This window comes from Hemitrygon akajei, chromosome 17 (assembly GCF_048418815.1).
Source record: "Hemitrygon akajei chromosome 17, sHemAka1.3, whole genome shotgun sequence".
Taxonomy (NCBI): domain Eukaryota; kingdom Metazoa; phylum Chordata; class Chondrichthyes; order Myliobatiformes; family Dasyatidae; genus Hemitrygon; species Hemitrygon akajei.
Genome location: NC_133140.1, coordinates 85,370,543 through 85,485,563, shown reverse-complemented (window position 1 = coordinate 85,485,563; position 115,021 = coordinate 85,370,543). Strand labels below are relative to the sequence as shown.

General features: G+C 45.2%; 1 protein-coding gene across 6 annotated transcripts; it reads left to right on the top strand.

Moving 5' to 3' along the window:
* The first annotated feature begins 9,064 nt into the window (after positions 1-9,064).
* LOC140740868 (fatty acyl-CoA hydrolase precursor, medium chain-like) lies at positions 9,065-101,212 on the top strand. Of its 6 annotated transcripts, XM_073070445.1 has the most exons (16): positions 9,065-9,146; positions 18,679-18,804; positions 33,532-33,613; positions 36,112-36,316; positions 46,237-46,378; positions 54,118-54,251; positions 56,173-56,326; positions 58,566-58,670; positions 60,642-60,746; positions 67,208-67,342; positions 69,971-70,045; positions 79,762-79,906; positions 90,640-90,789; positions 94,095-94,167; positions 98,355-98,563; positions 100,960-101,212. In XM_073070445.1, the coding sequence occupies exons 2-16, from the start codon at positions 18,739-18,741 to the stop codon at positions 100,965-100,967; spliced, it is 1,788 nt and encodes a 595-aa protein (XP_072926546.1). In that variant the 5' UTR covers positions 9,065-9,146; positions 18,679-18,738; the 3' UTR covers positions 100,968-101,212. The 6 variants fall into 6 exon arrangements, with proteins under 6 accessions (XP_072926546.1, XP_072926551.1, XP_072926550.1 ...); XM_073070450.1 differs by lacking the exons at positions 9,065-9,146; positions 33,532-33,613 and having other exon boundaries at positions 18,688-18,804; XM_073070449.1 differs by lacking the exons at positions 9,065-9,146; positions 18,679-18,804; positions 33,532-33,613 and adding an exon at positions 30,188-30,253.
* Positions 101,213-115,021: the final 13,809 nt, after the last annotated feature.

Genomic DNA, 115,021 nt, shown 5'->3' with positions numbered 1-115,021 from the left:
GAACGCCGAGCATTAGAGCACGGTACAGGCCCCTCGGCCCAGGAATAATCCTCGTTAGAACGCCGAGCATTAGAGCACGGTACAGGCCCCTCGGCCCAGGAATAATCCTCGTTAGAACGCCGAGCATTAGAGCACGGTACAGGCCCCTCGGCCCAGGAATAATCCTCGTTAGAACGCCGAGCATTAGAGCACGGTACAGGCCCCTCGGCCCAGGAATAATCCTCGTTAGAACACCGAGCATTAGAGCACAGTACAGGCCCCTTGGCCCAGCATGTTGTTCTGATCTTTTAACCATCACTAAGATCAATCTAACCTCTCCCTCCCACAAAACCCTCCATTTTTCTGTCATCCATGTGCCTTTCTAAGAGTTATTTAAATGCCCCTAATGTATTTGGCTCTATCACCACCCCAATATGGCATTCCACACACCCACCACTCTCTGTGTAAAAATAACAACTACGTCTAACATCTCCCATAATCTTTCGTCCAATCACCTTAAATAATTGCCCCTTGCATTACCCATTTCCTCCCTGGGGAAAAGTCTCTGGCTGTCCACTCAATCTATGCCTCTTATCATCTTGTACACCTCTGTCAGGTCATTTCTCATCCCCCTTTGCTCCTGAGGAAAGCCCTGACTCTCATAATCTATCCTCATGACATGCTCTCCAATCCAGGCAGCATCCTTGTAAATGTCCTCCACACCCTCTAGATCTCCCAGATTCTTCCACCAATGAGGCAACCAGAAGTAACACAATACTCCCAAGTGTAGTCAACTAGGCTTTTATAAAGCTGCAACATTACCTCACAACTCTTCAACTCAATCTCAATCACCCGACTGATAAAGGCCAACATTCTATACACCTTCTTAACTACCCTAACAAGTTGCATAGCAACTTGACCCAAAGATCCTTCCTTTCCTCCAGAGGTCCCTTGGCGTCTCCAACGTCCCTCTGTGTTTCCAGAGATCCCTCTGTTCCTTCAAAGTTTTTATTGAAAACTTTTATGTGGCAAAAGTTTTCAAGGGGGAGATGGAATGTCCCCTCAATCCTGCCGGCCTATCAATAAGAGCACAGCTTGATTTTGCTGCACTCACTCCTTATCTCTGAATTTCTCTAACAAAGTCTTGCAAAATATATTATAAATGGTGTATAGCGAGAGGACAGGAGGATGAATAGAGGGCCCTGGTGGAGGACTTTGTCAAATGGTGCAAGCTGAATCATCTCCAGCTCAACATCAGCAAGACAAAGGAGATGTTGATGGACTTCGGGGAGACAAGGCCTGCACAGCTCCCTGTTACTATTGATTGTGAGGACGTGGATGTGGTGAGGACCAACAAGTACCTGGGGGTGCACCTGGATGACAGACTTGAGTACAGCACCAACACAGAGGCAGTGTAGAAGAAAGGGCCAGAGTCACCTCTACTTCCTGAGGAGACTGAGGGTCCTTTGGAGTATGTAGGACTCTCCTTCACAAGTTCAATCAGTCTGTTGTTGCCACTACAATCTTCTATGCGGTGGTGTACTGGGGTAATGGCATCAAGACGAGTGATGCCAACAAGCTCAATAAACTGATTAAAAATGCTGGCTCTATTATTAGAGTCAAACTGGATACACTGGAGGCTGTGGTAGAATAAAGGACCCAACAGAAAATCTTGGCAATTCTGGACAATGTTTCTCACCCTCTACACGCCACCTTGGCTGAACAGAGGAACACTTTTAGTAATAGACTAAGACAACCGCACTGCTCCAAAGAGCGCTATATGAGGTCATTCTTACCCTTGGCCATTAGGCTCTATAATGAGTCAACCTATAGCCAGGGAAGTGATCATCCCCTTCTATTAGGCAGTTTGGGTCACTTATTTTTTATTCTTTTTTACTTCATTTCTAATATTTATATCTGTGCACTTGTAATGCTACTGTGACACTGTAAACTCCTTTGAGATCAATAAGGTATCGATCTATTTATTATACTTCTAGTAGCAAACTTCTTGCGTTTCTTTTACCTGAGAAGGCAGGATTTCACCCAGATTTTGTCTCCATGCTTCCCTCCGTTTATACCGCCTGACTGGTTTGTTTCATCGCTCTAGAGCTCTTCCCCATGGGAGTCTACTCTGGTTCCATTCCACAGTAAGTAGCTTGTCGAACATCTCTCCCTGTGTTTTGCCCATGAGCGGATTGTCTCAGATTCCTGTTGATCGTCCCTGTCATCACTTCATACTCCTCTGAAATCGAGAATCTCCACGAGGTCTTTTACATCCCTTCCAGTGGAGCATTACACTGCACCTGAGAACATTAGAAAGTCATAAACACAAGAGATTCTACAGATGCTGGAAAAACAGAGGAACTTTCGCAAAATGCTGGAGGAACTCAGCAGGTCAGGCAGCATCTATGGAGGGAATAAACAGTCAATGTTTCAGAACAAAACCCTTCATCAGGATTAAAAGGAGGGGGGTGAAGCTAGAATAAGAAGGTTGGGGGTGGAGGAGTGCAAGATGGCAGGTGATAGGTGAGACCAGGTGGGGGTAAAGGGCTAAAGAAGAAGGAATCTAAGAGGAGAGGACAGTGGACCATGGAGGAAAGGAAATGAGGAAGGGAACCAGAGAGAATGATGGGCAAGTAAGGAGAAGGGTACCAGAATGGGGAATGGAGAAAGAGATGGCCAGGGGAAGTGATATCCAGAAGTTAGATAAATCAATACTTGTCCCATCAGGTAGGACGCTAGTCTGGGTAGACTCCAACCTGATGGCATGAACATCAATTTACATTAGAAAGTCAAACCAGTGTAGGACTAGTGATATTAATAGATGTGTACTAAAGAGTGTCATGGAATAGAGATAGCTCAGAGTCCAGGTGCATCGTTCATTGAAAGCAGTGTTACATGTAGACAGGGTGGTAAAAAATGCTTACGTGGAGTTGGCATTAGAGTTGAACATGGGAGTTGAGACATTATGTTGAAGTTAAGTTATTGGCAAACAGTTTTTGTCACCTTGTTATAGGAAAAACATGGTAAAACTAGAAAGATTGCAGAAAAAATGTACAAGGATGTTCAAGCAACACATAAAATGCTGGTGGAATGCAGCAGGCCAGGTAGCATCTATAGGGAGAAGTACAGTTGACGTTTCAGGTCAAGACCCTTTGTCAGAACTAACGGAAAAAAGAGATAGTAAGAGATTTGAAAGTGGGAGGGGGAGGGGGAGACCCAAGATGACAGGAGGGGAAGGGATGAAGCTAAGATCTGGGAAGTTGATTGGCAACAGGGATACAAAGCTAGAAAAGGGGGAGCTTCATAGGACGGAAGGCCATGGAAGAAAGAAGAGGGGAGGGGAGCACCAGAGGAAGATGGAGAACAGGCAAGGAATTATTGTGAGAGGGAAAAAGAGAAAGGAAAAAATATATATAAAAAATAAAAATAAATAAATAGGGATGCAGTAAGAAGGGGAGGAGAGGCATTAACGGAAGTTAGAGAAATCAATGTTCATGCCATTAGTTTGGAGGCTACCCAGACAGAATATAAGGTATTCCTCCAACCTGAGTGTGGCTTCATCTTGACAGTAGAGGAGGCCATGGATTGACATATCGGAATGGGAATGGGACGTGGAATTAAAATGTGTGGCCACTGGGAGATCCACTATCCCTCTCATCTCCCACTCAGACCTCAATTTGATCATCTGCCTCCAAACATGGATCTCGCATCTTCATTCATGGCTCTAATGGCCCTGGATGCTTCCAGACGAGTGTCATAAATGTCGCCAATCTCTGTTCCAATGACTGCGATGTCCATAAGACCATAAGATATAGGAGCAGAAGTAGGCCAATCGGCCCATTGAGTCTGCTCTGCCATTCAATCATGGGCTGATCCAATTCTTCCAGTCATCCCAACTCTCCTGCTCTCACTCCATTCCCTTTGATGCCCTGGCTAATCCTATCTACCTCTGCCTTTAATACAGCCAATGATCTGGCCTCCACAGCCACTTGTGGCAACAAATTCCGCATCTCTGTTCTAAAACAACATCCTTCAATCCTGAAGTCATGCCCTTTTGTCTTAGAATCCCTTACCATGAGAAATAACTTAGCCATATCTTACCTGTTCAGGCCTTTTAACATTTGGAATGTTTCTATGAGATCCCCCCTCATTCTCCTGAACTTCAGGGAATACAGCCCAAGAGCTGCCAGACATTCCTCATACGGTAAACCCTTTCATTCCTGGAATCATTCTCGTGCATCTTCTCTGAACCCTGTCCAGTGTCAGTATATCCTTTCTAAAATAAGGAGCCCAAAATTGCACACAATACTCCAAGTGTGGTCTCGCAAGTGCCTTATGAAGCCTCAATATCACATCCCTGCTCTTATATTCTGTACCTCTAGAAATGAATGCCAACATTGCATTTGCCTTCTTCACCACTGACTCAACCTGGAGTTTAACCTTCAGGGTATCTTGCACAAGGACTCCCAATTCCCTTTGCATCTCTGCATTTTGAATTCTCTCCCCATCTAAATAATAGTTCACCCGTTTATTTCTTCCACCAAAGTGCATGACCATACACTTTCCAACATTGTATTTCATTTGCCACTTCTTTGCCCATTCCCCTAAACTATCTTAGTCTGTCTGTATCTGCCATTTGTTTCCTCAACACTACCCGCTCCTCCACCTTTCTTTGTATCATCGGCAGATTTAGTCAGAAATCCATTAATCCTATAGTCCAAATCATTGACATACATCGTAAAAAGCTGCGGTCCCAACACCTGTGGAACTCCACTGGTAACCGGCAGCCAGCCAAAATCGGATCCCTTTATTCCCACTCTCTGTTTTCTGCCAACCAGCCAATGCTCCACCCACGCGGTAATTCCATGGGCTCTTACATTGCTAAGCAGCCTCATGTGTAGCACCTTGTCACAGGCCTTCTGAAAATCCAAGTACACCACGTCTATTGCATCTCCTTTGTCTACCCTGCTTGTAATTTTCTCAAAGAATTGCAGTAGGTTAGTCAGGCAGGACTTTCCTTTCAGGAAACCATGTTGGCTTTGGCCTATCTTGTCATGTGCCTCCGGGTATTCCGTAATCTCATCCCTAACAATCAATTCCAACAACTTCCCAGCCACTGATGTCAGGCTAACAGGTCTCTCATTTCCTTTCTGCTGCTTCCCACCCTTCTTAAATAGCGGAGTAACATTTCCGATTTTCCAGTGGTGTGAGTGTGGAATGAGCTGCCACTGGCTGTTGCGGATGCGGGTTCATTTGTAACATTGTGAGAGAAAATTGGGTAGATAGATGGATAAATGAGGTATGGAGGGCCGTGGTCCGGGTGCACGTCAATGGGTCTTGGTAGAAGGTCAGATCTGCATGGGCTAGATGGGCCGAAGGGCCTGTTTCTGTGCTGAAGTATCCTACAAACACCAGTGAAACCTGTGACATTGCACATTTTAAACCAAGTTCTTTTCTGTGCACTTTGAACATAACACGCTGGGTAAAGGTTGATCTTGGGAGGCGTGGAGTTGCAACCAAAAAGACCTGATCTCGCTGAATAACCCGAACTCTCACCGTTCATTCACCCACCCGTCCTGTTTGCTGATCTGTACTGGCACATTCTTATCTTGTTGTTCAAATTCTTTCACAGACCTCCCTCCCAGTGTTACAACTGTCAAGTATACAGTACATATGTTTAGTTTGAATGTGCCGTGTATGTTTTGCACCTTGGCCCCAGAGGAACGCTATTTCATTCAGCAGTATTTAGCTATGGTTAATCGTTAATTAAACTTGACTTTGATTTTATTTGAAATACACTTGTTGGACCATATTGGATGAATATTCTGGGGGAGTTGCAGCTTAAAAATAGAACATAGAACATTACAGTACAGTACAGGCCCTTGGGCCCACAATTTTGTGCCGACCTTTAAACTTACTCTAAGATCAATCTAACCCTTCCCTCCCACATAACTCTCCATTTCTCTATCATCCATTTACCTATGCAAGAGTCCTTTAAATGTCTGCAATGTATCTGCCACTACCACCTCCCCCAACCCTACCCCCAGCTCCAGCAGTGCATTCCACACACCCACCACTCTCTGTGAAAAAACAGCTACCTCTACCATCGCCCCTGTGCTCTCATCCAATCACCTGATATTAGCATTTCAGCCCTAGCTGTCCATTCTACCTATTCCTTGTATCTTGAACACCTCCATCAATCACCTCTCATCCTCCTTCGCTACAAAGAGAAAAACCCTGACACGCTCAACCTTTACTCATAAAACATGCTCTCCAATCCCCACACAGCATCCTGGAAAATTCCTTTCACACCCTCTCTAAAGTTTCCACATCCTTCCTGTAATGAGATGACCAGAACTGAACACTATATTCCATCTGTGGTCCAACCAGGGTTTGCCCCACTTCATCAGACACAACTTTCTCATCCAACCAGCACATCTCTACATTCCTGCTCTCCTCTTGCCTTTAAGGTTAAGAGAAGTTTCTATTACATGGTGCAAGGGTTACAAATCCCAGAGAAGGTACTGAATCTGGCACTTTGAATGTTAGATTTAATCAGAGTAAGCTTTATTATCATTGACCAATCATGAAATTTGTTGCTATGTGGCCACAATACAGCGCATGACATTGCTGGCCAGAAAGAACTACAGTCTGCAAATAAGTGAATTCAAATGAATCAAGAACAGTTGAAGCAGATGACCAATTGCCTTTGTTCTTGCCATGAGGGAGGAGATGGAGGCTGCCATTTTATGAAGAAGACTGGGTTCTCCATTTTGTAAGTCAGTCTCTTGACTTGATCAATGTCTTAAAGGAGACATGATGCCTCAGGTAATCTGCTGAACTGGGGATCATTTCCAAATAAGAAGTTATTTGTGAGGTGTTCTTCGGTTGGATATAACATTGTCAATGTTGGTCCGCAAGTTTCAAGTTGGTGGCTGATTGAGAACAAAGAACCATAAATGACCAATTCTCACTTGCTGGGAAGGGGGCAATAAATGGATGTTGGCCTGCAATGTAAAGGTGTTAAAGGTCAGACACATGACCTACATACAGCCAATGATACTGGATTGCAATATTTGATCTGGTAAGAAATGAATATAAAAGCAGATGCTTCAAATGTGCTGGTGGTGATAACTGGGAGAACAACCGTTGCAGATGAGAAGGATCCCACGGACACGTGGAGATTAAAAATGGGACTACAAGGAATATGTGGCCAGCAGCAGATGCTCCTATTTAACTGGTATTATATTTTCTGTTCTTTGACTGGTCACAGAAAGTCAGGAAAAATTAGTTGGCGTGTGCACAGGTATTGGTTATGCAAGTTCACGTGTTCTTCCATTGAGACAATAAAGGTACTTGTCGGTACTTCTCTGTGTCTCTCTGATCAGTATTACAAAGGATGATTCTTGTTACAACATAAAATTTGAAATTAATACACAAGGAGGAATAATAAGACATAAGATAGAGAAGCAGAATCAAGTCATTCAGCCCACCAAGTCTGCTCCACCATTCCATCATGGCTGATTCATTAACCCTCTCAACCCCATTCTCCTGTCGTCTCCCTGTCACTTTTAACACCCTGACTAACCATGAACCTATTAACTTCCATTCTAAATACACCCATTGACTTGGTCTCCACAGCCATCTGTGGCAATGAATTCCACAGTTTCACCACCCTCTGGCTGAAGAAATTGAGGAAATTCCTCCTCAGCTCTGTTCTATAGGGACGCCTCCTATTGTGAAGCTGTGCCCTCTGGACCTAGACTTTCTCCACTTTCAGAAGCATCCTCCATGCCCTCTCTGTCTCAGCTTTTCAATATTCGTATGTTTCAGTGAGATTTCCCCTCATTCTTCTCAATTCCAGGAACAGAGATCCAGAGCTATCAACTGAGGTTGGATTCATGACTGTCCAGAAATCTGACAGTGGAGGGAATGAAGCTCTTTCTCAAATGAAGAATGTTAGTCTTCAGGCCCCTGTACCATGTCCCTGATGACAAAAGGGCATAAGGCCATAGATGTAGGAGCAGAATTTTTGGAAAGAAGTCTTTAAAACTTTATCAAAAGTCTTGCATTTGGATCTACAACCGAATTTACTTTTTGGGATCATTCCATCGGAAACAGGATATATTCCTGTTTCCCCTCAACGGATGATAGCTTTTACAACTTTATTGGCTAGGAGAGCCACTTTGCTTAAATGGAAGGATTCTAATCCACCTACTTACTTCCATTATGCCCTGTTTAAGTTTAGAGAAAATAAGAAGTTGGACATTTGATACGTCCTTTAAACTTGAGGAAACTTGGCCACCTTTTATTCAATATTTTCATATGCTTTGATTTATGGCTCTTCCAGTTACCTTCTCGAAACGTTGGATTTGATCAGAAAGTTTTTCTTTTTTCTTGCCTCCACTCTCAGTTTGAGCTGCCCAGTTCTCTTTTTTCATTAGTTTTTTTTGTTTAAAGGGTTTTTTAAAGTTTACTAAAATTAAAAAAGTTTCTTGGGACTTCCGGTAAGATGGCCATCGCTTAGCTGCTCCGAACTTTTGTTCCGTTACTGTCGCTACCTTTGCACTAAATGTCTCCATTTTATAAAGCTTAGTTAGGAACTATTTTGGTATCTCTTACTTGCCTGTGAATATATCTAACCTACAATGTCTAGCAAGAGTCCTAAATCCGGGAGAAAAGAAACTACGACCTCGTCGGATGTGACGATGGAGGCGTTTGAAAATCTCTGAGACGAAATCTTAAAGCAAATTAAAACCGCTTTCAAACAGTTAGAAGAGAAACTGGATCGGATCAACGATAAAGTGGACAAACATGCTGAACACTTATCTCGCATCGATTCGACTTCTGAAGCTTTAGAAAGTCGGGTTCGATACTTGGAGACTCTCTGTTCCAGCTTAGAGGAAAAATCTAATAAACTTCTTTCCAAAATGGTGGATCTCGAAAATCGTAGCAGACGCTGCAACATCAGAATTCTGGGATTACCAGAGGCGACTGAAAAGGGACCAACCGTGAAGTTTTTCGCCGAGTTTCTCTGTGAGATATTCGGGAAGGATCTGCTTTCAAACCCGCCCGAGCTGGAACGGGCACACAGAGTCCATGTCTCTCCCGGAATTCTGGGCTCCCGTCCGCGACCAGTAGTCTTGTGTTTCCATCAATACCAGGTAAAACACAGTCTGATTGTGGAGGCACGTCGCAGAGGCTCTTTTTCTTTCCAGGATACAACCATTCGCTTTGTGGAAGATTTTGCACCCCAGACCTTAAAGATGCGCGCTGAGTATAAAGGCGTAATGAAAGTGCTTTTTGATCATGGTTTCAAACCTTCCTTTCGTAATCTTGCTGACCTAAGAATCAAGTTTAATACCGGGGAATTCAAGTGGTTCAAATCAGCGAGGGAAGCTGAAGCATTTGTGGCAAGTCTCCCGGATATCCAGTCATCTTCGGAATCTGATCGGACCTCCTAAAATGGTGGATAAGTACTCCTCGTAGTAAAATTACTTTCTCTGGACTCAGAATTCACTTGAATCACTCAGACATTATTCACTGAAACTCTAAAGGCTGTTGACAATCTCTCCCGGGATTTGGTGTGTGTGTAATCTATTTTTACCTCTGTATAACTTTATCTACAGAGTTCTACAACTAAATCTAACCTGTTTTGGAGGTTTGAAGTCTTTAGTGAAGGCCTCCCTGTTTGTCGGTTCACAGTTCAACTGCTGATTTATTTTTCCTCTGTTTTAAATACTTATTTATTTTATCTTTTTCTTTTCTTCATCCCCTTTTTTTTCCATTCTCTGAATGTTTTTTTCTCCCTTCTCGGTAAACGGTTGATAAATACTCGTCTTGAATTTACAATTTTCCCCTTCCTCTTTTTTTTCTTCTTCCTTCTTACCTTTTTTTTCCCTTTCTCTTACTTTATTCTTCTATAATATCTCGCGGGTAGATTAGTTTTGGTTTTCTTCCGATTCGCTCTGTATTAAGTTGTATATCTCGGCAGAAGGTGTTCTAATCTGTAGTTATGTTTTCTAGTGCATAAATTAGTTACTGTTTGTTATAGCATTTATACGGAACTGCTGTCAATGACATAGATCTGGAAGTTGTATTTGGGTTAATTTTTCTGGTAGAGCTAGCTACTTGTTTTGGTAGCCGTCTAGTTTTGGGTTGTGTGGGTGGGGTGGATTTTCCAGTTCCAACATTTCTTTATTGTTTAGGACATGTTTATATTTTGACCTTACGAATCTATGTTTACATCTCTGCTCCCAGACTGCTATTGTACCGCTTGATTTTTTATATGCCTGCTGCCTTTTATGCATTAGTAATTGATAATGGCTAGTGCACTTAAATTCGTGAGCTGAAATGTAAAGGGACTGAACCACCCTGTTAAAAGGAGGAAGGTATTCGCACATATTAAACAACTCAAAGCTGACATTGCTTTCCTCCAAGAAACTCATATTCGTTGTTTCGATAACTCCCGGCTTCTGTCCAAGTGGGCGGGTCAGCATTTTCACTCATCCTTTGCCGCTAAAGCTAGGGGAGTCTCCATTCTTAGTAACTCAAATATTCCTTTTGAACTCCATAATAAAATATCGGACACAAATGGCCGTTTTATTATTGTTTCTGGTAAACTATATAACACTAAAGTTGCACTAGCAAACCTGTATGCCCCCAACTTTGATGATGTTAACTTTTTTGAACAGTTTTTTTCCTCACTACCAGACTTAAACTCATACTCTCTTATATTGGGTGGTGACTTTAACTGTTGGTTGGATCCTAAACTGGACCGATCGTCCTCTGTTACCAGGTCACCTACCAAATCTGCCTTAGCTATTCAGTCGTTTCTCTCTAATTTTGGTATCTCTGATATATGGCGTTTCCTCCATCCTACGGAGAGAGATTATTCCTTTTTCTCACATGTTCACCATACCTTCACTAGAATTGACTATTTCCTACTCGATAACCAACTTATCCCATTTGCCCACACCTGTGACTATCAGAGTATACTGATTTCTGACCATGCCCCAATTACCCTCTCTCTGAACTTTCCCAGTCTCCCTCAGAGGAACAAACACTGGCGGTTCGATTCAACTTTATTATCGGATGATGATTTCGTAAAATTTATTAAAGACCAGATAACCTTCTATTTTAACACTAATACATCACCTGAAGTGCCATCCCAGATTGTCTGGGATGCCATGAAAGCATATTTGAGGGGTCAAATAATCTCTTACACAGCAAATCTCAATAGAAGATCCCGTGCAGATCGAGCAGACCTCATTAACCAGATTAAAGATGTGGATCAATTATATGCCCAAACTAAGAACCCTGAATCATACAAGATGCGCGTTGAACTCCAAACTAAATTTAACCTTCTGTCCACTCAACCTGTCGAACGCCAACTTCTCGAAAGCAAGAGCCGCTTTTACATTCATGGGGATAAGTCTGGTAAATTCCTAGCCAATCAGCTGAGGCGTTCTAAAGCCAAACAACATATTACAAAGATCCGGAAGGAGAACGGAGACTTTACATCAGATCATTTAGAAATTAATGACGCATTTAAAAATTTTTATTCTCGGCTTTATTCCTCTGAATCCCTGAATGACAATATCTCTGTGGATCAATTTTTACAGAATCTGAATATCCCCTCACTTTCATCTGATTTCAAAGCCAAACTTAATGCGCCTATATCACTAGAAGAAATATCTTCTGCAATTTCTGCACTGTCCTCAGGGAAATCTCCTGGACCTGATGGGTTCCCTGTAGAATTTTATAAATCATTCTCCTCACTTCTTTCTCCTCAGTTACTTTCAGTATTATCTGATTCGTTTAACTACGGCAAATTGCCACCCACTTTCAATGAGGCATCTATTATTCTTCTTTTAAAAAAAGGCAAAGACCCAACAGAGTGTTCCTCGTACAGGCCGATCTCTCTGCTCAATGTTGATGTAAAGATCTTAGCTAAAGTGTTGGCTCATAGATTAGAAACCGTTATTCCCTCCATTATCTCTGATGACCAAACAGGCTTTATTAAAAACCGTCTCCCTTTTTTTAACATTCGGCGTCTATTTAATATTTTATACTCAGTTCCAACTGGGACTCCAGAATGTGTTATCTCCCTTGATGGGGAGAAAGCATTTGATTGTATAGAGTGGAACTACCTTTTTGCAGTCTTAGAAAAATTTGACCTCGGCCAAAGTTTCATCTCTTGGATCCAATTGCTGTACCTGTGTCCTACTGCTTCTGTTTTAACTAACTTTCAGAAATCCCAAGTATTCAATCTCAAACGTGGCACCCGTCCCTTTCTCTTTGATTTGGCTATAGAACCTCTGGCGATAGCATTTCGAAAATGTCCTGAACTGACCGGGATTTGGAGAGGGGGTGTTGAACATAAAGTCTCTCTCTATGCTGATGACTTACTACTCTTTCTCTCATATCCATCTACATCCTTACCTCTAATGTTTTCACTTCTTGACCAGTTTAGCCAGATCCCTGGCTATAAACTCAACTTACATAAGAGTGAACTTTTCCCAATTAATAAAGAAGCACAAGAACTAACATTTCGAGATCTCCCTTTTAAAGTAGTCCATAATCAATTTACTTATCTTGGAATTACAGTCACAAGGAAGTTTAAAGATCTCTTTCGTGAAAACTTTGTCAACCTTTCATATGCTACAAAACAGAGTCTGGTACAATGGTCACCTCTATCTATGTCCTTGGTAGATCGTATCAATGTCGTCAAAATGTATGTTCTCCCCAAATTTGTATACTTATTTCAATCTATCCCAATTTTTATTCCTAAATCTTTTTTTGATTCCTTAGACTCTATTACTTTGTCATATCTGTGGCAGAATAAGCGCTCTAGAATTAATAAAATCCACCTCCAAAAATCTAAAAAAGAGGGTGGCATGGCTTTACCTAACTTTTGCTTATATTACTGGGCAGCTAATATACGTTGTGCTGCCTTCTGGTCTTTCTTCCACGGTCAACCCGAGTGCCCTAACTGGGTGGCAATGGAGTTGAGCTCCACTAAAGAATTATCTATATCTGCACTTCTTGGCTCTGCACTCCCTAGCAGTCTGCCCAGATCAATAGCTAATCCTCTGGTTAGACACACTTTGCGTATATGGGCTCAGTTCAGGAAATGCTATGGTTTCCAGGGGTTTTCCGTTTCTAGCCCTGTCGCACATAATCACCTTTTTTTACCTACTATGTACGATTCAGCATTCCATGTTTGGTACAGGAAGGGCAGTAGACATTTTGAAGATCTCTTCATTGATAATCGCTTCGCTTCTTTTCAGCAGCTCTCCGTTAAGTTCAACCTGCCTAACGCTCACTTTTTCAGATATCTCCAAATCCGACACTTTACTGCTCCTTTAATTCCTAACTTTCCTGAAATGCCTGCGAAAAATGCTATGGACCTATTTCTTTCCATTAATCCACTAGGTAAAGGTTTAATTTCAATTATCCGAGATAAACTAGCAGCCTTACGACGGGCCCCTGTGGATAAAATTAAAACGGCCTGGGAGCAGGATTTAAATATCTCCTTACCCGAGGAGAGCTGGGACTCAGTTCTCAAATCGGTTAACTCAACCTCCCTTTGTGCTCGCCATTGCCTCTTACAGTTTAAGATTGTTCATAGAGCCCATATGTCTAAATCTAAACTATCTCGATTCTACCCTGGCATTAGTCCGCTCTGTGATAAATGCAAGAGGGGCGTGGCCTCTCTCATCCACATGTACTGGTTCTGTCCTAGCTTGGAGAAATTCTGGAAAGATGTCTTCACTACATTATCGGGTATTCTGAATCAGCACCTAGAACCTAACCCCTTAATTGCTCTGTTCGGTTTTTGGGGCGAGACAGATTTATGTCTGGGTCCGACCAAATGCCGAATACTATCCTTTGCCTCTCTCCTGGCGAGACGCTTGATCCTCCTTAGATGGAGAGATGTTGCCCCGCCCACTCATGCGCAATGGCTTAACGACATTATGGCCTGCTTGGACCTCGAAAAAATTCATTATTCAGTTCTCAATTCGGATTTAAAGTTCCATAAGATCTGGGGGCCTTTTATCGAGTACTTTCATAACCTTCCTCTTGACTAGGGTTTTTTTTTCTTTTCAGTCCCTTGCTTTCAGCTCCCTTTTTTTTTCTGGTAGTAGGCATTATTATCCTCTGTTGCTAAGTGTATTTACAGTCTGGGAGTTTGACTGTCTGGAATTATACTCTCTATACTGTGTGGTGGTTGGTCTGGAATTGTTTTTTTTTTCTTGTGTTGTGGGGTTTGGGGAGGACACTAAGCTCACTTGTCTTTAATTTAGGTGCTTTTTTGTTAAATTCTCTTCCTGTGTAGCATATTGTTATTGTATGCTTAACCTTGCTCTGTATTAATGCTCCTCGTTGGGATTTGGGGTTTTTAATTTTGTAAAATGTTTTGAAAAACTAATTAAAAAATTTAAAAAAAAGTTTCTTTATCTTTTTTCTTCTTTTCATGGAATGATAAGAGGAGAATCGATTATCTTATTATTACATACTATTAGATTAATACTATGTATGATCTTGATAATGTTTATTTTACCTTTTATATGAATTGTTATTGATATAGATATTTGAGATCATTCTCCTCTTGTTTATATATATATATATGTACTTTTATTAATTAATAAAAAGATTGATAAAGAAAGAACAATGACAAAAGGGCATAAGACCATAGATCTAGGAGCAGAATTAGGCTATTTGGCCCATCGAATCTGCTCCACTATTTCATCATGGCTGACCCAAATTTCTCTCTCAGCTCCAATCTCCTGCCTTCTCCCCATATTAGGTATATTTCAAGCAGAGGTTGATAAGTTCTTGATTCGTGTCAAAAGTTATGGGCAGACAGAAGAATGGGATTGACAGAGATGATAAATCAGCCATGGATGGGCTGAATGATCTAATTCTACTCCTGTGTCTTATGCCTTAGGTCCCAGGAGTGAGGGTATCGTTGATTAGTTCTACCCCAGAGCAGGCATGAATAGTTGCCACCTATTCTGAATTAGTTCATATGTAAGCACAAGAGATTCTGCAGATGCTGGGAATCAAGAGCATCACACACAAAATGCTGGAGGAGCTCAGGTGAGTGGGTAGCAACTATGGAGGGGAGTAAACAGCCAACGTTTTGGGCCAAGACCCTTCATCATGACTGGAAGAAAAGCGAGAAGTGGCCAGAATTTTTAGTACTGAATGAACTTAATATATTTTAGGAACCACTGGTATTAAAGGACCCAGATCAGGGATGAACTTGTAGGACTTGGCAGTGGAGTAATGGCTTTCTCTTCGCATGGTTCCTTGAAAACCTCAAAAGAATTTCTATGGCACTGAATCTACCAGCAATTGGGGTTCAGTTCCAGCTGCTGTCAGTGAGGAATTTGTATGTTCTTTCTCTGATCAGGTTTGCTTTCTCCAGGGGCTCCAGTTTCCTCCCACATTCCAAAGACATGCTGCTTCGGATTAGTAAACTGTGGACATGCTATGTTGGCACTGGAAGCCTGGAGAGACTTGGCAGCTGCCCCAGCACAGCCTCAGGCTGTGTTGGTTGTTGATGAAAACGATGCATCTCACTGTGTGTTTCAGTGTGCATGTGACAAATAAAACTAATCTTCATATAGCTATAAAACTGATCTGTATTGTCACACGTACCAAAGGACAGTAAAACAAAACTTTCCATTTCTTTCCACTGTGAGAAGCATTCCCGATGATACTTGGCATTTTCATGAACACTAATCCTTTCAGGTGCTTTCCACTGGTTGAATCCACTTTCCTGCTCCAATGAGGATTGATGGTCTGACCGGGAATAGAGAAGACAACAGATACAAAATGCAGACTTTTTAGAAGGGGAATAGACCAGCCATGAGGGAGTCACTTCCTCACCACGACCATTTCCCAATTTCCTCTTGAACCAAGTTTTGTTCATTGAGTGGTTATTTGTTGATCGGAAAGGCCCCTCAATGTCTGGAAATACTTTGAACCCAGCTTTATTATTTCTGTTCTCAACGCGTCACGCAGAATTGCTTTTCCAATATCCTTATCGAACCTCAGAAGTCCGATGTCATGCTGTTCAATCACTTCTGGTATGACAGTTCGAGGATCAGTGTCGTCAGGTTCAATCTCGTCAGGTAAAATCTCGACAATAAACTCAACATCACCACCACCATCATCTTCCCCTCCTGTCATGTCCACATTCTCTGTGGCAGCCTCACTTTTAATCTCATCATACTCAGATTTATCTGACTTGACTTTCTCCTTGGCTTGTGACACATTTGTACTTGATCCACCTTCAGATTGTAACAAACTTGTAGCAGGTGCGGGCGACTCCATGGAATGTGTCGAACTTGCTGTTCCAGCTTTTCAAAGAAGGGAATGAAGAACTTGCTCGACTTCTTGGCTTCCTCTGCCTCCAACTTTCGTCTCTTCCGTCCTTCAACTCCATTTTCCTTCTTCTTCGTGAAATAACATTCCATGGTCTTCTTACACAATGCTCTGAAATAAGGCCATCCTAGTGCTTCTCGCCCATGATAATCAAAGACAGATCATACATCTGAAGAAAATTCTTTTTTCACTATCTGAGGATGGCTTGTCTGACTTTAATAGAAACTGCTCAGTGGCACCCCCCCCCCCCTTTTTCAAGTGGCACCCAGGGCACGTGCCATTCCTGCCATACCTTAGATACGCCACTGCTGTCAGAGGTTACAGCGGGACATTGATAGGATGCAAAACAGGGCTGAGAAATGACAGATGGAGTTCAACCCAGATAAGTGTGAGGTGGTTCATTTTGGAGGTCAAATATGATGGCAGAATATAGTATTAATGGTAAGACTTTTGGCAGTGTGGAGGATCAGAGGGAACTTGGGGTCCGAGTCCTTAGGACGCTCAAAGCAGCTGCGCAGGTTGACTCTGTGGTTAAGAAGGCGTATGGTGTATTGGCCTTCATCAATTGTGGAATAGAATTTGGGAACCGAGAGGTAATGTAGCTATATAGGACCCTGGTCAGACCCCACTTGGAGTACTGTGCTCAATTCTAGTCGCCTCAGTACAGGAAGGATGTGGAAACCATAGAAAAGGTGCAGAGGAGATTTACAAGGATGTTGCCTGGATTGGGGAGCATGCATAATGAAAACAGGTTGAGTGAGGCCTTTTCTCCTTGGAGCGATGGAGGATGAGAGGTGACCTGATAGAGGTGTATAAGATGATGAGAGGCATTGATTGTGTGGATAGTCAGAGGCTTTTTCCCAGGGCTGAAATGGCTGCCACAAGAGGACACAGGTTTAAGTTGCTGGGGAGTAGGTACAGAGGAGATGTCAGGGGTAAGTTTTTTACGCAGAGAGTGGTGAGTGCGTGGAATGGGCTGCCAGCAACAGTGGTGTAGGTGGATACAATAGGGTATTTTAAGAAACTTTTAGATAGGTACATGGAGCTTAGAAAAATAGACGGCTATGGGTAACCCTAGTAATTTTAAGGTAGGGACATGTTCAGCACAAATTTGTGGGTCGAAGGACCTGTATTGTGCTGTACCTTTTCTATGTTTCTACGTAGGCTGTGTGGTCAAGAGTCTGTCTTATTGTACAAGAGGTCCTTTCAAGAGTTTAACAATGAAACTGCCCTTGAATGTAGCAGTATGTTTTCAGATTCTTCTATCTTTTGCCCAGTGGGAAAGAGGAAAAAAGAGAATGGACTGTCCCGGGTGCTGGGGTCTTTGACTTTCTGGCGAGGAGTCCATGGAGGACAGGTTGGTTTCCATCATGGAGTGGGCTGTATCAACAACTCTCTGCATTTTCAACATTCAAAGTCAATGAATTATCAAAATACATTTATTTTATCATATACAACCCTGAGGTTCATTTTATTGTGGGCATTCATAGTAAATACTAAGAAACAAAAAACATAATCAATATTGAGAACATGCAATGAAGTGTCCCTGAAAGTGAGTCCATAGGTTGTGGGGACAGTTCAGTGTCAAGGTTGAATGAAGTTATCCCTCTGGTTCAAAAGCCTAATGAGTAAGGGGTAATATCTGTTCCTGAACCTGGTGGTGTGGATTCTGAGGCTCCTGTGCTTCCTTCCTGATGGCAGCAGTGAGTAGAGTAGAGAACATGAATGAGATGGTGGAGGTCCTTGATGGATGCTGCTTTCCTGTGACAGCGCTCCATGTAGGTGTGCTCAGTACCTTTACCCATGATGGTCTGGGTCAGATATCCTCTAATTTTTTGTACGCTTTTCCATTCAAGTGCCTGGGTGTTTCTATACCAGACCATGATGCAGCCAGTCACTCTGCTCCCCACTGCACATCTATGGAAATTTGTCAAAGTTTTAGATGATATGCTGAATCTTTGCAAACTTCTGAGGAAGTAGATGCTGAGGGTTTTGGGCAGAGCAGTTGCCATACCTAGTTATGGTGCATTGAGATGGGATGCTTCTATGTACAAATTGGTGGGTGTCAGTGGGGGCTTGCTAAAACTCCTCAACCTTCCATGTTCACAGGTTACTCAGAAAGCAGTGGATACGAACAAACACTTTGATTCTAATTTTCACACTGCTGGTGTCACAGGTTGCCTTGATCCTAGAATCTGAACCTTCCAGCTTTGCCCCTCAGGCAGGTTTGCCTGTGAGACAGACTAACAAGGAGTTTCTGCACATTGTACTGACCCTGCTTTGCCTGTCCTTGTCCAGGTGGTCGATCAAGAGAACAGTGTGTCAGTCGCCTTCACGCCAACAATCCCTCACTGCAGTATGGCCACACTGATTGGCTTATCCATCAAAGTCAAGCTGCTGCGATCTCTACCTGCCCGCTTCAAGGTAAGAGCTGCATAACAACGTGGTTGCACACCAGCTACTGTAGAGCGACAGTGGGTGTGTGTGTATGTACGAGAGTGCATGTGAAGGAGAGGCCTGCATACTCCAAAGGACCTCAGTCCCCTCAGGAAGTAGAGGCAAATCTGACCCTTCTTGTCCACAGCCTCTATGTTGGTGCTCCACTCAAATCTGTCATCCAGGTGTACCCCCAGGTACATGTAGGTCCTTACCATTTCCACATCCTCACCATCACTAGTAGCAGGGAGCAAAGCAGGCTTAGTATTCCTAAAGTCCATCACCATCTCCTTGGCCTTACTGATGTTGAGCTGCCGATGATTCAGCTTGCACCATTTAACAAAGCCCTCCACCAGATCCCTGTATTCAGCCTCCCAACCTCCCTTTATACACCCAACTATTGCTGAGTCCTCAGAGAATTTCTGCAGATGACATAACTCAGTGTTGTATCAAAAGTCCCTGGTATAAGGGTAAACGGGAAGGGAGTCAATACAGTCCCCTGTGGGCCTCCAGTGCTGCTTATAGCCATGTCTGACACGCAGCTCTGAAAACACACAAACTGTGGTCTGCCAGTCAGGTAATCCATTGTCCAGGATACAATGGAAGTGCCAAGCTGCATTGAACAGAGCTTTTCCCCCAGCTATGAGGGCTGTATGGTATTGAATACACTTGAGAAATTTTATCCAAATGTGTGTAGGCTCTATTCATCAGGTAGATGACAGCATTGTCGAATCCGATGTGCTGTTGGTAGGCAAACTGCCGGGGATCGAGAGCTGTTCTGACCAGGGGTCAGAGGTGAGCCAGGATCAGCCTCTCTAGGCTCTTCATGATGTGTGAGGTCAGGGCCACTGGACAGTAATCATTCAAGGCTTTCAGTTGGCCCTTCTTGGGTACTAGAACCAAATATGATGTTCTCCATACAGCCGGGACCCTTTCCAGGCTGAGACTCAGATTGAAAATGCGCTGGAGAACTCCACACAGCTGCTCAGCACACTCCTTCAGGACCTTGTGGTTCACACCATCCGGTCCCAATGCTTTGCCGTGTCTGTGTTTCCCCAGAGCCCTTCCCACCTGCTCAGTAGTGAAGGTGAGTCCATGATGACTGAGGAGCTGGTGGAAGGTGGGAGGTGAAGATCAGTTTGATAGCAGTTGGTATGTGGAGGTGTGGATGGTAGGTGCAGGGCAAGGAGGGGATGTAGACAGTGGTAGCCTGTGTTGTTCATCCACATGTTGAATAGCAGGTGGGAGGAGGGAAGAGTGGAGGCACTGGTGCTGAGAGACCATTAGGAGCCTCGGCCCCTGGACTGGTGTGCTGAGGGATGTGTGAACAGGAGGGCAATTGTCAAACCTACTGAAGAATTGGTTTATATTGGTTATATTGGTTTATTCGTCATAGCCGGATTACAAAGCCAGCACCCGAGTGCCCTCATTACCATCTCGGGTGACTTCAACCACGTTACCATGGCTAGAACACTGCCCAACTTCACGCAGTATGTGAGCTGTACAACCAGAGGGGAGAGGACCCTGGACTTGATGTATGCTAACGTTCAGGATGCATACAGCTCCCCTCCCCTCCCCCCACTGGGAAGGTCAGATCACAACCTGGTGCATCTCAAACCCTGCTATGTGCCTCTGGTGAAGAGTAAACCTGCAACCTCGAGGACAGTGAGGAAATGGTCGGGGGAGGCTTATGAGGCATTCCAGGATTGTTTTGAGGCGACAGACTGGCAGGCCCTCTGTGAGCCACATGGAGAGGACATTGATGGGCTCACAGAGTGCATCACTGGTTACATCAACTTCTGTGTGAACTGCAATGTTCCGGCAAGAACTGTCCTTTGTTATTCAAATAAGAAGCTATGGGTAACAAAGGACATTAAGGACATCCTGGACGCTAAAAAGAGGGCGTTTAGAGATGGAAATAGGGAGGAGCTGAGGACAATACAGAGGGACCTGAAGGCCAAGATCAGGGAAGCTAAAGACAGGTATAGGACGAAGCTTGAGTGGAAACTCCAGCAGAACAACATGAGAGAGGTCTGGAGTGGGATGAGGACCACCACTGGGTTCCGGCAAACTAGCAACAGAGGAGCTGAAGGCGGTGTGGACAGGGCCAACGAACTTAACCTGTTCTTCAACTGATTTGACACTGTGGCCCCTGCCCATCCCCCACATGATTCCTCTATTGTCGGCCCCCAACCAACACATACTCCACTCTCCCCTCCCACCCCTCCTCTCATGACTACACCCCTCCCTCACCTGAAACCACCACGGTGGGCTTCACAGCTGAACAGGTGAGAAGACAGCTGAAACGTCTCCATCCAAGCAAGGCTGCAGGCCTGGATGGTGTCAGCCCCAGGGTGCTCAAAGCCTGTGCCCCCCAGCTATGTGGAGTTCTTCACCATGTCTTCAACCTGAGCCTGAGTCTCCAGAGGGTTCCTGTGCTGTGGAAGACATCCTGCCTCGTTCCTGTACCGAAGACGCCGCGCCCCAGTGGCTCCAATGGCTACCGACTGGTGGCATTGACCTCCCACATCATGAAGACCCTGGAGAGACTTGTTCGAGAGCAGCTCCGGCCTATGGTTAGGCCACACTTAGACTCACTCCAGTACGCCTATCAGCCCCAACTAGGAGTTGAGGATGCCATCGTCTACCTGCTGAACTGTGTCTACGCCCACCTGGACAAGCCTGCAAGCACTGTGAGGGTCATGTTTTTTGACTTCTCCAGTGCGTTCAACACCATCCACCCTGCTCTGCTGGGTGAGAAGCTGACAGTGCTGCAGGTGGATGCTTCCCTGGTGTCCTGGATTATTGATTACCTGACTGGCAGACCACAGTACGTGCGCTTGCAACACTGTGTGTCAGACAGAGTGGTCAGCAGCACTGGGGCTCCACAGGGGACTGTCCTGTCTCCCTTTCTCTTCACCATCTACACCTCGGACTTCAACTACTGCACAGAGTCTTGCCATCTTCAGAAGTTTCCTGATAACTCTGCCATAGTTGGATGCATCAGCAAGGGAGATGAGGCTGAGTACAGGGCTACGGTGGAAAACTTTGTCACGTGGTGGGAACAGAATCATCTGCAGCTTAATGTGAAAAAGACTAAGGAGCTGGTGGTGGACCTGAGGAGGGCTAAGGCACCGGTGACCCCCGTTTCCATCCAAGGGGTCAGTGTGGACATGGTGGAGGATTACAAATACCTGGGGATATGAATGGACAATAAACTGGACTGGTCAAAGAACACTGAGGCTGTCTACAAGAAGGGTCAGAGCCGTCTCTATTTCCTGAAGAGACTGAGGTCCTTTAACATCTGCCGGACGGTGCTGAGGATGTTCTACAAGGCTGTGGTGGCCAGTGCTATCATGTTTGTTGTTGTGTTCTGGGGCAACAGGCTGAGGGTAGCAGACACCAACAGAATCAACAAACTCATTCGTAAGGCCAGTGATGTTGTGGGGGTGGAATTGGACTCTCTGACGGTGGTGTCTGAAAAGAGGATGCTGTCCAAGTTGCATGCCATCTTGGACAATGACTCCCATCCACTCCATAATGTACTGGTTAGGCACAGGAGTACATTCAGCCAGAGACTCATTCCACCGAGATGTAACACTGAGCGTCATAGGAAGTCATTCCTACCTGTGGCCATCAAACTTTACAACTCCTCCCTCAGAGTGTCAAACACCCTGAGCCAATAGGCTGGTCCTGGACTTTATTTCTACTTGGCAAGATTAACTTATTATTATTTAATTATTTGTGGTTTTATATTGCTATATTTCTTCACTATTCTTGGTTGGTGCGGCTGTAACGAAACCCAATTTCCCTCGGGATCAATAAAGTATGTCTGTCTGTCTGTCTGTTTAACTCATTAGCCCATTCGTGGCTGCATTCCAAGGCTCTACAGCTAGGCTGATTGAAGCCAGTGATGTTCTTCATGCTTCCCCACACCTCCCGTGTGCTACTCTGCCCAAGCTTGTTCTCCAGCTCTCTCCTGTATTCCTCTTTAGCCACCTTGATCTTCTCCTTTAGCTCCCTCTGCACATGTTTCTATTCCTCACTGCCTCCTGATCTGAAGGCTCTCTTTTTGTGGTTGAGAAGTGCCTTTAGTTCACTGGTGACCCATGGTTTGTTGTTGGGGAAGCAGTGAACAGCCTTCATGGTCTAAGTGTCCACACAGAGGTTGATGTAGCCAGTGATGCAATCAGTAAGTCCATTGATGTCCTCCCCACGTGGTTCACAAAGCACGTTCCAGTCAGTAACCTCAAAGCAGCCCTTCAGGTGTCAATGGGCTCTGGAAGCCATTTCTTACTATCTTGGTGGTAGCTAGCTATTGTTGTACTTTGGGCTTGTACAGGGGCATGAGGTGAACCAGGTTGTGATCTGATCTTCCAAGTGGTGGGGGGAGGGGGGAGCTGTGTGAGTGTTTAACATTTGCAAACAAGATCCAGTGTTTTATTTTCTCTTCATCTATTACTCCTGAGTGAGTTTTGTTGATGAGCTCCTCTCTCTTAAATATTAAAAACTTCCATGTTTTTGCAGTTGGTAGAGGTGGTGGGTTTGGAAGGTGACGTCTCAGGCGGCACGTACGGATTCAATCAAAACCTGTTGAATACTGAGAAGTCTAGATAGAGTAGATGTGATGATGTTTCCTATTGTGGGGAATCTAGGATCAGAAGGCAGAGCCTCAGAATAAAAGGACATTCTTTTAGACCAGAGAAGGGGAGAAAGGAAGTGGTGAAACTGTGGAATTCATTGCCACAGACAGCTGTGCAGACCAAATCATTGAGTATATTTTAAGCAAAGGTTGATAGGTTCCTGATTGGTCAGGGCATCAAAGGTTACAGAGAGAAGCCAGGAGAATGTGTTTGAGAGGGATAATAAATCTTCCATGATGGAATGGTAGAGCAGACATGATGGGCCAAATGGCCTAATTTGAGCCTATGTCTTATGATCTCACATCTGCTCTTGTTACCAACTCGCCAAGCTGTGCCAATTATTTTCTCACTTTACCACCTGAGAAAAATAATCATTTGAAGCAGCTATCAGATTTCCTAGTCCAGTGTAAAGAGCTCCAGTTCTTTTATTGTTGTCCGGGTCAGTTACATTCTAAAAGGATCAAGTGTACTCACCATGTACGTTTACCCTTGTGTAAGGGTGGCCTTACTGAAGTACCTCTGTGGTCACTGAGTCATTGTACAGAGATGATCCACCCACAAACAATCTAAACCTTTCAGACTCCCTCACTCCCTGACTACCACCTTGACTGTACACCCTGAAATGCTTTTTCTTCACAACCATCAACGAAAACAGAGTGCCCCAAAGAATGAATGACAGTTAAAGGTTAGAACCCCAAAGCCCCCCCCCCAGCTCCCCCCTCCTGCGCGTAAGCGGCAGTGAACAACCATCCCCCTCCCCCCAGCAGCAAAAGAAAAGTGCCCCTGCTACCAGCACTCAAGCGTGAGCAAAGCGATAGCAAGGACACAGACTTGCAGTTACCCCAAAGACTACATTGTTCACCCGATAATTCGACATGCTGCAAGAAGGTGGGGGAGTGGTCGGAGAGGAAGAGGAAGAAGTACTAGGTGGTAGGTGATAGGGGAAACTAGGGGGGAGGGTGAAGTGAACAGCTAGGAAGTCAATTGCTGAACGAGATGAAGGGCAGAAGATATGAAAGCATGGAAATACATACCACCAGGCTCAAGAATAGCTTCTATCCTGTGGAAATGGAATTTAAATTGGTTCATTATTGTCACATATACAAGTACAGTGAAAATAACACACACAAAATGCTGAGGAAATCAACAGGTCAGGCAGCATCTATGGAGGGAAATGAACCGTCGATATTTCAGGCCAACACCCTTCATCAGGACAGGTTTCGGCCCGAAACATCAACTGTTTATTCCTGTCTATAGATGTTGTCTTACCTGCTGAGTTCCTCCAGCATCTGTGTGTGTTTCTCTGGATTTCCAGCATCTGCAGAATCTCTTGTGTTTATGTGCAGTGAAAAGTTTGTCTTTCATACAGATCAGTGCAAGGTAAAATAATAAGTTTGCAGAAGAAAGTGTAAGTGCAATTTAGATGACCGATAAAGTGCAAGATCATAATGAGGTAGACGGTGAGGTTCAGAGTCCATTTTGCCATACCAGGGAAGATTATTAAATGGCTCCCTGGTACAATAAGATGTACTCTTGACCTCACAACCTGCCTCGCTGTGATTTTGCACTTTTTGGTACCTGCACAGCACTTTCTCTGTTACACTCTGTCTTACTTTGATGGACTGTTGTAATGAAATGATCAGCTTTTTGCTGTACCTCGGTCGGTACATGTGACAATTGTAAACTAATTTACTAATTCACCCCTCAGCCTCCTGCACTCCAGTGAGAACAGCCCCAGTCTCTCCAGAACCTGGTCGTGACTCAAGTCCTCCTGTACCCACAGCCTCTCACTCTTATCACACCCCCTTAACTCATTTTCCAAAAGATGTTACACAGAACAGTTAAGAATTTCACGATGAATCCAGTAATCACTCATCCAGTTGGGAAATACAGAGGAGGCTTGGCCCAGAGGCAGAGCAGAGGAGATGATTTAATGGTTAGTGATGACTTTATTAATTGACAGCAAAATAACAAGCCATGAGGGGGCACAAAACAGGAGGGACAGATACTAAACATAACCGGCAACAAGGTAACTGAAGCCGAGGAGCAACTGGTTAAGGCCAGCTGGTTCAATGAATAACAAAGTCTGGGGTTAAATAGGCTGCAGGTGATGAGTCTGGAATGAACGGCATGTGAAACTTTTCAGCTGGGCAGAGACTGTAAAAACCTGAGGTGCCGACATGTAAACTTTTCAGCTGGGCAGAGACTGTAAAAACATGAGGTGCCGACATGTAAAAACCTGACAAAAGGATATTAAAGAATGAATTGCCCTCACAGCTTATCACTGGAAGCAAATCCTGACGTCATGTAAATGGTGAAGATGGCAATGAGCTGTAATGTCCATCAATGTTTTGGCTGGAACTTGGTTACGTTTTAGGTTCGTAGGGATGGTTTTGAGGGAAGTGTGAGGAGTTCTATTCAAGATTATTTATCTCATGTACGTCAAAACATACAGTGAAATATGTTGTTTGCATTAACAACAAACACACCTGAAGGTGTACTGGGGGCAGCCTGCAAGTGTCGCCACTCATTCTGGCACCAACACAGCATTCCCACAATGCACGACAAAACAACAAACAACACAACAAGCATCAGAACAACACAGAAAACAACAAACATCAAAACAACAACAGTAAAAGAAGCCCCGTTCCTCCCACCCACACACACCGTCCTCCAGACCCAGGACAGTCCATATTCTTCAGCCTCCAGTAGACTCAGATTCACACTCACACTCGGGGTAGGTTAGCATTTAGGGACAGAGGCCAAGGGGAGTTAGAGGTCAGGGGCACAATATATCGACAACCCTAGCACCAGGGAGGCAACAGAACATCTGGGATTCTCGATCTCACCCACAGAACCTCTTATCTGTCCCCCTAACTACCAAATGCCCTATCACTACTGCTCTCCTCTTTTCCCTCCTTCCCTTCTGAGCTGAGAGTCCAGTCTCGGTGCCAGAGATGCAACCACTGCAACTTGTCCCTGGTAGGTCGTCCCCACCAACAGTATCCAAAACAGTATACATATTGTTGATGGGAATGGCCACAGGGGAGCTCTGCTCTTCCTGTCTATTCCCTTTCCCATTCCTGACAATCACCCAGCTTACCTGTCTCCTGACTTTTAGGGGTGACTATCTCCCTGAAACTCCTGTCTATTTCTGCCTCTACCTCACGAATGATCCGAAGTTCATCCAGCTCCAGTTCCCTAACTTGGTTTGTCAGGAGCTGCAGCTGGATGCACCTTTTACGAGTGTAGTCATCAGGGACAATTGTGTTCGCCCTGACTTCCCACATCCTGCAATTGGAGCACTCAACTGCCCCAGCTGCCTCCATTACCTACTTCTAAGTTAATTAGAATAATTAAATGTCATGGTCCGGTCCATGAAGTCTGCATTCCGATTCACGGTCTGGTTGGTAGACTCCGGACTCCAGGTCTTCCAGCTGTCCCTTGTTTCAGTTGGGCTTAATCATAGGCACCTGATGTTCATCTTGGGGCTGGGAATATAAGTGGCCCTGGGTTCGAGTGTAGGTGCTGGTTTTTCTCGTCAATATCCCATCCTCGCTTCGGTGGGGTAAGTCAGGCTGTCTTTGCTGTTACCCTGTGGTTGGATCTGTCCCTTCCTGTCCTAGCCTTCATTGGGTAAGCCAGGCTGTCTTTGCCATTACCCTGAGGCTGGACTGTTCCCTTCCCTTCCCCTTTTTTCTGTAGCCCTTGGCTGGAGCCTTGCCTGCTACCTTTTGCCTGAAGCCTTGCCTGCGTCCTCACCTATTCTCGCTGTCAAGTTCTACCGCTGGAGCAAAACCGGAGCCTTGTTGTGTTCAGATAAGGAACCACCTGCATTGTTTGGAACTGTCTCTTTGTGGCCTCACCTTCGCTAGGTAGGTCCGGCCGTTTGCCGCTACCTTGTGTTGGGAACAGTCTTGTCGTGTTCAGCTTTCTGTGTATGAGTCCTGGCCCTACGTTCTGTTCCCAAGGAGGGGTCCTGGCTCTGTGTCCCACGTTCCCATCTCCCCAAGACCAAGGCTCCTTGTCCCGCGATCCCGTCTCCCCAAGACCAAGGCTCCGTGTCCCGCGATCCCGTCTCCCCAAGACCAAGGCTCCGTGTCCCGCGATCCCGTCTCCCCAAGACCAAGGCTCCGTGTCCCGCGATCCCGTCTCCCCAAGACCAAGGCTCCGTGTCCCGCGATCCCGTCTCCCCAAGACCAAGGCTCCGTGTCCCGCGATCCCGTCTCCCCAAGACCAAGGCTCCGTGTCCCGCGATCCCGTCTCCCCAAGACCAAGGCTCCGTGTCCCGCGATCCCGTCTCCCCAAGACCAAGGCTCCGTGTCCCGCGTTCCCGTCTCCCCAAGACCAAGGCTCCTTGTCCCGCGTTCCCGTCTCCCCAAGACCAAGGCTCCTTGTCCCGCGATCCCGTCTCCCCAAGACCAAGGCTCCGTGTCCCGCGTTCCCGTCTCCCCAAGACCAAGGCTCCTTGTCCCGCGTTCCCGTCTCCCCAAGACCAAGGCTCCTTGTCCCGCGATCCCGTCTCCCCAAGACCAAGGCTCCGTGTCCCGCGTTCCCATCTCCCCAAGACCAAGGCTCCGTGTCCCGTGTTCCCGTCTCCCCAAGACCAAGGCTCCTTGTCCCGCGATCCCGTCTCCCCAAGACCAAGGCTCCGTGTCCCGCGTTCCCGTCTCCCCAAGACCAAGGCTCCGTGTCTCGCGATCCCGTCTCCCCAAGACCAAGGCTCCGTGTCCCGCGTTCCCGTCTCCCCAAGACCAAGGCTCCGTGTCCCGCGATCCCGTCTCCCCAAGACCAAGGCTCCGTGTCCCGCGATCCCGTCTCCCCAAGACCAAGGCTCCGTGTCCCGCGTTCCCGTCTCCCCAAGACCAAGGCTCCGTGTCCCGCGATCCCGTCTCCCCAAGACCAAGGCTCCGTGTCCCGCGATCCCGTCTCCCCAAGACCAAGGCTCCGTGTCCCGCGTTCCCGTCTCCCCAAGACCAAGGCTCCGTGTCCCGCGTTCCCGTCTCCCCAAGGCTCCGTGTCCCGCGATCCCGTCTCCCCAAGACCAAGGCTCCGTGTCCCGCGTTCCCGTCTCCCCAAGACCACGTCTGAGCTTCATGTCCTCATCCAGCCCAGGAATCCCGCGTCCTGACCCCACGTCCAGTCCTGTTGCCTTGCCACGTCTTATCCTTGCCTAGATCTGGAGTCCGAGCCTGAGTCAAGACCCAGGTTCCGGGTTCCTGGCCAGTCTCTGGCTCGGAGTCCTTGTCCAGGTTCCAGGTCCCTATTTCCAAGTTCCTAGTTCCTCGTCGGGGTCCCATTTTCCCAGTCTAGTCCTAGCCCAGGCCCTGTATCCTAGTCTCGACCAGGGCCTGTGTCTTGTCCAGTGTCGTTTCTTCCCCATTTCCCTTGCTTTCTTGCCACACCTAGTCCTGTCCCTAGTACTTCAGCGTCTGTGTCTTGCATCTGGGTCCGTTCTCAATGCCCACCTTATGACATTAAAGGAGCTTAGTGCCTCACTGAGTGCAAGCCCATCCTCAGCCTCTGCTCACTGAAGCCTCTCAAGCCAAAGCCTTCCTACTCTGCCTCCCACTACTCCATCACCCGCTCCGTTAATCTGCTCGCTTTTTAAACTCTCCCGCTGTTCTTACAGGCTGACCTTCACGCGCTTTCTGTTTTGTTCTTGTTCTGTTCTGTTGAACATTGTGGCCATGCTATATTGGCACCAGAACCTGTGTTGACACTTGCAAGCTGCCCCAAACACACCCTTGGGTGTGTTGGTTGTTAAAGCAATCAACACATTTCCCAGAAGACATAGTCCATTCAGCCCATCAAGTCTGCTCCACCATTCCATCATGGCCGATTTATTATCCCTCTCAACCCCATTCTTCAGCCTTCTTTGGTGTCCTAATGGATCAAGAACCTATCAAACTCTGTATTAAATATACCCAATGACTTGGCCTCCACTGCCGTCCATGGTAATAAATTCCACAGACTTCACTGAATGTCTGAATGTACATGTGGCAAACCTGAATTTGGTTAAGATCTGTGGTGGCAAAGTCCATGAATGTATGATAATTAATGTTTGTCCCACTCCCATCGGGGAGGAGGCTGCGTAGCATCCACGCCTGGACCACCAGACTCGAACAGTAACCAGTACCATCAGGAAGAATCCCAGCCACCCTGCTCATGGACTGTTTGTCCCTCTCCCATCAGGGAGGAGGCTACGTAGTGTCCACTCCAGGATGGCCAGACTCAAAAACAGTTACTTTCCTCAAGCAAGGTTGATCAACACCTCCGCCCACTAACCCACCCCTCCACACTCCAGATACCACCACTTTATCACTTCCTGCAGGTCACCTTATGTACAGACACTCCTGTGCCGAGCGTCACTTTATGGACATACAATCAGACTGTGTATTTAAGCTAATTGATGTATTTACATTGGCTGTGTATTATTATTATTATTATTATTATTATTATTATTATTATTATTATTATTATTATTATTATTATTATTATTATTATGTATATAATAATATACATTATTATCTTTATCTTTTTGTGTTTCTTGTGCATGGACTATTCCGGAGTAACAATTATTTCGTTTTCCTTTACTTTTGTGTACTGGAAATGGCTGTAGACAATCTTGAAGCCTGAATTTTTTATGTGTATAAAACGATTAAAGGTTATTTTCGAAATAAAAATGAATTGCTTTGCAAAGTCCATTCCCCTTTCACAATCGTTGGTTTCGGACTTTGCCAGGGTCCAGCCTTGGGGACTGTCTCTAACTGTGCAGCGTTTAAGGCTCCAAGGTGAGCGCACGCACGCGTTTTTCGCCCGTCGGGCAGGACAACATTATCACCACGCTCCCCCCCGAGCCGGTATCTATCAGCGGCCGCCGGAGCCCGTCACCTTTAGCAAGCGCGATGCCGTCGGGCTGGTTTGTGCTGTTGCTGCTCGGCGTCCTGGTGGTGGCTTCGGCCGCAGGTGAGGGGCTGACCCTCGCGGGAACGTGCGCACCCTCACCCCTTTGCTCCTCTGGAGAGAGGACGGTCCCGAGCAGGTCTACAGGCAGTCGTCCTGCTGTACCGAGGCGGCTACGGTACAGCGGTGTGAGGGGGTTAGTGTTGAGCTGACGGGCCCAGTTTACTCTGGAGAGGTTTCAAGTTCATTGCCAAAGTCGGCTGCGGAGGTTAAAACAGAGTTTGATGGGTATTAGTCAGGGCATCAAAGGTCGCGGGGAGAAGACCAGACCATGGCGTTGAGAGTGCAAATGAATCAGCCACGATGGAATATGGGCCAAATAACCTAATTCTGTTCTTGTCTCTTATGGTGGTCTGGGAACAAGCGATAGTAAAGTCGGAAACAAAGTGAGCGGAAGTTTGGATTTCAGAACCAAAACTCAATCTTAGACAATGAGATCAGACCACAGAGAGTCTTAGGGTGTGTCAGGGTCACTGCAGGACGATGGTGAAGGGTCGGGTCTTGTCCCGAGGTTCAGTTCCTTGCAGTTCCGGTTTCCCATTGCAGGAAAGACGTGGAGAGGGCGCAGGAGGGGCTTATCAGTATTGGAGGACATCATTGGCGGGGTGGCGACACGTCTCTACCAAAGGAAGTGTGAGGCACTCCCCCCTCCGCAAGCATGTAGGTCTCTCTTGGACAAGGTGTAGCACCTGCTTGGCCCCTACCCCGCACCCCCACCCAGATCAGGGTCACCTGAAGCCATGGTGACAGGTGGTGGATGGTCGTATGAGCAGTTGGTGCACATCACAAGTCCTGGTTATGTGACCACTGACACCAGGCAGACAATTTCTGGAGAGTATTAATAATGGCTGGGGTCACCCGTCTTGTAAAGACACTGCCCAGAAGAAGGCAATGGCAAACCCCTTCTGTAGAAACTTTTGCCAAGAATAATCATGGTCATGGAAAGACCACGATTGGTCACGGCATACGACACGGCACATAGTAATAATGATGCTTTAACTTTGTATTTTTTTCTCTTGCGCTGTACTGTCACACAAACAAACCTAGCAGCGACAGTAAACCTAATTCTGAATTTCCTTTCACTTTCAACTTCAAGCATGATTGTAGATTAGAAAGCTGATGGAATCCCAGATTCCTTTATAACATAGAAAATCTACAGCCCTTCGGCCTACAATGTTGTGCTGACCATTAACTACTTTAGAGGCTGCCTGGATTTTCCCTACCGCATAGCCCTTTATTTTTCTAAGCTCTCTGTACCTATCTAAGAGTCTCTTAAAAGACCCTATTGTGTAAGCCTCTACCACCTTCGCTGGCAGTGCATTCCACGCACCCACCACTCTGTGGGGGGGGGGGGGGAGACTTGCCTCTGACATACCCCTTGTACCTACTTCCAAGCACCTTTTCAAAGAAAAAAATAAACTAACCCGTCGCCGCACACCTCCCTTAAACATTCCGAATTTGCCCTTTCAACCCAGGGAAAATACTATCTGCCTACTATGCCTCTCATAAGCTTATAAACCTCTGTCTGATCTCATCTCAGCCTCTGCCCCTCCAGAGAAGTCACCCCAAGTTTGTCCAATCTCTCCTCGGAGCTCGGAGGTGTTGATCAGCCTCGGTGCCTGGGGAAAGTAGCTGTTTTTGTGTCTGGTGGCCCTGACGTGGACGCTATGTAGCCTCCTCCCTGATGGGAGTCATCAGGTGGGACTTATCAACCTCCCCACAGGTTAACGTGATTGAGCTCTCCCGCAATTATGAAGACACCATCTGGGTGTTTGCTTTCGTGGAGAGCTGTCGAAACTGTAAAGTTCTCCCCGTGTGTCCTTGGCGTTTGCGTTCGGGGGATAGGATGTAGGTGGTGGTGATGAACACAGCAGAAAGCTCCCCGAGGAGGCATCTCTCCGAGCAAAGAGGCAGGTTCCCTGTTACTTGCTCGGGTGAAGAGTTTTATTTCCGAATGCACAAGACCGCAAAATCGATGCAGGAGGGGGTGACACCGCGCTCGGCTGCTCCGCGTCTTCTCTCATTTCACACGGATTTATTGTTGTTCTTGGCAAGCGTTCAGCATGCGTTTGTATTGCGACGGAGTTCCTCGCAACGCATAACAATGAAAAGCTTTTAATTACAATAATACATATAATTAAATAAAGTGAGTAGTGTAAAAGGAGAATAAAACAAGTAAAAGTAGTGAGGGAGAGTTCATGGGTTCATTTTTCATTCAGAACCTGATGGCGGAGGGGAAGAATTTGTTGCTGAAGTATTGAGTGTTTCTTTGAGCTCCTGATGGTGCAGGAGAAGAAGACGTGTCTTCAAAAGCCTCCTGTGAATGAAGTGTGGAATTGTGGCCTTTCCGTCTCGCGTTTCCAGACTTCTGTTACCGAAAGTTTGTGAAATCACTTCTTGAAAACTTAACAGACGTAGCAGGATGCACTCATCATCGCGGGAGAGCAGATTGCTATGTTAGATTTTTAGGAAGTTCCTCAATAGTTACAGGAGGAATCAAGGATTGGTTTCAATCTGTTTCGGGAAACCAGCGACTATTTCAGAGTCCCAGGAGTTTGCTATACAATTGTCCAAAAGTCATCCCATTCTTTTCCTTCTTTGTAAAGGTGAATTTCCTGCTGTGAGAACAAACTCTCACCTCAACTCCGAACTTTCAACAACTCGTGTTCTCTGTCTGTGTCTATCTATCTTTCTATATGCATTTTGTCTTTTGTTCATTGGTTGTTTGTCCGTCTTTGTGTGTCATTTGTCATTAATTTTATTGTGTTTCTCTGTTGTAATGTGAATGCCTCTAAGTGTAGAATATGATGGCTTTGATAATAAATTTACTTTGAACTATGAAATTAACTTTGTAGATGAAAACACTGATTCAAAAAATTGGAAACTGGCTTCTGTAGCGTCCGGCTGAGCTAAACTAACCCGTTCCCCAGGCCCATGGGACACCGTTGTCGTTCTCGTCCCGCCGATACGTGACAGACACGTTTCACTGCGGAAGTTCAGAAGCATGTTGACGGGAATGCTGGAAGAATGAGGTCAGATTTGACGGTATTTGCCTTCTGTCCGGGACGGAGGCCGAATGGCTCTGATTCTATTCTTTGTATTTCAGATTCAAGTTATCGTCAGCAAACTCGATGGGCTGAATGGCCTAATTTTGCTCCTAATTCTTATGGTCCGATGGGATAAATGCCGTAAAAATTTGATTTCTCCCAGCAGTAGTACAGTGCATCACAAATATGACACTTATAAATGACATCAACTGAACGTAAGTTACGCATACACAACATAATATACAAAAATATAGGTTACGGGGACATTCCTATGAGGAGAGGTTACGTGAGCTGAGCCTTTTCTCTTTGGAATGAAGGAGGATGAAAGGTGACGTGATGGAGGTGTGCAAGATGATATTGGGCGTAGAGTAGACAACCAGAGACTTTTTCACATTGTGGAAATAGCAAATACAAGGGGGGCATAATTTTAAGCTGATTGGAGGAAAGTTTAGCTGAGATGTCAGAGGTAAAACTTTTTTTTACACACAGAGTCTTGGGTGCATAGAACACCCTGCCAGGGGTGGTGGTAGAGACAGATACTGAAACTCTTACATAGGCACATGGATCAAGGAAAATGGAGGGTTCTGTGGGAGGGAAGGGTTAGATGGATCTTGGAATATGTTGTGGGCCGAAGGGCCTGTACTGTGCTGTAACATTCTATGCTCCAACGAGAAGTTCAGGGAAATTTGGTCCAAGGGCGAATTTGTGTTTTAGGGTCAGTTTAAGAACCTGTTGGCAGTGTCTTAGAAGCTGTTATTGAACATTGGTATCTATGTGTTGGAACAGGACAGACTTGTAATGTTCACTCTTAGGAACTTTTTTTAAAAAAAAATTTAATTAGTTTTTTCTATACATTTTACAAATTAAAAAACCCCAACTTACAATAAGGAACATTGATACAGTGCAAAATTAAGCATACAATGACAATATGCTACAAAGGAAGAGAATTTAACAAAAAAGCACCTAAATTAAAGACAAGTAAACTTAGTATCCTCCCCAAGCCCCACAACACAAAAAAAACTCCAGACCAACCACAACACAATATAGAGAATATAAATCAGGACAATCAAACTCCCAGACTGTGAATACACTTAGCAACAGAGGATAATAATGCCTACTACCAGAAAAAAAAGGGAGCTGAAAGCAAGGGACCGAAAAGAAAAAAAACCCTAGTCAAGAGGAAGGTTATGAAAGTACTCGATAAAAGGTCCCCAGACCTTATGGAACTTTAGATCCGAATTAAGAACTGAGTAATGAATTTTTTCGAGGTCCAAGCAGGCCATAATGTCGTTAAGCCATTGCGCATGAGTGGGCGGGGCAACATCGCTCCATCTAAGGAGGATCAAGCGTCTCGCCAGGAGAGAGGCAAAGGATAATATTCGGCATTTGGTCGGACTCACTCTTAGGAACTTGACGCTCTCAATCCTGTTGACCTCAGTATCATTGTTGTAGACAGGAACATGAGCATTTCTTCCCCCTTCCTGAATTTAATGAGTTGAGCTGATTCTGAGGCAGCCAGGCATTCGTGGGCTCTACCCGAGCTGACGACCTATCCCTCCTCCAGGATTACGTCCTTACCAGGGTGAACGGAGACAAGGTAAACACAGTCTCTGTGGGAATTATGGGGATTTCTGAAATCAGCAAGGCCTGGAACCTACGAGGTCCAAGCCTAGAGATGAGGTGCAAGCCCATGATTGACTCCACTTCTCGCTGATTGAAATATCGAGGAAGACTGAGACACCGAGGTGAATGTGAACAGCGAGCGAGTATTCAGCACCACTGACCAGCGGCTTGCCCGCTGCTGCCGGGGAAGGGTGTCGGTGTGTGACAGTCTCGCCCCTCCCGAGGGACTGCCCTGGTGTCCAGGTGATCTCTCTCTCCCGCAATGCTGCCGGAGAAGGGTGTCTGTGTATGACAGTCTCGCCGCTCCCGAGGGACTGCCCTGGTGTCCAGGTGATCTCTCTCTCCCGCAATGCTGCCGGGGAAGGGTGTCTGTGTGTGACAGTCTCGCCGCTCCCGAGGGACTGCCCTGGTATCCAGGTGATCTCTCTCTCCCGCAATGCTGTCGGAGGATGATACCGAAGTTCTGGATTTGACTGCAGCTCCGTTGGACTCTTTCCGTTTCTGTGGTTCCGCCCATTCTTTCTTTTTGCAGTTTGTGCGATTTGGTTTTTTTTTTGGCGAGTTGGGAGTGGAGATTGATTATCCTGATGCTGCTTGGGCGATTTCTTTGTTTTTTGCAAGGGGGGGGGGTTGATGTTTTTCTTTGAATGGCTACCATGGTTTTGTTTCGTGGCTGTCTGTTGAAGGTGAATCCCAGAGTTGTATACTGCATACATACTTTGATAATAAATGAACCTTGAACACTGGGTATATTTAAAACGGAGGTTGACAGATCCTTGATTAGTCAAGGTGTCAAATGTTATGGGGAGAAGACAGGAGAATGGGGTTGAGAGGGATAATAAATCAGCCATGATGGAATATAGAGCATACTCAATGGGCCAAATGATCTAATTCTGCTCCGATGTCTTTTGGCCCTGTTATTATATAGAGTTCTTTTGGTGAATTTTTTTTTAAAAAGGAGTGGGTGATGGGTCAGAGTGAAAGTGTCCGTCTCTAACCCTGTCCTGGTCTCTCAGATGTAGATGATGGACCTCCGATTGTCGTCACCAAGTACGGAGCCCTGGAGGGGAAGCAGGTGTCGGTGAAGGGAATGGCCAAGCCCGTCTATAACTACCTCGGTATCCCTTTTGCGAAGCCGCCAGTTGGTCCCTTGAGGTTCTCCGTCCCGCAGACTCCAGAGACGTGGACTGGAACACGAAAGGCGACGACCTTCGCTCCAGGGTAAAGATTACAGATCAGTTTTATTTGTCAGATGTACATCAAAACATACAGTGAAATGTGTTGTTCACAGTGAATTAAATCAGCGAGGATTGTGCTTGGGGTATCCCACAAGTATCGCCATGCTACGGCAAAATAACGGGTTCACAACTTACTAACCCTAACCAGAATGTGGGAGGAAACTGGGGCGCCCAGAGGAAACCCACACAGTCACAAGGAGAACGTACAAACTCCCTACAGTGGCACGAATTGAACCCCGGTCTTACAGCTGGCATTGTAAAGTGTTGTAGTAACCACCTTGCTACCCTGCTGACAGGGTTGGCAGCAGTGGGAATGGCCCGTCATTGCCAGCTCTTGCCATGAAATCTCACCAACACCTCTACTTCCTCCGGGAGCTGAAGGAATTAGGCAAGTCAGTGTCGACCCCACCAATTTTTTATTGGTGCACCATAGAGAGCATTTGATCTGGATGTATCACAGCTTGGTGTGACAACTGATGTGCCTGTAACTGCAAGAAACTGCAGAGTTGCGGACACCGAGCAGGAATCAGATGATAAGGTGGGATCTTGGCCTCTCAATCTACCTCATTATGACCTTCCACCTTATCGTCTGCCTGCACTGCTCTTCCTCTGTAACTGTAACTCTTCATTCTGCATTGTTATTGTTTTCCCTCACTCTACCCAATGCGCTGTGCAATGATAAGCTTTTTCCCAGGGCCCAAGTGGCTAATACAAGGGGCATAATTTTAATGTGATTGGAGGAAAGTGTCGGGGGACGTCAGAGGTAGGTTTCTTACATGGTACATTCTGCCAAGGGTGCTGGTGAAGACATTTAAGAATCTCCGAAATAGGCGCATAAATAAAAGAAAACTCGTGGGCATGTGGTGGGGTGGGGGTTAGTGTTTGATTGATCTTGGAATAGGTTAAAAGATCAGCACACTATCATGGGCTGAAGGGCCTGTGCTGTGTTGTACTGTTCTAACAGTGCGCACAAAAAGACCACAGGAGGAGGGTTTGGCCAGTCGGTCTATTGTGCCTGGTCTGCCATTCCATCATGACAGATTTATTATCCCTCTCAACCATGTTTTCCTGCCTTCTCCCCGTAACCTTCCATGCCCTAACGTATCGATCTACACTATAAATGTACTCAATGACATGGCCCCCAGACCCGTATGGCAATTAATTAATTGAGAAAGTGTCTGTGATTCCCATTGTCTATTTGGGACACTGTGCACTTAATTGGGACAGGGGATTGTTGCCGACAGTTTCTAACTAGCATCAGTTGTGTCCACTTGTGTGACTATTTGACACTACGCTGTGCTTAGAGAGAACTATTTTCAAATAGTGTCTGTTGTGTGTGCTTGTGTTGTGTTATCCATTTGGGCTGATGGATGCTGATTCAAAAAGCAGCGATTTTAATTTTTTTTTGTTATTTGACTTTATTCAGAAAGGCGATGAAGGCCGTCCATATCTGTACGAGGTATTTGTGCTGATTTTGTTCACTTACTGTCAATCAAAAGAACACGGCAGAGTACTCTGGATGAATTCCTCCGTGGATAACTATTAGGAACTAATACACAGGTTTATAGTACTGTAGTAGTATAGGTAGTATTCTGATTTGTCACTTGTTACTCAGTTAAATGAGAGTTTGTCTTTGTGTTTTAACTGTTTTAATGCAATTTTGGCTAATTGGGTCAGCCGCTTAGTTGGGTCAGAATGTCCTGGTGTGTCCCAATTAACTGGAATCCACTGTATTTATTAAGAAAATAAAGACAAACAATAAAACACAACACGAGTGAATCTGCAGATGCTGGAAATAAATAAAAAACACAAAATGCTGGCAGAACTCAGCAGGCCAGACAGCATCTATGGGAGGAGGTAATAACGACTTAATTTCCTCCTCATGGACTCCCCCGCCCAGGACTTCTACCCGCCCTGGATCTGTTCATCTCTAATTTCTGTCAGGACATTAACCGTCTCGACTTCACCACCCCTTGCTCCAATTCCAACCTCACCCCCTCTGAACGCTCTGCTCTCCATTCCCTCCACAACAATCCCAACCTTACCATCAAACCCGCTGATAAGGGGGGGTGCTGTTGTCGTCTGGCGCACCGACCTGTACATAGCGGAGGCACGACGACAACTCACTGACACCTCCTCTTATCTACCCCTGGACCATGACCCCACTAGGGAGCACCAGTCCATTGTCTCCCAAACCATTTCCGAGTTGATCAGCTCAGGAGATCTCCCATCCGCGGCCACCAAACTTATAGTTCCCACACCCCGCACTTCCCGTTTCTACCTCCTACCTAAGAGTCACAAACCTGCCTGTCCAGGCAGACCCAATGTCTCTGCTTGCTCCTGCCCCACTGAACTCATTTCTGTCTATCTCGACTCTGTTTTATCTCCCCTTGTTCAATCCCTTCCCACCTATGTCCGTGATACTTCCCATGCTTTACATCTCTTCAAAGATTTCACGTTCCCTGGCCCCCACCACCTCATTTTCACCATGGACGTCCAGTCCCTATATACCTCTATCCTCCACCAGGAAGGTCTCCAAGCTCTTCATTTCTTCCTGGATTCCAGACCCAGCCAGTCACCCTCTACCACCACTCCTCTCCGCCTCGCGGAATTAGTCCTCACCCTTAACAATTTCTCCTTTGGCTCCTCCCACTTCCTCCAAACTAACGGTGTAGCCATGGGCACCCGCATGGGTCCTAGCTATGCCTGCCTTTCTGTCGGCCATGTGGAGCAATCTATGTGCCAAGCCTACACTGGTATCTGTCCTCCTCTTTTCTTACGTTATATCGACGACTGCATTGGCGCTGCTTCCTGCACACATGCTGAGCTCATCGACTTCATTAACTTCGCCTCCAACTTTTACCCCACCCTCAAATTCACCTGGTCTATTTCCGACACCTCCCTCCCCTTTCTAGATCTTTCTATTTCTATCTCTGGAGACAGCCTATCCACCGACTTCTACTACAAACCTACTAACTCCCACAGCTACCTGGACTATTCCTCCTCCCACCCTGTCTCCTGCAAAAATGCTATCCCTTTCTCTCAATTCCTCTGCCTCTGCTGCATCTGCTCTCAGGATGAGGCCTTTCATTCTAGGACAAAGGAGATGTCTTCCTTTTTTAAAGAAAGGGGCTTCCCTTCATCCACTATCAACTCTGCCCTCCATCGTGTCTCCCGTATTTCACGCACCTCTGCCCTCACCCCATCCCCCCGCCAGCCCACCAGGGATACAGTCCCCCTGGTCTTCACCTATCACCCTACCAGCCTACAGATCCAACGTATAATCCTCCGTAACTTCCGCCACCTCCTACGGGATCCCACCACCAGACACATCTTCCCCTCACCCCCCCCCCCACTCTCGGCTTTCCGCAGGGATCGCTCCCTACGCGACTCCCTTGTCCATTCATTCCCCCCATCCCTCCCCACGGACCTCCCTCTGGACACTCATCCCTGCAAATGGAAGAAGTGCTACATCTGCCCCCACGCTTCTTCCCTCACCACCATCCTAGGCCCCAGACAGTCCTTTCAGGTGAGGCACCACTTCACCTGCGAGTCAACTGGGGTGATATACTGTATCCGGTGCTCCCGATGTGGCCATTTATACATTGGGGAGACCTGCTGCAGACTGGGAGACCGTTTCGCCGAACACCGGCGCTCAGTCCTCCAGCAGTGGCGGGATCTCCCTGTGGCCACACACTTCAATTCCACAGACCACTCCCACTCCGACATGTCTGTCCATGGCTTCCTCTACCATCAAGATGAGGCCACACACAGGTCGATGGAGCAATACCTTATCTCCCGCCTAGGTAGCCTCCTACCTGCCGGCATGAACATCCAACTCACAGACCTCCATTGATACCCCTGCCCCCCCTTACCCCATCCCTATCCATTATTTTAGTCTGGTTCTCTTTCTCTCTCTTTTTCCCCCCTCACTATAATCTCTCCCCCCAGCCCTACCTTTCTTTCTCTTTTATTTCCCATAATTCTCCACCTTCCCCCAGCCCATTTCCCTCCAGCCTATCACTTCCCAGCTCTCTACTTTATCCCTCCCCCCACTTCTTATCCCCTCTCGACCATCCCATGTTACTTCACTCCTGATGAAGGGTTTCGGCCAGAAACTTCGTTATTACCTCCTCCCATAGATGCTGTCTGGCCTGCTGAGTTCTGCCAGCATTTTGTGTTTTTTACAAACAATAAAAGATTCACTGAAAATTAAGTTACATAGATGCTTATCTAAGTGTGCACATGGGCCCTTTCTCTGCAGCACATTTCTGATCTTTCCGTGTCACTGGTCGCAACCCCAGTCCATGGTGAGCCCCGAAACAAGAGCGAGTGCTCTCATGTGCTGTATTTATACTATAGCGGTACTTGGACACAGGAAGCGGTGCCAGAAGTGTTCTTTAAACAGGCCACTCAAGAACTAACATGGCGGCAGTGGCTTTGGACCGGCAGCTGGTGTTAAACCTTCCCACTAAAACAAGGTAGATTGGAGATCAAGTTCATTTTCACAGCAGGATAGAAGCTGTCCTTGAGCCTGGTGGTACGTGCTTACGGACTTTTGTATCTTCTGCCTGATGGGAGAGGAGAGAATGTCCAGGGAGGGAGGGGTCGTTAATTATTTTGGCTTCTTTACCAAGGCAGTGGGAAGTGTAGACAGTGTCCATGGAGGGCAGGCCGGTTCCTGTGAGGTGCACAGCTGGGTCCACAACTCTCTGCCATTACCATGTGAAGCTGAGACGCGTCTGGATAGGATGTTTCAATAAATATTGGTGAGGGTCACAGGGGTCATGCAAAGGATGTGAAGAGGGGTAGCGACACACCTACTGAGATTCCAGAATATGGGAATCAACGGGGAACAAGCTGGGGGTACCCAGTGCCAATTTGTGCACAGCAAGCTCCAGCAAAGTTGAGAGTAAATTTATTATCAACGTACATCTATGTCACCATATAGAACCCTGAGATTCACTCTCTTGTGGGCATCCACAGTAGAAAATAGAAATAGAAACAAATCAGTGGAAATCTACAAAAACTGACAAACAACTGATATTCAAAGGAAGGTGAACTGTGCAATCAAGATTTTTAATAGCTCAGACTCAGCAGAAAGCAGCTGATTGAGTAATCGAGGTCAGGTGACCAAGCAGTTTGATTGGGCAATCGAAAATTGAAAAGCTCAAACAAATAAAAAGAGGGGTAGCTAAAGCAGAGCGGCCAGGTAATTGGGTGACTGTCAGGAGAGGGAATGAATATAGACACAAAGGGCAGAGCACCCCTGTGGCTGTTCCCATCAACAATAAGTATACTGTTTTGGATATTGTTGGTGGGGACAAAATGCTCTTTGGTTGGCCTGAAACTTGATTGTCTACCAGCACACGGAGATGTCCGTGGGGGAATGCTGCCAACTGGCACATTCTCGGCTGCAGGAGTACGTGCTGAGGGACGCACTCAAACTTGGTGCAGCCGCCACAAGGGCCCGGTGGGGAAGGACCACAGTCTAGGGCTCTTCTCCCGCGGGAGTTGAGGGGTGGGGTGTATACCCCTCAACAAGGGTAGGTAAATGTGGAATAACAGAGTGCCATGTGGCTGGCAAACGGTGTGGAAATGTAAAGACCGTAATGGAAACATTTGTAAAGGACTGAAAGTTATTGAATGGTTTGTTGTACATAATTTTATTTTTGAATAAAATATATTTTGTTTAATAATAAGAAAAATAAGTATAGTGTTTTGGATACTGTTGGTGGGGATGACCTACCAGGAACAGGTCGCGTCTCTGGCAGCGAGACTGGACCCTCACTCAGCTCAGAAGGGATGGAGGGAAAAGAGGAGAGCAGTAGTGATACGGGATTTGATAGTTAGAGGGACAGATAAGAGGTTTTGTGGGAGAGATTGAGAATCCTGGATGGTCTGTTGCCTCCCTGGTGCAAGGGTCCACGATATCTTGGATCGAGTTCTTGGTATTCTCAGGAGAGAGGGTGAGCAGCCAGATGTCGTGGTCCACGTGGGGACCAATGACATAGATAGGAGTAGGGATGAGGTCCTGAAGAAGTAATATAGGGAGTTAGGAAAGAAGTTAAAAAGCAGGACCTCAAGGGTGGTTATCTTGGGATTACTGCCTGTGCCACGAAACAGAGAGCGTAGGAACAGCAAGTTACGGCAGATGAATGCGTTGCTGAAGAGTTGGTGCAGGGGGCAGGGATTCAGATTTCTGGATCATTGGGATCTTTTCTGGGGAAGGTCTGACCTTACAAAAAGGATGGGCTGCACCTGAATTGAAAAGGGACCAATATCCTGGCGGGCAGGTTTGCTAGAGCTGTTGGGGAGGGTTTAAACTAGTTTGCCAGAGGGGTGGGAATCAGAATGTGAGTGCAGAGATTAGGGTAGAAGGACAAGGGCATGATGCTATGTGTTCTGAGTTGGTGAGGAAGGACAGGCAGGGGACAAAACATAAATTTAGCCAGTTAGAGGGGTTGAAATGTGTCTATTTCAACACTAGGAGTACTAGGAACAAGGAGGATGAAATTAGAGCATGGATCAGTACGTGGAACTACAATGTTGTGGCCATTACTGAAACTTGGCTGGAGGAAGGGCAGGATTGGCTGATGTAGGTACCAGGGTTTAGGTGTTTTAAAAGGAATAGGATGGGAGGTAGAAAAGGGGGGGGGGGGGGGGAGAGAGTGGCATTGCCTGTCAGGGATAGTATCACAGCTGTAGAAAGGGAGGACGCTGAAGAGGGAGTGTCCACAGAGTCAGTCTGGGTGGAAGTCAGAAATAGGAAGGGATCAATCACTGTGCTGGGAATAGTCTATAGGCCCCCAAATAGCCCTTGGGACACCGAGGAGCAGATAAGCAGGCAGATTTTAGAATGGTGCAGGAAATACAGGTAGTTATGTAGTAGTTATGGGTGATTTCAAATTCCCTCATATTGACCGGCACCTCCTGAGTGCAAGGGGGATAGATGGGGCTGAATTTGTCAGGTGTGTTCAAGAAGGATTCCTGACACAGTATGTGGACCAGCCGACGAGAGGAGAGGCCATACTGGATCTAGTTCTGGGTAATGAACCTGGTCAGGCGGCAGACCTCTTGGTGGGGGAGCATTTTGGTGAGAGTGACCGCAACTCCCTTAGCTTCAGCACAGCTATAGAAAGGGATAAAAACAGACAAAATGGGAAAGTGCTTAACTGGGGAAGGACTAACTATGAAGGGATGAGGCAGGAACTAGCGAGAGTAAATTGGAAACAGATGTTCAAGGGTGAAAGCACAGAAGTAATGTGGAGGAAGTTTAGGGACCACTTGTGCTTGGTTCAGGATAGGTTTGTCCCACTGAGAGAAGGAAAAAATAGTAGGAAAAGGGAACTGTGGCTGACAAAACACATGAGGCAACTCGTCAAAAGGAAGAAGGAAGCATATGTTAGATATAGGAAGCAGGAGGGGCTCATGAGAAATATAGGGTAGCCAGGAAGGAGCTAAAGAAAGGACCTAGGAGAGCTTGAAGGGGGCATGAGAAGGCTTTGGCATGTAGGATTAAGGAGAACCCCAAGGCATTCTATGCGTATGTGAAGAACAGAAGGATGATGAGAATGAAAGTGAGGCTGCTAAAGGATAAAGAGGGCAACATGTGCCTGGAGGCGGAGGAGGTTGGGGAGGTCCTAATTGAATACTTTGCTTCAGTATTCACAAGTGAATAGGACCATGATCAGGGTGAGGTCAAAATAGAACAGGCCTGTGTGCTGAACAATGTGGAGATTAACGAAGAAGTAGTGTTGGATCTTCTTAAAAACATCAAGATTGATAAATCCCCAGGGCCGGATGTGATATACCCCAGGTTGCTGTGGGAAGTGAGAGATGAGATCGCTGGAGCATTAGCTATGATCTTTGAATCCTCTTTTGCTGCAGGGGAGGTGCCGGAGGATTGGAGAATGGTAAATGTAGTTCCCTTGTTTAAAAAAGGTAATAGGGAGAATCCTGGGAACTATAGACCGGTGAGACTTACGTCAGTGGTCTGCAAACTATTGGAAAGGATTCTTAAGGATAGGATCTACGAGCATTTGGAAAAGTACAGTCTACTCAATGATAGTTAACATGGCTTTATGAAGGGAAGGTCGTGCCTCACGAGCCTAATAGAGTTTTTTGAAGAGGTAACAAAAGAAATTGATGAGGGTAGGGTGGTAGATGTGGTCTACATGGATTTTAGCAAGGCATTTGACAAGGTCCCCCCACAAGAGACTCATCCAGAAAGTCATGAGGCATGGAATAGCCAGTGGAACCTTGGCTATTTGGATAAAAAATTGGCTTACAAGAAGAAAGCAGAGGGTAGTTGTGGAAGGAAAGTATTCTTCCTGGAGATCGGTAACTAGTGGAGTGCTGCAAGGATCTGTCCTGAGACCCCTGCTCTTTGTGATTTTTATAAATGACCTGGATGCAAAGGCGGAAGGATGGGTGAGTAAATTTGCGGATGACACTAAGATTGAAGGAGTTGTGGATGGAGCTGTAGGTTGTCGAAGATTACAAGAGGATATGGACAGGATGCAGAGTTGGGCAGAAAAGTGGCAAATGGAGTTCAATCTGGGTAAGTGTGAGGTGATGCGTTTTGGAAGGACAAACCAGAAGACTGAGTACAGGGTTAATGGTAGGTTATTTAAGAGTGTGGATGAACAGAGGGACCTTGGGGTTCAAATCCATACATTCCTCAAGGTCGCTGCACAGGTTAATAGGATAGTTAAGAAGGCCTATGGGATGCTAGGCTTCATTGATAGGGTAACTGAGTTCAAGAGTAGAGAGGTCATGTTGCAACTCTACAAATCTTTGGTGAGACCACACTTAGAGTATTGTGTTCAGTTCTGGTCACCTCATTATAGGAAGGATGTGGAAGCTATGGAGAGGGTGCAGAGGAGATTTACCAGGATGTTGCCTGGATTGGAAAGGTTAGCAGAGCTGGGACTTTTCTCTTTGGAGTGTAGAAGGATGAGAGGGGACTTGACAGAGGTCTACAAGATTATGAGAGGCATAGATAGGGTGGATAGTCAGTACCTGTTTCCCAGGGCATGAATAGCAAACACCAGAGGGTATATGTACAAAGTTAAGGGAGGGAAGTTTAGGGGAGACATCAGGGGTAAGTTTTTTACACAAAGAGTTGTGGGTGCCTGGAATGACTTGCCAGGGATGGTGGTGGAGGCTAAAACATTAGGGGTATTTAAGAGCCTCTTGGACAGGCACATGAATGAAAGGAAAATAGAGGGTTATGGGGTAGTGTGGGTTTTAGTTTTTTTTTAAGGAATATATGGTTTGGCACAACATCGAGGGCTGAAGGGCCTGTACTGTGCTGTAGTATTCTAGTGCCTAGTGCAACAACAAAAAGAAACTAAAAATAATAATAAATAAGTACATAAATATTACAGAGACCACGAGTTGTCAAATTGTTGAAAGCGAGTCCATAGTTTATGGAGTCAGATCAGAGTTGAGGTGAGTGAAGTTATCCACACCAGTTCGGGAGCCTGGCGGGGTAGGGAATAATTTCCCGGTCCTCAGGCTCTGTACTTCCTCCTGACAACAGAGATGAGATCACGGCCTGTTACCGTATCCATGGAGGCGAGGCCGGTTTCTTTGATGTACTAAGTGTGCCCACAACTCTGCAGCTCCTTGCGGTCTCAGGCAGAGCAGCTGCCATAACCAAGCCGTGAAGCAACTGGATGGGACGCTTTCTGGGGGAAAGTGGTGAGGGAGGAGGGGGACTGGGCAGAAAGCAGTGATATGAAGGATTCATTGTAATGGCCAGCCAATGTTAACATGATGGCCACAGATTGGCAGCTCCTGGTTATTTGGCAGGCTGAACTGGGTTATTCTCCTGTGGTCAGGGTTACTGACCTCCACTCGTACTCAATCCACTCCTCTCTCTCTCTCATGTCTCAGATGTCCACAGAATTCAACTTTGATGGAGCTTCTGTCAGAATTCCTGATTATTAATTCAGGACCAGCAACGTACAGTGAGGATTGCCTGTACCTGAATGTGCACACACCTGTACGGCCCAGAGACACCAAGACAAAGCTTTCCGTGAGTACTGTCTGGGGTTTGTGATGCTGTTGGGTCCGCTGACTGTGAATCTCTAAACTCAGACGAAGATTTTATGTTTTATCAGATATAAATAGCAATGGGTATCCTCACTAACGGGAGGTTATACTGTGACTATCCAATTTACAAAGACTAGTCCACTGCCTGTTTATTCTCCACACTGACTTCAGCTGTCAATACCCACTATTGGAATGGTGGGTCCCCTCACCCTACTTACAGCTAACATAATAGTTTAAAGCACATTTCATTTATTTTCAGTGATACGTGTTTAAGTTCAGACAACATGCTTCAAACACATTTAAAACTCAGAGGATTTCTATCTCATAAATGGGTGAAGGGTGAAGGTGATAAGTTTAAGGGGAACATGAGGGGAAATTTCTTCACAGAAAGTGGAAGAGAATGAGCTACCAGTGCAAATGGTGGATATGCTTCTGATTTCAACGTTCAAGGTAAGTTTGGATAGGTACATGGATGGGACAGGTATGAAGGGCTATGGTCCAGGTGCAAGTCGATAGGATGAGGTGGTTTAAATGGTTCAGCATGGAGTGGATGGGCCAAAGGGCCTATTTCTGTGCTGAACTTTTCTATGACTGTAAAAGACGTCCGAACTACAAACCATTTCATAAACACAAAGGATTTCCAAAACACAAATACAATTCCAATAAATGAAAAAGACATACCAACAATGCAGATGAACTGGACTGCTCTCTTCTTTCATACTGTTTCGTTGCTACTTGGGTGACCTCACACACGTGATATTCTTTCAGATACCCTTTTACACAAACTGTCTAAAAGCTACCAGCTACCTACAAGAAATGCTGTGAAGTGAACTCCACGAGAACACACACTTTACAATCTAATAATACAAGAGTTATTGATGTGCTAAGTGATTGTCCCCATCTGGTCTGCAAGCTTCCTGGAATTAAGCAACATTGTTTGTTAGAAAATAAAGCCAAATTAAATAACCCATTACCTTACCCTGCACCTCTTCAGTAACAGGAAGATGCAAGTGAGCCAGCAAGTCTACACCAGTTTATACAGTGCTTGTTTGCAAAGATGAGTTTTCTCAACTTCAATCTGATTACTGCTTTTCATCTACGTTTTAAGAACTAAAGACTGGCTCCCGTTGACAGCAGATGCTCAACAAAGAACATTAGTTGGAGGTTTACCTTAGACTGTTCAATTTTTACAAGTGGCAGGTTTTGTGTTTGGAAAGAAGAGGCACCCCCCCCCCCCCCGACCCCAGGAAGTGAACATCCATCACAGTTTACACCACAACACAGGGGAGGAGTGTCGGGGGTGCCGACCAGGAGTACATCCTGCTTCAGAGACAGCCAGTGAGTGCCTCAGACTGAGTGCGTGGTGGGGGTGGGGGGGGGGACTGAGGGGGAGGGGCAGAGGGGAATTGACAAGAGGGACTGAAGGAAGGAGTGGGTGAGGGGAACTGATGGGGAGGGGGAAAGGGGGAACTGACAGGAAAGAGGGAGGGGGAACTGCTGAGGGGGTGACTGACAGAGTAGGGGGAAGAAGAGTGATGGGGTATAGGGGAGAGGGGGTGACTGGTGGGGGAGGGGGAGAGGGGAGGACTGATGGGGAGGGGGGAGAGTAGGGGGCCTGGCGGGGGAGGGGGAGGACTGCAGTGCTGACGGTGGAGAGGGGGATGGGATTTGACTGGGGAGATGGGGAGAGGGAGTGACAAAGGGGTGACAGGGGAGAAGGTCGGTGTGACGGGAGGAGGAGATGACAGGGAATGAGAGAGGGGGTGATTGATGGGGAGAGGGAATGACTAAAAGTGAAGAGAGGGTGACTGACAGGGGAGGAGGAGGGGGGACTGATGAGGGATGGGAAGTAGGAGCAATGAGGAGGGGGGAGGGAGGAAGGAAGAGAGGGGGAGGGAGACTGAGGGAGGGGAGAGAGAGGGAGGGAGACTGAATGAGGGAGGGGAGAGAGTGGGAGGGAGACTGAATGAGGGAGGGGAGAGAGATGGGGAGGGAGACTGAGGGAGGGGAGAGAGATGGGGAGGGAGACTGACTGAGCGAGGGGAGAGAGGGAGGGAGTGACTGACTGAGGGATGGAGGCTGACAGGGAGGGTGGGGGGTAGAGAGAGAGGCTGACAAGGAAGAGGGGGAGAGAGAGAGGCTGACAGGGAGGGGAGGGGAGAGAGAGAGGCTGACAGGGAGGGGAGAGAGGCTGACAGGGAGGGGAGAGAGCGAGAGAGGGAGGCTGACAGGGAGGGGAGAGAGAGAGGGAGGCTGACAGAGTGGAGGGGAGAGAGAGAGTGAGGCTGACAGAGTGGAGGGGAGAGAGAGGGAGGCTGATGGAGGGGAGAGAGAGAGGGAGGCTGACAGAGTGGAGGGGAGAGAGAGGGAGGCTGATGGAGGGGAGAGAGAGAGGGAGGCTGACAGGGAGGGGAGAGAGACAGGGAGGCTGACTGAGGGAGGGGGAGAGAGAGACACACTGAGAGAAAGAGAATCACTCAGAGACGAATGCAGAGAGATGGCGCATGCAGATGTGCGTGTGAAGACTGGCAGAAACTCAGACTTCCACCGAGAAAGAGAGTGAGAATATATCCATCAATGTCGACAGCACATCTGTAGAAATTTGCTAGAGTCTTTGGGGGCATCCCAGATCTCGTCACATTCCTAATGAAATATGACTGCTATTGTGCCTTCTTTGTAATTGCAACAATATGTTGACCCCAGTAGTGATCTTGAGAGATGTTGATGCCCAGGCGCCGCAAGCTGCTCACCCTTTCCTAGATGAGGACTGGCGTGTGCTCCCTCCATATCTTCTTCCTGAAGTCGACAGTCAATTCCTTGGTCCTTGAGGATGTCTGTTTTATGAAATGTGACAGGAACAAAATAAACAAAAAGAAAGGAAGTTGTGGTGGCCTCAGACTCAGAGTACAGATAACAACATTCCTTTAACTTTATCCCCTCACCCCTACTGGGGCGTAGGCCTCTGACAGGGTGCTCTGTCCTGGGCTGGTCTTTCACATTGTCCCCAGGTGTAGCCAAATCAAAGATCTTCCCTCTTCCACGGATGAAGTTATCAACATTTTAGTGATAAGAATTTGCATTTAAGATTCAGGTAGCATGACATCTGCTACAGTAAAACCAAGAAGCTTCTAGAAAACTACCCAATCAACTGAACTACAATTACTAGAAAATTCACTGAACAATTACCACTTATTAAGGTTACATATTGTGTGATTTAATATATAATCATTGTTTAATATTGCTAGAACTATATTTAATTATTATAATTTTAAAGTATATCTAATATTATATAAAAATTACAGTCAAACTTCAGAAACTTAAATCACAAGGAAAATACAAGCAAAATAACAATTCTCCACCCTAATTCAAGAAAGCACTGACTGGCTGAATACATCATAAAGTAACACAGGCTTTCAGCCCCACAGATCCAAGGAAAGAAGGGAGGAAGGCAAAAGAAAGGAAAATTATAGGCCAGTTAGCCTAACCCCAGTGGTTGGGAAATTGTTGGAGTCTATTATTAAGGATGAGGTTTCAAGGTAATTGGAGACTGAAGATAAAATAAGTCAAAGTCAGCATGGTTTCTCTGAAGGGAAATCTTGCCTGACAAATCTGTTAGCGTTGTCTGAGGAAGTAACAAGCAGGGTGGACAGAGGAGAGGCAGTGGATGTCACTTACTTGGATTTTCAGAATGAATTTGATAAGGTGTTTTTCATGTTTAGCACCTTATCAAGGTAGCGATTTAGCAAGATGAAATCCTATGGTGTTACAGGAAAGATGCTGGGATGGACAGAGGAATGGCTGACAGGCGGAAGGCAGCGAGTGGGGCCTTTTCTAGTGGCTGCCAGTGACTAGTGGTGTTCCTCGGGGACAGTATTTTTCAATTGTTTGTCAATGATTTGGATGGTGGAATTGATGGCTTTGTGGCAAAGTTTGCGAATGATACGAAGATAGGTGGAGGGGTTTGGAGGTGCTGAGGAAGCAATGCGACGGCAGCAAGATTTAGACAAATTGGAAGAATGGCCAAAAAAGTGGCAGATGGAATTCAGTGGGAAATGTATGATAATGCACTTTGGTAAAAGGAACAATAGTGCAGACTATTATCTAAATGGGGAGAAAATTCAATCATCAGAGGTGCAGAGGTACTTAGGAGTCCTTATGCAAGACTCCCAGATGGTTAATTTTATATCACAGGTTGATTCTGTGATAAAGACAGCAAATGCAATGTTGGCATTCATTTCAAGGGCAATAGAATAGAAAAGCAAGGAGATAATGACACTTTGTAAGACTAATAGTCAGGCTGCACTTGGAGTTTGTTAACAGTTTTGGGCTCCATATCTCAGAAAGGGTGTGCTGTCATTGGAGAGAGTCCAGAGGAGGTTCAAGAGGGTGATTCTGAGAATGAAAGAGTTAACATGTGAGGAGCGTTTGACAGCTCTAAAATTTAGAAGAATGCAGGGGATCTCATTAAAACCTGCCGAATGTTGAAAGGACTAGATAAGGTGGATATGCAGAGGATGTTTCCTATGGTGGGGGTATCCAGATCTAGAGAACACAACCTCTAAATTGAGGGGCAACCTTTTAGAATGGAGGTAAGGAGGAATTCTTTTAGCAAGAGACTGGTGAATCTGTGGAATGCTCTGCCACAGACTGCAGTGGAGACCAAGTCCTTGGGTATACTTAAGGCAGAAGTTAATAGTTCCCTGATCGGTCAGGTTATCAAAGGATATGGCGAGAAGGCAGGTGTATGGACTTGAGTGGGATCCGAGATCAGCCATGATGGAATGGTGGAGCAGATTCAATGGGCCAAATGGCCTAATTCTGCTCCTATCTCTTATGGTCTTCATATCTAATCAGCCAATCATGTGGCAACAACTCAATGAATAAAACCATGCAGATATGGTCAAGAAGTTCAATTGCTGGTTAGACCAAAGATCAGAATGGGGAAGAAATGTGATCTAAGTGACTTTGACTGTGGAATGATTGTGAGTGCCAGATGGGGTGGATTGAGTATCTCTGTAATTGCTGATCTCCTGGGACTTTAGTGCACAACAGTCTCCAGAGTTTACAGAGAATGGTGCAAAAAACAATAAACATCCAGTGAGTGGCAGTTCTGTGATGGAAATGCCTTGTTAATGAGAGACCATCAAGAGTGTTACCATGCTATCCCCATGCCCACATTTTAGAAAGTCTGATAACGTGGCTGTACTTCTACTCCCTGAGTATAGGCAGAGACTGAAGACTGCAGCACCAGAAGTGATGATATCAAGAAGGTATGGATAAGGGGGCCACAGGAGTGCTTACTGGACCACTTTGAATCAACAGACTTGACTGTATTCCCCGATTCATCTTGGAGTCTGAATGAGCTCACCATAGCTGTCACTGACTTCATTAAAACCTGTGTGGATGAGTGTGTGCCTATGAGAACATACCGTACACACCCAAATCAAAAGCTGCGGATGAAACAGCAGGTAGTTTGCTGAGGGCTAGATCTGTGGCATTCAGGGCTGGCAACCCAGGACTGTACAAGAAAACCAGGTAGGACTTTTGTAGGGCTATCTCAACAGCAAAGAAACGATTCAGAATGAGGTTAAATGAGGAATTGGATGCATGTTAACTCCATCAGGGTTTGCTGGCCATTAGTTCTTACAAAGCAAAACCTAACATGAATGGTTGTGATGCTTCACTCCCAGATTAGCTCAATGCCTTTTATGTACACCTTGAAAGGGAGAATAAAACAACAGCTACGAGGATCCCTGCGGCACCCGGTGACCCTGTGATCTCTGCTTTGGAAGCTGACGTCAGACTGTCTTTCAAGAGGTTGAACTCTCGCAAGGTGACAGTCCCTGATGGAATACCTGGTAGGGTTCTGAAAACCTGTGCCAACCAACTGGTGGGTGTGTTGAAAGTCATTTTCAATCTTTCATTGCTACAGTTGGAAGTTTCCACCTGCTTCAAAGGGGCAACAATTATACCAGTGCCCAAGAAGAACAGTATGAACTGCCTTAATGACTATTGCCCAGTAGCACCCACATCTATGGTGGTGAAATGCTTTGAGAGGTTGGTCATGGCTAGGATCAACTCCTGCCTCAGCAAGGACCTGGACCCACTGCAAATTGCCTATTGCTACAATAGGTCAACAGCAATCTCAATGGCTTTTCACACAGTCTTGGATCACCTGGACAATACAAATACCTATGTCAGGATGCTATTTGTCATCTACAGCTCAGTGTTTAACACAATCATTCCAACAGTTCTGATAAAAAAAACCTCCAGAACTTGCACCTCTGTACCTCTGCAAATGGATCCTCAACTTCCTAATCAGAAGACCATAACCTATGTGGATCAGAAATAACATCTCCACCTCACTGACAATTAACACTGGTGCTCCACAGGATGTGTACTTAGCCCACTGTTCTACTATGTCTATGCCTATGACTGCATTACTAGGCACACTTTAAATGCCATCTATAAATTTACCAATGATACAACTATTGTTGGCAGATTTTCATATAGTGATGAGAAGGCATACCAACTGGCTGCATCACTGTCTGGTATGGTGGGGGCGGGGTGGTGCTGCACAGGGTCGAAGTAAGAGTTGTAAAATTAATTGGCTCCATCATGAGCACTAGACTCCCCACCATCCAGGTCATCTTCAAGGAGCGATGCCTCAAAAGAGCAGTATCCACCATTTGGGACCCCCATCACCTAGGTCATGCCTTGTTCTCATTGCTGCCATCAGGAAGGAGGTACAGAAGTCTGAAAGCACACACTCAGTGATTCAGGAACAATTTCTTCCCCTCTGCCATCCAATTTCTGAAAGGACATTGAACCGATTGAACCCTCACTACTCTTTTATTTCTATTTTCACACTACTTATTTAGTTTAACTGTTTAACATATACTTCAATTTGTGTTTTTTCATATTATTATGCATTGCAATCTACTACTGCTGCAAAGACAAAATATTTCCTGACATATGTTAGTGATATTAAACCGGATTCTGATGTCAGAGGAGAATGGCCAGACTGGTTCAGGCTGACAGGAAGGTGACAGTAACTCAGTTAGACACACATTACCACAGTGGCATTCAGAACATCTTTGAATGCACAGTACGATGAATCTGGGCTGCAGCAGCAGAAGACCACGGACATACACTCAGCGGCCACTTTATCAGGTACAGGAGGTATCGAATAAAGTGGCCACTGAGTGTATGTTCTTAACAGTCTGTGTGGAAAAACTTGCCCCTTGAATTTCAACATCAATTCATTCTCAAAGTAAATGTCAGTGACTATACCTTGAGATTCATTTTCCTGCAAACATTTACTGAAAAATAAAGAAATACAATAGTTTATGAAAAATTATACATAAAGGCTGACAAACAACCAATGTTCAAAATAATACAAATTGTGAAAATAAAAATGAATAATACTGAGAAAGGGTTGTAGAGTTTGTAGAACTAGTTCAGAGATAAGTTGAATAAAGTAATCCAAACTGCTTCACGATTGCTGTAGGTTATAATTTTTTCCAAACCTGGCAGTGTGGGACCTTGGAACCACCTCTAGATCTTTCCTCTCTCACCCTAAACCAAGATACCTGCGAAGGATCACTGTGCAGAAACAAAGCCATTTGAACCAAATGAGCCTTGTCTCTCTGCTGGCTCTCAGCTGCTCCTGCAGCCAGTTAGTGGAGGCCCAGGTTCTAACCACAGGCTGCTTTGTCCTAGGTTATGGTCTGGATTCATGGCGGGGGCTTTGTAGTGGGGAGTACATTACTCTACGACGGATCTTCACTTGCAGCTTACGAGGACGTGGTGGTCGTGGTGATCCAGTATCGGCTGGGAGTTCTTGGATTCCTCAGGTGAATGGCCTCTCCTCTGCAACCCTTTCTTCATTTTCAAGTAATGAGACAGGATTAAGCTCCCTCCACATCCTCCCATCACACACTCCTGGAGTCAGACCCAGAGTGAAACTCCCTCCACATCCTCCCATCACACACTCCTGGAGTCAGACCCAGAGTGAAACTCCCTCCACATCCTCCCATCACACACTCCTGGAGTCAGACCCAGAGGGTGAAACTCCCTCCACATCCTCCCATCACACACTCCTGGAGTCAGACCCAGAGGGTGAAACTCCCTCCACATCCTCCCATCACACACTCCCGGGGTCAGACCCAGAGTGAAACTCCCTCCACATCCTCCCATCACACACTCAGGGTCAGACACAGAGTGAAACAGACAGGAGCCGGCAGATGCACATTCCCGGGGTCAGACACAGTGAAACTCCCTCCACATCCTCCCATCACACACTCCTGGAGTCAGACCCAGAGTGAAACTCCCTCCACATCCTCCCATCACACACTCCTGGAGTCAGACCCAGAGTGAAACTCCCTCCACATCCTCCCATTATGCACTCCCGGGGTCAGACACAGAGTGAAACTCCCTCCACATCCTCCCATCACACACTCCTGGAGTCAGACCCAGAGTGAAACTCCCTCCACATCCTCCCATCACACACTCCTGGAGTCAGACCCAGAGTGAATCTCCCTCCACATCCTCCCATTATGCACTCCCGGGGTCAGACACAGAGTGAAACTCCCTCCACATCCTCCCATCACACACTCCTGGAGTCAGACCCAGAGTGAATCTCCCTCCACATCCTCCCGTCACACACTCCTGGAGTCAGACCCAGAGTGAATCTCCCTCCACATCCTCCCATTATGTACTCCCGGGGTCAGACACAGAGTGAAGCTCCCTGCACATCCTCCCATCACACACTCAGGGTCAGACACAGAGTGAAACAGACAGGAGCCGGGAGATGCACACTCCCGGGGTCAGACACAGAGTGAAACTCCCTCCACATCCTCCCGTCACACACTCAGGGTCAGACACAGAGTGAAACTCCCTCCACATCCTCCCATCACACACTCCCGGGGTCAGACACAGAGTGAAACAGACAGGAGCTGGCAGATGCACACTAAAGAGACCATGAGATATAGGAGCAGTATTGGGCCATTTGGTCCATCGAGTCTGCTCTGATATTTCATCATGGCTGATCCATTTCCCTCTCAGCTCAATCTCTTGCCTACTCCCCATATCCCTTCCTGCCCTGACCAATCAAGAATCTATCAACCTCTGCCTTAAATATACAAACAACTCCACACAGCTGCCTGTGACAATGCTTCCACAAATTTACCATTCCCCGGCTAAACAAGTAATTCATTCCACCCTTTTGTTCTGAGACTATGTCCTCTGGTCCTAGACTCTCCCACCATCAGAAGCATCCTTTCCACATCCACTCTATTAAGGCCTTTCACCATTTGATAGGTTTCAATTAGATCACCCCCATTCTTCTGAATTCTAGTGAATACAGGCCCAGAGCCATCAAACGTTCTTCATATTACAAGCTGTTCAAAGCTGGAATCATTTTCATGAACCTCCTTTGAACCCTCTCCAGTTCAGCACATCCCTTCTAAGATGAGGGGCCCAAAACTGCTGACAATACTCCAAGTGAGGCCTCACCAGTGCTTTATAAAGTTACAACATTACATCCTTACTTCTAACTTCTCGTCCTCTTGAAATGAATGCCAATATTGCATTTGCCTTCCTCACCACAGATTCAACCTGCAAATGAACCTTTAGGGAGTCCTGCACAGGGACTCCCAAGCCCCTTTGCACCTCAGATTTTGAATTTTCTCTCCATTTAGAAAATATTCTACCCTATTTTTCTTCGACCAAAGTGCCTGACCATACACTTACTGACACGGCAAGTTGTTCCTTCAGCTCAGCGGACGAGCATATGCCAGCAAACCTGGGAATGGTGGATCAGATTGAAGCGCTGAAGTGGGTCCAAGAAAACATCAAGAGCTTCGGAGGAGATCCCAACTCGGTCACCATATTTGGGGAGTCAGCTGGAGGAATTTCTGTATCATTGCTCGTAAGCTATTTGCCTTCCATTTTTTTGAGTTAGTTGACATTTCCCCTGACTGGCCCAGGCCAAGGGAGTTCACTGGAATCTTTCTCACTGAACTCTCTCTTCACTCCTGAATAACACACACAAAATGCTGAAGGACTTCACAGGTCAGACAGCATCTATGGAGGGGAATAAGCAGTTGACATTTCAGTCCGGACTGCAGAGGAAGGAGGAAGATGCCAGAACAAGAAAGTTGGTGAGAGAAAGCAGTACAAACCGGAAGGTAATCGGTGAAAATACCATCTCTGGTGTTTTGTTTCCTAAAAGTCCTGCTCTTAACTCCTTAATAATGCAGTTCTTCTTCTTCTTGTTTTCCCTCCTTCCTTTAGTAGAAGCAATGAGTTTGCAGTTTTCCAGTCCTCTGACACCTCTCCAGAATCAAGGCAATTTCAGTCGATTCCGGTTAAGATTCCATTATCTATCACATATATCCCATTACAGCCACTGGGAAATCCTGCTCCAGTGTATCCTTAGTACAACAGTAAACCAACTTAACGTGAGTGGAACAGTGATGCAGCCTGACAGCTCTACATCCCAAGTCAGCCTCTGCTGGTCTGAGGGCTGGGACCCAGTTTCTGGCCTGATGTCTCACCTCACACCAGCCACTCACTGTGTGATTCATCCTACAGTAAGAACCAATATTTCACCAGTATCATTGACTGAGGACCCTTGCCATCCAGGACGTGCCCTCTTCTCATTACTACCATCAGAGAAGAGGTACACAAGCCTGACGACCCACGCCCAAAGTTCAAGGAACAGATTCTTCCCCTCTGCTGTCAGATTTCTAAATGAACCATTGCACATGACCCCATTACTCCTTTGTTTTAGCAATATTTATTTTGTAATTTATAATAATTTTACGCCTCACTGTACTGCCGCTGCAAAGCAACAAACTTCATGTGGATCCTGATGAAGGTCAAATTCCCATTCAGATTCAGCCCAAAGTGATGACTGTTTATTCCCTCCATAGATGCTGCCTCACATGCTGAGTTCCTCCAGCATCTTTGTGTGTGTTACAGTGCTGTACTGTTCTATGTTCTCAGCTGCCTATCTCCCTCCACAACAGGATCCACCGATGACCCCCTTCCCTCCACCTTTCTCCCCTCCTCCCCATCCTGATGGAGGATCTCAACCTGAAACATCAACTGTTTATTCCCCTCCCTACATCATTATTCCTTCTCGGGTGCGCAGCTGGACAGTAACTGAAATGCTCCCAAGTACATAGCTCTTAGTGCTGCGTAGCTGGAATTTTCTTTTAAAAATGTTTTATTCACGTGCCACATAGTTTTCAGGCTGTGTAGAGCAATTGTTGATCGACACAGCTGTAAAAGAAATAGTCTGAATGTTGATTTGGATGCTGCCTGACCTGCTGAGTTCCTCCAGCATTTTTGTGTGTGTTGCTTTGGATTTCCAGCATCTGCAGAATCTCTTGTGTTTAAAATGTCATGTCATATAAGAGAATGATTAAAACACCGGATTCTAATTCCATATGGTTAGAAATTCCGCTGACAGCAGCCGACCTGAATCCCATCACCACTGCAGTGTTGTGAATCCTGCTGCGATTGTTCCCCCAGGCTGGGAGGGGACACTTTCGGTGCAGTCTCAGCTGCTCGAGGCTCTCTGGTTGGGTTCAACAATGGATGCCGCATCCTAGCAGCCTTATGCAGGCCAGTACACAAGCCAGGGCAGTACAACATGGAGAGCAAGAGGGCTGCCCTTCTCCATGCAGCCAATGAATGGCAGAGAAATCTCTGTTTAGCACCAGCAGTGTCACAGGAGTCGCTAGTCGGTGTTGAACGCGATGTATGACTGCCTTAGGCTCTCCAGCTCCAGGTTTTATTTTCGGGGTTTGCTCCTGAAGCCTTCCCCATGAGTTGATATAGTTGCAAGGCTGTAGTGGTTTGAGTTCAGTTGTCCTTCTCCTTGATAAGCTGCCAATCATGGCTGACAAGCCCCATCTCCCTGAAGCAACTTGCGTTAAGACGCCAGTAACCTGCCTTTGCCACTTCTCCTGTCTATAGAAACAGTTCAGCTGGGCTTGGTAGTTCAGCCAGGAGCTGGACTTAATTGTCAGAGGCTATATGAGGCAGACGCCATTGGGAGCATTTAGTAGGGAGTGAACTTATCCCCACTACCACTGCCCCACCCACCGCTCTGGCTGCCAAAGAACCACCTGAACTGATAACATCTGTTACTTCCACAGCTTGCTTCCCCCTTGGCGAAAGGTCTGTTCCACAAGGCGATATCCGAGAGTGGCACTGCTCTCTACAAAGTACTTTTTAACACTGATCCAAATGCGACAGTTCAAGTAAGTAACTTCTTTCAGAGGTCAGGTTCAGATTTATTTCTCACAGGTACATTCAGTAAAATACACACACATCCGGTGCTCCCAATGCGGTCTCCTCTACCCATCCAAAGATTTTCCTTGTCTTATTATAAAAATGATACATTTTTCAGAGGCACCATTTTGGCTTCTTTATTCTTTTTGTCTGTATTCATTCTACCTCTTAACGTTTGCAGAGTATCTGATGTTTGTTTGTACTCTGAAAGAAACTGAAATCCAGAAGAACTTGCAGAATCAGAAACCAGAGATCAAACAAACCCGATGTAGATGGTGGACACTCTCACATTTCTGGCATTTTGCTAGTGTCTTCCACAGAGACTGTCACAAAATATTTATTAAGTTCTTTTATTTATTAATATTTATTACCATTTCTTTCTCCCCCATTTCCACCTCTCCAGCGTCATTTTGCATCAGTCTTAAATCCACTCTCATCTCCCTTTTAAGTATCTGGGAAAGAAAATCGGTATCTTTTTTATATTATTGGCCAGCTTACCTTCATATTTCATCTTTTTCCGCTACTAGCTTTTTTAGTTGCCTTCTATTGGTTTTTAAAAGCTTCCCCATCCCCCAACTTCGCACTAATTTTTGCTCTATTATATGCCCTCATTGATACATACAATTTATCTGCTTCTCAAACTGAAGGATAAATTCTATCATACTTTGATCTCTGACTCCAAAGGGTTCCTTTACCTTAAGCTCCCTAATCAATTCTGGGTCTTTACATAAAACCCAATCCAGAATTGCCATTCCCCTCGTGAGCTCAACCACAAGCTACTCTGAAAAGCAATTTCACAGACATTCTACAAATTCCCTCTCTTGGAATCCAGCACCAGCTGGATTTTCCTAATCTACCTGCATATTGAAATCCCCCGTAGTTATTGCAGCATTGCCCCTTTGACATGCCTTTTCTATCTCCCATTGTAATTTGTAGCCCACAACCTGGCTACCATTCGGAGGCCTGTGCATACCTCCCATCAGGGTCTTTTTACCCTTGCAGTTTCTTAAATAAGGATTCTATATCTTCTGATCCTATATCACCCCTTTCAAGGATTTGATTTGATTTTTTACCGATAGTGCCACACAACCTGCCTATCTGCCTGTCCTTTTGATAAGATGTACATGTTGAATGTTAAGCTTCCAAATATAGTCGTCTTACAGCCGTGACTCAGAATTGCCCACAATCTCATCCCTACTACAACAGCAGTAGGTAACCTGCTAACTGCGCAACAAGATCATCTACCTTATTCCACATTCTACCTCCACCCTTTGTGATTTTGCCCCCGGTAAACTTTAACATCCCACTGACTACAACTTTGCCCTATCATCTGCCTGTGCTTCCTGACAGTCTCGCTACAGATCGCACCTAGATGCAGGCCCCATTGTCAGCCCTATCATTCTGGTTCCCATCTCACTGCCAATTTAGTTTAAACCCTCCCCAACTGCTGTAGCAAACCTGCATGCAAGGGCACTGGGTTCAGGTGTACCCCATCTTCTTGTGGCAGGTCTCACCTTCCTCAAGACATCCCAATGTTCCAGAAATCTGCAACCTTGCCCCCTGCACCAATAGCTCAGCCACGCTCTCATCTGCCAAATCATCCTATTCTTACCCTCACTGTGCCAAACTATTACTCTGCCCAGTCCCATTGACCTGCACCCGGACCATAACCCTCTGTACCCTTCCATCTGTGTACCTATCCAAATTTCTCTTAAATGTTGAAATTGACCCCACATTCACAGCTCCTTCTGGATTATCACCAACCTCTAAGTGAAGAAGTTTCCATCTCATATTCCTCCTAAACGTTTCACATTTCACACTTAACTCAAGTCCTCAAGTCCTGGCAACATCGTTATAAATTTTCTCTGTACTCTTTCAAACCTATTGATAGATAAGTTTCTGTCCTTTATCAAACTGACTAACTGTCAATCTCTCTGCAGGAGATCGCAGGCATGCTGAGCTGTGACCTGAGCACCTCACTGGAGGTTGTGACTTGCCTCAGGAACAAGTCTGAAGTAGAAATACTTAACCTCACCAGGAGCGCGGTAGGTGAAAGGCACTCTCTCAGCCTCTTTGCTTTGTGAATGTTTTCATTTGTGTATCTACTGTAACGTCACCAGCCTCACATGTTCTCGGTCTTCAGAGCATTATCTCTGAGATGGGTTGTCCAGGTCTGTATCTATATCCTGTTGTAATTTGGACACCATATCATTATGACTGTTTGGGAGTCTGTATACAACTCCCACCAGGGTCTTTTCACCTTTACATTTCCTTAGCTCTATCCACAAAGTTTCAACACCTTCTGACCCTATGTCACCTCTTTCTAATGATTTGTTTTTTTTTACCAACAAAGCAATGCCACCCTCTCTGCCTGTTCTTTTAATACAATGTGTATCCTTGAACATTAAGCTCCCAGCTGTAATCGTCTTCCAGCCATGATTCAGTGATGCCCAGGATATCATACCTACAAGTTCATCTACCTTATTCTGTATACTGCGAGCATTTAAATATAACACCTTCAGTCCTGTATTCACTCTTTACAATATTGTCCTTTTACATTGTAACTCACTCTGACTGTCTACAGCTTCTCCTCACTACACATTGCCTCTGTTCGTTAACCAGCTACCTCATCTTTAGCACTATCCTAAAATACCTTTTCTGCGATACTTCTTGCATTGAAATATACGCAGCCCAGGACGCTAGTCACACCATGCTCAACCTTTTGATCCCTGACTTTGTCTAAACTCTTACCAACATCTGCCTTCACAACCTCTCCACTAACTGTCCTGGCACTCTGGCTCCCATCCCCCTGCAACTCTCATTTAAACCCCACCATGCAGCTTTAACAAACCTTCCCACTAGGATATTAGTCCCCCTCCAGTTCAGGTGCAAGCCATCCGTTCTGTACAGGTTCCACCTTCCCTACAAGAGAGCACAATGATCCAAAAATCTTATGCCCCCCCTACACCAACTCCTTAGCCATGTATTAAACAATGTAATGTTCCTAATTCTGGCCTCCCTGGCCTGTGGTACGGGTAGCAATCCTGAGATCACAACCCTGGAGGCCTCTCCCTTTAACTTGCACCTAACTCCCTAAACTCACTTTGCAGAACCTCGTCACTCGTCCTACCCACGTCACTGGTATCTACATGGACCACGACTTCTGGCCTCTCGTCCTTCCAGTTAAGAATGCTGAAGTCTCGATCTGAGATATCGGGGATCCTGGCACCCTGTAGGCAACATATCATTCAGGACTCTTGTTCTCATCCACAGAACCTCCTGTTTCCCTAACTAATGAATCCCTTATCACCACAGCATGCCTCTCTCCCCCCTTCCCTTCTGAGTCACAGAGGCAGACTCAGAGCCAGAGACCCAACCACTGACTTTCTTCTGTTAGGTCAGCCCCGCCCGCCAACAGTTTCCATAGTGATATATGTGTAATTGAGGGGATGGCCACAGGGGTGCGCTGTACTGGTCTTTAACCCCTTTCCCCTTACTGGCTGTCACCCAGTTTCCTGCACCTTGGGTGCAACTACCTCTCTCTATAATTCACACATAACACAAAATATTATTACCACAAATATATTAACAAATAATAAGATGGTGTAAGACACAAGTTTAAAATGCAAACAGTTTAACACGACTGTGATGAGGCCTGAGTGGTGGTAGTGAGTTGAGGTGTCTCACGGCCTGGGGGAAGAAGCTGTTTCCCATCCAAACGGTCTTGTCCTAATGCTACTGTACCTCCTGCCTGATGGTAGGGGGGCAAAGAGACTGCTGGATGGATGACAGACAGACAGACAGACATGCTTTATTGATCCCGAGGGAAATTGGGTTTCATTACAATCGCACCAACCAAGAATAGTGAAGAAATATAGCAATATAAAACCATAAATAATTAAATAGTAATAAGTAAATTATTCCAAGTGGAAATAAGTCCAGGACCAGCCTATTGGTTCAGGGTGTCCGACACTCCGAGGGAGGAGTTGTAAAGTTTGATGGCCGCAGGCAGGAATGACTTCCTATGACGCTGAGTGTTACATCTCGGTGGAACGAGTCTCTGGCTGAATGTACTCCTGTGCGTAACCAGTACATTATGGAATGGATGGGAGTCATTGTCCAAGATGGCATGCAGCTTGGACAGCATCCTCTTTTCAGACACCACTGTCAGAGAGAGTCCAGTTCCACCCCCACAACATCACTGGCCTTCCAGATGAGTTTGTTGATTCTGTTGGTGTCTGCTACCCTCAGCCTGCTGCCCCAGCACACAACAGCAAACATGATAGCACCGGCTACCACATCCTCATAGGATGGGAGGGATCATTCAGAATGTTCAGAGCCCTGTGTACGTAGTGCTCCTGATGAATATCTCTGATGGGTAGAAATGAGACATCGATGTAGCGTAGCTGTTAGTGTGATGTTATTACACCTTGAGGTGTTCTGGGGTTCAGCGTTCAATTCTGGTGCCATTCTGCAAGGAGTTCTGTAAGTCCTCCCCGAGGGAGAAATGATTTTGCTCTGGGTCCTCCGGTTCTCTCCCCCCCCCACCCCAGTCCAAAGACATACTAGGTAGGTTAACTGGTCATTGTAAGTTGTTCCATGATTTTTTTTTGCAATTTATTTTTTATTGAAGTTCATTATCAAACAAACATTTCCATAAGATAGATAGATAGATACTTTATTCATCCCCATGGGGAAATTCAACTTTTTTTCCAATGTCCCATACACTTGTTGTAGCAAAACTAATAACATACAATACTTAACTCAGTAAAAAATATGATATGCATCAAAATCACTATCTCAAAAAGCATTAATAATAGCTTTTAAAAAGTTCTTAAGTCCTGGCGGTTGAATTGTAAAGCCTAATGGCATTGGGGAGTATTGACCTCTTCATCCTGTCTGAGGAGCATTGCATCGATAGTAACCTGTCGCTGAAACTGCTTCTCTGTCTCTGGATGGTGCTATGTAGAGGATGTTCAGAGTTTTCCATAATTGACCGTAGCCTACTCAGCGCCCTTCGCTCAGCTACCGATGTTAAACTCTCCAGTACTTTGCCCACGACAGAGCCCGCCTTCCTTACCAGCTTATTAAGACGTGAGGCGTCCCTCTTCTTAATGCTTCCTCCCCAACACGCCACCACAAAGAAGAGGGCGCTCTCCACAACTGACCTATAGAACATCTTCAGCATCTCACTACAGACATTGAATGACGCCAACCTTCTAAGGAAGTACAGTCGACTCTGTATTTCAGATACTGTACATGTATATCATATAGTCATGTATGCCACAAATCTCCACATAATATTTATCTGAGGTATAGAAATGAGAGGAAAGAAAGAACAAGAAAGGAGAAAACTATGTACAAGTAGGGAGTGGTCTTTTTTTCACAACATATTCATTGATTTGTGGGGATAAAATCAGGCCAATGAGGTGTTATGTAGTTAAACCATTTTCCCCCAGTATGAATCAAATTGTTCCAACTTATGAATAACAGATGCTGTTATCTTCTCCATTTTGTAAATGTCCATTGTAATTTCCATCCATGTATTTAAAGTTGGGCTCTCCTGTATTTTACCAGCCACCAGCAGTATATTCATTAAATATTTATCTCTTTTCAACAATTCTTGAGGTATATTCCCAAAATATATGGTCTTACTTTCTAAGAGTATTTCACATTTAAAGATGTCTTATAGGGCATTGTGTATCCCACTCCAATAGTCTTTGATAACGGGGCATTCCCAGAAAATATGATAATGGTTTGTATTTTGATTTCCACAATTTCTCCAGCAAACGGAGGTTACTATCATAATGGGATTTCTGGGAGGGTGTAATAAAACATATTATCAAGTTTTTCCATCCAAACTCCCTCCATTTCTGTGAACTGGTACACTTCCATTGATATCTCCATATTATTGTCCATTCTTCCTCAGATTATAATTATCCCTCCTTCCTTCTCCCATTTTGTTTTAATGTATGAAGTCGAATGTGTTTTAAGATTTGACAAACCCTTATACACACTTGAAATAATTCTACTTCCGTTATCTGAATTATATGCTTTCCTAAATAGCTCTATCAAACATGTTCTTGCCTTGGTTACATTTTTAACCATCTTATTAACATATTGTCACATCTGTAAATACCGATAAAAGTATTGTTTTTCTATTAAGTGTTGCTTCTTTAAGCATTTCAAAACTGAACAGTGTTCCTTCTTTCATTATATTGCAAAGAACTGTTATTCCTTTAGCTGTCCAGTCCTTAAATCTAGCATCCAGTTTATTCGACGTAAATTCCGAGTCATATGCACACCATTTAAGAATAGCAGTATCTCCTTCTAGTATATATTCTTTTATAATAGTTTTCCATATTTTAAGAATCCATTTCACCCAATGGCTATCAATAGTATTTATGTACCTTTGTCGGTTGTTGTCAGCCAAAATTGCCTGAATGGGGATGGGAAGTATCCCCTCCTCAATGTTGTTCCTTTGAGCATCATATAATGGGTTGCACCAACATATCACAGCTTTCAACTGTGCTGCAAAATTATAATCTCCTTTTCCTTGGCTAATTACAAAGTTTGAGATGAACTCTAGGCCTTTTACCTTGCCAAGTATATCTTGATAACATTTTGTTCCATTCATTGAATTGATTTTGATTAATCTCTATTGGTAGGGTCTGAAAGAGATATAATAGTCTGGGCAGTATATTCATTTTAATAGATTCAATCCTTGAACTGAGACTGAAAAAAGGTTCCATCTTGTTATATCTTTCTTGATTTTTTAATATATAGGCTGATAATTGCATTCTGATAATTTTGCCAAATCTTTTGGCATAATGATGCCCAAATATTTGAAAGACTCTGTGTGCCATGCCCAGGGATATCTACTTTCTATTTCTCTTGGTGGGCTATAGTAATATGAAAGTAATTGGGTTTAATCTATGTTGATCTTGTATCCTGATAATTGATCATATTGTTTAAAGAGTTGCATCAATTTAGGTAAAGAGTATGTTGGTTGCCCCAGATAGATCAAAATGTCATCTGCGTAACAGCCAATTTATGCTCTGTCCCTTTAATAGTAATTCCCCTGATATCTTCATTTTTTCTGATGTATTGAGCTAATAGTTCCAGATATAATGCGAAGAGTAGCGGCGACCATACACAACCGTGTCTCGTGCCCCTTTCTAGGGTAAAACTGTTTGATAAATATCCATTGATTTTAATCCTAGCAGTAGGGTTGTCATATAGTGCCTGTATAGTTTTAATAATTGTGTCATGGAAACCAAATCTATGTAAAACTCTGTAAAGAAAATTCCAATTAACCAATTGAGACCACACCTGGAGTATTGTGTACAGTTTTGGTCTCCAGGGTTAAGGAAGGACATCCTGGCTGTAGAGGAAGTGCAGCGTAGATTCACAAAGTTAATTCCTGGGAAGTCAGGACTGTCTTACGCAGAGAGGTTAGAGAGACTGGGCTTGTACACGCTGGAATTAAGGAGATTGAGAGGGGATCTGATTGCAACATATAAGATTATTAAGGGATTGGACAAGATAGAGGCAGGAAATATGTTCCAGATGCTGGGAGAGTCCAGTACCAGAGGGCATGGTTTGAGAATAAGGGGTAGGTCATTTAGGACAGAGTTAAGGAAAAACTTCTTCTCCCAGAGAGTTGTGGGGGTCTGGAATGCACTGCCTCAGAAGGCAGTGGAGGCCAATTCTCTGGATGCTTTCAAGAAGGAGCTAGATAGGTATCTTATGGATAGGGGAATCAAGGGATATGGGGACAAGGCAGGAACCGGGTATTGATAGTAGATGATCAGCCATGATCTCAAAATGGCGGTGCAGGCTCGAAGGGCCGAATGGTCTACTTCTGCACCTATTGTCTATTGTCTAAATCAAATGCCTTTTCAGTGTCCATACTTAACACTATTGCTTCAATTTTATTTTTTGTATATGATCCATAATGTGAAGTATCCTTTGTATATTGTCTTGTGTTTGGCGTTGTATAAAACCTGGCTGATCGTTATGTATCAGTATGGGTAGAAACTCTTCTAATTGTTTGGCCATGATGGAGGTAAATAATCTATATGAAGTTGTCCCATGATTTAGCTCTGGTTTGTCGAGGGTTGCCGGGCGGCAAGGTTCAAAGGTCTGTAGGGCCTAATCCACAGTGTATCGCTGAGGAGCTCAATCTATGATCCTCTCAGTAGTCCCTTCAACCCTTTGTAGGGACTTGTGTTCAGATGCCTAGCAATTCCCAAACCAGACGGCGGTGCAGCTGGTCAGGACAGTCTCGATGCTGCCCCTGTGAAAAATGGTTCAAATGGTGTTGGGGGTGGGGGGAAGGCACCTTCTATGTCTCAATCTCCTCAGCATGCTATTGTGCTTTCTTGACCAAAGGAAGCTTCATATTCAGGGAAGTGTGTAACTCCATCTCATGTTTGAACTGTTTCACACTGTTTTTGACACTGATTGCCCCAGTTAAACTTTTCTGCTTTATTTTTCCAAACAGATGTTTGGACCTATAGTGGCAGATGGGATCTTCCTAACGAAAAATGCTGAGCAGCTCTTTGAAGCCAAAGAAATAACTGTGGTCCCCTACTTGTTGGGAATCACTAATCACGAATGTGGTTGGTTAATGTCAAGGGTAAGATCAAATTTATCAATTTAACCTTGTTGTAGGATTGCCACCCGAAACGTTGACCATCCCTCTGTCTCCACAGATGCTGCTTGACCCACTGAGTTCTTCCAGCATTTTTTTTGCTCTACGTTTCAGCACCTGCAGCATTTTGTATCTCCAGATCAGTTTAAGTCCAGATGCAGCCTGACCTCTACTGTCACAATGAGGCCGAACTCAGTTTGGAGGAGCAACACCTCGTATTCCACCTGGGTAGCCCCCAGCCCGATGGCATGAACATTGACTCATCTAACTTTCAGTTATTTTTACACCCCCCACCCCCATGTTGCTCTGGTCCTTCCTGTTCCCTCACCTCTCCCTTCTCCTTTTCCTGACCATAATTCCCCTCTCCCTGACCCCTTCCCGCTCTCAGTCCATATTAGAGACCCAATATGAAAATCATGTCTATCATCACTCACATATTCATGAAATTTGTTCAGTTTTTTGCAACAGTATCCTGCAAAACAGTAAATCGCTGCAGTGCTCTTCGAAAGTCTCAGGTACTCTAGCTTTATATGTGTCTCAGACTTTTGCACAGTACTGTATGTGAGAAATGAAACCACTCTTTAAACAAAAGCTGGATCACTGGCACAGTAAAGTGTTAATTAACTGCTTTGCTACTGTGCCACCTCTGCCACTGTGGGTAGTACTGGCTGTCATCAGTTGTTATCCCCGACTTAACCGGCACACACCGAATTTTCTCAAACGTCAACATGCACTCAATGAAGGACTCACGTTCTACCCTTTTTCATCCTCCCAAGTCCATCAACCCTGTGGGATTAACACCCAAGTACATCACCCCTATCAGTTTCACTTCAAGTACATCACCCTTGTCGGATAATGTTCCAAGTCCATCACCCCTCTAGGATTGTGTTCCATCACCCCTGTCGGATTAACTCTCAAGTACATCACCACTGTGTGATTAAGTTCCGTCTATCGTTTCACTGCCTATTTATTCATTATCATTTGTATCTTAAGTGAGAGTTCCGAGATTGAGATCTAGTGTTCAGGTCCTGTCATTGATGAGTTCAGCCTTTGAACCCTGGAGTTCAGACTTCATTCAGGTTCAATCAGAAGTTCAGATCAGAGCCCAAAAGTTGATCAGAAGTCCAGAAATTGAGGCCCAATGGCTAGGTCTGTGATTTTCTGAGAGACTGCTGGAGAAGTTGAAGGCTCATTTTCTGCCACTCTGCGAGTTAACTGGAGGCTGAAGGCAGAGATGCCTGGAATTAGAGGAGGGAGGGAGGGAGAGAGAGAGAGAAAGAGAGAAAACATGGCTTGTTTTGTTGTTTTTTTGCTTGTTATACAAACAGAAAAATCGAAAACCTACAGCACAAAACAGGCCCTTCGGCCCACAAAGTTGTGCTGAACATGTCCCTACCTAGAAATTACTAGGCTTACCTATAGCCCTCTATTTTACTAAGCTCCATGTACCTATCTAAAAGCCTCTTAAAAGACCCTATCGTATCCGCCTCCACCACCATTGCTGGCAGCCCATTCCACGCACTCACCACTCTCTGGATAAAAAAACTTACTCCTGACATCTCCTCTGTACCTACTCCCCAGCACCTTAGACCTGTGTCCTCTGTGTCCTCATTTCAGCCCTGGGAAAAAGCCTCTGACTATCCACACGATTGATGCCTCTCATCATCTTATACGCATCTATCAGGTCACCTCTCATCCTCCATCGTTCCAAGGAGAAAAGGCCAAGTTCACTCAACCTATTCTCATAAGGCATGCTCCCCAATCCAGGCAACATCCTTGTAAATCTCCTCTGCACCTTTTCTATGGCTTCCACATCCTTCCTGTAGTGAGGTGACCAGAACTGAACACAGTACTCCAAGTTGGGTCTAAACAAGGTCTTATATAGCTGTAACATTACCTCACGGCTCTTGAACTCAATCACACAGTTGATGAAGGCCAACACACCATACGCCTTCTTTAAGTGTTGGTTGTTAATGCAAATGACACATTTCACTGTATGTTTCGATGTACATGCGATAAATAAATCTGAATCTGAAGTTTATTGGCAATTTTGTTGTCGTTTTCATCAGGAATTCTTTGCTTGTTGCTGAATCTTTGCTGAGAGCCCAGCTGTGATTCCCACCCCACAGTTCTTTCATTGGCTGAGGCAGTGAAACTTAGCCAGCTTTGGATCAAGCCACTCTCCTTGATCACTGGCGGCATTCTGTCATCGATGCCCACCAGGACCACCAAACTCAAAACGGTTACTTTCCCCAAGCAGTAAGGCTGATCAACACCTCCACCTACTAACCCACCCTTCCACACCCCAACAACCAGTACTTTATCATTTCCTGTCAGTCACCTTATGTACAGATACTCTGGTGCTTAGTGTTACTTTATGTACATAGAATCAGTCTATGTGTATAAGCCATCTGATGTATTTATATTTATTGCGTTTTTTTATTAATGTATTTTATATCTTACTTGTGTGTTTTTATGCTCCATCAGTTCTGGAGTAAAAATTATTTTGTTCTCCTTACTCTTGTGTCCAGGAAATGACATTAAACAATCCTTGAATGTTGAAGCTAGCAATGTACACACTGGTCATCAATTTTCACCGTTCTCTCCTTACAGATGCTGAGTCCACCAGGCTGGGAGAGTGGACTGGACAGGGAGACCTCCAGAATGATCATAAATGCAACAAAATTCGTGAGCTTCTATCCAATCTCATCTCTGGACTTCACTCACTTCAACTCCTGAACTGTTTCCAAAACCTACAGACTCACTTGGAACTCACCTTCTCAGTATTTTTTTATTTGCGCAATTTGTCTTCTTTTGCACAAAGTTGTATGTCAGTCTGTGTTTAGACCATAAGACATCAGAACAAATTAGACTATTCAGTCCATTGTCTGCTTCACCATTCCATCATAGCTGATTTATTATCCCTTTCAATCATGTTCTCCTGCCTTCTCCCCATTCCTTTGACATCCTGACGAATCAAGGATCTATCAATCTCCACTTTAAACATACCCAATGACGTGGCCTCCACAGCTGTCTGTGGCAATGAATTCCATTCTAAATGCACCTCCCTCTAGTCCTTTTGTCCTACACTCCCCCTCTCCATGTCCACTCTATGTAGACTCTTCAATCTTCAAGTTTCAGCGAGATCCCTCATTGGTTGAATAGAGGTTTCATCAGCGACCAATCTATGCATCGGAAATTTGAGGGAACAGGATTTCACTGAAGTCCACTGCCCAAATAGGGAAAAGCAGCAGCAGGTCACGGCAGAGTAATAGAGTTTTCACCAGTGGCCAATCTAGACATTGGAAGTTTGAGTGGAGGGGATTCCACCCATTTCCACTGCTCAAGTAGTAAAAGGCAGTAGGAGGACATGCCAGCGTAATAGAGCTTTGACCAATGATCGATCCGTGTTTGGGATTGATTAACAAGAGGAAATTAAAGGAATGCAGAAGCAAGCACAGTGGCTATCATCGAAGTGGTTGTCATCTGTGTGGACAGAGTCAGGGTGGTGATATTGAGGCTTCTGCAAAGAGAGGCTTCAGTCAGAGAAAAGCTTGACATTAACTTCTTGTTGTTCCCTTCTTTATATCTGCTCAGCTAGGACATTAGAGATGCCAGGCAGGATAGTGGAATGACCATAAGACCATAAGATATAGGAGCAGAAGTAGGCTATTTGGGCCATTCAATCATGACTGATCCAATTCTTCCAGTCAGATCTAAATGGATGCCCTTCAATCCTGAAGTCTTGCTCTCTTGTCCTGGACTCCCTTACCATGGGAAATAACTTTGCCGTATCTAATCTGTTCAGGCCTTTTAATATTTGAAATGTTTCTGAGATTCCCCCTCATTCTCCTGAACTCCAGGGAATACAGCCCAAGAGCTGCCAGACGTTCCTCATATGGTAACCCTTTCATTCCTGGAATCATTCTCATGAATCCTCCCTGAACTCTCTCCAATGTCAGTATATCCTTTCTAAAATAAGGAACCCAGAACTGCACACATTACTCCAAGTGTGGTCTCACGAGTGCCTTATAGAGCCTCAACATCACATCCCTGCTCTTATATTCTATACCTCTAGAAATGAATGCCACATTGCATTCGCCTTCTTCACCACTGACTCAACCTGGAGGTTAAACTTTAGGCTATGCTGCACAAGGACTGCCAAGTTCCTTTGCATCTCTGCATTTTGAATTCTCTTCCCATCTAAATAATAGTCTGCCCGTTTATTTCTTCCATCAAAGTGCATGACCATACACTTTCCAACATTGTATTTCATTTGCCACTTCTTTGCCCAATCCCCTAAACTATATAGGTCTCTCTGCAGGCCCTCTGTTTCCTCAACACTACCCGCTCCTCCACCAACCTTTGTATCATCGGCAAATCCATTGATCCCATAGTCCAAATAATTGACATAGATTGTAAAAAGCAGCGGTCCCAACACCAACCCCTGTGGAGCTCCACTGGTAACTGGCAGCCAGCCAGAATAGGATCCCTTTATTCCCACTCTCTGTTTTCTGCCAATCAGCCACTGCTCCACCCATGCAAGTAACTCTCATGTAATTCCATGGGCTCTTATCCTGCTCAGCAGCCTCATGTGCGGCACCTTGTCAAAGGCCTTCTGAAAATCAAAGTACACCACATCTACTGCATCTCCTTTGTCTACCCTGCTTGAAATTTCCTCAAAAAAATTGCAGTAGGTTAGTCAGGCAGGATTTTCCTTTTAGGAAACCATTCTGGCTTTGGCCTGTCTTGTCATGTGCCTCCGGGCATTCAGTGATCTCATCCCTAACAATTGATTCCAACAACTTCCCAACCAGTGATGTGAGGCAAACTGGTCTATAGTTTCCTTTCTGCTGCCTCCCACCCTTCTTAAATAGCAGAGTACCATTTCCAATTTCCCACTCATCTGGTACAATGCCAGAATCTATCGATTCTTGAAAGATCATTGTTAATGCCTCCTCAATCTCTCGAGCTACTTCCTTCAGAACCTGAGAGTGCATTCCATCAGGTCCAGGAGGTTTATCCAACCACAGACCATTAAGCTTCCTGAGCAACTTCTCCGTCATAATTTTCATTGCACAAATTTCACTTCCCTGACACTCTTCAATGCCCTGTATGCTTCAGATGTCTTCCACTGTGAAGACTGATGCAAAATACACATTCAGTTTCTCTGCCATCTCTGCATCTTTCATTAGAATATCTCCAGCATCTTTTTTTTTGGTCCTACATCTACCCTCAACTCTGTTTTACCTTTTATATACTTAAAAAAAGGCTTTTAATATCTGATTTGATATTAGTCACCAGCTTCTTTTCATAATTCATCTTTTTCATCCTTATGACCTTCTTAGTTTCCTTCTGCAAGTTTTTAAAAGCTACCCAATACTCTATCTTCCCACTAGCTTTGGCTTCCTTGTATGCCCTCTCTTTTGCTTTTACTTTGCCTCTGACATCTCTTGTCCTTCTTTCATAAGAAAATTTCTTCTTATTTGGAATATATCTGTCTTGTACTTCCCTCAATTTTCGCAGAAACTCTTGCCATTGCTGCTCTGCTGTCCTCCTTGCTAGTGTCCCTTTCCAGTCAACCTTGGCCAGTTGCCCTCTCATGCCATTGTATTTATTCCACTGAAATACTGACATGTTGGAATTTAGTTTCTCCTTTTCAAATTTCAAAGTGAACTCAATCATATTGTGATCACTGTTCCCTAAGGGTTCCTTTACCTTAAGCTCTTTTATCACTGCCAGATCATTGTACAACACCTAATCCAGCCAGTCGATCCCCTAGTGGGCTCAACAACAAGCTGTTCTAAAAAGCCAACCCTTAGACATTCTAGAAATTCCCTCTCTTGAGGTCTAGTACTGGCCTGGTTTTCCCAATCCACTTTCATGTTAAAATGCCCAACGATTGTCATGACATTGCCCTCTGACATGCCTTTTCTATCTCCTGTTGTAATCTGCAATCCGCATCCTGTATACAACTGTCATTAGGGTCCTTTTACCTTTGCAATTTCTTAACTCAACCCATAGAGACTCTACACCTTCTGATCCTATGTCATCTCTTTCTAATGATTTAATATTTCTTATACACAAGGCCACATTGCCCCTTTTGCCTACTAATCTACCTTTCCGCTACACCATAAATTCTTGTACATTCGTCTCCCAATGGCAGCCATCCTTTAGCCAAGTTTCAGAGATGGCCAGAACGTCATACTTGCCAGTAGGCAAGATCATCCATTTTATTTCTTATGCTGCATGCATTCAAATAAAACACTTGCAGTCCAGTATTTGTTGCTTTCTGTTTTAACTCTCCCATGCCTCTATTGCCCTGTAACTCATCCCACTGGCTGTGATTATGCCTCATCTCCTGCCTCTTTCTTCTATCATCTCTGTAGCACACTATCTTTGATTTATTTCTGTTTTCCCCTTCCTCAGCCCTGTCACTCTGGTTCCATTACCTCTGCCAATTTTTTTAAACCCTCCCGAACAGTTCCTTTTGCAGTATGTGGGAAGGTAGGGAGACCTGCAGTATCCCTGACCGCTACAACTGTGAGAAGTGCATCCTGCTGCAGCTTCTCATGATCCATGTTGAAGAGCTGGAACTGGGTGAAGTCCGGATCATTCAGGAGGCTGAAGGGGTGATAGATAGGACAAATAGAGAAGCAGTTACATGCAAGGTGCAGGAAACGAGAAACTGGGTGACAGTCAGGAAGGGGAAAGAGGTTAAAGAGCCAGTGCAGAATACCCCTGTGGCCATCCCCCTCCACAACAGGTACATCGATTTGGATACTGTTGGGGGGATTGACCTAACAGAGGAAAGTCACAGTGGTCAGGACTCTGGTACTGAGTCTGGCTTTGTGAGCCAGACAGGAAGGATGGAGAAGAGGCACACTGTGGTGATAGGTGATTCTTCAGTTAGGGGAACAGACAGGAGGTTCAGTGGGCGAGAATAGGATTCCCAGATGGCATGTTGCCTCCCGGATGCCAAAACCCAGGAAATCTCAGATTGAGTCATCGGCGTTCTTAAGAGGGAGGGTGAACAGCTAGAAGTTGTGGTCAATGTAGATACCAATGTCATGGGTAGGACAAGTGATGAAGTTCTACAAAGTGAGTTCAGGGAATTAGGTGCAAAGTTAAAGGGTAGGACCTTCAGGGTTGTGATCTTGGGATTGCTACCCATGCCACATGCTAGTGAGGCTAGAACTAGGAAGATTATACAGTTCAATACGTGGCTAAGGAGTTGGTGTAGGAGGGAGGTCATAAGATTTTTGGATCATTGGGCTCTCTTGCAGGGAAGGTGGGACCTGTACAGAAGAGTCGGTTTGCTCCTGAACTGGAGGGGGACTAATATCCTAGTGGGAAGTTTTGTTAATTCTGCATGGTGGGGTTTAGACTAGGGTTGTAGGGGGATGGGAGCCAGAGTGCCAGAACAGTTAGTGGAGAGGTTGTGGAGGCTGATGTTGGTAAAACCTCAGACAAAGTCAGGAATCAAAAGGTTGAGCCTGGTGTGACTAGAATCCTGAGATGCATATATCTCAATGCAAGAAGTATTGTAGGAAAGATGGGTGAGCGTCAGGCATGGATCAACACCAGGAATTATGACGTTGTAGCCATGAGTGAGACTTGGTTGAGGAGAGCAGGACTGGAGGCTCATTATTCCAGGCTTCTGTTGTTTCAGAGTGGAAGGGGTTAAAGGAGGAGGGGTGGCGTTACTAGTCAGAGAAAATGTTACAGCAGTCCTCAGTCAGGACAGTCTGGAGAACTCATCTAGTGAGGCGTTATGGGTACAACTGAGGAATAAAAGGATATGACCACCTGCCTATAACACCTTTCTATCACCTCCTTGCTCTCCCTGACCAGACGAAGGTCATCGAGCTGCATCTCCAGTTCCCTGACTCGGTCCCTTAGAAGCTGCAGCTCGACACACTGGGTGCAGATATGGCCGTCTGGGAGGACGAAGGAAAGAAGCTGAGATGGTAGTTTGCCTCCCAGGTGCCAGGGTAGGGATGTTTCAGATCGCATCCAAGATATCCTGCAGTGGGAGGGAGGACAGCCAGAGGTCGTGGTACATATTGATACCAATGACATGGGTAGGAAAAGGGAAGAGTCAAGTCAAGTCAAGTCAAATCACTTTTATTGTCATTTCGACCATAACTGCTGGTACAGTGCATAGTAAAAATGAGACAGCGTTTTTCAGGACCACGGTGTTACATGACACAGTACAAAAACTAGACTGATCTACGTAAAAAAACGCAGAAAAAAAAACTACACTAGACTACAGACCTACCCAGGACTGCATAAAGTGCACAAAACAGTGCAAGCATTACAATAAATAATAGATTGGACAATAGGGCAGTAAGTTGGTGTCAGTCCAGGCTTTGGGTATTGAGGAGTCTGATAGCTTGGGGAAGAAACTGTTACATAGTCTGGTCGTGAGAGCCCAAATGCTTTGGTGCTTTTTCCCAGACGGCAGGATGGAGAAGAGTTTGTATAAAGGGTGCGTGGGGTCCTTCATAATGCTGTTTCCTTTGCGGATGCAACGTGTAGTGTAAATGTCCATGATGGTAGGAAGAGGGACCCCGATGATCTTCTCAGCTGACCTCACTATCCGCTGCAGGGTCTTGCGATCCGAGATGGTGCAATTTCCAAACCAGGCAGTGATGCAGCTGCTCAGGATGCTCTCAATACAAGAGGTCTTGAAAACAGACTACAAGGAGTTAGGAAGGAAGTTGAGAAGCAGGACTGCAAAGGTAGTAATCTTGGGATTATTGCCTGTGCCATGTGACAGTGAGAAGAATAGGATGAGGTGAAGGATAAATGTGTGGCTGAGGGATAGGAGCAGGGGGCAGGGATTCAGATTTCTGGATCATTGGGACCTCTTTTGGGGCAGGAGTGACCTGTACAAAAGGGACAGGTTGCACTTGAATCCCAGGGTGCCCAATATCCTGGCAGGGACGTTTGCTAGGGCTACTGGGGCGAGTTTAAACTAGAATTGTTGGGGGGTGAGAACCAAACTGAAGAGACTGGGGAACAGGTGGTTCACTCACAAATAGAGAAAGACTGGAGACAGTGTGTGAGGGAGGATAGGCAGGTGATAGAGAAGGGATGCGCTCAGATGGACGGTTTGAGATGTGTCTATTTTAGCGCAAGGAGTATTGTGAACAAAGCTGATGAGCTTAGAGCATGGATCAGTACTTGGAGCTATGATGTGGTGGCCATTACAGAGACTTGGATGGCTCAGGGACAGGAATGGTTACTTCAAGTGCCAGCTTTAGGTGTTTCAGAAAGGACAGGAAAGGAGGCAAAAGAGGTGGGGATGTGGCACTGTTGATCAGAGATAGTGTCACACCTGCAGGAAAGGAGGACGTCATGGAGGGATTGTCTACAGAGTCTCTGTGGGTGGAGATTAGGAACAGGAGGGGGTCAATAACTTTGCTGTGTGGTTTTTATAGGCCGCCCAATAGTAATAGGGACATCGAGGAGCAGATAGGGAAACAGATCCTAGAAAGGTGTAATAATAACAAGGTTGTTGTGATGGGAGATTTTAATTTCCCAAATATCTATTGGCATCTCCCTAGAGCAAGGGGTTTAGATGGGGTGGAGTTTGTTAGGTGTGTTCAGGAAGGTTTCTTGACACAATATGTAGATAAACCTACAAGAGGAGAGGCTGTACTTGATTTGGTGTTGGGAAATGAACCTGGCCAGGTGTCAGATCTCACAGTGGGAGAGCATTTTGCAGATAGTGATCATAATTCTATCTCCTTTACAATAGCATTGGAGAGAGATAGGAACAGACAAGTTAGAAAAGCATTTAATTGGAGTAAGGGGAATTATGAGGCTATCAGGCAGGAAATTGGAAGCTTAAATTGGGAACAGATGTTCTCAAGAAAAGATATGGAAGAAATGTGGCAAATATTCAGGGGATATTTGTGTGGAGTTCTGTATAGGTACGTTCCAATGAGACAGCCAAGTTATGGTAGGGTACAGGAACCGTGGTGTACAAAGGCTGTAATAAATCTAGTCAAGAAGAAAAGAAAAGCTTACAAAAAGTTCAGTGAGTTAGTTACTGTTAGAGATCTAGAAGATTATAAGGCTAACAGGAAGAAGCTTAAAAAGGATATTAGGAGCCAGAAGGGGGCATGAGAAGGCCTTGGTGGGCAGGATTAAGGAAAACCCCAAGGCATTCTACAAGATAAAGAGGCCTTAAAGTGAAACCATTGGTTGTGGGAACACCAGAAGTAGAATGAGTGTAGTAAATCGCTTTTTGTTCAAGAGCTGATGGTTGGGGGGGGTAGTAACTGTTTTTGAAACTGGTGGTGCGAGTCCTGAGGTACTTGCACCTTCTCCCTGAGGACAGCAGAGAGAAAAGAGCATGGCGTGTGTTGTGTGGTAGGCCATGTCTAACCAATGTTATAGAGTTTTCTAAGGAAATTACCAGGAAAGTGGATGAAGGCAAGCCAGTAGAGATTGTCGACATGGACTTTAGTAAGGCATGTAACAACATCCCATATGGGAGGCTGGTCAAGAAGGTTCAGTTGTTCAGCATTCAGTATGAGGTAGTAAATTGGATTAGACATCGGCCTTGTGGTAGAAGCCAGATAGTGGTCATACAGGGTTCCTTCTCTGACTGGAGACCTGTGACCAGCAGTATGCCGCAGAGATCGGCGCTGGTCCTTTGTTGTTTGTCATCTATATCAATGATCTGGATGATAATGCGTTAACTGGATCAGCGAATTTGCAGAAGACACCAAGATTGGGAGTGTAGTGGACAGTGAGGAGGGCGATCATGGCTTGCAGTGTGATCTGCATCAGCTGGAAAAATGAGCTGAAAAATGACAGATGGAATTTGATGCAGACAAGTACAAAGTGTTGCACTTCAGGAGGACCAACCAGGATAGGTGTTGCAGAGTGAACAGTAAGGCGCTATGGAGAGTGGTAGAACAAAGAGATCTGGGAATACCGGTACATAATTAAATGACATCGCAGGTAGATAGGATCAGAAAGAAAGCTTTTGACACGTTGGCCTTCATAAATCAATGTTCTGAGTACAGGAGATGGGATGTTACGTTGAAGTTGTATAAGGCCTAATTTGGAGTATTGTGTGCAGTTTTGGTCGCCCACCTACAGGAAAGATGTAAGCAAGGTTGAAAGAGCACAGAAAATTTGCAAGCATGCTGCTGGGTCTGGAGAACCTGAGTTCTAAAGAAAGATTGAATAGTTTAAGTCTGTGTCCTTTAGAACATGGAAGATTGAGAGGAGGTTTGCTAGAGGTACACAAAATTATGATGGCAACAGAGAGGGTAAATGCAAGCAGGCTTTTTCCACTGAGGTTGGGTGGGACTACAAGCAGTGGTCATGGGTTAAGGGCAAAAAGTGACATGTTTAAGGGGAACTTAAGGGGAATCCCAATTTTCACTGTGGGTGGTGCGAGTGTAGAAAGAGCAGACAGCACAAGTGGTGCATGCGAGCTCAATTTCAATGTTTAAGAGAAGTTTGGATAGGTCTATGGATTGTAGGGGTATGGAGGCCTGTGGTCCTGGTGCAAGTTGATGGGAGTAGTCAGTTTAAATAATTTCAGCATGGACTAGATGGGCTGAAGGGTCTGTTTCTGTTCTGTACTTCTGTATGACCCTATGGTTTCAATGAGATTGCTCATTGGTTTCAGTGAGGCCTCTGACGGTTTTGAGACCTCTGATGGGATTCAGCAAGGTCGCTGACCGGTTAGAGATCTCTGACGGGTTTCAGCGTGGCCTCTGTATATATTTCATAGTATATGTGTTAATTCTGTTGTCTTTCTTAATTTTCCTGTAAATGCCTGTAAGGAAATGAATCTCAAGGAGGTATTTGGAAACATGTACATACTTTGATCATAAATTTACTGCATGAAGAAGTTTGTTTATTTGTTTAGAGATACAGAGAGGAACAGCCCCTTCTGTCCCAATGAGCTTCACTGCTCAGCAGCCCACATCTATTAACCCTAGCATACTCACAGGACAATTTGCAATGACCAATTAACCTACTAACCATCTCTGAACTGTGGAAGGGAAAAGGAGCAGCCAGAGGAAGACCCACAGAGTGACAGGGAGAACGTAGAAACTCCTTACAGATGGGGCTGGAATTGAACTCCGAACTCCGGAGTTGCACCAGCCACTTCGCTACCGTGGCACCCAGTTGCCCGTCAGGTCTTCTTTCAATCTTCATCCCTTCTTAAATCACACCCTCTAGTTTTTGGTTCTCTTTCGCTGGGAGAAAGGCCGTGCATTCAGCCCGTCTGTGCCCCAGTCTGTTAGGAGATTGAGATTTACAAAGTTCTGCTGTACGATGGCAGTTCAGCTGTATGCACACTATTGTTTTGTGAATTTGCTCTGCTAGAATTAACTGTGGCTGTGTTGTTCCCTTTCTGAGGGCAGCTGACAGAGGAGGAGGTGCAACGAGCCCAAGAAGAGTACATGGGAGACACACAGGACAGGATAGAGATCAGAGATCTACACCTTGAGTTGCTGGGAGATGTGTTTATGATAGAGCCTACAATCCGAGCCGCAAGATATTTCAGAGGTAAAAGATCCAAACAAGTATCCTGTCTTTAAGTCTCGCACTGTGAATACATAGAACACAGAAGAGTACAGCACAGGAACAGCCCTTCGACTCACAATGTTATGCCAAGCCAATTACGTAAATCATTAATTATCGTCTGCCTGTATGATGTCCATATCCTTGCATTTTCCTCATATTCATCCTAACAAAAAATGTCTCTTTAATGCCCCTAATGTATCTGCCACCACCCCAGGCAGCGCATTCTAGGCACGCACCACACAATGTATATAAAAAACTTGCTTCCCATATCTCCTTTGAAATTTCCTCCTCTTACCTCTCTGTGTGATAACTTACGCTGACATATGCCCTCCCCCACGGAACTGACTCTAGTTAGAAATTGTTCAGCAACACACTCCTGACACAATTCAGTGGCACAGTGTCCCAAATAAACAAAGGGAATCCTGGCTATTTTCTCAATTTGTGTTTGTTCTTTAAAAGTTCTCCCAAATGAGCAGTTGCCCTGATTAATCAATGGCTAATTATTTGGAATCCACTGTATTTATAAAAAAAACTTACCCCAGACACTTCCATGAAGCTTATCCCCTCTCACCCTAAGCCTAAACCCTCTAGTATTTAACGTTTGGGAATCTAACCTGGGAAAAGCACTGACCGTCTCAAAGAACAAAGAATACAGCACAGTACAGGCCATTTGGCCCACAATGTTGTGCCGACCCTTAAACCCTGCCTCCCATATAACCCTCCACCTTAAATTCCTGTCTAGTAGTCTCTTAAATTTCACTAGTGTAATTTAATTACACCAAGCTGAGTGTCTCCACTCAGCCTCCGGCACTTCAGAGGAATTTTTATCCACATTTATTCAACCTCTCCTCACAACTTATACCCTTTAATCCAGGCAACATCCTGGTGAACCTCTCCCGCATCCTCTCCAAAGCTTCCACATCCTTCTTGTAATGAGATGATTGGAACTGTGCACAGTACTCCAAGTGTGGCCTAACCAAACTTCTATACGTAACTTGAAGTGAAGTTGAGTGAAATTATCCCCTTTGGTTCAAGAGCCTGATGGTTGAGGGGTAATAACAATTTCTAGTTCTAAAAAGAGAATGCACAATATAGTGCCACAGTTACAGAGAAAATACAGGGTGGGCAATATGCTTGGCACAAGGGCCACAACAAATTATATTGTGAGGTCAAGAGTTCATTATTATCCGTCTGTTTAGATTTAGATTTAATGTCAGAGAATGTATACGGTACACAACCTGAAATTCGTACTCTTCACAGACATCAATGAAACAAGAGACCCTCTCAAAGATCAATAGAACATTAAGTGTGGCGCGTGGCCAAGTGTTTAAGGCGTTGGTCTAGTGATCTGGAGGTCGCTAGTTGGAGCCTCAGTGTTGTGTCCTTGAGCAAGGTACTTAACCACACATTGGTCTGCGACGACACCGGTCCCAAGCTGTTTTGGCCCTGGCCCTTCCCTGGGACAACATCGGTGGCATGGAGAGGGGAGACCTGCAGCTTGGGCAACCGCTGGTCTTCCATACAACCTTGAAAATCGATGGACAGCCGAACAGAAGATAGAACATCAAAGCCCTGAAGGTTCCTCTCCCCCCTCCAACTCCTCCCTCCCCCTCCCTACACACCAGCAAAAGCATCAAACCCCCCTCCCACCCAGAGAATGCTGGAGGAACTCAGCAGGCCAGGCAGCAGCACCTGTGGAAAGAAGTACAGTCAGCGTTTCTGGTCAAGCCCCTTCAACAGGACTCTCCCACTCCCCCGATATGCAAAACACAGCAAAGCCTCCAAAGAGACCTTGATCCAGCATTCATAAACCGTTCCTGGAGAGAGCAAAGCATCAGGCCAGCATGGATCTGAAAGGGTGGAGGGACATGGACCAAATGTAGGCAAATGAGACCAGATAAAGTAGACATCTTGGTCAGCACAGATTACTTGGGCGCAAGGGCCTGTTTCTATGCTGTATAACTCCATGACTATGACATTTTCCTGTCCATAGTAAAGAGGCCAATTGCTGCTTAGAATTGTAGATATTTATGGCCATTCAGCCCACACCTGCTAGCTCTACAGGGAACAGATATTACCAATCGACCATCAGGCTCCTGAACCAGAGGGGATAACTTCACTCATCCCGACACTGAACTGATTTCACAACCAATGGATGTGCTTTCAAGGACTCTACTACACGTGTTCTCAATATTATGTAATTATGTTCATACATATTTATTTATTTATTATTTGTTGTGTCTTTGCATCTGCACACTTACTTTTCTTTTGCACATTGGTTGTTTGTCCATCTTTGTTTGTGTGAAATTTTTAAGACCATAAAACATTGGAGCAGAACTAGGCCACCTGACCCATCGAGTCTGCTCCACCATTCAGTCATGGCTGATCTGTTTTTATTCTCTCCACCTCAACCCCATTCCCTGGGTTCCCCCCCCCCCCCATAACCTTTGATGCTATGTCCAATCAAGAACCTATCAATCTCTGCCTTAAATACACACAACAACCTGGCCTCCACAGTTGCATGTGGTAACAAATTCCACAAATTCACCACCCTTTAGCTAAAGAAATTTCTCTGCATCTCTACTTTGAAAGAGCGCCCTTCTATCCTGAGGCTGTGCCGTCTTGTCCAAGACTCTCCCACCATGGGAAACATCCGTTCCACATCTACTCTGTCTAGTCCTTTTAACATCCAAAAGGTTTCAATGAGATCCCCCCCTCATCCTTCTAAACTCCAGCGAGTACAGACCCAGAGCCATGAAACGTTCCTCGTATGATAATCCTTTCATTCCTGAAATCATCCTTGTGAACTTCCTCTGGACCCTCTCCAATTCTAGCACATCTCTTCTAAGATGAGGAGCCCAAAACTGTACACAATACTCAAAATGAGCCCTCACCAGTGTCTTATAAAGCCTCAGCATCACATCCTTGCTCTTGTATTCTAGACCTCTTGAAATGAATGTTAACATTACATTTGCCTTCCTCACTACTGACTCAACATGCAAATTAACCTTTAGGGTGTTCTGCACAAGGACTCCCAAATCCCTATGCATCTCAGATTTTTGGATTTTCTCCCCATTTAGAACATAGCTCTCACATTTATTTCTACTACCAAAGTGCATGACCATGCATTTTCCAACATTATATTTCATTTGCCACTTTCTTGCCCATTCTTCTAATCTATTTAGATCCTTCTGCATCCTACCTGTTTCCTCAACAATATCTGCCCCTCCACCAATCTTCATATCATCTACAAACTTGGTAATAAAGCCATCTATTTTATTATCTAAATCATTTATATACAGCATAAAAAGAAGTGGTCCCAACACTAGTCACTGGCAGCCAACCACACAAGGATCCTTTTATTCCTACACACTGCCTCCTACCAATCAGCCAATGCTCTAACCATGTTAGTAACTTTCCTGTAATACCATGGGCTCTTAACTTGGTAAGCAGCCTCATGTGTGGCACTTTGTCAAAGGCCTTCTAAAAGTCCAAATCTACAATATCCACTGCATCCCCTTTATCTATCCTAGTTGTAATCTCAAAGAATTCCGAAAGGTTCATCAGGCAGGATTTTCCCTGAATGAAACCTTGCTGACTTTGTACTACCTTGTCCTGTGTCACCAATTACTCTATCACCTTGTCCTTAACAATTGACTCTAACATCATCCCAATCACTGAGGTCAGACTAACTGTCTATAATTTCCTTTCTGTTGCCTTCCTCCTTTCTTAAAACGTGGAGTGACATTTGCATTTTCCACTCTTCTGACACCATGCCAGAGTCCAATGATTTTTGAAAGATCATTTCCGATGCTTCCACAATCTGTACTGCTACCTCTTTCAGAATTCTAGGGTGCGGTTTAACTGGTCCAGGTGACTTACGTACCCTTCGGTCTTTCAGCTTTTTCAGCACCTTCTCCCTTGTAATAGTAACTGCACCCACTTCTCTTCCTTCACACACAACAACATCAGGCATACTACTAGTGTCTTCCACAGTGAAGACTGATGCAAAATACACATTTAGTTCATTTGCCATCTCCTTGGCTTCATTATTTCTTCGGCCTCATTTTCTAGCGGTCCTGTATCCACTCTCATCTCTCTTTTATTTTTTATACATTTGAAAAATCTTTCAATATCCTCTTTGATATTATTTGCTAGCTTGCTTTCATATTTCATCATTTCCCCTCCAATGATCCATTTACTTCCTTTGTTTTTAAAAACTTCCCAATCCTCTGTCTTCCCACTAATTTTTGCTTTGCTGTCTGCCCTCTCTTTTGCTTTTACATTATCTTTGACTTCCCTTGTCAGCCACAGTTGTACTATTTTGTCATTTGTCATTTTGTCACTATTTTGTATGTGAAGAGCAAGAGGATAAGACGTGAGAGAATAGGACAGTTGAAAAGTCTGTATGGAATCAGAGGAAATGGCAGAGGTACTTAATGAATACTTTGTTTCAGTAGTCACTATGGAAAAGGATCTTGGTGATTGTAGGGATGACTTACAGCGGACTGAAAAGCTTGAGCATGTAGATATTAAGGAAGAGGATGTGCTGGAGCTTTTGGAAAGCATAGAGTTGGATACTAGACAACAGGTGCAGGAGTAGGCCATTCAGCCCTTCGAGCCAGCACCACCATTCACTGTGATCATGGCTGATCATCCACAATCAGTACCCCGTTCCTGCCTTCTCCCCACATCCCTTGACTCCGCTATCTTTAAGAGCTCTATCTAACTCTTTCTTAAAAGCATCCATAGAATTGGCCTCCACTGCCTTCTGAGGCAGAGCATTCCATAGATCCACAAATCTCTGGGTGAAAAAGTTTTTCCTGAACTCCATTCTAAATGGCCTACCCCTTATTCTTAAACTGTGGCCTCTGGTTCTGGACTCACCCAACATCGGGAACATGTTTCCTGCCTCTAGTGTATCCATTCCCTTAATAACCTTATACGTTTCAATCAGATCCCCTCTCATCCTTCTAAATTCCAGTGTATACAAGCCCATTCGCTCCAATCTTTCAACATATGACAGTCCCGCTATCCTGGGAATCAACCTCGTGAACCTACGCTGCACTCCCTCAATAGCAAGAATGTCCTTCCTCAAATTTGGAGACCAAAACTGAACACAATACTCCAGGTGTGGTCTCACTAGGGCCCTATACAACTGCAGAAGGACCTCTTTGCTCCTATACTCAACTCCCCTTGTTATGAAGGCCAACATGCCATTAGCTTTATTCAATGACTGCTGTATCTGCATGCTTACTTTCAGTGACTGATGAACAAGGACACCTAGATCTCGTACTTCACCCTGTCCTAACTTGACACCATTCAGGTAGTAATCTGCCTTCCTGTTCTTGCCACCAAAGTGGATAACCTCACATTTATCCACATTAAACTGCATCTGCCCACTCACCCAACCTGTCCAAGTCACCTTGCATTCTCCTAACATCCTCCTCACATTTCACACTGCCACTCAGCTTTGTGTCATTTGCAAATTTTCTAATGTTACTTTTAATCCCTTCATCTAAATCATTAATGTGTATTGTAAATAGCTGCAGTCCCAGTACCGAGCCTTGCGGTACCCCACTAGTCACTGCCTGCCAATTTGAAAAGGACCTGTTAATCCCTACTCTTTGTTTCCTGTCTGCCAACCAATTTTCTATCCATGTTAGTACCCTACCCCCAATACCACGTGCTCTAATTTTGCCCACTAATCTCCTATGTGGGACCTTATCAAAGGCTTTCTGAAAGCCCAGGTATACTACATCCACTGGCTTCCCCTTCTCCATTTTCATAGTTACATCGGGACCAGACGGGATGTACCCCAGGCTACTGTGGGAAGCGAGGGAGGAGATTGCTGAGCCTCTGGCGATGATCTTTGCATAATCAATGAGAATGGGAGAGGTTCCAGAGGATTGGAGGGTTGTGGATGTTGTTCCCTTATTCAAGAAAGGGAGTAGAGATAGCCCAGGAAATTATAGACCAGTGAGTCTTACTTCAGTGGTCGGTAAGTTGATGGAGAAGATCCTGAGAGGTAGGATTTGTGAACATATGGAGAGGCATAACATGATTAGGAATAGTCAGCATGGCTTTGTCAAAGGCAGTTTGTGCCTTACGAACCTGATTGAATTTTTTGAGGATGTAACTAAACACACTGACGAAGGTAGAGCCGTAGATATAGTGTATATGGATTTTAGCAAGGCATTTGATAAGGTATCCCATGCAAGGCTTATTGAGAAAGTAAGGAGGCATGGGATCCAAGGGGACATCGCTTTGTGGATCCAGAACTGGCTTGCCCACAGAGGCAAAGAGTGGTTGTAGAATGGTCATATTCTGCATGGAGGCCGGTGAGCAGTGGTGTGCCTCAGGGATCTATTCTGGGACCCCTACTCTTTATGATTTTTATAAATGACCTGGATGAGGAAGTGGAGGGATGGGTTAGTAAATTTGCTGATGACACAAAGGTTGAGTGTGTTGGAGATAGTGTGGAGGGCTGTAAGAGGTTACAGCGGGACATTGATAGGATGCAAAACTGGGCTGAGAAGTGGCAGATGAAGTTCAACCCAGATAAGTGTGAGGTGGTTCATTTTGGTAGGTCAAATATGATAGCAGAATGCAGCATTAATGGCAAGACTCTTGGCAGTGTGGAGGATCAGAGGGATCTTGGGTTCTGAGTCAATAGGACTCTCAAAGCTGCTATGCAGGTTGACTCTGTGGTTAAGAAGGCATACGGTGCATTGGCCTTCATCAATCGTGGGATTGAGTTTAAGAGCCAAGAGGTCATGTTGCAGTTATATAGGACCCTGATGATACCTCACTTGGAGTACTGTGCTCAGTTCTGGTTGCCTCACTCCAAGAAGGATGTGGTCAATGTTTAAGGATCTCTTGCAGGATGTTAGGGATAAATTTGTCCCGATGAGGAAGATGAAGAATGGTAGGGTGAAGGAACCATGGGTGACAAGTGAAGTGGAAATCTAGTCAGGTGGAAGAAGGCAGCATATGTGAGGTTTAGGAAGCAAGGATCAGATGGGTCTATTGAGGAATATAGGGTAGCAAGAAAGGAGCTTAAGAAGGAGCTGAGAAGAGCAAGAAGGGGGCATGAGAAGGCCTTGGCGAGTAGGGTAAAGGAAAACCCCAAGGCATTCTTCAATTATGTGAAGGACAAAAGGATGACAGGAGTGAAGGTAGGACCGATTAGAGATAAAGGTGGGAAGATGTGCCTGGAGGCTGTGGAAGTGAGCGAGGTCCTCAATGAATACTTCTCTTCGGTATTCACCACTGAGAGGGAACTTGATAACGGTGAGGACAATATGAGTGAGGTTGATGTTCTGGAGCATGTTGATATTAAGGGAGAGGAGGTGTTGGAGTTGTTAAAATACATTAGGACGGATAAGTCCCCGGGGCCTGACGGAATATTCCCCAACTGCTCCATGAGGCAAGGGAAGAGATTGCTGAACCTCTGGCTAGGACCTTTATGTCCTCGTTGTCCACGGGAATGGTACCGGAGGATTGGAGGGAGCGAATGTTGTCCCCTTGTTCAAAAAAGGTAGTAGGGATAGTCCAGGTAATTATAGACCAGTGAGCCTCACGTCTGTGGTGAGAAAGCTATTGGAAAAGATTCTTAGAGATAGGATCTATGGGCATTTAGAGAATCATGGTCTGATCAGGGACAGTCAGCATGGCTTTGTGAAGGGCAGATCGTGCCTAACAGGTCTGATAGAGTTCTTTGAGGAGGTGACCAGGCATATAGATGAGGGTAGTGCAGTGGATGTGATCTACATGGATTTTAGTAAGGCATTTGACAAGGTTCCACACGGTAGGCTTATTCAGAAAGTCAGAAGGCGGAATGGGATCCAGGGAAGTTTGGCCAGGTGGATTCAGAATTGGCTTGCCTGCAGGAGGCAGAGGGTCGTGGTGGAGGGAGTACATTCAGATTGGAGGGTTGTAACTAGCAGTGTCCCACAAGGATCTGTTCTGGGACCTCTAATTTTTGTGATTTTTATTAACGACCTGGATGAGGGGGTAGAAGGGTGGGTTGGCAAATTTGCAGACGACACAAAGGTTGGTGGTGTTGTAGATAGTGTAGAGGATTGTCGAAGATTGCAGAGAGACATTGATAGGATGCAGAAGTGGGCTGAGAAGTGGCAGATGGAGTTCAACCCAGAGAAGTGTGAGGTGGTACACTTTGGAAGGACAAACTCCAAGGCAGAGTACAAAGTAAATGGTAGGATACTTGGTAGTGTGGAGGAGCAGAGGGATCTGGGGGTACATGTCCACAGATCCCTGAAAGTTGCCTCACAGGTAGATAGGGTAGTTAAGAAAGCTTACGGGGTGTTAGCTTTCATAAGTCGACGGATAGAGTTTAAGAGACGTGATGTAATCGTGCAGCTCTATAAACTCTGGTTAGGACACACTTGGAGTACTGTGTCCAGTTCTGGTCGCCTCACTATAGGAAGGATGTGGAAGCATTGGAAAGGATACAGAGGAGATTTACCAGGATGCTGCCTGGTTTAGAGTGTATGGATTATGATCAGAGATTAAGGGAGCTAGGGCTTTGCTCTTTGGAGAGAAGGAGGATGAGAGAAGACATAATAGAGGTGTACAAGATATTAAGAGGAATAGACAGAGTGGACAGCCAGCGCCTCTTCCCCAGGGCACCACTGCTCAGTACAAGAGGACATGGCTTTAAGGTAAGGGGAGGGAAGTTCAAGGGGGATATTAGAGGAAGGTTTTTCACTCAGAGAGTGGTTGGTGAGTGGAATGCACTGCCTGAGTCAGTGGTGGAGGCAGATACACTAGTGAAATTTAAGAGACTACTAGACAGGTATATGGAGGAATTTAAAGTGGGGGGTTATATGGGATGCAGGGTTTGAGGGTCAGCACAACATTGTGAGCCGAAGGGCCCGTAATGTGCTGTACTATTCTATGTTCTTTGTTCTATGAAACCATAGAAAGGGTGCAGAGGAGATTTACAAGGATGGTACCTGGAGTGGGGAGGATGCCTTATGAGAATAGGTTGAGTGAACTCGGCCTTTTTTCCTTGAAGCGACGGAGGACGAGAAGTGACTTGATAGAGGTGTACAAGATAATGCGAGGCATTGATCGTGTTAATAGTTAGAGGCTTTTTCCCAGGGCTGAAATAGCTAGCACGAAAGGGCATAGTTGTAAAGTGCTTGGAATTAGGTACAGAGAAGATGTCAGGGGTAAGTTCTTTACGCAGAGAGTGGTGAGTGCATGGAATGGGCTGCCAGTGGTGAAGGCAGAAATGATAGGGTCTTTTAAGAGACTCCTGGATAGGTACATGGAGCTTCAAAAAAAATAGAGGGCTAGGTGGTTCCAGTTAAGGACATGTTCGAGACAGCTTTGTAAGCTGAAGGGTCTGTATTGTGCTGTAGGTTTTCTATGTTTCTATGAGTATTTCTTCATTTTTGGAATACACACGTCCTGCACCTTCCTTATTTTTCCCAGAAACAAATGCCATTGCTGCTCTGCTGACATCCCTGCCAGCAGCTCCTTCCAATTTACTTTGGCCAACTCCTCTCTCATTCCAACCTAATTTCCTTTACTCCACTGAAATACTGCTACATCACAGATCTTACTTTCTCCCTATCAAATTTCAAGTTGAACACAATCATATTGTGATCACTGGCTCCTAAGGGTTCTTTTATTTTAAGCTCCCTAATTGCCTTGGGTTCATTACATAACACCCAATCCAGTATAGCTGATCCCCTAGTAGACTCAACAACAAACTGCTTTAAAAACTATCTCTTAGGCATTTATCAAACTCACTCTCTTGAGATCGATTACCAACTAGATTTTCCAATCGACCTGAATGTTAAAATCTCCCATGATTATCATAACATTGCCCTTTTGACACGCCTTCTCTATTTCTTATTATGATCTGAGGTCCACCTCCCAGTCACTGTTGGGAGGCCATCAGGGTCCTTTTACCCTTGCAGTTTCTTAACTCAACTCACAAGGATTCAACATCTTCTAATCTTCTGTCACATTTTCCTATCCCTTCCGATTTTCCGATCCTCCACTCTTTTCATTAATTTATTGTATTTCATTGAATCTACTGTGAATTCCCACAAGGAAATTAATCTTGGGGTAGCGTATGGAGACTTTGATAATGAGTTTACTTTGAACTTTGACTGGGTAAATCCCACTTCCAGGGTGTCAATCTGTGGTCTTTGAAATGTGCTTTCCAAGTGATCCCTCACTGGGGAGTGTTTCTACCTCCCTTCATCACCCATTCGGGCAGAAAGTTCCAGAACCTCACTACTCCAGAACCACACTAACTGCTCTTCCAAGGGGCCGATGTCTTACCTTTTCATCATGTTTCAGTGTCCCCATTCCCTGCCCTTCCTGGGGGGTTAGTTCTTATTTTGAGATACAGCACAGAAACAGGCGGGGAGGCCCACAAGACCACTCCGTCCAAGTACACACACATGACTAATTGACGTAACCCGTACGTCTGTGGAATGTGGGTGGAAGTCAGAGCACTGGAGGCAATGCATGCCGGGAAGGGGAGAACATATAGTCTCTGTGCTGACAGCAGAGGGAGTCTCTTAATCACTGATCTAATCTCTACCCAGCATCTGGTTAGCAAATGTGCAGTCACTGGAGAACAGAATTGAGGACCTGAGGGCAAGATTGCTGTATCAGAGAGAAATGAGCGATTGTAATAAGACTCTAATTTTTCTGTCTTCCCTCCTCAGATGCAAGGTGTCCTGTCTATCTGTACGAGTTCCAGCACAGGACGAGTATCCTTAGCAAGAGCCGCCCTGATTTTGTGAAGGCTGACCACGGAGACGAGCTTGGATATGTCTTTGGTAGTGCTTTCTGGAATGGAGACATTTTGATAAACGGTGAGAAAACCCTTCAGTGACATTGAATGGATGGCACGGTGGTGTAGCGGTTAGCGCATTCGCTTTACAGCACCAGCGACGTGAGTTCAATACCCGCCACTGTCTGTAAGGAGTTTGTACGTTCTCCCCATGACCGCATGGATTTCCTCCGGCTGCTCCAGTTTCCTCCCACGTTCCAAAGACATACGGGTTAGTAGGTTAATTTTACTCGTGGTGCAATCGGGCTCGTTTGGCTGGAAGGGCCTGTTACAATGCTGTGCCTCTAAAGGAAAGAAAATTAAAAACATCAACCCTCCGTTCTCAGTCCGACAGTTCTGTGTACTTTCCTATTACTTGGTGAGGAGCTGAGGTCTGTTAGGAATCTGCGGACTGTTTTGTATCTACGGATTTTTTAAATATATAATATAAAAGTCTTATGCTGATAGTGTACTGTGAACACGTCAATCTGAATGGCTGTGTCTAGAATGAAGGTTTTAACCAAGATTCCATGAAACAACAGACACAAATGGTCCTAATGTCCCTCTGGTACAGCGCCCCAGCTCTGAGATCTTATTTACCAGAACTGTATTTGCCAGCAAGATGGTTGGCATTGGGAGCCGAAAACCACATTTCCTTGAATGAACCTTTAGCTCAGCTCGGCATCCTCTCTTCTGCCATCCTAAAAGGGAAGTGTGTCAGCACCGGTGACCAGAGTCCATTCCAGTTCCATCGATTTTTGGTAGTGATAGATTTTTTTAGTCCCATTAAAATAACGTTACTGACTGTACAGACCTTCGATGTAGTTGTGGTTCTCAGCTGTAGCAGACTGAAACTGGAGTATTTGATGTTGTCCAGCGTAGCTGCAGGCACGCATCACCTTCTCGGTGGCACCCCAGAAGTAGAAACGGAAAAGGCTCGAGAAAGTGGATAAGGCCCAATCCATCACAGGCAATGCCCTCCCCACCACTGAGCACATTTACGTGGAGTGCTGGCCCAAGAAAGCAGCATCCATCATCAAGGGACACCACTATCCAAGCCATACTCTCTTCTCACCTCTACCATCAGGCAAGAGGTACAGGGGCCTTGTGTCCCACACCCCCAGGCTCAGGAACAGTTATTCCCCAACAACCATCAGCCTCCAGAACCAGCGTCAATAACTTCACTCAGCACAACTCTGAACTGATTCCACAATCTACAGACTCTACAACTCACGTTATCAGCATTTTTAAAATATGCACGTTTTGCCTTCTTTTTCACATTGGTTCTTTGTCAGTCTTGGTTTATGTGTAACCATGAGAAAGTCTGCAGATGCTGGAAATTCAAAGCAACACACACAAAATGCTGGTGGAACACAGGAGGTCAGGCAGCATCTCTGTAAAGGAATAAATAGTCGACGTTTTGGGCCAAGACCCTTCTTCTATCCAGTGTGTTGCTTTGTTTATGTATAGTTCTTTTTAATAAACACTACTGTATTTCTTTATTTTATGTAAATTCCTGTAAGAAAATGAATCTCAAGGTAATATAGATCATTTGAACCATCGAGTCTGCTTCACCATTTCATCATGGCTGAATCATTTTCCCTCTCAGCCCCAATCTCCTGCCTTCTCCCTGTATCCCTTCATGCCCTGACTAAACGAGAATCTATCAACCTCTGCCTTTAATATACCAATGACTTGGCATCCACAAATTCTCTACTCTTTTCTTTTGAATGCTGCTTACATAATGCTATGTGCCTGTGATCAAAGTTTAAAGAAACGTTATTGTCAAAGTACGTATATGTCACCATATACAACCCTGAGATTCATTTCCCTGTGGGTGCACTCATTAAATCAATAGAATAATAACCATAGCTGAATCAATGGAAGACTGCACAAACTTGGGCATTCAACCAATGTGAAAAAGACAACAAACTGCACAAACAAAAAGAAATTATAAATAAATAAATAAATAAATAAACAAACAAACAAAAATAAATATCAAGAACATGAGACAAAGAATCCTTGAAAGTGAGTTCATTGGTTGTGGGAACTTTCCAATGATGGGGCAAGTGAAATTGAGTGAAGTTATCCCCTTTGGTTCAGGAGCCCGATGGTTGAGGGATGATAACTGTTCCTGAAGCTGGTGGTTGAGTCTTGATGCTCCTGTCCGTTTTTCTTGATGGCAGCAGCGAGAAGAGAGCATGATCTGGGTGGTGGGGCCCCTGAAGATGGATCTTGCTTTTCTGTGACAGTGTTTCATGGAGACTGCTCAATGGTGGGAAGGGCTTGACCCGTGATGGACCCACAATGCTGCTGCAAGTAAACTTTTCCATTGCATCTGTGCACACATTTTTTGTGCATTTGACAATAACTTTCACTTTGAGGGAGTTCTGGGATTTCTACCCAGCGATGATGAAGCATCGGTGACATATTTCCAAGTCAGGGCGGTGTGAGACTTGGATATGAGAGTATCCAGTGCATTTTGGAGACAGCGTGCACTGCAGCCAGAGTGTGCCAGGGTGGAGAGGGTTGTGCTCAGGGAGGTTGAGGGAATGCCAGTGGGCAGGTTAATCTGTCCAGGCTGGTGTTATGTTTCTAGAGACTTGTTGGTACTGCCCTGATACATTACTTCCCCTTCCCACACTCTCCTCCCCATTTGCTCTGCATAGTCATAGAACACTATAACATAGAAACTGGTCCTTTGGCCCATCTAGTCCATGCTAAACTTAGTCCCATTGACCTGCAGCTGGACCATAGCCCTACATACCTCCCCCATCCATGTACTTATCCGAATTTCTCTTAAACGTTGAAATCAAACCTGCATCCATCGCTTCTCCTGGCAGCTCATTCCACACTCTCACCACCCTCTGAGTGAAGAAGTTCCCCCTCAAGTTCCCCTTCAATATTTTATCTTTCACCCTTAAACCATGACCTCTAAGTCCAGACTCTCCTCAGTGGAAAAGCTTGCTTGCATTTACCCTCTCTACTGCATAACCCGCATAATTTCTCTGTCAAATCTCCTCATTCTTCCACAAATAATGTCCAAACCAAATTAGCCTTTCCCTATAACTTGGGTCCTCAAGTCCTGGCGACACCACTGTAAAATTTTTTTGCAAGTACTAGTCTCAGCCATCCTGACTGGAGAAAGTCCGCTTGCATTTACCCAATCTATACCCGTCATGATTTTGTTTACCCTAACTTCACTTGCGGGACCTAGCATCCCCACATTGTGTTAATGTTATCCCCTGCGGATACGCTTAAAGGTGACTGACCTCGATTGCTATCAGTTTCTCAGTGTCATGCTAGGCCCGAGCCTCAGAGGTCTCATTGATGGTGTGACTTTTCCAGGGAGTATGACTGCTGAGGAGATGGCATTGAGCAGAACTATAATGAAATACTGGGCCAACTTTGCCAAGACTGGGTAAGCAACATGTTTGATTCTCGAGGGCTTGGAGGGATGGACAACCTGGGGTCTCTTTCTATACTGCAGTGCTCTAGGCTCTCAGTTCCCCTCTCATTGGGGAGCTACTGTCAGAGTCCCCTGGGTGGCAAACCGCAGTGCGTTTTGTAGGCAGTGGTGGGTGTGCAGTGTGACGGAACGTCTGCGGAACCTGAGCTGTTTGCCTTGTTGAGTGCTTCACAGTAAATCACACAAAAAAAGTTGGAGGAACTCCACAAGTCAGGCAACCTTTACGGAGAGGAATAAACATTCTTGGGCCAAGACCCTTCATCAGGACTAGAAAGGAAGGGGGAAGAAGCCAGAATTAGAAGGCAGGGCGCTGGGGGTAAAGGGAAAGCTGCCAGGTGATAGGTGAGACCTGGTGAATTGAATTGAGTTGACTTTATTTCTTACATCCTTCGCATACATGAGAAATAAAAATCGTTATGTTATGTCTCTGTCTAAATGTGCAATTTATAGTAATTTGTAATAAATAATTTGTACAACAGGACAGTCAATATAGCATAGAAATACAGCTGTATTACCATGAGTTAATCAGTCTGATGGCCTGGTGGAAGAAGCTGTCCCAGAGTCTGTTGTCCTGGCTTTAATACTGCGGTACAGGTTCCCGGATGGTAACAGCTGGAACAGTTTGTGTTTGGGGTGATGTAGATCCCCAATGATCGTTTGGGCCCTTTTTACACATGTTGTAAATGTCTCTGAATAGTGTGAAGTTCACACCTACAGATGCGCTGGCTGTCTGCACCACTCTCTGCAGAGTCCTGCGATTGATGGAATTACAGTTCCCATACCAGGCAGTGATGCAGCCAGTCAGGATGCTCTCAATTGTGCCGCTGTAGAAAGTCCTTAGGATTTGGGGGCCCATACTTCAACTATCTGAGGTGAAAGAGGTGCTGTTGTGCCTTTTTCACCACACGACCGGTACGTACAAACCACGTGAGATCCTCGGTGATCTATATGCCGAGGAACTTAAAGCTGTACAACCTTTCACCCCCAGATCCATTGACGTCAATAGTGGCTAGCTCGTCTCCTTTCCTCCTGTAATCCACAACTAGCTCCTTTGTTTTTGTGACATTGAGGGACAGGTTGTTTTCTTGACACCACTGTGTCAGGGTGGTGACTTCTCATTATTATTTGAGATAAGGCCAATCAATGTAGTATCTTCAGCAAATTTAATTAGCACTGAGTGGTGATACAGTCATGGGTGGACAGAGAGTAAAGGAGGGGGCTTAGGACACAGCCCTGAGGGGCTCCTGTGTTGAGAGACAGAGGGGTGGAGGTGAGGGAGCCCACTCTTACCACCTGCCAGCAATCTGACAGGAAGCCCAGGATCCCGCTGCACAAGGCAGGATGAAGGCCGAGGTCTCTGAGCTCCTTGTCGAGCCTGGATGGAACTATGGTGTTGAATGCTGAACTGTAGCCCAAGAACAGCATTCTCACATAAGCATCCTTCTTCTCCAGATGTGTAAGCACGGAGTGTAGACCTGTGGCTATTGTGTCATCTGTCGATCGGTCGTGTCAGTAGGTGAATAGTAGGGTGTCCAGTGTGGGTGGTAGTATGCTGCAGATGTGGTCCTTGACCAGCCTTTCAAAGCATTCGCTTATTATTGAGGTGAGTGTGACAGGACGTCAGTTGTTCAGAAATGTTGCCTTGGTCTTTTCGGGTATCGGAACAATGGTGGATAATTTGAAGCGGGGGAACTCTACACTGGGAGAGGGAGAGATTAAAACTGTCTGTAAACACACTTGCCAGTTGTGCCCCACACATCCTGAGTACCCGCCCTTGGATGCCGTCAGATCCCGCAGCCTTGCGACTGTCCACTTGGAAACATCTGTGTACCTCAGCCTCAGAGATGACCAAGTGCAGGTCACATCGGCAGCTCGCCTCAGGGGCTCAGTGTTAGTGACGTTAAACTGAGCGTAAAAAAGATTCAGCTGATCTGGGAGAGAGGCTGTGAGGTTGGCAGTGCCACTGTGTTTAGCTTTGATGTCTGCGATGGTGTGCAGACCTTGCCATAAGCTGCGTGTGTTGGTGGAGAGTTGTGTCTGGATCTTGTCCCTGTATTGTCGTTCGCTGCCTTGATGACCTTGCGTAGATCGTAGCCACGTTTCTTGAGTTCCTGGTGGTTAGCTTCAGCGAAACCTCTGTCCCTCGCGGAAAGTGCTGCTTGAACGGAACTGTTGGTCCTGGGTTCCTGGTTTGGATATACCCTGACCGATCTTTAGGGGACAAAGTCACAATGCACTTCCAAATGAAACTCGTGACCCTTTCTGTGAACTCGGAGACATCCTCATCATGAAAGACATTCCAGCTGATGTCATCAAAGCAGTCCTGTAGCATGAAGACTGATTGGTTGGATCAACAGTGGACGGTTTTAACTATGGACGCCTCTTGTTTCAGCTTCTTCCTGTACATGGGCAGAAGTAAGACAGAGGAGTGATCGGATTTTCCAAATGACGGACGGAGGAGCGCTTTGTAAGCGTTGCGGAAGGGAGAGTAGCCGTGCTATCTCCCCGTGTGCTCACCTGGATATGTTGACAAAATTTCGGAAAGACTTCAGACAACGACACTCTGTTGAAGTCTCTGACAGCCTTCGGGTGTTCTGTCTTCCAGCATGCTGATGTTCTCGTACAGGTCCTTCAGAGCCAGTTCAGTATCAGCCTGCAGTGGAATGTGCGCAGCTCTGATAATAACAGCCGTGAGTTCCCTAGGTAGCCAAAAAGGTTTACACAGCAGCACCAAGTACTCCAGTTCCAGGAAACAAAAGGATTTGAGAGCATGCACATTCCGGGGGTCACACCAAGCATTAGTCAGCATGAAGCACACCCCATCTCTTTTATTCTTCCCAGAGGTTTGTAGACCTGTTCACCTGGAGCGAACTCCAGCCCAGCTCCCTTGCACGCTCTCCATCCGTGCCTGGGTTGAGTGTCGAGCCAGCAATTCCATCTCGTATAAAAAAGGCCTGGAGATGGATGGGCTCCGCCAAGTTTCAGATGCCCAAGACGCACTGTACGATGAGCGATCACCAAAAGATTCGTGCAAAAAGCTTGTCCTGACGCGCCCCGACGACTCCGCCAGGAGTTAAGGGCGCATACACCCCCCCGGAAGAGGGGTATCCAAATGGCTCAAAGGTGTTATCCGGTATCTCCTCCATCAGCCAGGACTCCACATTCCTTTGTTTCTTTGATAGGAGATTCTAGCTCTCAGTTCACAGAGCTTGTTGTCCAGGGAATGAATGTTAGCCAAGAGTAGGCTAGTGAGCAGCGGTCGATTTGCATGCCGTCTCAACCTCACCAGGCGACAGCCCTTCTCCCTCACCTCTGGCGCCACTTCCGAGGTAGCTGTGATGTAATAAATGAGCCTCCCATGGATCGCAGAAGCTGGGGTTCCCAGTGTAGCAAAAGAAGCACGTTGCGGGTAAATGCCATCTTCCCGATGTTCAGAGGAGTCACTCAGTCGTATCTGATGTGACTATCAGCTTCTTCAACAAGGAATATGAAAGGAAGTGCAGAAATTAGCAGTACACTGTGAAGCTGGAATGGCACTCACAACACAGCTGCCATACGCAGCACCGTCTTGGGGAAGGGAACGGGAGTGGGTGGGAGAGATTGTTCAATGTCATTTCCAGCACACAAGTGTAAAGGAGAATGAAATAATTGGTACTCCGGATCTGATGCAGCACAAAAAAATCAATAAGATACATCACTCAATACTAATAAAAACACAATCAATATGAATACATAAAATAGCTTATATACATTGATCGATTGTGTGGCTATAAAGTGACGCTCAGCACAGGAGTGTCAGTACATCAGGTGACTGACTGGAAATGATAAAGTAGTGGTGGTGGGGGGTGTGGAGGGGTGGGTTAGTGGGTGGAGGTGTTGATCAGCCTTACTGCTTGGGGAAAGTAACTGTTTTTGAGTCTGGTGGTCCTGGTGTGGATGCTATGTAGCCTCCTCCCTGATGGGAGTGGGACTAACAGTCCTTGAGCAGGGTGGGTGGGATCCTTCATGATGTTACTGGCCCTTTTCCAGCACCTTTCTGTATGGCGGTTAGGCTGGTGCCAGTGATGCATTGGGAAGTTCTGACTACCTGTTGAATCTTGAGTGAACCATACCCCTAATGTGTAGGTTACTGCTTGCAGGAACCCCAATGGAGAGGGACTGGCACTGTGGCCAGTCTATGATCAGAGTGAGAGCTACCTGCAGCTGAACCTGAAGCCGACAGTTGGGACGAAGCTGAAGGAACATCGAATGAAAATCCTGACCAAAGTCTGGAATCCCCAAGCTGGGAGTGAGATCAAACAAACCCCAGAGAACCTTGCTGGGGCAAAGACCGAGCAAAGCTCGACAGGTGATAAAGGCCAGAGAGTAGAACTGCAGCCTCCAGCAAGCACACGTTAAACCCCCTGCTTAAATGAACTAACTCTGTGAGCCTGCTTCCAGCTGGGTATCCTCAATGCCACTGGAATGGTTACGCCATCCGGTTAAGCAAAATGAGGGGTGCAGAAGCCTTTCAGCTGATCTAACCCAACTCATTCATTAACAAATTCTCTTCAACCCATCTCCCCTACTGGGGCATAGGCAATCGAAAGCTGCTCGTTTGCCAGGTCGTCTGTCCTCAGCCACTCTTCCAAGTTGTCTCCAGGAGTAGCCCATCTTCGAAGATCCTTCCTCTCCCAGGAATGAGATTTTTGAAGATTCTCTGGCAGTGGGATTTGCTGGAAAGGGGTTGCTAGCCCCATGCATGACCTTCCTCCTTTTGCAGCCAGGCTTGGTGAGGTACACTAACAAATCAGTAACAGGTAAAAGCACCTTGCTGTCCTTGCAATTACCCTATGGCCGATGTTCCCCTTGTCTCACTCACTGACCCACTCCCACCTTCTCTGCCACTGCTTGCTTTCTCTCTCACACAAAATGCTGGAGGAACTCAGCAGGGCAGGCAGCATCTATGGAGGGAACAGAACAGTCAAAGTTTCAGGCTGAGATCCTTCATCAGGACTCGGAATACTAAAGAATCTGTTGAATCTCTGGTGTTGAAGCTTTCTCCCTCGGTTTGGGGGAAGGATCGCCTGGTCTGAAACATTCCAGTTTCTCTCTCCAGTTAGTCTTGACAGTCTCGAAGTCTCGACAGTACTTCTCCTATAGATACTGCCTGGTCTGCTGTGTTCCACCAGCGTTTTGTGTGTGGTTGTTTGAATTTCCAGCATCTGCAGATTTCCTCGTGTTGTCTCTCTCCAGGAGACTGCCTTACTAACTTCTTCCATGGCCTCCTCTTCTACTATGATGAGGCTATTCTCAGTTGGAGGAGCACACCTCATATTCTGTCTAGGTAGCCTCAACCCTTACACTGGCCTCTTACCTCTTGTCATCGCCTGCCTCTCACCTGCCCCTGGTGGCCTTCCTCCTGCCTTTCCTTCTGTTTGCTTAATATTTCTTTATGATTTGATGCCTCCACCCTGCCATGGATGTGTGGGTGGTGTCTCTGTGTGTGGGTGTGTGGTGTCTCTGTGTGTGGGTGTGTGGTGTCTGTGTGGGTGTGTGGTGTCTGTGTGGATGTGTGGGTGGGTGGTGTCTGTGTGGGTGTGGGTGGGTGGTGTCTGTGTGGGTGTCTGTGTGGGTTGTGTGTGTGTGTGTGTAGGTGGGTGGTGTCTGTGTGGGTGTGGGTGGGTAGTGTGTGTGTGTGTGGGTGGGTGAGTAGTGTAGGTAGTGTCTGTGTGGGTGGGTGGTGTCTGTGTGTGGGTAGTGTTTGTGGGGGTGGGTGGTGTCTGTGTGTGTGTGGGTAGTGTTTGTGTAGGTGGGTGGTGTCTGTGTGTGTGTGTGGGTGGGTGGTTGTGAGTGTGTGTGTAGGTGGGTGGTGTGTGTGTGGGTGGGTGGTTGTGTGTGTGTGTGAGTGGGTGGTGATGTGTGGGTAGTGCATATTTGATGTATGTGTGATTAACAGGTGTGGAAACATGGTTTGCATTTAGATCACCTCAGTGTCACTGTAACCTGAATATTGACCCGTTCACCAATCCCAATCCGTATTTCAGATTCAGATTTATTTATCACATGGACATGGAAGCACACAGGGAAATGCATCATTTGTTGGTTAACAACCAACACAATCTAAGGATGAGCCGCCATGGTAGTGTAGCGGTTAGTGCGACCCTATTACAGCTCGGGCGCGCATTTCGGATTTTAATTCGGGCAACCTCTGTAAGGAGATGGTACATCCTCGACGTAGAGTGCTCCGGTTTCCTCCCACAGTCCAAAGACGTATCAGTTAGAAGATTAGTTGGACATTGTAAATTACCCTGTGATTAGGCTGGGGATAGATCAGTGGGTTGCTGGCAGTGCGGATTGAAGGGCCAAATCAATCAATCAATAAATAAGTAAATAAACGTGTTGGGGGCTGCCCGCAAGTGTCGCCACAATTCCGGTCGCAACACAGCATGCTCACCACAAACAACTGATACTCCACCATTTTAGCAGCCAAGTGAATAATTTGCATTAATTTTCTTTCTTTGCAAGTCATGATAACAGCTTTTTTGAGGGGGACATTATCAAGAGCCAGTGGAGGTCTGTTAAATATCCACTGACCTGGTTGCCTCTTCAAAAACTTTACTCAGGCTAAACAACCTCTGTAGGCCCAACCTCTCGCTGATCACCTGAAAATCATCATGGAGGTCTGATAGACAATTTCCTGACCACAGATACCAAGCTAACCAGTCTCTGTTGTCTGCTCTCTCAAACAATTTTCTTCAATAGTGGTGTGAAGTTGTGCAGTTTTCCAAATAGAAGGAACGGCTTTTGGATCAAGAGAGCTTCAGAAGGTTACGCTTCACGTATTCTGCAGTGTTGTGGCCGACTTGTTTTCAAAACTGCTGTTGGAAACCATCTGGACCTGTGGGTTTGTCATCACCATTGCTGTTTCTTTCATCATGATTCTTTTTACAAATTTAACATTGGGAAATAATGTACCATTAATCCTCTACAGTAAAGGACAAGATGTATCATTCAACTTGTCCGCATTTTTTTCTGGTTTCAAGGAATAATCCTGTTAGAACATCGAGCATTAGAGCACGGTACAGGCCCCTCGGCCCAGGAATAATCCTCGTTAGAACGCCGAGCATTAGAGCACGGTACAGGCCCCTCGGCCCAGGAATAATCCTCGTTAGAACGCCGAGCATTAGAGCACGGTACAGGCCCCTCGGCCCAGGAATAATCCTCGTTAGAACGCCGAGCATTAGAGCACGGTACAGGCCCCTCGGCCCAGGAATAATCCTCGTTAGAACGCCGAGCATTAGAGCACGGTACAGGCCCCTCGGCCCAGGAATAATCCTCGTTAGAACGCCGAGCATTAGAGCACGGTACAGGCCCCTCGGCCCAGGAATAATCCTCGTTAGAACGCCGAGCATTAGAGCACGGTACAGGCCCCTCGGCCCAGGAATAATCCTCGTTAGAACGCCGAGCATTAGAGCACGGTACAGGCCCCTCGGCCCAGGAATAATCCTCGTTAGAACGCCGAGCATTAGAGCACGGTACAGGCCCCTCGGCCCAGGAATAATCCTCGTTAGAACGCCGAGCATTAGAGCACGGTACAGGCCCCTCGGCCCAGGAATAATCCTCGTTAGAACGCCGAGCATTAGAGCACGGTACAGGCCCCTCGGCCCAGGAATAATCCTCGTTAGAACGCCGAGCATTAGAGCACGGTACAGGCCCCTCGGCCCAGGAATAATCCTCGTTAGAACGCCGAGCATTAGAGCACGGTACAGGCCCCTCGGCCCAGGAATAATCCTCGTTAGAACGCCGAGCATTAGAGCACGGTACAGGCCCCTCGGCCCAGGAATAATCCTCGTTAGAACGCCGAGCATTAGAGCACGGTACAGGCCCCTCGGCCCAGGAATAATCCTCGTTAGAACGCCGAGCATTAGAGCACGGTACAGGCCCCTCGGCCCAGGAATAATCCTCGTTAGAACGCCGAGCATTAGAGCACGGTACAGGCCCCTCGGCCCAGGAATAATCCTCGTTAGAACGCCGAGCATTAGAGCACGGTACAGGCCCCTCGGCCCAGGAATAATCCTCGTTAGAACGCCGAGCATTAGAGCACGGTACAGGCCCCTCGGCCCAGGAATAATCCTCGTTAGAACACCGAGCATTAGAGCACAGTACAGGTCCCTTGGCCCAGCATGTTGTTCTGATCTTTTAACCATCACTAAGATCAATCTAACCTCTCCCTCCCACAAAACCCTCCATTTTTCTGTCATCCATGTGCCTTTCTAAGAGTTATTTAAATGCCCCTAATGTATTTGGCTCTATCACCACCCCAATATGGCATTCCACACACCCACCACTCTCTGTGTAAAAATAACAACTACGTCTAACATCTCCCATAATCTTTCGTCCAATCACCTTAAATAATTGCCCCTTGCATTACCCATTTCCTCCCTGGGGAAAAGTCTCTGGCTGTCCACTCAATCTATGCCTCTTGTCATCTTGTACACCTCTGTCAGGTCATTTCTCATCCCCCTTTGCTCCTGAGGAAAGCCCTGACTCTCATAACCTATCCTCATGACATGCTCTCCAATCCAGGCAGCATCCTTGTAAATGTCCTCCACACCCTCTAGATCTCCCAGATTCTTCCACCAATGAGGCAACCAGAAGTAACACAATACTCCCAAGTGTAGTCAACTAGGCTTTTATAAAGCTGCAACATTACCTCACAACTCTTCAACTCAATCTCAATCACCCGACTGATAAAGGCCAACATTCTATACACCTTCTTAACTACCCTAACAAGTTGCATAGCAACTTGACCCAAAGATCCTTCCTTTCCTCCAGAGGTCCCTTGGCGTCTCCAACGTCCCTCTGTGTTTCCAGAGATCCCTCTGTTCCTTCAAAGTTTTTATTGAAAACTTTTATGTGGCAAAAGTTTTCAAGGGGGAGATGGAATGTCCCCTCAATCCTGCCGGCCTATCAATAAGAGCACAGCTTGATTTTGCTGCACTCACTCCTTATCTCTGAATTTCTCTAACAAAGTCTTGCAAAATATATTATAAATGGTGTATAGCGAGAGGACAGGAGGATGAATAGAGGGCCCTGGTGGAGGACTTTGTCAAATGGTGCAAGCTGAATCATCTCCAGCTCAACATCAGCAAGACAAAGGAGATGTTGATGGACTTCGGGGAGACAAGGCCTGCACAGCTCCCTGTTACTATTGATTGTGAGGACGTGGATGTGGTGAGGACCAACAAGTACCTGGGGGTGCACCTGGATGACAGACTTGAGTACAGCACCAACACAGAGGCAGTGTAGAAGAAAGGGCCAGAGTCACCTCTACTTCCTGAGGAGACTGAGGGTCCTTTGGAGTATGTAGGACTCTCCTTCACAAGTTCAATCAGTCTGTTGTTGCCACTACAATCTTCTATGCGGTGGTGTACTGGGGTAATGGCATCAAGACGAGTGATGCCAACAAGCTCAATAAACTGATTAAAAATGCTGGCTCTATTATTAGAGTCAAACTGGATACACTGGAGGCTGTGGTAGAACAAAGGACCCAACAGAAAATCTTGGCAATTCTGGACAATGTTTCTCACCCTCTACACGCCACCTTGGCTGAACAGAGGAACACTTTTAGTAATAGACTAAGACAACCGCACTGCTCCAAAGAGCGCTATATGAGGTCATTCTTACCCTTGGCCATTAGGCTCTATAATGAGTCAATCTATAGCCAGGGAAGTGATCATCCCCTTCTATTAGGCAGTTTGGGTCACTTATTTTTTATTCTTTTTTACTTCATTTCTAATATTTATATCTGTGCACTTGTAATGCTACTGTGACACTGTAAACTCCTTTGGGATCAATAAGGTATCGATCTATTTATTATACTTCTAGTAGCAAACTTCTTGCGTTTCTTTTACCTGAGAAGGCAGGATTTCACCCAGATTTTGTCTCCATGCTTCCCTCCGTTTATACTGCCTGACTGGTTTGTTTCATCGCTCTAGAGCTCTTCCCCATGGGAATCTACTCTGGTTCCATTCCACAGTAAGTAGCTTGTCGAACATCTCTCCCTGTGTTTTGCCCATGAGCGGATTGTCTCAGATTCCTGTTGATCGTCCCTGTCATCACTTCATACTCCTCTGAAATCGAGAATCTCCACGAGGTCTTTTACATCCCTTCCAGTGGAGCATTACACTTCACCTGAGAACATTAGAAAATCATAAACACAAGAGATTCTACAGATGCTGGAAAAACAGAGGAACTTTCGCAAAATGCTGGAGGAACTCAGCAGGTCAGGCAGCATCAATGGAGGGAATAAACAGTCAATGTTTCAGAACAAAACCCTTCATCAGGATTAAAAGGAGGGGGGTGAAGCTAGAATAAGAAGGTTGGGGGTGGAGGAGTGCAAGATGGCAGGTGATAGGTGAGACCAGGTGGGGGTAAAGGGCTAAAGAAGAAGGAATCTAAGAGGAGAGGACAGTGGACCATGGAGGAAAGGAAATGAGGAAGGGAACCAGAGAGAATGATGGGCAAGTAAGGAGAAGGGTACCAGAATGGGGAATGGAGAAAGAGATGGCCAGGGGAAGTGATATCCAGAAGTTAGATAAATCGATACTTGTCCCATCAGGTAGGACGCTAGTCTGGGTAGACTCCAACCTGATGGCATGAACATCAATTTACATTAGAAAGTCAAACCAGTGTAGGACTAGTGATATTAATAGATGTGTACTAAAGAGTGTCATGGAATAGAGATAGCTCAGAGTCCAGGTGCATCGTTCATTGAAAGCAGTGTTACATGTAGACAGGGTGGTAAAAAATGCTTACGTGGAGTTGGCATTAGAGTTGAACATGGGAGTTGAGACATTATGTTGAAGTTAAGTTATTGGCAAACAGTTTTTGTCACCTTGTTATAGGAAAAACATGGTAAAACTAGAAAGATTGCAGAAAAAATGTACAAGGATGTTCAAGCAACACACATAAAGTGCTGGTGGAATGCAGCAGGCCAGGTAGCATCTATAGGGAGAAGTACAGTTGACGTTTCAGGTCAAGACCCTTTGTCAGAACTAACGGAAAAAAGAGATAGTAAGAGATTTGAAAGTGGGAGGGGGAGGGGGAGACCCGAGATGACAGGAGGGGAAGGGATGAAGCTAAGATCTGGGAAGTTGATTGGCAACAGGGATACAAAGCTAGAAAAGGGGGAGCTTCATAGGACGGAAGGCCATGGAAGAAAGAAGAGGGGAGGGGAGCACCAGAGGAAGATGGAGAACAGGCAAGGAATTATTGTGAGAGGGAAAAAGAGAAAGGAAAAAATATATATAAAAAATAAAAATAAATAAATAGGGATGCAGTAAGAAGGGGAGGAGAGGCATTAACGGAAGTTAGAGAAATCAATGTTCATGCCATTAGTTTGGAGGCTACCCAGACAGAATATAAGGTATTCCTCCAACCTGAGTGTGGCTTCATCTTGACAGTAGAGGAGGCCATGGATTGACATATCGGAATGGGAATGGGACGTGGAATTAAAATGTGTGGCCACTGGGAGATCCACTATCCCTCTCATCTCCCGCTCAGACCTCAATTTGATCATCTGCCTCCAAACATGGATCTCGCATCTTCATTCATGGCTCTAATGGCCCTGGATGCTTCCAGACGAGTGTCATAAATGTCGCCAATCTCTGTTCCAATGACTGCGATGTCCATAAGACCATAAGATATAGGAGCAGAAGTAGGCCAATCGGCCCATTGAGTCTGCTCTGCCATTCAATCATGGGCTGATCCAATTCTTCCAGTCATCCCAACTCTCCTGCTCTCACTCCATTCCCTTTGATGCCCTGGCTAATCAAGAACCTATCTACCTCTGCCTTTAATACAACCAATGATCTGGCCTCCACAGCCACTTGTGGCAACAAATTCCGCATCTCTGTTCTAAAACAACATCCTTCAATCCTGAAGTCATGCACTTTTGTCTTAGAATCCCTTACCATGGGAAATAACTTAGCCATATCTTACCTGTTCAGGCCTTTTAACATTTGGAATGTTTCTATGAGATCCCCCCTCATTCTCCTGAACTCCAGGGAATACAGCCCAAGAGCTGCCAGACATTCCTCATACGGTAAACCCTTTCATTCCTGGAATCATTCTCGTGCATCTTCTCTGAACCCTGTCCAGTGTCAGTATATCCTTTCTAAAATAAGGAGCCCAAAATTGCACACAATACTCCAAGTGTGGTCTCGCAAGTGCCTTATGAAGCCTCAATATCACATCGCTGCTCTTATATTCTGTACCTCTAGAAATGAATGCCAACATTGCATTTGCCTTCTTCACCACTGACTCAACCTGGAGTTTAACCTTCAGGGTATCTTGCACAAGGACTCCCAATTCCCTTTGCATCTCTGCATTTTGAATTCTCTCCCCATCTAAATAATAGTTCACCCGTTTATTTCTTCCACCAAAGTGCATGACCATACACTTTCCAACATTGTATTTCATTTGCCACTTCTTTGCCCATTCCCCTAAACTATCTTAGTCTGTCTGTATCTGCCATTTGTTTCCTCAACACTACCCGCTCCTCCACCTTTCTTTGTATCATCGGCAGATTTAGTCAGAAATCCATTAATCCTATAGTCCAAATCATTGACATACATCGTAAAAAGCTGCGGTCCCAACACCTGTGGAACTCCACTGGTAACCGGCAGCCAGCCAAAATCGGATCCCTTTATTCCCACTCTCTGTTTTCTGCCAACCAGCCAATGCTCCACCCACGCGGTAATTCCATGGGCTCTTACATTGCTAAGCAGCCTCATGTGTAGCACCTTGTCACAGGCCTTCTGAAAATCCAAGTACACCACGTCTATTGCATCTCCTTTGTCTACCCTGCTTGTAATTTCCTCAAAGAATTGCAGTAGGTTAGTCAGGCAGGACTTTCCTTTCAGAAAACCATGCTGGCTTTGGCCTATCTTGTCATGTGCCTCCGGGTATTCCGTAATCTCATCCCTAACAATCAATTCCAACAACTTCCCAGCCACTGATGTCAGGCTAACAGGTCTCTCATTTCCTTTCTGCTGCTTCCCACCCTTCTTAAATAGCGGAGTAACATTTCCGATTTTCCAGTGGTGTGAGTGTGGAATGAGCTGCCACTGGCTGTTGCGGATGTGGGTTCATTTGTAACATTGTGAGAGAAAATTGGGTAGATAGACGGATAAATGAGGTATGGAGGGCCGTGGTCCGGGTGCACGTCAATGGGTCTTGGTAGAAGGTCAGATCTGCATGGGCTAGATGGGCCGAAGGGCCTGTTTCTGTGCTGAAGTATCCTACAAACACCAGTAAAACCTGTGACATTGCACATTTTAAACCAAGTTCTTTTCTGTGCACTTTGAACGTAACACGCTGGGTAAAGGTTGATCTTGGGAGGCGTGGAGTTGCAACCAAAAAGACCTGATCTCGCTGAATAACCCGAACTCTCACCGTTCATTCACCCACCCGTCCTGTTTGCTGATCTGTACTGGCACATTCTTATCTTGTTGTTCAAATTCTTTCACAGACCTCCCTCCCAGTGTTACAACTGTCAAGTATACAGTACATATGTTTAGTTTGAATGTGCCGTGTGTGTTTTGCACCTTGGCCCCAGAGGGACGCTATGTCATTCAGCAGTATTTAGCTATGGTAAATCGATAATTAAACTTGACTTTGATTTTATTTGAAATACACTTGTTGGACCATATTGGATGAATATTCTGGGGGAGTTGCAGCTTAAAAATAGAACATAGAACATTACAGTACAGTACAGGCCCTTGGGCCCACAATTTTGTGCCGACCTTTAAACTTACTCTAAGATCAATCTAACCCTTCCCTCCCACATAACTCTCCATTTCTCTATCATCCATTTACCTATGCAAGAGTCCTTTAAATGTCTGCAATGTATCTGCCACTACCACCTCCCCCAACCCTACCCCCAGCTCCAGCAGTGCATTCCACACACCCACCACTCTCTGTGAAAAAACAGCTACCTCTACCATCGCCCCTGTGCTCTCATCCAATCACCTGAGATTAGCATTTCAGCCCTAGCTGTCCATTCTACCTATTCCTTGTATCTTGAACACCTCCATCAATCACCTCTCATCCTCCTTCGCTACAAAGAGAAAAGCCCTAACACGCTCAACCTTTACTCATAAAACATGCTCTCCAATCCCCACACAGCATCCTGGAAAATTCCTTTCACACCCTCTCTAAAGTTTCCACATCCTTCCTGTAATGAGGTGACCAGAACTGAACACTATATTCCATCTGTGGTCCAACCAGGGTTTGCCCCACTTCATCAGACACAACTTTCTCATCCAACCAGCACATCTCTACATCCCTGCTCTCCTCTTACCTTTAAGGTTAAGAGAAGCTTCTATTACATGGTGCAAGGGTTACAAATCCTGGAGAAGGTACTGAATCTGGCACTTTGAATGTTAGATTTAATCAGAGTAAGCTTTATTATCATTGACCAATCATGAAATTTGTTGCTATGTGGCCACAATACAGCGCATGACATTGCTGGCCAGAAAGAACTACAGTCTGCAAATAAGTGAATTCAAATGAATCAAGAACAGTTGAAGCAGATGACCAATTGCCTTTGTTCTTGCCATGAGGGAGGAGATGGAGGCTGCCATTTTATGAAGAAGACTGGGTTCTCCATTTTGTAAGTCAGTCTCTTGACTTGATCAATGTCTTAAAGGAGACATGATGCCTCAGGTAATCTGCTGAACTGGGGATCATTTCCAAATAAGAAGTTATTTGTGAGGTGTTCTTCGGTTGGATATAGCATTGTCAATGTTGGTCCGCAAGTTTCAAGCTGGTGGCTGATTGAGAACAAAGAACCATAAATGACCAATTGTCACTTGCTGGGAAGGGGGCAATAAATGGATGTTGGCCTGCAATGTAAAGGTGTTAAAGGTCAGACACATGACCTACATACAGCCAATGATACTGGATTGCAATATTTGATCTGGTAAGAAATGAATATAAAAGCAGATGCTTCAAATGTGCTGGTGGTGATAACTGGGAGAACAACCGTTGCAGATGAGAAGGATCCCACGGACACGTGGAGATTAAAAATGGGACTACAAGGAATATGTGGCCAGCAGCAGATGCTCCTATTTAACTGGTATTATATTTTCTGTTCTTTGACTGGTCACAGAAAGTCAGGAAAAATTAGTTGGCGTGCACACAGGTATTGGTTATGCAAGTTCACGTGTTCTTCCATTGAGACAATAAAGGTACTTGTCGGTACTTCTCTGTGTCTCTCTGATCAGTATTACGAAGGATGATTCTTGTTACAACATAAAATTTGAAATTAATACACAAGAAGGAATAATAAGACATAAGATAGAGAAGCAGAATCAAGTCATTCAGCCCACCAAGTCTGCTCCACCATTCCATCATGGCTGATTCATTAACCCTCTCAACCCCATTCTCCTGTCGTCTCTCTGTCACTTTTAACACCCTGACTAACCATGAACCTATCAACTTCCATTCTAAATACACCCATTGACTTGGTCTCCACAGCCATCTGTGGCAATGAATTCCACAGTTTCACCACCCTCTGGCTGAAGAAATTGAGGAAATTCCTCCTCAGCTTTGTTCTATAGGGACGCCTCCTATTGTGAAGCTGTGCCCTCTGGACCTAGACTTTCTCCACTTTCAGAAGCATCCTCCATGCCCTCTCTGTCTCAGCTTTTCAATATTCGTATGTTTCAGTGAGATTTCCCCTCATTCTTCTCAATTCCAGGAACAGAGATCCAGAGCTATCAACTGAGGTTGGATTCATGACTGTCCAGAAATCTGACAGTGGAGGGAATGAAGCTCTTTCTCAAATGAAGAATGTTGGTCTTCAGGCCCCTGTACCATGTCCCTGATGACAAAAGGGCATAAGGCCATAGATGTAGGAGCAGAATTTTTGGAAAGAAGTCTTTAAAACTTTATCAAAAGTCTTGCATTTGGATCTACAACCGAATTTACTTTTTGGGATCATTCCATCGGAAGCAGGATATATTCCTGTTTCCCCTCAACGGATGATAGCTTTTACAACTTTATTGGCTAGGAGAGCCACTTTGCTTAAATGGAAGGATTCTAATCCACCTACTTACTTCCATTATGCCCTGTTTAAGTTTAGAGAAAATAAGAAGTCGGACATTTGATACGTCCTTTAAACTTGAGGAAACTTGGCCACCTTTTATTCAATATTTTCATATGCTTTGATTTATGGCTCTTCCAGTTACCTTCTCGAAACGTTGGATTTGATCAGAAAGTTTTTCTTTTTTCTTGCCTCCACTCTCAGTTTGAGCTGCCCAGTTCTCTTTTTTCATTAGTTTTTTTTGTTTAAAGGGTTTTTTAAAGTTTACTAAAATTAAAAAAGTTTCTTGGGACTTCCGGTAAGATGGCCATCGCTTAGCTGCTCCGAACTTTTGTTCCGTTACTGTCGCTACCTTTGCACTAAATGTCTCCATTTTATAAAGCTTAGTTAGGAACTATTTCGGTATCTCTTACTTGCCTGTGAATATATCTAACCTACAATGTCTAGCAAGAGTCCTAAATCCGGGAGAAAAGAAACTACGACCTCGTCGGATGTGACGATGGAGGCGCTTGAAAATCTCTGAGACGAAATCTTAAAGCAAATTAAAACCGCTTTCAAACAGTTAGAAGAGAAACTGGATCGGATCAACGATAAAGTGGACAAACATGCTGAACACTTATCTTGCATCGATTCAACTTCTGAAGCTTTAGAAAGTCGGGTTCGATACTTGGAGACTCTCTGTTCCAGCTTAGAGGAAAAATCTAATAAACTTCTTTCCAAAATGGTGGATCTCGAAAATCGTAGCAGACGCTGCAACATCAGAATTCTGGGATTACCAGAGGCGACTGAAAAGGGACCAACCGTGAAGTTTTTCGCCGAGTTTCTCTGTGAGATATTCGGGAAGGATCTGCTTTCAAACCCGCCCGAGCTGGAACGGGCACACAGAGTCCATGTCTCTCCCGGAATTCTGGGCACCTGTCCGCGACCAGTAATCTTGTGTTTCCATCAATACCAGGTAAAACACAGTCTGATTGTGGAGGCACGTCGCAGAGGCTCTTTTTCTTTCCAGGATACAACCATTCGCTTTGTGGAAGATTTTGCACCCCAGACCTTAAAGATGCGCGCTGAGTATAAAGGCGTAATGAAAGTGCTTTTTGATCATGGTTTCAAACCTTCCTTTCGTAATCTTGCTGACCTAAGAATCAAGTTTAATACCGGGGAATTCAAGTGGTTCAAATCAGCGAGGGAAGCTGAAGCGTTTGTGGCAAGTCTCCCGAATATCCAGTCATCTTCGGAATCTGATCGGACCTCCTAAAATGGTGGATAAGTACTCCTCGTAGTAAAATTACTTTCTCTGGACTCGGAATTCACTTGAATCACTCAGACATTATTCACTGAAACTCTAAAGGCTGTTGACAATCTCTCCCGGGATTTGGTGTGTGTGTAATCTATTTTTACCTCTGTATAACTTTATCTACAGAGTTCTACAACTAAATCTAACCTGTTTTGGAGGTTTGAAGTCTTTAGTGAAGGCCTCCCTGTTTGTCGGTTCACAGTTCAACTGCTGATTTATTTTTCCTCGGTTTTAAATACTTATTTATTTTATCTTTTTCTTTTCTTCATCCCCTTTTTTTTCCATTCTCTGAATGTTTTTTTCTCCCTTCTCGGTAAACGGTTGATAAATACTCGTCTTGAATTTACAATTTTCTCCTTCCTCATTTTTTTCTTCTTCCTTCTTACCTTTTTTTTCCCTTTCTCTTACTTTATTCTTCTATAATATCTCGCGGGTAGATTAGTTTTGGTTTTCTTCCGATTCGCTCTGTATTAAGTTGTATATCTCGGCAGAAGGTGTTCTAATCTGTAGTTATGTTTTCTAGTGCATAAATTAGTTACTGTTTGTTATAGCATTTATACGGAACTGCTGTCAATGACATAGATCTGGAAGTTGTATTTGGGTTAATTTTTCTGGTAGAGCTAGCTACTTGTTTTGGTAGCCGTCTAGTTTTGGGTTGTGCGGGTGGGGTGGATTTTCCAGTTCCAACATTTCTTTATTGTTTAGGACATGTCTATATTTTGACCTTACGAATCTATGTTTACATCTCTGCTCCCAGACTGCTATTGTACCGCTTGATTTTTTATATGCCTGCTGCCTTTTATGCATTAGTAATTGATAATGGCTAGTGCACTTAAATTTGTGAGCTGGAATGTAAAGGGACTGAACCACCCTGTTAAAAGGAGGAAGGTATTCGCACATATTAAACAACTCAAAGCTGACATTGCTTTCCTCCAAGAAACTCATATTCGTTGTTTCGATAACTCCCGGCTTCTGTCCAAGTGGGCGGGTCAGCATTTTCACTCATCCTTTGCCGCTAAAGCTAGGGGAGTCTCCATTCTTATTAATTCAAATATTCCTTTTGAACTCCATAATAAAATATCGGACACAAATGGCCGTTTTATTATTGTTTCTGGTAAACTATATAACACTAAAGTTGCACTAGCAAACCTGTATGCCCCCAACTTTGATGATGTTAACTTTTTTGAACGGTTTTTTTCCTCACTACCAGACTTAAACTCATACTCTCTTATATTGGGTGGTGACTTTAACTGTTGGTTGGATCCTAAACTGGACCGATCGTCCTCTGTTACCAGGTCACCTACCAAATCTGCCTTAGCTATTCAGTCGTTTCTCTCTAATTTTGGTATCTCTGATATATGGCGTTTCCTCCATCCTACGGGGAGAGATTATTCCTTTTTCTCACATGTTCACCATATCTTCACTAGAATTGACTATTTCCTACTCGATAACCAACTTATCCCATTTGCCCACACCTGTGACTATCAGAGTATACTGATTTCTGACCATGCCCCAATTACCCTCTCTCTGAACTTTCCCAGTCTCCCTCAGAGGAACAAACACTGACGGTTTGATTCAACTTTATTATCGGATGATGATTTCGTAAAATTTATTAAAGACCAGATAACTTTCTATTTTAACACTAATACATCACCTGAAGTGCCATCCCAGATTGTCTGGGATGCCATGAAAGCATATTTGAGGGGTCAAATAATCTCTTACACAGCAAATCTCAATAGAAGATCCCGTGCAGATCGAGCAGACCTCATTAACCAGATTAAAGATGTGGATCAATTATATGCCCAAACTAAGAACCCTGAATTATACAAGAAGCGCGTTGAACTCCAAACTAAATTTAACCTTCTGTCCACTCAACCTGTCGAACGCCAACTTCTCAAAAGCAAGAGCCGCTTTTACATTCATGGGGATAAGTCTGGTAAATTCCTAGCCAATCAGCTGAGGCGTTCTAAAGCCAAACAACATATTACAAAGATCCGGAAGGAGAACGGAGACTTTACATCAGATCATTTAGAAATTAATGACGCATTTAAAAATTTTTATTCTCGGCTTTATTCCTCTGAATCCCTGAATGACAATATCTCTGTGGATCAATTTTTACAGAATCTGAATATCCCCTCACTTTCATCTGATTTCAAAGCCAAACTTAATGCGCCTATATCACTAGAAGAAATATCTTCTGCAATTTCTGCACTGTCCTCAGGGAAATCTCCTGGACCTGATGGGTTCCCTGTAGAATTTTATAAATCATTCTCCTCACTTCTTTCTCCTCAGTTACTTTCAGTATTATCTGATTCGTTTAACTACGGCAAATTGCCACCCACTTTCAATGAGGCATCTATTATTCTTCTTTTAAAAAAGGGCAAAGACCCAACAGAGTGTTCCTCGTACAGGCCGATCTCTCTGCTCAATGTTGATGTAAAGATCTTAGCTAAAGTGTTGGCTCATAGATTAGAAACCGTTATTCCCTCCATTATCTCTGATGACCAAACAGGCTTTATTAAAAACCGTCTCCCTTTTTTTAACATTCGGCGTCTATTTAATATTTTATACTCAGTTCCAACTGGGACTCCAGAATGTGTTATCTCCCTTGATGGGGAGAAAGCATTTGATCGTATAGAGTGGAACTACCTTTTTGCAGTCTTAGAAAAATTTGACCTCGGCCAAAGTTTCATCTCTTGGATCCAATTGCTGTACCTGTGTCCTACTGCTTCTGTTTTAACTAACTTTCAGAAATCCCAAGTATTCAATCTCAAGCGTGGCACCCGTCCCTTTCTCTTTGATTTGGCTATAGAACCTCTGGCGATAGCATTTCGAAAATGTCCTGAACTGACCGGGATTTGGAGAGGGGGTGTTGAACATAAAGTCTCTCTCTATGCTGATGACTTACTACTCTTTCTCTCATATCCGTCTACATCCTTACCTCTAATGTTTTCACTTCTTGACCAGTTTAGCCAGATCCCTGGCTATAAACTCAACTTATATAAGAGTGAACTTTTCCCAATTAATAAAGAAGCACAAGAACTAACATTTCGAGATCTCCCTTTTAAAGTAGTCCATAATCAATTTACTTATCTTGGAATTACAGTCACAAGGAAGTTTAAAGATCTCTTTCGTGAAAACTTTGTCAACCTTTCATATGCTACAAAACAGAGTCTGGTACAATGGTCACCTCTATCTATGTCCTTGGTAGGTTGTATCAATGTCGTCAAAATGTATGTTCTCCCCAAATTTTTATACTTATTTCAATCTATCCCAATTTTTATTCCTAAATCTTTTTTTGATTCCTTAGACTCTATTATTTTGTCATATCTGTGGCAGAATAAGCGCTCTAGAATTAATAAAATCCACCTCCAAAAATCTAAAAAAGAGGGTGGCATGGCTTTACCTAACTTTTGCTT

What these genes read in the sequence shown, in the direction of transcription:
- LOC140740868 (XM_073070445.1), top strand. Translation starts at nt 18,739, where the DNA reads ATGGCCACACTGATTGGCTTATCCATCAAAGTCAAGCTGCTGCGATCT. An exon ending in GCGACGACCTTCGCTCCAGG is followed by an intron (nt 36,317 to 46,236) that starts GTAAAGATTACA and finishes CTCATGTCTCAG; the next exon opens with ATGTCCACAGAATTCAACTT. An exon ending in AGCCGCAAGATATTTCAGAG is followed by an intron (nt 79,907 to 90,639) that starts GTAAAAGATCCA and finishes TTCCCTCCTCAG; the next exon opens with ATGCAAGGTGTCCTGTCTAT.